The sequence below is a fragment of the Amaranthus tricolor genome, chromosome 1 (genome assembly GCF_026212465.1).
Source record: "Amaranthus tricolor cultivar Red isolate AtriRed21 chromosome 1, ASM2621246v1, whole genome shotgun sequence".
NCBI lineage: Eukaryota > Viridiplantae > Streptophyta > Magnoliopsida > Caryophyllales > Amaranthaceae > Amaranthus > Amaranthus tricolor.
Genome location: NC_080047.1, coordinates 39,618,262 through 39,730,644, shown reverse-complemented (window position 1 = coordinate 39,730,644; position 112,383 = coordinate 39,618,262). Strand labels below are relative to the sequence as shown.

Below are 112,383 nucleotides of genomic sequence, written 5' to 3'. Positions count from 1 at the left end.
TCGGCAAAAATGCTCAATTCAACGAAACTCTATCAAATCATCATTTGGAATTTGTCAGTTATTTTATTAACAAGTATGTATGTGCTCATGCAATGTACAAATATGTTGGTCTATCGATTTAATTTAAATTCAATTGGAAAGTTGAATTGTATGTATTAATCTTTAGTGAATCACAATGTAAATAACCTAAAAAATAAAAAAATGTACAATATAGAAGTTATATAACTAAATCAACGTATTTAAGAAATGTAGTAATGCATAAATCTTTTCTTGTGGAATGCTTATATTATGAGTTTTTAACGATATGAGTTTATATGTCTAATCCGCACATAATTGAAAAACTTAAGTTAGTTATTTTAGTACTTGGTAATATACGTATGTATTGGTTTGATTAATTCAAAAAACTAATGGTAAATTAATTACAAATAGTTTTTAATTAAACCCATAAAGAATGTATTTCAAGCTTCCACAAAAATATATTTTGATCATCATTAATTCTTTGTAATGCTCATTTATCTTTAAAATATGTTTTAAAATAAGTTTTATTGTAGTTGTCTAATCATGCATAATAATAAAATGTTATCTTTTAAGAGTCTTGCCGAATGAAATTGTTTTAGTGGATGATAGTTGTTTACATGACAATGTTTACCTAATTTAAAATCTTTTTTTTATTTAAAAATGGAGCAATAATAGGTAATATATTTATAAAATTTATTATAGCAATATTATATATCTAACTAACCTAGAATTTAATATGTTTAATTGAATGAAAAAAAGTCATATATTCGATAAATAATTTTAAAAAATATCATTAATTTTTCCTTTAAAAAAATTATGTATTTGATAAATTAAATCACGATAATGTATAATTGAATTATTCCTTAAAGTTATATTTTTATATATTGCATACAAATAAATTTGTTGTACGAGTTTCTATAGTAAGTGTATAATTTGTTTTTAGGTTAAATTATTAATAATTAATTGTTATTAATTTAATTTGTTCGGGGTCGTGGCATCGACTTGGAGTCTAAGAAGCGTCAACTCGTCTCCCAGGAAGTATCGACTTGTCGCTTGTACACTGCCCCATATTGTTGAGTGCAAGAACAAAGCGGTTAACTCATCACTTTTTGTCGCAATCCGCTTATGCTCTGATGTTTTAATTTGCTTGTCTTTTCTTCATATATTAGGGTTTTTAGGCTATTTTTCAAATCCTTCACTTTTTTACCACTCCATTATCCTAACAAATGTTTCAATTTCACCTCAAAACATAACAAGTTTAGAAAAATCATCATCGACCGTAAAATTACTCAAATACATCATAAAAATATACAAGAAAGCTCAAATATAACACCAAAATGGAATATAAATGACATGAATAAGTGTAAATAATTGCAGTTATCAAAAATCAAAATGAGTATTTACACGTTACATTTGAAAAAATTGATTTAAAAAATACGTTTATAAGAAATCGCCAGCATATTTTTAGGATTCTATTGTTGATGTGTAACATTTATATCATATTGATGCTTAAAGTATACATTTTATGACTTTTATTTCTTTAATAGAACGTTTTGGGTGTTCTGGTGTTTGAGTTGATTTTGAAGGTGTTAGAGCAAGTGCCAATAATCTTAATGATGACGTTAACTTTAAACATATAATCGAACATGCTTTATCTTGTACTTTAGAGAGGGTCAATAAAGATGTGTCGAATATGGGTGGTTTAAGGTTTGGGACGGTTGATGAGAGTTGTTTGATCAAAACAACAAATAAAGAGACAGACTGTGAGCAGCTCGATCGAGCAAAGTGTGGCTCGGTCGAGCGATGTGTCGAGCAAGATGTGCAGATTAAGTCAGTAGCTTCTCTGGAAGCTCGCTCGACCGAGCGAGGTAGTGGCTCGGGTCGAGCGGAAGATCAGAAGACTGCATTGGATTCTGTTTTGGTCAGAATGTTTGTGTAGTCATTGAATAGGTGCATTACTTGCTGGTTTAAAGTAATGTTTATTGTGATGTCTATTACTATGGTTAATTACATAGTTAATTAGGATGTTAATTGTGAGTTTATGGTGATTTATGAGGGAATACTAAGGGTGATGAATGCCTTGCCTATAAATAGAATTCATCACCCATAGTAACATACACCACAAACACACATATTGTTGAGAGGGCTATTGCATTGTTAGAAACTTGAGAGTGTTCTTACTTTGCTTTAGTATTTGTGATCTTGAGAGATTGTTCTCAAGGTAAGGGAGGTTTATTATACTTGTAATTGTTGAATTCATTATAATAAACTATATTTGAGGGGGAGGTATTCAAGATACCTCATAAACACTTGTGTTCTCTTTTTGCATTATATTTTTCATTTGTTTTTCTTTTTTAAACAATAAAGTACCTTAAAGCTCACTCATGCAAATGATAAGGAAGCAATAAAGTACCTTAAAGCTCACTCATGCAAATGCCCAAGCGATTTTCCAAGCAAAGAAGCAAGAGCTAAGGAATTAAAGGAAAAAGTCGACTTAAAACTCATTAAATGAGCAATGGTCTATGTAAATTGGTCATAATGTTCAGCACACTAGTCACATGCCAAATTTTGATTTATAATAAGAAAGTTATGATATTTTTTAGACATATTGTCGGGCACAGGAGATGAGCTCAAACGAGCACTAGATAACATACTTTTTATCATTTAAATCGAGAAAATGGAGGTATACTTCCGCTAAACCGGTCATTAGCCTCAATTGTAGGTTTACCCAAGGAATTTCTATTTTGTAGTTGTGTTTCAAAGTCCTAGACTTTATTTATTTTTTTTAGTTTTTAGTAAACTGTCTTGACCCATACAATTATCCAATTAAAAATCAGCCAATAATATATGCTACCTCTTAACCACTTAACTAATTACAAAGAAAGATCGTCCATGTGGATATGATACCTTCCTTACGACTAATGCTAGTCATTAAAAAATATTTAAGGTGTTTATAGATTTGTTTGCTTCAAAAGGTCTTAGAAAACCTAAAAACGACCTAGGACCGGATTATCAATTGCATTGATGTAAGGCTAATTGAGATAAACATGATATCGAAGTTGGATAATAAACAAGTGATAAGTTTTTGACATCTTTTAGGTCATTTTGACATTGTTGGAATGATGTGATGAATTATTGAAAATTCAATTGGACTGAAAAGAATATGTTAGAATTTCTAAACTAAATAAATTATCATATTCTGGATGTTTATGGGGTAATTGATGAATTTGACCATTATTCAATAAGATTGTCATTAAATCTCCCAACTTTTTGTAAAGAATTTAAGAAGATATTTATGGGTCAATTAATCCCATTTTGGACCATTCATATATTCATGGTGTTGATCATGTTCATATTTTTTGATATTTTTGCAATAAATACATTCATAAAAAGGATATGAGAAGAACGCAATTACAAACTCTCCAACTATAAGAAATACATTCATAAGAAGGATACATATACATAGAATAAGAGGTTTTATGCTCTCTAGTTGTATTTATACTACTTTTAATGTTCTCTTGTTTAACATAATAAATCTATCTTAAATCTTGATATGTACCTTAATTTTATAATCCCTAATCAAAGACTAATTAGAACTCTATTCGTAGATGTCATACAACTTTGAGATTAAAAAATAGTCTACGACACCGACCGAATCTTATATTTCGATATATGAATCCGAGTCGGTTACATTTTATCCGAATTGTTACAACTTTGCCTCTATATACGGAAATATACATATTAACCGGTGTATTAACGAGTAAAACTTTATTTTTGTTACTCATTCTATTTTTCCATAAATCTTTAAAAAACTAAAATATAAGAAAAAAATTGCATTTTTTTAGACATAAATTTTTGTAAATGACAAAACTACATTTATTTGATTACATAACCTTTCTCATAGCCAAAAGTATAATATTAGTAAGTTTTGGCACTATAGAAAAAGGTGTGCGTAATCACATTACAAAGATTAATAGAAATGGAATGTAAAGCTCCATTATTGAGGGGGACACCTTAGAAAGTTGGCTAAAATACATTCAAAGTGTACACTTGCATGCTGTTGAAAACATATTCGAGGATATGATATTTATCCAATTTTAAAGACCAAATTCGATTTGATCCGACTTTAAAATATATTTAAACATATTAGAAATTATTATGGACATAAGACTCTAATTTAAACCGACCCAAAACACTTAACCCAAAATTGAACCAATAATCGAAATGAACACCTCTACTTGTTATATAAGCAGTATGCATGTTATGTAAGCATTGCTAATGCTTTTGGTGTAGCCATGAAAAAAACTTTTAATCTGTCCCAAAAAATTTGTTATAATTTTATTTTTAGTTAGAATATAAATTTTTTTTCTTTAATTTTATTCATACATTGAACATAATTATCATTTTATCATAATATACACACTTCTTAAAAAAACACTAATAATATTTTACTTGTGGCAATTTTTGTAGGACAGAGGGAATAAAGCTTTTTACTACTTTCATAAAACAAGCCAAGACATTTGCAAGTGCTTTTTGCTTTCTCATGAAAATACTACTAGTTTTTTTTTATTAAAGCTTTTTACTACTTGAAGAAACAAGACATTTGCTAATTAATGCTTTTTGTGTCGTCATTGAAATATTAGTTTTACTAGTACTACTTTTTACTACCAACTCTTTTTAGATGAAACCTTCTCATTATATAAATAGTTAATTTTTTTAATTAATCAGTTTTAAGGTTATAAATAATAATTTTAAGTTTATAAGTTATACTTTAAAATTATAAAAATAATCATTTTAAAGTTACACTCAGCCCAATAAAATAATCAACTGTGACCTTTTATTGGAAATTCATGTTTTACTACTCATAGGAAAAAGATATTTTCCAAATGCCAAGTGACTCTTAGTTTCTATTTTTTAAAATAGCTACACTTTTTTTTTTATGCGAAATCTTTTTCAAGAAATTATAGCTATTAAAAAACAGAGGACAATATATCAATATAAAAAATTAAAAAGAAATATAAAATATCAATATATATATATATATATATATATATATATATATATATATATATATATATAATATATATATATATATATATATATATATATATATATATATATATATATATATATATATAGATGAAATAGTGAAATTGAGTTCCAACAAGATCAAAGAAAGAGGCTGAAGAAAATGAGAAGTGTCAACTTAAGCTTCTATACATTACTTATAATTCATTTTATTTTTATTATTACATGCATTTTGTTAAATTCAGAATTTCATGCTGCTGAATCTCACTCTCATAAGGTTAAATACCTCCCTGGCTTTGATGGTCCTCTTCCTTTCTCACTTGAAACTGGGTAAGTAATTTTTTAAACTTTATTGCATAAACATGTATATTAATAATTAGAAAAATTGTCGAAAATATATCCGCTTCGAATAATCCTACCTTTGGATTATTATCTAGTAATTCAACATACACTTGCTAATGTATTTGCTCCATGCATACCTAGTGATATGATCCACACAGTTCCAACCCCGAACCATCACAAGTCCACAGCCCCACCCCTCCCCTCCCCTCCTATATCGGATATGCTGAGAGCAAATATCTATTAAAGATGTGATTATTAAAAAATAGTCAATCTGATGAGTTTAATATATAATTTATAATTTTGGAAAATTTTTCATAAATAATATATGTATAGTCCTTTTATTTTTTATTTTTCTATACTTTTGCAAATTTGACGATGATTCGCATGTAAGGGGATGTCATGGGATAGTTTTCCCACATCTCATGGATTAAAAACAATGTGTAACTTTAATATCATATGATTTTGAGATGATATCTTATTGCTCCGTTCCATCATACTTGCTATATTTAACTTTTTACGCAATCCAATGTGATATTTTAATTATTTATACATTAAATTATACACATCTAAAAATTATAAGAAGTTAATATTATAAAAGTATGTGATTAGACGATTCAAACTAGATCTCACATGACTACATTTTTTCTTACACATTAATCGTAATACATAAAATAAGTTTAAATGATGAATAGTGTAAATAACAGAAATGTAACGACTATTTCAGAACAAAGGATAAGTATTATATGTCTGTAATTGTATCTAGCATTTATTATGTGGCCTTAATTTTTTGCAAATAGATACATCGGGGTAGAGAGAGGTGATATACAATTGTTCTACTATTTCTTTGAGTCGGAAAATAATCCAAAGGAAGATCCGCTCCTAGTTTGGCTGCCCGGAGGTCCTTTATGCTCTGGCATGTCCGCCATCCTTTACGAAATTGGTACTCTCTTTCTTCTTTAACATTTGTCCCACCTAAAATGCATAGCTCGTTACCAATATCTCTCAATACATTCTCTAAAAAATCGACTACATGAAGGTAGAGAATGATATAATGTAAAACATAAATGGTCCAAGTATAAGTACGAGGTGTTTGATAATTAGCTGTTTATATGCTTTTTATATGGCCCTTGATTAGTAAGGACAAAGCAGACTGTGGTCTAGGGTTCTAAATTTTTTAGGGGCCCAAAATATATATTTTTCTATATAAGTTTTATATTAACTTGTGTTATGAATGGTAGTATACTAATGTGATTATAAATGATAGTATACTAATGTGTGACTTGAGTGCACATTAAAGGGTTGAATTCATGTGTGTGACTCTTGAGTTGTGGAATCCAAAAGGGTGTAATAAGGTGAAGAGTATTCATGGGAATTATTGGTGTTAATGAAGATTAAGGTGAAGAGTCTCATGTGTGTGACTCTTGAGATAATGCCTTTTCAAGTTCTTAGAGTTATTTCATAGTATTCATTACCCTAAATTAACTATGTATTTATGTGAGCCATTCATCTTCAAGTACCTAGCACTATAAATAGGGCTCTCATACCCACACTTCAAGTATGCAAAACACATCAAACACAACCCTTAAGCCAAACACATAGCCTATTGTTGTTATCTCTATCTCAATTGTAATTCTTCATATTGAAGTGTTGTTTGTATTCATTTGATATAATATAAACATAAACTACACACCACGGAGGACGTAGCCATCATTGGGTGAACCTCCTTAAATCTTTGTGTCCTTGTTTGTTACTTTGTCAAACTTAATTTTGCTCATTGTTGTTTGTTCTTAACATCGTAAGTATTTGGCGATCGTTTTCAACTTGAATATAATTAAGATATAGTTAATATTTTTTGCTATGTAATATGTATTATTAGAGACTTTTTTTTATAAAATAGTTAAATTATCAAGAATACAAAATAAAAAGGGTACTTTTTTGGGGCTTTTTTTTTATTTTTTTCAATGGCGTCCAAAAATAAATTAGAAGGTCTTGGCTTTTTGATTGTATTTTACTTTTGACTTTTTATGTCAGTTAAACAGTAAAAAAATTAGGGTTTGCGTCCACTTTAGTATTTATATAATTTGAAATTCATTTTGAAATTGGGTCAAGTCGGGTTCGGCTACAAGGTCAGGTAAACATTGGATTGTTGGATCTGTTTTAAACATCTGTAGTTTTCTCTAATAAACACCAAAAGCCAACAAATAACTTTTGTCAAACATTTTTTAGCAGCTGGGTTAATCAACTGACTTATCAACTAATATTTTCAGTTGGACAAATTCACAAATCAATAACTCCAACTAACAATCATTTACCAAACAAACCCTATATCTAAATAAAGACACTCAAAAGTGAAAGATTGAATAAAATAAACTTTTTTATAAAAAAGCTCTTACGGGAAATTTTAATTCCTAAAATAAACGTCTTTCTGTCCGAGCCTAAGGTTAGGGTTGTTGTTCGTTGTTAGTAACAACGAACAAGAGAATAAAAATTATCACGACTTTGTTCGTTGCTATTAATTAAAAGTGAACAAAAGAGACATAATGTCATAACGTTTGAAGGGACTAAAAAATAACAGATAGTTTGTTCGTTGTTCATAACAGCGAACAAGCATTATTTTTAGTTTTTTTTGTCCCTTCAAATGTTATGGCATTGTCTCTCTTAATCCCTTTTATTCGGTGTTAGTAACAACGAACAAAATCGTGATAAATTTTTTCATTTGTTCATAACTAGTAACAACAAATAAACCTTACCTTAGGCTCAGAAATAAAAACACTTATTTTAAAAATGAAAATATTTCAAAACTTATTTGAAAATTATTTAAAAAAAAAGGTTTATTTTATTCAATCTTTACTCCAAAGTCATGTTTGACGCTCCACATGCGGATCCACAAACAGTGACAAACCTACTTAGGGCCCATAAAGAAATTTTAAGATAAAAAGTGACAATAAATAAGAATTTAGTTATTTAATTACTTAAGTATAAGATTTATAATGTGTAGGACCTATACAATTAGAAGATACAGATAATTTTGAAATTCTACCAAAGGTGATTTTGAGGCAATATTCATGGACTAAGGTATGTAAATAGTTCTATTGACTTATAGAGTATATAAGTATACAATACAAGTAAAAGAATTCTAATGCATACAAATTTTTAGTATATTTTAAGAAATATCTACTCTATTTTCATATGTTATTACTCTCAAATAAAATTTATAAAGTTTAGTTTCGAACTTTAATTATAATTTCTCATCGATCTATATGAAAATCATATTCATGTGGGATCTCATCATAATATATATTTTCTAAATATCAACTTTTTGGATTTTTTAAAAACTCACAATTAAAATTATTTGACTTTTAAGTTGTATTAAGATCTGTGCAAGCGATACAGTTGAGATGGTCACTCGATAAGTCGATATGATATTAGAAGTTAGAATGATAAATTGACCAACTCAGCCAAACGCTAAAATCAATGATATTAGCCTCACAATTCATTTACACTCTTGTATGCATTTTACTACTTGTGAAAACCATCCTTCTAATTTTCATATACTCCTACATAACAAGAGTGCAAGCATACTATTTATGGACTCTCCAGTGGGTACCGGCTATTCTTATGGTACTACTACTCATGCAAAATATACCGGTGATTTTAAGGCATCTCGTAATCTCAATGAATTTCTTCGAAAGGTAAGTACTTTACATATATTTATTTTTGAAAATTCTAAATGATACCATTAAGGTTTATTGGCACTAGTTGTAGCATTTTTTTATATTTTTCCACAACATTACAACAAATTATCAAAGTTTTCTACATCATAGCAAATTTCATTAAAATTTATTCCATAAAGATTCTATTAACATTTTAAATATTATTTAAATTTTCTTCGGTTTTCTATTTTATTTTATAACTTAAAAAACGAAAAACTTTCATCCTTCCTTAACCCATCATCGGCCTCCACCCTACAACCATGCCTCCTCCCTAGACACTAGACATTTACAGCCCGTTTGGTAGGTGGTAATAAATGGTGATAATGGAAATAAAAAGCTAGTGTAATTTTCGTTGAAAAATCTTTTGATTACTTTGATGGTCATGCTTGTCCAACTTCAATCATCTCATTTTATACATAAAATTCATTGCAGTGCATTACCATTGGGAAATGTGATATTAGGTGGTAATGGACATTTGTAAACAAAAAAAACTTTTTTATGATCAAAGTTTCATTATTATATGGGAAGGATATGGAACTTTTGATGAAATTTTACACTATAGATTATTCTCATTACCATAATTTAATATCACAAATCAAACAGATAGAAGCGGCAGACTGGGTGAAAGATTATGTTTAAGTTTTCCTTTTTTAAAAAAGATTTTAAATACTTAAGATAAGAGTAAATAAGGGCATATTTGTCTTTTCCTTTATTTTTGACAAAAATTTAACTGATTTTGTTATAAAGTGTATAAACTTTGAATTTTAATGCTACCAAATGGAAATATATAAAAAATATTACCACGAGCGTATAACCAAACTTATAAGTTTTTTTTTTTTTTTTTTTATTATATGTCATCATATAGAAATTTCCTTTATTTTTTCTATTTATTTATAAACTTTTTAAATTTCATTTTAATATGCAATATATAACAATGTTATTTAAATGTAGTGGTTATTGAATCATCCACAATTTCTTTCAAATGCGTTGTACCTTGGTGGGGATTCATATTCGGGGTTTCCTCTTCCACTCTATTTTGTCGATATGATTTCAGGTAAGACAAATATGATCCTTTGTATTTGAGATCATTGTTTATCCTTTTTTTTTTCTGATAATAATCGATTCTTAATATTGTAGTTTCATAATACTCCACATATATCTAACAAACAGTTTTAGAGCGCTTCATAATATAATATATATTAATTTAAAATAACAATCTAAAAAATACTTTTTACTCGGGAATTATACAAGTATTACTTATACTATCGAAAATGTTGGTGAATAAAATATAAGCCCACTATTATTAGGCTAAAAGTAACATTCACTAGAAGCCCATTAAGAGTCTCTATGTATAATTTTTAGGAGGTAAGTTAAAGGGAATGATATTTTCACTAAGCTATGTAAAATACTTTATCACTCTAAAAATACTACTATACATCATAGTAGCTTCAAGGATCTCACGTCAAGATACAGTTTTAAGTAGTAATCCACCTAAGAGTTATATATATAGGGCTCTTAGTGGGCTTCTAGGGCTTATATGCAAGGTGAATTACTACTTAAAATTTTATCTTAATGTGAGGTCCTTGAAGCTACTATGATGTATAATAGTATTTTTGGAGTGATAAAGTGTTTTGCTTAGCTTAGTGAAAATATCATTATTTTAACTTACCTTGTAAGAGTTATATATATAGAGGCTTTTAGTGGGCTTCTAATGAGTGTGACTTTTAGTCTAATAATAGTGGACTTATATTTTATTCACCAACAGAAAATAATATTGAATTATTCAAACATTACTTATAGTCAAAAAGATTTAATGAATTTATTTGCAATTCACTTAATTTTTTATTTTTATGAACCAGATATATTAAATAATACGAAATGATAATGGTTTGCATTCGACTCTTAAAAGACAGACAACTCTTACTCACAAAACCCTTTCACCGATTTTTCAACTCCCAAATCCCTTCCCTCTCTTCACGGTTGCCATAACCGGTCATCCACCGACCACCGATGCTACCATTGTCGATTCTTTATCACTTTAATCTCCAATCACCATTGATGACATTACGCTTTTTCTTTGAACCTTGAAGGTATTTATTTTGAACGTTTTTCTTAATTAGTACTTCTATATGATTAATTTACTTATGTATTCATCTTATTCTTAGTTTGTATGCGGCTATTTTGAATATTTACTCTTTATTTTGATTGAATTGACAATTGTGTAAGTTAGGTTTGTAAAAAAAATTTGGGATTTTATTTACAATTCTAGCAAAATTATTCGAAATAGATGATGGATGAAATCTTTATAGGTGAATTTTTAGCCCTATTTGTGTGTGTTTAACTTTTCAAATTTGTTAATTTTCATTGTGGATTTAACCTTCTAATATCAGGGATTAAATGACAGAGTTAGAAATTGGAAATGAAACTGTTCATGTAAATTTCATTCCATTACATTATCCTAATCTCATTAAGTGAGATGAAACTAATAACAAACTTTTTATGCAACTTCACAATTCACATAAATAAAAAGGACATAAAATTAAAATTTTTAAATACTTAATTTGAGTCAAATTTAGAAGATTTTTAAATGAAATCATAACATTAACATAAACATTAACTTAAAATTATATTTTTTTATTTAAAATATTCACTTCTTTTGCTAATTGCAATTTGCAACACACATTTTTAGCCATTTGGCATCTTTTTATTTTATTTTACAATAAATTACAGAAGTATCATATTTATTAGTGGATGTAACCAGGACATTTTTTAACATTTTGTTTAATATATTTTTAAAAAATATGGCCAAACTTATGTGTGAATAATGTGAAAATTAATAAAATCAATTTTAGAACGTAAATGAGCTAACAGTCCAAATCATAATTAGGATTTTTTAACAAGAACAAGTTATTTTTTAATTTTAGATTGATGTAAAGTAATCTATTCAAATCGTTAATTTTATTAGATTATTTGTTTTCTCATTTCATTCATTGGATAGGGAATATAAAGACATGTACAAAGTTTATCTTATGCAACAAGAGAAATACAAAATAATAATATTCCCTAACTAAGCAAACTAAATATTAACATAATATATTAAAAATAAATAATATCGTGTGAAAATAATTATATTCCATTAAATTATACTCCATAAAATATGTATTTCATCCAAAGAAAACTTTACATGTATTTGCGATTTAAATGTTGATATTTGTAATTAAATGTGCTGCTTGTTCTTATATAGGTAATGAAAATGGACTACAACCATACCTGAATCTCAAGGCTAGGACTTCTATCTCTCTTTAAACTTCTATTTATATTTTTTTAATGATAGATTATAGCTTTTGAAATTTGAATGTATCAAATAAAAATTATATTAAACGTATTTAGATCAAGATTTAGAAGGTAAAGAAAAAAGATAGAAAGATCCTAGAAATAATATAAATAATAAGTGCATTTATTTAGATTAATATAAGTTACAAAATATTTTCAACATCACGCCTAATCATTGAAAAATACCTGAAGGTGTCTCCCATACATACTTCTTCCTCAATTTCTACATGAAGAAAAACATTTTTAACATCAAGTTTATTAAGAGACCAATCTAACGTAGCTACAACATACTATAATACACGAATAGAATCAATAATCTTTACAACTAGAGAAAAAGTTTCTAAAGAGTCTACCCCTATAAGTTTGAGTATATCTTTTATCATTGTTCACTTTTGAGAGCTAATTCAGCAGTTCTGGGAATATAAACTGAATATAAGGCATTATGAAAAGCATTAGCTCTTTTGGAAAATTTTCCTTTAATAAAACATTTATCAAGATATTTGGAGGAATTGCACTAGTACTCTTGGGAGGTAATTGGTACCTGTTAGAAGGTTCATTCTCGAGGAATTGTTCATGTAATTGTGTCATACAATCATTAGTTTGTTCAACACTCTGCTTAACATCCTATTGTAACCAATTACCTCTCCTTACATTTCCTCCATATCAAGATTCACATCAGACAAATGCTCATCAGATGCAAAAGTAGGGACATGTGAATATGTTAAAGATGGTGAAGAAGGATATACTATATCTTTAAAAGCAATAACAAAGGTGTCACTTTCTTGCTCTATTCTATAGAATATGTCAGCCAACTTAGATCATCACAAGGACTCTCCCCTTCATGTCGAAGGTGGTGATAATAGTATGAATTTTCAATGAAATTACAATCCATTGTAGATCAAAACATCAATATCCTTTTTGGAATGAATCGTACCCAACAAATTTCCCTAGGTAGAAATTTATTATTTCAGAAGATAAACATATACTATGCACCCAAAGAGACGTGTTGGTTGATTATGAGTGGGTGAAATTGACATAAAAAAACCAAGGGATTCAAGAAGAGTTTGAAATTTAAGTTTCTTGGTAGGAAGACGATTTGTTACATGATTGTGGCAATAGCTTCAGGCCAAAAAGACTCGTGGTACTTGAGATTTAAACATAAGTGCTCTAGTGATTTATAGAAGAGTACAAATTTTACGTTCAACTACTCCATTTTGTTGAGGAGTTCTTGAATAAGAGTTTTGATGAATAAGACCATTTGTTGATAAAAATTCACAAACACACTTAACACTTTAGATTTTTGTTTAAGAAATAAACCCAACTCATACGAATACAATTATCAATTTATAAATTAAGAAAACAAGAGAAACCATGATTAATAAAACACCTGAGTGAATTAAGACAATTGGTTTGTCAATATGAGTGTAGCAATTAGAATAAAAATGTTTATGACTTTTACCTAATACACATGTTTTCTAATCTGAAGAAAACTTACTAACTTTAAAGATGGAAAAGGTTATTCTAGATATCTTAGGGAAGGGTGACCTAAGTGACGATGTTACATCCATAACTGTTGTTCAGTAGACCCATGAACAAGCATTGCACAACCATTAATCACCTCATCAACATGGTAAAATCCCTTTTGTTCAGTACCATATCCAATAATCTTTCCGATTTGAGCATCTTGCACAAAACAACCATTAAAACTCATAATAGTATAATACATCAAGTTCTCTAGTTAGTTACCTAATACTTCTGGAAAGTAATTTATGGGATAAACTGGAAATCAAAAGACAATTTTTAAAATTGAGTTTCGGTATCATTTCTATAGTTCCCGCACACTCAACTTCAACAGTTCCACAAATCAATACAACCACTATTGAGTTTTGAATATATTTTAAATGTGTAATGTTTGTCCATTCAGGGTTATATCTTGGGAAATCCTGCCACTGATAAACTTATCGATGGAAATTATCAAGTTGCTTTTGCCCATGGCATGGGCTTCATTTCTGATGAATTTTATGAGGTAATGTTCTTTACCAATATACCTTAAAAATTCAGGGTTATATCTTTATTTTTAGGGTTCCAACTTGCCTTACCTTGTGTTTATTTTCAATAGTCAATACAAAGAACTTGTGGAGGTAAGTATCAAATGGTGGACGAAAGCAACAAAGAGTGTAAAAAGCAGATCAAAACTTTTGAATGGGTGAGCATAACTTTGCATTTTTAATTTTGTTCTATCACACCCATGACCCATGCATTAATTGGGGAACGGAAACGGAAACAAGGAATGCGACCTAGATTGACTTGGAAACGATTGGGTACGAGATACATTATGTACAAGATACATTATGTCATCTCTAGATTTGATCTCGTTTTTTCCACCGTTCTTTTTCTTTCATTTGTAAATGAAGGCCAAAATATTTTTAAAAAAGGTCGTCTTCTACATCGGGACATTACCTTGAGCGTTTTGGATTGTGTTTCTTGGTGATTGGAAGTGGACTTCCCAGATCGCGAAACATGATTGGTTCTAGCTCCATGTAACTATGATCATACCCCTTTGTATAAAATTTAATTACTTATTTATATATATTTAAAATCTTTCTAAAAAAGTTTAACTTTTGTGGGTGGAATTATAGGGCCTTATCGGAATAACTACCGTAATGGTAATCGAAAATTATTGCAATATTAAATCCCTAAGACTGCCTGAAATCTCTCATACAAATAGAAGACTTGTAGTTGACAATGACAAGAACATGCTTCATCCCAAACAACTTGGTGCCTTCAATTGTCGTGTAAGTTTTAAGCATTATATTATTACGTATAATTATAATTATAATTCAAAACTTATTAATAATTAGCTATATATACCTTTGGTTGTATGACAAATTTTGTTCTTTTCTTTGTTCTTTTGATTCCTTTAACAAATATCGAAAATTTGAAACAACTAAGCAAAAGTATGTATAAAAAATCACATTATAGCCAACTTTTGAAACTATTTTCCAAAATAAGCAGTTTTTTCTCAGACCTGTGGTTTGGGTACACTCGCTGTTACTAACAGCGAACTGAGGGAGAAAGTCAAAAAAAATCAAGGGGTATGTTCGCTGTTACTAACAGCGAACAGAGGCTTGACCTGTTTTGACCTGTTAGTAACACCCTGATTCAAGGCATGTTATTATTACTATTATTATTATGAACTATATACATTTACATGATTCAAGGCATGATTCAAGGCGGAATGATTCATCGTCAAAATATCCGAGCAATAGCATTCTATTCGTGATAATCATATGCTAAACACGACAAATAAACATATATACATTTACATATATGTACAAACTATATACAAATGTCAAAATATTACAAATGTTTAATACACTCAAATGTTCGATATACTACACACTATACACTAATGCTCATCCTCCTCTTGCGCCCTCTCTAGCTGCGCTCGGGGAGGGGAGGTGATTGATACTGGGACGACCCCGCACCTTGGGATGTTCCTGCACCCTGTGAGGACCCCACAACATCCTGGGGGTACGTCAGGTCGACCTCCTCCAAATGTACGTCTTCGTGAGGAGGAGATTCCCTCTGCACGTCCCCTGAGGTCTCCGGCGCAACCACTTCTGGAATGAAGTGCTGGAATTGGGTCCCTAGGAGAATGCCTTGGGCAATCTTCCGTACTGGCTTCTCTTGACTGGAGCTGATCACACATGCGACGCCTTGTGCTTACAAATCATTTGATCGTGAAATAAAGTTATATTATGTAAGTTGTATGTTTAATAATTCAACATGGAAGAATACTTACAAACTGTGTCATCATCGGCGCGGCGGGGGCGTACTGAGCTGCTGCGATGATATCTCGTGGTGTCATCCATCGGCGAGTAATGGAGAGGAACCACACCATGTAAATTCGGAGAAGTAGGTGTGCCTGCAGCATCAATTGGTGCACCTTGCGCCAGCAGCTCCAACCGTCTATCCCAGCGAGCGATGTGTCGCCCATTGATCTCAAGCCAGTTCTTCGGGTCCCGACTAGAGCTCAACCTCCGTGTCACATGGCGGGGTGATGCCTTGTACCATCCCATACTGGCGAAATCCGCACTCGGGAAGATGTGCTTCTACTATGTCAAAGCATAGTCGAAGCAAATTAATGGTACAGAGGTTCTTCACGCACCCGACATTATGCCTGAGTGATAAGGTAACGCGACATATGCCTCAGTGGAGTACGAGTCCCAACAAAACTACAAGTTAAGAAGCAATTAATAAATTATGCTACATGATAGTAATGATGTTAAATAGTGAAGCATTTACCTAGTCTGCTCGTAATAGATCCAAATGATCACGAAAGAATCCCACACCAGATCTGGTGTGAGTCCTTGTGCGTCGCGCATATGTACATCGAGATCCATATAGAACCTTTGGAGGGGGATTGATTGTTAACACCAGGTCCAACAGTTCTCATTGGTTGCCCAATGAGAACGTGCTCTCAAGCCCAAAGCTATAACAATTATACATAAATAAGTCAATGTAGGAATCGAAACGTATTGAGAAATAAAACAATCATAATTTGTAAGTTTAATTACCTGGAGTATAACTAGTGGTCTAGTTTTCTCTTTTACGTTCCTCCGTGAAGCACCGCATAGTTGTCTGTACAGATAGCCTAGGATTGCGAAACCCCAACTGTATCCAGCAATACGTTCCCAGGGCGCATCAAGCAACGTCAAGTACAGAATCTGTACTTGACTATCAGTCTTGTTGGCAAACAAGACCGCACCAAGCAAGTAAAATATATACGCCTTAGCATACCTCTCTATAGTGACCTCATCAACACCTTTAGGGAGGTGCGAGGAGTTCTGCGCTAACTATGTAACGCGCAACCCTCTCCCTCGGACTATGTCTACCGGAGGTCGCACTCTAAGTACCCTCTCGACCAAATCTCGCCAGCTATTTAGCTGGCGTCCAACAGTACACGGGGCATGTGCCTCGATGGGAAGTCGTGTCAATACAACTTACAATAAGGAGAGTAATGGTAGCCTCACCTAAAAGAAGGTGGAAAGTGTTCGTCTCTTGACGCCATCTCTCCACCAGAGCGGTAACCAACGCACGATCCACCCTACCGTACGCGACGAGATGGAAGAAGTATAACTGCGTTCGCTGTACGTAAGGAATAACTGTGCGTCTATCTCCCATGGTACGGAGATGCCTGCAATATATAGTATCTGTGTCAGAAACCTGTAGCAGCAAACACAACATAATGAGATATTGACCATTTTTAATAAAATATTCATCAAATGAACTAACCTGGGCATCCCATAACGCACTACCGATGAGTGTCTTGCATATGCAGGATACTAGGATTGTGGGGTCTTGGAACTGTTGAATCCATCTTTACTACCGTTGCAATAAGTATTAGTTTATGTTTATGATATTAAAGTATATGTTTATAATACAAAATTCATGTTTATGTTTATGTTTATTAGACATAGTAATATTGTTTATGTTTATAATATTAAAGTATATGTTTATAATACAAAGTATGTGGAGTATAATGTTTATAATGTTAATGTAAAGTGTATAATATAGTATTACCTAGATGTGCAAGTTCTAGTGTTATGACCTTCACTCCTACAACGACGACAAGTATTGCGTTTTCTTCTCAGTGTTTCTAGTGACAATCTTTGTGGCATGTGAGGTGTACATGTGTTCTCCGATTGGAAGTAACATTCACAACTTCATTGCCTAAGGGTATCTTTTCTACGTATGACTTCAAAGAGGGAATAGGTACTCTTAGGCAATCACTTGATTGGAAGTAATGTAACATTCACAACATTGCTAACTCTTGTTCGAATTGAACCATTCCAAAAACATGCAATAGTCACATGAAATGATGACATTTGTACATAAATGCATACGCAAACAACATCATCACCAAGTCCATTCACGAAAATAAAGTGAACAACCTTATAGCATTATCAAAAAGTACAACATCTTACATAATACATAAGTACATAAAAGTATCCACAAACTTAATCCCCAAAATAACACTATCAAACAACAATGTCAAGATTATCAACATACTTATAATACTTTTAAACAAGTATAACAACTATAACATTACAACACATTATTAATTGTTAAGTAAGTTAATTGTTAAGTATAACATAACAGCTATGCAAAATTGTTAACTATAACATAACAGTTATACAAAATTGTTAATTGTTAACTATAACATAACAGTTGTTACAACACATTATTAATCAAGTTAACTATAACATAACAGCTATGCAAAATTGTTAAATAAGTTAATTCATAAGGAAGATCAAAACTCAAAAAAATGCACAAATAAATACAAATCTAATTATACATACCTTAATCAAGTTAATATGACCTAAAGGAGTAGTAAATGCACAATCAACAACCTTCATTTGAACACAATATTCAAACTTGCATAAACCCTAATTTTCGGATAAAAATACAAAAAACCAAAGAATTATATACCTTAGACAACTCTACATATATACTAGACCACTTTACTAGTGTTGGATTGGAAGAGGAAGGGATTGATTGAAGGTTTGAGCTTTTTTAATGGAGGAAAATGAGGGAGTATGTGTCGACAACTGTTTAGGGTTTAATGAATATGGGGAAAATGAAGAAGGATGAAGCTGCTGCTGAATTTACCACATATACGTTTGTTGTTATTAACATTGAAGTGAACAATGGCTGAAGGTCAAAATTAGTCAAAGTCATTGTTCGTTGTTAGTAACAGTGAACCAACTCTTTGAATTTTATTGACCTTCAGTCATTGTTCGCTGTTAATAAACGCACATTACCAAATTACAGTTTCGGGAAAAAACTGCTTATCTTGGAAAATAGTTTCAAAAGTTGGCTATAATGTGATTTTTTTTATATATTTTTGCTTATTCATTTCAAATTTTCACATATATCTTGGGGTTTTATCCATTCGCTTGAGCTTTTGGTTGAATTGACTCCTTAATATAGTATTAGAAGTCAATGTGACAAAAGATTATGAGTTTAAATTTCATTCGCCCCTCGTTTTAAGTGAAATATTTAAAATTGTGTATGAAATTGGGATTTAAAGATATATCCACACTTCTAACTTAAAAAGCTATAGTATGAGGGGCGTAATTTAAGTAGATAACATATCTTAAAGCTTTAACTATTAATTTAAACTTTAAATTAATTTGTTTCTTTGACAGATTTAGATCATTCAGTAGATAATAAACAAGAAGCCCTATTGTTTTTGCATTGCTTGTATACTGAATGCCGAAATTCTCAATTTAAAAGATTTGTACATATTCAATAAATTAAAAAATGTACATTGATATAATTACGTAATTATTAAATTTGTAGTATCAAAATTTATAATTTTTTCTCTGAATAAATAAATCATTTTTATAAATTAATACTCTCATCACTTTTTTAATTAGTACGAAAGATATCTACTTTCTCCACGATGGATGAATGATGTGAGTGTTCGAGAAGCTCTTCATGTTCGCAAGGTATGTATTTTATTAATTATAAAACACTAATAATGTTTTTGTTGCTCTATAATTAGTATTAAAATAATGCTTTCATATATATATATATATATGAGAGAGATCTAATGAGAAGGGTGTTGAAAATAAGAAGGGTAAGGACTTTATACCCTTGATTTCACTAAAATAAAAAAATTTATAGTCACGATTGAACCAAAAACACATAATTTTAAAAGTAACTATGTTACACAGAATAGTAACTGTGACATAAATTTTTAAAATGTTCTTACTTTATAACTTAGTATCTTTTTTGTATATATAGTAACAAAATAAAATCAAACAAAAATCCTTCTCATCCTTCTTATTTTAAAATCCTATATATATATATATATATATATATATATATATATATAAAAACAACTAAAGTGGTGAAAACTGAAAATCAGATTGAAATATACATATTTTAGAAAAGGGTGTACATACTATCTTATAAGGTGTACATATTTTTGTGAAGAAAAAAATACATATTATTTACAGAAATATCACCCGAATATGTACGCCTTTTACGCATGTATGTACACCTTTTAGAAAATGTCTCATTATTTACAAAATTGTCACCAAAATATGTACACCATTTAATCTTTTATGTACACATGTTTTTAGTTTTCATTACTTTAATTTATTTTCACTTGATCCAAAACATATATATATATATATATATATATATATATATATATATATATATATATATATATATATATATATATATATATATATATATATAACCAAGTACACAAACACATAGACAAGGGACATAAGAAATGAAACAAATCATTAAAGATAAAGCCACATTGAACTAAACTTTGCCTCTTTTTCCTTTTTGATTTTTATTCCTATAATGAGAACTCATAGAGTATATATTATTATGAGATTTCAACCGTGAACTTAAGTTTTTATCGGTTGAGTTGATTATCAATTATGGTATCAAAGCTTAATGTGAAATTAGGGTTACATATTCGAATCTCATTAGCATTGCTTCATGTCAAGTGTGATACTTAACAGTTGACACTATGATGAGGATGAGATGTGTTGTATCCACACTTCTAGCTTCAAAGGGCTCTCGTATGAGGAGACGTGATAAAGTATATAATATATCATGAAATTATGACCATTAGCTTAAACTTTAGTTGAGTTGGTTTCTTAATAAAAAGGTTTTCAATCCCACACCACTGAAGATGAAATATATGGTAACCATAATTCTAATTAAATCATGCATGCAATAATGTAAATAAATCTAAGTAGTTTTATTTTTTGACAAAACCCAAGTACAGGAACCATTTGTTGAATGGAAAAGATGCAATTATAATCTGTCCAAGTATTCATACGAGATATTGAGTAGTGTTCCATATCATGTCAAACTAAGTGCTAAAGGGTTTCGATCTTTAATATATAGGTATGGTCTCATTATTATACTTTAATCTATTAAATTTTACAATTTTTGTACAATTTAAATTTCTTCACTTGATTTAATTTACTATTAATTATTTTTAAAATAGTGGAGATCATGACATCATAGTTCCATTCCTGGGTACCCAAGCATGGATAAGATCCTTGAATTATTCGATTGTAGATGATTGGCGAAGATGGGTTGTTGATAACCAAGTGGCAGGGTAATTAGTACATCTTCACTTTTAATTTTTTATTTTTTTTTATATTTGACGATCGTACTTTAAATAGAGAAGTGGAAGGAGAAAAAGGGGAGGAATTTGAAAAGATTAAAATTTTTTTGTTTGAATTATAAAAAAGGAGTTAAAGGAATATGGAGGGGATGAGTTTAGAAGAAAAATGTAAAATTATTTAGTTAAGAATATAATTTCCCCTAAAAAATGTAGTATTTTTTTTATTTTTTCGTTGATAATTTACCATTAGTGAAGACAAAATATCATGAGTACATGATATTCTTGCAAAAAAAAATCAAATAACCTAAGTTAGGAAACTATATGATAATAATATACTAATTGTGAATACAAAATAACGTTTTATCTATTTGCTTATTCACAATTTGCTTATCCTCAATTCTAATATAGATGTCATATGAATCTTTTATCTATAAATTAATCTTAGTTTCGAATATCAAATATTTCCTGCAGCTCGTCTTCTATGGTAAGTGATCGTTTTAAGGTTATATTTAATCACTCTAAGACTAAAAAAAGGTGAATATTTTAAGATTGTAAATAATCATTTTAACGTTAGAAGTGATTACTTTAAGATAAAAAATATATATTGAGTCAACCCGATAAAATGGTCTCACCGTAAAATCGTCTTATTTAAGAATTAGTGAATTTCCTAATATTAACATAAAAAGATTCGTGTTTATAAGATTTGTTTTCTAAAAGTTCTCGTTTGATGTAGATTCACGAGAACATATGCCAATAGGATGACATTTGCAACTGTTAAGGTTAGTTCATAAAACATTAGCTACTATATTATTTTGTCTTTTTAAATTTACATTATTTAATTAATTTTTACTAGAGTTTTTAAATGAGGTAAATTTTAAAGAATGAAAGTAAAAATTAATTAAGAAATTGTTGATATCTATTTTCACGTGTTAACGTAGGGAGGTGGACACACGGCTCCAGAGTACAAACCTAAAGAGTGTGCTTCCATGTTTCGGAGATGGATTCAAGGCGAACCTCTTTAATATTTTTCTTGCTTTATCCTAATAAAGTCGTATTTATATAATGAACTCAAAATGATATTCATAAAATTACAAATATTTAATTACATAATACGTTTTTTTATGAGCTCGTGTCTCGAATTTGTCTTTGTGTCACAACCCTCAAATTTTAATTATCACTCATGTTGCTCTAACATTTACTCCATAATGCTTCTAAGTGGGTGCTAGTTGTGCTACAAACCTAGCTTAATCTAGGTTCTTTTCTTAATGATTCTAAATATTTCTTTACATTTCTTTATAAAGTATTTAGTAAAAAGTATCTAGATCATTTTATATTTATCATATTAAATTTAATGTTTGTTCGGATTATTATGTCGATTTTAGATCAAGTGTTCTACAAAATGTTGTAATGAACAAAAATAGACCGAGAAAATTATGTGCATCTTGTTTCTTATACAAAATCAGTAGTTCATAATAATTATAAGTTCTAATGCCACAAAATTAAAGGAACACCAAAACCATAATTAAGGATATATATAGTTTGAGCTTGGCCAAATTTTCTTCAATTTCAAAGGTAAGACAAAAAGGAAAAAATGAGGATAGGAGATGCCTGGTAAAAAAATTCCATCTTGTCTTGTATGAAATCGTCTCATGGTGAGACGACCTCAAAATATGAAGTTCATGAGCTAAAAATTTCTATTGTTGGGCTATTTAATCCAAATATGAGGCATGTCTCAAGGTGAGACCGACTCATATAAGAATTTATGAAAAAAATTAGTTAATCAGTCTTTTATAGAGAATTGTTCCTAACTATACAGTATATTGTTATTATATTTAATACTCTTAAAAAATAAGTAAAGTACAACGTGAATAGAAAAATACACTTTATATATTCTATACAATGATATACTCCTTGTAATACTGAAAATAACGTATTAAGTATGTAAAAATATATATATATATAAGAAAAATATACGGAAAAATTATAAAATGAATAATCCGGATCCATCTAAGCCGTAAAAGCAAAAAGTATTATTAGCCCATTTAGGCGGTTCAAAAAAATTTAATTACAAAGGGAATGAAATTATTTTGGCCACCCATGTCTAAGAAATTTTTTTCACATTGATTTGTATTGTAACATTTATTACCTGTTTTTTTCATGATCGTTTTTAGTTCTTTTATTATTTGTCGGGATTTATCTTTGGTTGTTGCTGTTATCTTATTAGAGCATTATTACTTAATTGTGTCGATGAATTATTTGTAAGTTGTACTGGTGAAATATAGTTAATGGTTCTAGTGGATTATTTGTTGATCGTGTAAGTGAATTAGGAGTTGGTAGTACTAGGAGATTATTAGTATTATTGGGATTATAATCGGCCATTACTGGGTTTGTAATGAAGGATATGAAATTATTGTCAATAATATATATATATATATATATATATATATATATATATATATATATATATATATATATATATATATATATATATATATATCTGTGTGTGTGTGTGTTGAGAACACTTGGATGATAATATTGATACCGTTTGATTAATAATCCATTTTGTGGGTATTACTTAAATAAAATGATTACTTAGGTTTGAAAAAAATATTTATATTCTTGGATATTGAAAATAAAGCTTGCATTGATAATATGTTAAGATCTATATAAAATAGAGAGAAAATAAATGAGTAAATAAGTAAAAAATATATAATTTTACTATTATGTATTCGTTATTAAGCAAATTTGCATATTTATTTGTATCGGTAATATGGTACTAATTGGTGAACTTTCACCATATACCTTTTATTCTTAAATATATAAAAAAGTTATTCTCTTTTTTGTTTAAAGAAGTTCTCTTTTATCATTTTTAGGTGTAATATTTATTATTCTTATAATAAATATACTTATATAACAAATTTTGGTCAAAATAAAACTTATTCATCCTCATTTTAATATTTTTCGTAATGATTATAGTCTTCGTATTTCATTAACTTTAATTTTACATTTTTATATTGCTTAACTTTATAAAAAAAATTTATTAGTTGTAGTCTTTATTTTTTTCTATTAACTTTTTTTTAGTTTTTAATGTTCATAGTCTTATTTTTTCTACATTAAATTTATTATTCAATAGAAATAGTATACTACCATTTAATATCTAAAAAAATTCTATTAGTTTTCATTCCCTAAATTTTTATTGTGAGAATTTTATTAACAACAATTCTTACTTGAGACCGTGTTTTCTAAAGACGGTTCTCTAAAGCCCGGTCCATTATATTGATTTAAAAAAAACTGACGCGCGCGTGTAAGTGTAATGTAAAAAGTTACATAATATATTTGAGGTTATAACAACATTTATTTGGGTTATAACATAATATATTTGGTGTTATACCAGAATATATTTGAGGTTTATAATATAATTTATTTTGGATTATAACATAATATATTTAAAGGTATAACAATATATATATATTTGAGGTTATAACATAATATATATGGGGTTATAACAACGTACATTTGTGGTTATAACATAATATATTTGGGGTTATAACATAATGTATTTAGAGTTGTAACAATGTATATTTGAAGTAATAATATAATATATATGAAGTTATAATAACATACATTTGGGGTTATAACATAATATATTTGGTGTTATAAAAATACTATACCCTCAAACACAAACCATTATATACCGAACTTTATATTATGTTATAACCCCAAATATAATATGTTATAACTACAAATATATGTTGTTATAATCTCATATATATTATGTTATAACCTCAAATATATATATATATTGTTATAACCTTGAACATATTATGTATATAACCCCAAATAAATTATTTTATAACCCTCAAATATATATTAGTATAACCCTAAATAAATATTGTTATAACTCTAAATATGTTATGTTACTTTTCATACTACAATTACACGTACATGTCAATTTTTTTTTAAATTAACAAAATGATGTGGGTTTATCGTCTTTAAAACAAGAAGAGAGGCCGTTTTATTAAAGAATGAAAAGAGAGTAAATTTTAGGAGTTGTGCACTTGTGCTTGCGGTTTTACTTTAGTTTTATCCGCTCTCTATTCTAATTCCTAAAACCCTAATCCCACTCTGCCGTCTTTTCTTCTTTCTCAGAGAAAAAAGCGTCACCAAATACTGAGGAATTGGAGATGGAGAAAGATGAGAATACTGAGGAGACGAAAAAGAAGAAACTTGGTAGTGATATTGGAATAATGAGTGATCAGTCATTCTTTTCTCTTCCTATTTCTGAGCCTACTAAAAATGCTATTAAGGATATTGGGTTTTCCAATATGACTCAGGTATGTTGAGTTTTTCCCCAATTAAAATTTAACATATTTGGTTTATGTGTGATTGCTAAAATTTTTTCTGTTATGTGCACTGGGAATTGAAGTTATTAGTATAGAATGAGCCGAACATACACTTTGTATGTGTGTTGAACCAATTTGCTATCATTTTTGTGTGTTATGTACAACACAGTATTATTGAATTGATTCGCTAGTTAGATAGGGGACTTTTTTTGTGCTTATGCTTGCTAGGAAAGTGGGTTCCAATTATATTTGCCGTATTCATTCTCTATAGAAATCGTTAAACTGCTCTTGACTTAGATGGGAATCAAATGGAATTCTGGGTAATCAAAAACATAGAGAAGATGGCATTATGCTCCAATGATGATAGTTTACCTTGCTTCTTGATTGTAGAGGGTATGGAATGTGTCTTATGCTTGGTAATGGTGGAGTTTAGCAATCAGCAAGATTGTAGAATGGTGTTTTTTTTTCTGGTTACCTCGATTTCCTATCCTCGTTGTTTCAAAGGTTCATTCTTTAATTAACTCAGGGGTTCGAATTTTAAAAAGAGATACTTTTTTTTGTTTCCAATTTAAAGTTGTATTGGAGCAGGTAAGCTATGAATCTAGAACTCTGAGAATGAGCTTGAAGGATTGTTATAGACATAGAAGGCCGCTTTGTTGTGTTTGTTCATTTGATTGTTTCGAGCTTGTTTGTGTTTGTGTAGAAGATTGTTTGTATGTTGTTTAGTTGCCTGATGGACAAATAATGTATGATGGTTGTTTCCGATGATCTTTCACGCGTAGTGCAAATCTCCGATTAGGTTGTAGTATTGGTCGTGAAACCACTTTTCCAGTAAATGTGGATGGTTTTGTAGTTTTTTATGATTATATTACGGTAGCCTCAAAACCTTTATAACGTGGCTGCGACGTGATAGATACGTAGTGTTTTCAACTTATTGAAAAGTACTAAATTGCAAAAGATGCCTCTTATCCCGAATTCTATTTATTTCCTCTGTATGTTGCTACTTTGACCCTATCTTCATACTAATGTATGTATGTAAATCCTTTTTTCTATATATTGTTGGAGTTGTCAATGTATTTTGCGTAATATCTAAGTGTACAGTTACTGAACAATAACAAAATATATTATTGGTCAAAATTATCTATTGGTAAGTGTGTTTTCCCTAACAATGCACCTTTAAACATGCAAAAAGCATAAAACACTTGCTTTAACCCATTTTGTTTTATCGGAAGTTGAATTCGTTGGATTATGATGTTTATAAGAACATTGTGTCAGATAATCTATCTACTGAAACCTAAAATAAGAGTTCATTTGACAGTTTCCTGAAGTAATCTTTGGTTTGTCTGCTAATTTTTGCATTTCTTTGTTTATAGATTCAAGCCAGAACTATATCTCCTCTCCTGGAAGGTAAAGATGTGCTTGGAGCTGCGCGGACTGGTTCTGGTAAGACCCTCGCGTTTCTAGTTCCAGCTGTCGAGTTGCTGTATCAGGTTCGCTTCACTCCTCGTAATGGAGTGGGTGTTATCATTATTTGCCCAACGAGGGAGCTTGCTATACAGGTGAGGCCTATTCCTTATTTCTGCTAATACTGTAGAAACATTGCATCCTGTTGTGTGGTCAGTGGTTATTTATAGGTGTTGGACAGGGGCCTTGATTTGGTTGGTTGTTGTCTATTCATTCACTTGGTCAATTTTTATTGACATAGTTGTCTTACTTATGCAGACCCATACAGTTGCCGAACACCTTCTCAAGCATCATTCCCAAACCCTTGGCTTGGTAATGGGTGGTGCAAACCGCAGGGGAGAAGCAGAACGTCTCGCCAAAGGTGTCAATCTTTTAGTAGCCACTCCTGGACGGCTTCTTGACCATCTTCAAAATACTAAGAGATTTGTGTACAAGAACTTAAAGGTGATATATTATATATATGCTTTATAGACATATACATAACCGATGTAGTACATTGAACTTCTCTTGGGACTTTGTTCATGTGATGTGATTTCTTAAGGAAAGTTGATGCCTATATTTTCTTGCATTTTAAATTGTTACAAATGTTGTAGTGTGTGTGGAAACTAAGTTCTAACTTTTAAATTCTAACATCAAACTCCAATAAAAGAATGAATTCCTAGTTTTAGCAGCCTGCTTATTTGAATGGTAAACAATGGAATATTAAAATTGAAGGGAATATGTGGCTATCTTATTGATGTGTGATACTTTCTGTTGTTTATATTTTTCCTTACAAAACCAATGGAAATCTAAGGAAATTTTGAATGCTTGCGTAAATAATATGTAGTTTTTACTGTTTACCATGTTTAATAAATGAAAAACTATGTAAGTTTTTAACTGATTTAAGATTATTTACTTTCAGTCATGGGAAACTGTGTCAACTTTTACTCTACTGAATTTTCCTTTTTTAAACGGCTAGATAATGATAAATCAGTAGTTTCTACAATTTCTTTCCTGAAATTTATACAGTTGTACTTCTATGTGCATAAAATTTATGGCTAATGCATATACACTCTTCTAATAAAAAAATTCCCCATCAACATAAATTGATTTCTATGTTTCTATCATTTAGAATCCAAGCATGAAAACCATTCTTAACAGGGGTTGGGATCATAGTGCAAAAACAAGGCCAAATCAATATATCGCAACCATATTGTGAAGGATTTTGAGTTTACCGCGAACATAATATACCCTAAATTTGTTTCGTGACCGTCACCGAAACCGTATATTTGCATTATACTTGCAATATTCTAAAATTGTAACCCCTTTGTTTTGCTTTCCTTGCTTATGAGCCTGGACCCGATGATAAATTTATTTGTGAATTCTTTCAGCTGCATTTATTTCAAGATTATTTGACTGTTCTGTATTGTCTGCGCTTGCAGTGCCTGATAATTGATGAAGCTGATAGGATTTTGGAGGCAAATTTTGAAGAAGAAATGCGGCAGATTATAAAGATTCTCCCAAAGGTCAAACATTTTATTTACTTTTTTATGGTTGTAACATTTCTATATATATTCAAACAGTTTTCAGTTGCTTATTTGGTAGTACATTAGTTTGACGATTTAATAACATTTTGGAATGTCGATATCGAAAGCCTTTTTTTCTTGGAATGTTAATTGTTATGAGTAGTTTGTGCTACTCTCTTTATATTATGTTCTAAGTATCTAGAAATATTATTTTTGACTTTTTCTTGTTTTCAGGAGAGACAAACAGCTCTTTTTTCAGCCACACAGACAAAGAAGGTAAGCTGTCATTTCTGTAATTTGTTCTCATTTTAAGGGAAATGATGTTTAAATTTCTTGTGTGTGTTATTGTGTGGGGGCAAGGTTGGAATATAATGTACAAAGAGTTTGCTCAATTTCTTTGTAGGTGCTAATGTGAATCTGTTTCATAGGTGGAAGATCTTGCACGCTTGTCATTTCAATCTACACCTATCTACGTTGATGTGGATGAGGGTAGGAGAAAGGTGAGTGGGAATTGGAAGTCAATGGTGCATCTGCAACAATCTTTGTATTCATTATTATCTATTGTATGTTTTCATAATAAGATATTACCAATTTTTTTGTATATTGTAGGTTACCAATGAAGGACTGCAGCAGGGCTATTGTGTTATTCCTAGTGCAAAGAGGTTTTTGCTTCTTTATTCTTTCCTGAAAAGGAATCTGTCGAAAAAGGTTATGGTTTTCTTTTCTTCCTGTAACTCAGTAAAGTTCCATTCAGAACTTCTGAGATACATTCAGATAGACTGCTTTGATATCTATGGGAAGCAAAAGCAGGCTAAGAGGACTACTACATTTTTTGAATTTATTGAAGCCAAAAAAGGAATACTTTTATGCACTGATGTTGCTGCTCGTGGTCTTGATATTCCTGCTGTGGTTAGTATCTACTCATCCGTTCTCATATGATTATTGAATGAGCTTTTTAACTAGCACCCACCTTTCAAAAGGGGCCAATGGAAAATCGGAAACAACCTCTTTCTTATCAATAATATGTATAAGTTTTTGTACTGGTGAAAGTTCTTAATTGCATTGAGGTGATGGAGGGGTATGGAACTATCAGTCAATAAGGGCCACATTCTCACTATTTTTAAGGAAAAATAATAGTTCTCAAGTTAACCGTTTTTCATAGAGTTCTACTTCAATGATAATATCAATCTTAGAAAAATGGTTCACATTAGTGGGATAGAAAATTTTTTTGCAAAAATTACTTGCCAAAAGATCCTGTCACTTCCTCCATGTCCTACCCTGACTTCTCAGTCTTTATTCTCTTACATTACCCTAGCCTTTTGTTTTCTATATTCTGGTGGTATGGTGGATACTCTAAAGTAGATGCAATTTTTGGGTAGTGGCAGCTGCTGAATTTTACTTGTAGAGTGGTGACTGGGCAGGCAGAAGCTCGAGAGAATGGTGGTGGAAAGGGTAGGGCAAGGAAGGGAGGTTTAAGAATGGTTGAACAGTTGAACTTGGTGCTGTGGCAGCGAGGATGATGATAACCTCTGGTGCGGCAGTTTTATGTAGTGATTATCCATGTTAATTGATTGTTCTGGACTCTGGATGATAAGGTGAGGGTGCTGTGTGTGGTGTGAGGTTGGTGACAGGTATGGACATGGGGGTAATCGGAGAAAAAGGGTGGGTAAAAATAGCAAGGATGATGGCTTGGGACAAGGGGAGCTTGGGTATTGGGTCAATGAGGGTGCATATGCATTGGTTTTGAGAGGCTTAGAGGGAGGTTGGTGTGGTGAGTAGATGAGCTTGGTTTTAGGGTGCGGTGGCTGCAGTTTGAGGGGAGAGGATGGGCAAAGCTTGTTCCTGATTAATACTCCTATAAATTAGAGTTAGATTAAACTACAAAATCAATTGTTAATTTGTGATTATTAATTACTTAACAGTTAATATGATGGAAAATGTTGTGTGCTTCATTTGTTTAAAGGTGGTTTCAAGTTTAAGTCAACAGTTAACAACAGCTTTTTACAGTTGATTGATCTGTTCTTTTCTTGAATTTGTAGGATTGGATTGTCCAGTATGATCCTCCTGATGATCCAAAGGTTTCCAACTTGCTTCTTTACCTTTTTGATAAAGCTCTTTATATGGGCCAGTTAGCTGAAATGTTTACCCTTTCAGGAATATATCCATAGGGTTGGGCGAACAGCTCGTGGTGAAGGTGCCAAAGGAAATGCTCTGCTCTTTCTAATTCCTGAAGAGTTGCGGTTCCTTGCTTATTTAAAGGTATGAAATATCCCATCAAAATTGTAAAATGTATGCAAAGATCAAGTTTTTAAGTTTTTTGATTGCAAAAATGACTCTTAATTAGATACTTTGGGGAAAAATTGAAGAGACCTTTTTTTGTATGAATAATTTTAGGGTGTTTTTTTATTTAGAAGTACAAGGCCGAATTTTTGATGTTAAAGCACGGGAATCATTAATTTTATTCTGTTATCGGGTGTGCTGGAGTCTGGACTGATTCAGTATATTTTTTGTCTTCTATTTTTGCGGACTTAAATTGTCTCTGCAGAGTGAGAAGGTTCCTGTGAAAGAATATGAGTTTGATGAAAGGAAACTAGCAAATGTGCAGTCTCATCTGGTACTACTTCATTCTATTTCTGTTTCTCGTTTCCAAGTAGTTCTATAAAAGTACTCGGCTTACCTGCTGTTGATTTTGGCAGGAGAAATTGGTAGCAAATAATTACTACTTGAACAAGTCAGCTAAAGAAGCTTATAGGGCTTATATATTGGCATATAACTCGCATTCCATGAAGGATGTGTTCAATGCTCATCAACTTGATCTGCAGGTAATAATTTTCTTCTGAAATTTTCAATTATTATCCGTGGCGAATCGACCCGACGTATAATTTTGATAAGGCTCATTTTAGTTGGCGTTACGCCAAGCACCCAGGAATCAAATAGACTTGAAAGGTTCTAACAATGAAGGGCTCTAAGGAATCAAATAGCATAATCCCACTATTTTTACTTGCTACTTCTCTAAGTAGATCACTAACTACTAAAACAAAATAATCTACTTAACTTCAGAACACACTATCCAACACCTTTTTCCATTCATTTTGGTTTTCAATTCATCCGGACCTCTAAATCTAAATTACGCTAAAGCATGAAATAAAATCAATGTGTTTTATGTGTACAGGCAGTGGCTGCTTCGTTTTGCTTTTCTTGCCCTCCGAGTGTAGACCTGAAACTCGATAGCAGTGCCTCGAAGTTCAGGAAGAAGATGCGTAAAGTAGAAGGCAGGTTCAATGAGAGCAACCCATATGGGAGGCAAAGTAAAGATGATACTAGGCAATTTGTTAGGTATTAAAAAGTTTTGTTCGTCTTAGTAACTTTTTTGAGGTTTTCTCAGCTAATTGCTTTGAAGATGTGTCATACCAGCATTTTTGTGTCTTCTAAGTAAGATCTTGAACAACAATTTTTTTCAAAAGGAAAGATAAAGTTTATTGATTGACTGAATTGCTGTGCAAGAACCACTGCTTAATAAAAAGGTTTTCAATCCCACACCACTGAAGATGAAATATATGGTAACCATAATTCTAATTAAATCATGCATGCGATGCAATAATGTAAATAAATCTAAGTAGTTTTATTTTTTGACAAAACCCAAGTACAGGAACCATTTGTTGAATGGAAAAGATGCAATTATAATCTGTCCAAGTATTCATACGAGATATTGAGTAGTGTTCCATATCATGTCAAACTAAGTGCTAAAGGGTTTCGTTCTTTAATATATAGGTATGGTCTCATTATTATACTTTAATCTATTAAATTTTACAATTTTTGTACAATTTAAATTTCTTCACTTGATTTAATTTACTATTAATTATTTTTAAAATAGTGGAGATCATGACATCATAGTTCCATTCCTGGGTACCCAAGCATGGATAAGATATTCGATTGTAGATGATTGGCGAAGATGGGTTGTTGATAACCAAGTGGCAGGGTAATTAGTACATCTTCTCTTCTAATTTTTTTTATTTTTTTCTATATTTGACGATCGTACTTTAAATAGAGAAGTGGAAGGAGAAAAAGGGGAGGAATTTGAAAAGATTAAAATTTTTTTGTTTGAATTATAAAAAAGGAGTTAAAGGAATATGGAGGGGATGAGTTTAGATGAAAAATGTAAAATTATTTAGTTAAGAATATAATTTCCCCTAAAAAATGTAGTATTTTTTTTATTTTTTCGTTGATAATTTACCATTAGTGATAAAATTCACAAGAGAAAAGTTTTGATTGTATTGAACAAAGAAGAGTTTACAATGAATATAGAGAATTTGAGTTTTCAAGTTGCAGAAATCTATCTTTTCTTTCTCTTGAAGAAGAGAGTGGTTGATGCAACCTTTATATACTGAAAAACTAAATAAAAGAAAAGCTAAGGTAATATTGGGGAAAAGACTAAAAAACCCTTATATACACTAATATCCCCCCTCAAGCTAGGGAGTATGAGTATCATGAATCCCTAGCATGCTCAATAAATGATTATGTTGAGGAGAAGGAAGAGCTTTAGTGAAGAGATCAGCTAGCTGTTCTTGAGAAGGGGTGTACAGGAGTTCAATGAGGCCTTCCATAACCTTGTCTCTAGTGAAATGACAGTCAAGTTCTACATGTTTGGTTCTTTCATGTAATAATTGATTCTTTCCAATTTGTATAGCTGACTGATTGTCACATTTGAGGGCTATTGGCAATAGATCTTTGATGCCTAGTTCTTGGAGTAACCTTACTAGCCAAGTTATTTCTGATGAAGCAGCTGCCATGGCTCTGTATTCAGCTTGTGAGCTAGATCTAGATACAGTACTTTGCTTCTTAGACTTCCAAGAAATAGGTGATTGACCAAGAAGCATGACATAACCAGCGATGGATCTTCTGGTATTAGGGCAGGAAGCCCAGTCAGAGTCTGAATAGGCATGAAGAGTGAGTTGAGGTGCTGCTTGCAGTAGAATTCCTTGACCTGAAGTATGATTGAGATACCTAAGGACATGTGTAAGAGCTTGGACATGAGGTAATCTGGGTTGTTGAAGAAATTGACTGAGGGTTTGCACAGAGAATGAGAGATCTGGTCTTGTGTGAGTGAGAAAATTTAATTTCTCAATAAGACATCTGTAGTGGCTAGGATCAGAATATACCTCTCCCTCATCATTGAGCAGTTTTACATTAGCTGGTAAGGGAGTTTTGGTTCTTTTACTAATATCAAAACCACATTCTGCAAGAATCTCTTTGGTAAATTTCTGCTGAGTGAGAATTATACCTTCTGTGACATAGGACACTTCTATTCCAAGGAAGCAATTGAGATGTCCTAAATCTTTGATGCTGAATATGTGATGTAAATGTAGTTTGAGATCCTTTATAGCATCCTCATTATTACCAGTGATGACGATATCATCAACGTATACAACAATAACTATGAAGTCCTTTCCACAGTCTCTGATGAAAAGAGAATAATCATTTTTAGATTGATTAAATCCTTTTTGTAGAAGTTCCATGGTGAGTCTAGCAAACCATTGTCGTGAAGCTTGTTTAAGACCATATAAAGATTTATGTTATTTGCAGACTAAATTATCAGGATTAGGAACTCCTTCTAGGACCTTCATGTAGACTTCTTCATGTAATTCTCCATGAAGAAAGGCATTGTTAATATCCAGCTGATGTAGAATCCAATTTCTGCTGGCTGCAAGGGCTATGATGCATCTAACTGTAGTCATCTTTATAACTGGTGAGAAAGTTTCCATGTAGTCTATACCATACCTTTGAGAGAATCCTTTTGCTACCAGTCTGGCCTTTAATCTTTCAACACCTCCATCAGCTTTCAACTTAACCTTGTAAACCCACTTACTTCCTATAGGTTTCTTGCCTTTGGGAAGAGGAACCAGGCTCCATGTTTTGTTGCCTTCTAATGCTTCAATCTCCTTGTTCATTGCAGCTATCCATCCTGGATCCTTTGTTGCTTCTTCAAAATTTACTGGTTCAGTGACCTTATTAATTATTTGAATATGCTCCTGTGCCTTTGAGGGTAGAAAAGAGAAATCCACTAGATTACACCAATGAGACATCTGAGAAGAAAGAGAGCAAACATAATCATTTAAGTAAGAGGGTGACTTATGCTGTCTTGTAGATTGTCTGATATTAGAGGTTATGGTTCCTAGTTGGGGTTGAGAAATAGGTGGGTCAGGATTTTGTGTAATATCAAGATTGATGTTTGAATGTGTAGGTTGTCTTTGGCTGTTATTGTTTGAAGTGGAGTCAGGATCTGGGTGTTCATGAGGCAGAGTGAATGGGTCAGGAGCAGAGGCAAATATTGTGGGTTGAATTTCAGTGTGAGCAAGAAGGAAAATAGGCAGTGGCTTATGTGGTGTGGAAGAATAATGGAAGGGTAAGTGTTTCTCATGAAAAATAACATCTCTTGATATTATGATTTGGTGAGTCTGCAAGTTCAGAACTTTGTAAGCCTTTTGGTTAGAAGGATATCCTAAGAATACACAGCTTGTAGCTCTTTGATCAAATTTGCTTCTATGAGATCTTAGGGTAGAGACAAAACAAAGGCAACCAAACACTCTTAAATGTTCTAATGAAGGTTTCTTTCCAAATAATTTTTCATAGGGTGATGTGAAAGCAATGCTGCTGAGTTCTATCCTATTGATCAGATGGCATGCACATAACAAACATTCTCCCCAAAATTTTTCTGGAATATTGGATTGGAAATATAAGCTCCTGGCAGTCTCCAACAAGTGTCTATGCTTTCTCTCAGCTACTCCATTTTGTTGGGGAGTTTCAACACAGGTTCTTTGGTGTAAAATACCATTTTTTAAGTAGAATTTTAACATATCACCTTCACATAATTCCTTGGCATTGTCTGATCTAATGGTGCCAATATGCACATTGAAATGATTCTGTACAAAAACAGCAAAGTTATTAATAATAACAACCACATCCTTTTTGTGTTTGAGTAGAAAAATCCAAGTGTGCCTTGAGTAATCATCCACAATTGTTAGGAACATACTGCATTTATCATGTGTTAAAACCTTAAATGGTCCCCATACATCAATGTGTAGCAACTCAAAACATCTAGTGGACTTTATTGCACTGATAGGAAAAGGTTTTCTAGTTTGTCTTGCCTTAGGGCATATATGACATATGACTTCCTTTTTCAAAGAGACATTATTAAAGCTACTATTTACAAACTGCATCTTTGAGAAAGGTATGTGACCCAATCTTAAATGCCAAAGCTTGAAGTCTTCAATTGATTCTGCTGTGCAAGAAATCAGTCTTGTTTCCTTTGTTTCATTTGTATTGACAGCATATAAGCCATTGTGTATTTCACCAAGAACAAGGAAATTCTTCTGAAAATGATCCTGTAGTAAACACTTGTCATGAGTGAATACTACTTTGCATTTCATGTCTTTGCATAACTTGTGTGTGGATATTAAGTTGTATTTAAAATCAGGTACATGTTTAACATCTTTGAGCAGAATTCCATTATCCAATTTAACTTCTCCTATATGCTCAATTTTGGCTTTCTTACCATTTGCAATATAAATTGTATTAGGTATGCTCTTGTTTTTGTAAAAATTTGTAAATTGATCCAGATTAGCACACACATGATCTGTTGCTCCAGAATCCACAATCCACTTTGTGTTAGAAGATGAAAATAAGCAAGTACCTGTATGTTTGTCAGTGAGTGCAGTAGTTGCTGTATTAGCATGAACAGGGATATGTGCGTGGATACTTGAGTGAACCCCAGATGATGATGACTCTGTCTTGCTATCCTTTTGCTGTTTATTTAGCCATTGTATGTATTGTTGATATTGATTATTTGAGATAGTGACTTCATCATTTTCTGTATCATCAATAAGTGCTACATGTGCTGCTTTCTTGCCTTTGTACTTTGGATGTCCAGGTGGAAATTCTTTCAACTCCCAGCAGTTTTCTTTATTATGACCTCTTTTATGACAGTATGTGCATTGCATAGCACCGTTCATGAATCCATTAGGCTTTCTTTGAGTGATACCTCCTTGATAAGATCTTGGAACATTCTCAAGATTGTTATGAGATTGAGAAGTATTCTGTTGAATATATGTTTTCTTGAATTCTGGTCTTCTATTGAAATTTCCTGCAAATGCCATTGGTTGATCATTTTGTGAAGAGATTTCTGTTATACTTTGTTGCTTTTCTTCATGAATGATCAATCTGTAGGCCAGAGCAATGTTAGGTAATGGTTGCATCATTAAAATATTGGTTCTGACATTGGCAAATTTTGGATTTAATTTCATTAAGAAGTACACAATTCTTTCATCTTCTTGGGCCTTTAAAAATTTCTGAGTTAGATCGCAAGAGCATTTGTTGCGGCTGCATACTGGAATAGGATTATTTCCATTAATTTGATCCCACAAAGCCTTCATTTTTGTGAAAAATTCTGCAACAGACATTGAAGAGGTCTGATATAATTCAGCCAAACTCTGTTGAAGGGTGAAAAGTTGTGGTCCTGAACTTTGATCATATCTTTCTTCTAGGTCTTTCCAAATCTCTCTTGCAGTAGAAAAGTATAACACTTCTTGAGATGGATGCATCTAGTGAGTTAAGTAAGAAATGATGAGATTATTACATCTTTCCCATGCTTTGTAATCAGGATCTGTAGTTTGAGGTATTTCAAGATTTCCATCAACAAAACACAATTTATTCTTGGCTGCTAAAGCAATGGTCATACTTCTTTTCCATTCACTATAGTTTTCACCAGCAAATTTTTCGTACACAAGAGACACTCCAGGATTCTCATTAGGATGAATGAAGAACACACTACTAGGATCTTGTGTTTTAGGTAGTTTTTCTAAAGACATTTTTTGGATATAAAGGCTGAATGAGCTAAAAGAAACACCAATCAAGAAAAAATTACCCTTTATAGAGACTTATCAATTGTCAATTCCTTGGATCTTCAAAATAACAGTAAACGAAGATTAAAGATCCTATTTCAAATTTATTTATTTATTTATTTATTTATTTATTTATTTTTTATATCCAACAAGAATCAACGATATCAACAAACAAAGATTAAAGACAGAAATTCCATAAGGATCAATTTCCCTCACCAAATTGCTGATCACGAATATTACTCTTTATATTTAGGGTTTGCTGTACCCTAAAAATGGATCAATTAAAGATTCAATTTCTTGAATAATCAAGTTATATTTCTTCAGAAATTAGAACTTATCTGAGTGCTTTCCAACTTAAAACCAGAAGAAAACTGCTGCGCTAGCTATGGCGGATACGAGTTTGATTATGCGAATTTGCCGAGTGAATCGTTCGCAATTGAAGAGAAGATGTTTGTTGTATAATCAAAATTGACATGCTTTTGGATAGATCATTGCCCGCTCTGATACCATGATAAAATTCACAAGAGAAAAGTTTTGATTGTATTGAACAAAGAAGAAGAGTTTACAATGAATATAGAGAACTTGAGTTTTCAAGTTGCAGAAATCTATCTTTTCTTTTTCTTGAAGAAGAGAGTGGTTGATGCAACCTTTATATACTGAAAAACTAAATAAAAGAAAAGCTAAGGTAATATTGGAGAAAAGACTAAAAAACCCTTATATACACTAATAATTAGTGAAGACAAAATATCATGAGTACATGATATTCTTGCAAAAAAAGAATCAAATAACCTAAGTTAGGAAACTATATGATAATAATATACTAATTGTGAATACAAAATAACGTTTTATCTATTTGCTTATTCACAATTTGCTTATCCTCAATTCTAATGTAGATGTCATATGAATCTTTTATCTATAAATTAATCTTAGTTTCGAATATCAAATATTTCCTGCAGCTCGTCTTCTATGAGACCGTCACACCATAAGACGGGTCCATATAATTAGCCCATTACTTTAAGATCATAAGTGATCGTTTTAAGGTTATAAGTAATCACTCTAAGACTAAAAAAAGGTGAATATTTTAAGATTGTAAATAATCATTTTAACATGATTACTTTAAGATAAAAAATATATATTGAGTCAACCCAATAAAATGGTCTCACCGTAAAATCGTCTTATTTAAGAATTAGTGAATTTCATAATATTAACATAAAAAGATTCGTGTTTATAAGATTTGTTTTCTAAAAGTTCTCGTTTGATGTAGATTGACGAGAACATATGCCAATAGGATGACATTTGCAACTGTTAAGGTTAGTTCATAAAACATTAGCTACTATATTATTTTGTCTTTTTAAATTTACATTATTTAATTAATTTTTACTAGAGTTTTTAAATGAGGTAAATTTTAAAAAACGAAAGTAGAAATTAATTAAGAGATTGTTGACATCTATATTCACGTGTTAACGTAGGGCGGTGGACACACGGCTCCAGAGTACAAACTTAAAGAGCGTGCTTCCATGTTTAGGAGATGGATTCAAGGCGAACCTCTTTAATATTTTTCTTGCTTTATCCTAATAAAGTCGTATTATATAATGAACTCAAAATGATATTCATAAAATTACAAATATTTAATTACATAATACGTTTTTTTATGAGCTCGTGTCTCGGATTTGTCTTTGTCTTACAACCCTCAAATTTTAATTATCACTAATGTTGCTCTAACATTTACTCCATAATGCTTCCAAGTGGGTGCTAGTGGTGCTACAAACCTAGCTTAATCTAGGTTCTTTTCTTAATGATTCTAAATATTTCTTTACATTTCTTTATAAAGTATTTAGTAAAAAGTATCTAGATCATTTTATATTTATCATATTAAATTTAATGTTTGTTCGGATTATTATGTCGATTTTAGATCAAGTGTTCTACAAAATGTTGTAATGAACAAAAATAGACTGAGAAAATTATGTGCATCTTGTTTCTTATACAAAATCAGTTGTTCATAATAATTATAAGTTCTAATGCCACAAAATTAAAGGAACACCAAAACCATAATTAAGGATATATATAGTTTGAGCTTGGCCAAATTTTCTTCAATTTCAAAGGTAAGACAAAAAGGGGAAAATGAGGATAGGAGATGCGTGGTAAAAAAATTCATCTTGTCTTGTATGAAATCGTCTCATGGTGAGACGACCTCAAAATATGAAGTTTTTAAGCTAAAAGTTTTTATTGTTGGGCTATTTAATCCAAGTATGAGGCATGTCTCAAGGTGAGACCGACTCATATAAGAATTTATGAAAAAAATTAGTTAATCAGTCTTTTATAGAGAATTATTCCTATCTATACAGTATATTGTTATTATATTTAATACTCTTAAAAAATAAGTAAAGTACAACGTGAATAGAAAAATACACTTTATATATTCTATATAATGATATACTCCTTGTAATACTGAAAATAACGTATTAAGTATGTAAAAAAAAATATATATATAAGAAAAATATACGGAAAAATTATAAAATGAATAATCCCGATCCATCTAAGCCGTAAAAGCAAAAAGTAATATGTAACACCCCGAGATTTTTATTAATAATGAAATTACTAATGTGTGAGCCCACGAAGTCTCTTAGTTGGGTCTCGCATGAAAAATAAACCGAGATAAAAAAATAATAATAATAATAATAAACAAACAAATAAACCTAATAATAATAATAATAATTTTTTTTAAAAAAAAAAAAAAGGAACGGTATATAAAAACCCACGAAACCCTAAACGCTCACAAGACCTAGCCGTCACTTCTCCTCCTTCTTTCTCTTTCTCTTCCTCCCTCACTCCCGCACCCTTCCCTTCCTGCACAGCAGCTAAGCCGCCCACGAAAACACCACCAAGCAGCACCGGAGCCTCGCCTCACTCCCACGGCAGCCTAGCAGCAGGCGGCTGCAAGCACGCCCAGCAGCAGGCGGCTGAAACACGCCCCAGCAGGCGGCTGCTCCTCTCTGGATCCGTGCAGAACTTCCCCCTCCACCACCGTGTCTTGAGCCACGCCACCACCACAAGAACCACCAACCTCTTGACCCATTTCCTAGTCTCACCCATTGTAAGCCTCTCAAGCTCACTCTAAGTAATTTTCCTAGTATATAATTAGAGTTTTACTAAGTTTATGAGTTGGGTGTTAATTTGTATGATTGTCATTGAATCTTGTTGTGGGTAAGAATTTGATTGATGATTTGAATGTACTTATGAATTGGGTTTTTGAAATGTGGATGAAAAGTGTTGAATTTTGTGTTATTTTTCATTGAATTCTTTTGTGGTTAAGAGTTTAATTGATAGAATTGAACATATTCATAATTTAAGGTTTGAAGTGTGATTAGAAATTATGGGATTTGTGTTGATTGAATATTAGTTTGGTTTAATCCTATCATAGGTAATAGAAATAGTGTTATCTTTAAACATGAAATAATTAGAGTTTGATTTAGAAATGAGATTTCTAGTAGTGTGTGTGGTGTATGCTACTTTGGTGGTGTGGTGATTAATCGAATAGCCTTATAAATTATTTTAAATTATTTTAAGACTTGGTTGATTATCGTTGTGGTAATTAGTAATGATTTTGATTATAGTTGGCTATAAAAATGGTCTTGGTTGTTAATTGAGAGTAGTAGTTGCTAATTGTTAGTGACTTAATTGTTAGAGTTACTAATACCTCATTGGGTTGTTCTTGAAATCATAAACACATAATTGTAATGAGCCATGAACATAGCGTCAACTGTTAAGAATTATGGAAGTTACTTGTATGATGTCTTGATTTTAGCTCAACCTTGGAGAATATAATAAATGATATTGCTATGCGATAACCTTAAAAAGATTCGTTCTTGTCGTCATATTAGCACTACACTAACGTTGTGAGACTTAATTCTGAATCGTCGTTTTATTTCAAGATAATGTGAATAGTTATAACTCAAAGTTAGCTGGTGTAATGAAACACTTGACATAATCCTTTTATTCTTTATCGATGGAAAAACTTGTGTTATTGTTGAATTGACGATTATGCTTGGTGTTGAATGAGATGCGTACGTGTTAGAATTAATTGAAATCTTGTCGTGAATGAATGATTGTGGTTACTTTGGCTTTTAGCTGGTATGACAAAGTAGTTAAGGGAACTTATTAGTTCTACTCATAACTTATATAGGTGCTCATTTCGTAAGAGGAAAGTAGAGCCTTAGTTCGGTGATTTTGTGACTTTTGATCGTGCTGTAACGCTACAGGTACATATACGCAGTAACTAACCCTTATACGTAATTTGCTTTAAGATATTATTGTTTATTGTGATAATATACATTGCATTGAAACTATGAGATAATAGTGAGTACACTTTATATGAAGAGCTATCGATTGTGAAATCCTTACGCTTAGAGTAGCTATAGAGAATGAGAGTGTTAATAGAAGGCGGAAACCATCCCCTTATTTATTTAAGAATTAGATTATGCCTAATTGGAGTTAGAATGATTCCTTTATAGGTGAATTTCATATTCTTTTGAGTGGCTCAGTGGGTTTTGGCGCGCTGCTATCCCAGGGCGCTCATTAATAGTTGAGAGTGGAAGTTATTCCCATCTGATAAGGTACTATATTATGATTAGCTGGCGTGACTTAACTGGATTATGTCCGGTTGTTTTATTAGTCCCCTAGGTGAGGTTCGACGGGACCACCGTAAGGGGGGTATGAGCATGCTTGGGTCATTGGGCGCCGGGAGGCCGATAACGCCCCTTGACCGAGGTGTTACCATGCGGGCCTTGCAAACCCCAATATGGTGGCTCTTCACTGGTTTAGTACCCCAGTGTGTTAGGTTTTTCCCGAAGGTAGGACCCGAGAGGGTCAGCTGGAGGGGGCATGAGCTCATACTTTGCCAATGGGCGCCGGGAGGCCGATAACGCCCTTGGCCGTGTCACTATGCCAGGAAGTAGAGAAAAGATCCACTGATAGAAAACTATTTAGTGATAGAAAGTTTATTCATTGATCGAAAGTTATGTAATGATAGAAGGTTCATTCTTTGGTAGAAAACTTACGCGTTGATAGAACGTTTACTCTTTGGTAGAATGTTTACTCTTGATAGAACATCTACTTATTGATAGAATAGTTTATGTTACTGAGAAGTGTGCCTAAGTTAAGTTACCTCAAGGGTATTACAGATTATGGTCACACTTACCCTAAGATAGATAAGCTCTATAAGGTCGTGCGTTAGGTATTCTGTTAATGCCTTGGTCGAGTTGAACTATGCGTATTTTGCAAGAGTTTATGTTTGAAAGGAGGAGCGCGAATACCTGCATTCTACCTAAGAGCACATGGTTCGGGTTGGAAAGCACGTAATGAAATTAAGAAGTATAAGTGACCGATAAACGGGTACTATTTGTGCTTGCGTTTTATGAAATCATCTTATGTTGATTTATGATATAATGCTATCTAGTAGTTGGTCTTATAATTATAAGTCGACATTTAAATCCGTATATGAAATAAATTTATTAAAACTAATTCAGAAATAATTTAATATAACTGAAAAATCTTTAAAAGCTATTAAAATAATTATAATTTCATTATTAATAAAAATCTCGGGGTGTTACATAATATTAGCCCATTTAGGCGGTTCAAAAAAAATTAATTACAAAGGGAATGAAATTCTTTTGGCTACCCATAAAGGTGACATGTCTAAGAAATTTTTTTCACATTGATTTGTATTGTAACATTTATTACCTGTTTTTTCATGATCGTTTTTAGTTCTTTTATTACTTGTCGGGATTTATCTTTGGTTGTTGCTGTTATCTTATTAGAGCATTATTACTTAGTTGTGTCGATGAATTATTTGTAAGTTGTACTGGTGAAATATAGTTAATGGTTCTAGTAGATTATTTGTTGATCATGTAAGTGAATTAGGAGTTGGTGGTACTAGGAGATTATTAGTATTATTGGGATTATAATCGGCCATTACTGGGTTTGTAATGAAGGATATGAAATTATTGTCAATAATATATATATATATATATATATATATATGTGTGTGTGTGTGTGTGTGTGTGTGTTGAGAACACTTGGATGATAATATTGATACCGTTTGATTAATAATCCATTTTGTGGGTATTACTTAAATAAAATGATTACTTAGGTTTGAAAAAAATATTTATATTCTTGGATATTGAAAATAAAGCTTGCATTGATAATATGTTAAGATCTATAGAAAATAGAGAGAAAATAAATGAGTAAATAAGTAAAAAATATAAAATTTTACTATTATGTATTCGTTATTAAGCAAATTTGCATATTTATTTGTATCGGTAATATGGTACTAATTGGTGAACTTTCACCATATACCTTTTATTCTTAAATATATAAAAAAGTTATTCTCTTTTTTCTTTAAAGAAGTTCTCTTTTATCATTTTTAGGTGTTTTATTTATTATTCTTATAATAAATATACTTATATAACAAATTTTGGTCAAAATAAAACTTATTCATCCTCATTTTAATATTTTTCGTAATGATTATAGTCTTCGTATTTCATTAACTTTAATTTTACATTTTTATATTGCTTAACTTTATAAAAAAAATTTATTAGTTGTAGTCTTTATTTTTTTCTATTAACTTTTTTTTAGTTTTTAATGTTCATAGTCTTATTTTTTCTACATTAAATTTATTATTCAATAGAAATAGTATACTACCATTTAATATCTAAGATAATTCTATTAGTTTTCATTCCCTAAATTTTTATTGTGAGAATTTTATTAACAACAATTCTTACTTGAGACCGTGTTTTCTAAAGACGGTTCTCTAAAGCCCGGTCCATTATATTGATTTAAAAAAAACTGACGCGCGCGTGTAAGTGTAATGTAAAAAGTTACATAATATATTTGAGGTTATAACAACATTTATTTGGGTTATAACATAATATATTTGGTGTTATACCAGAATATATTTGAGGTTTATAATATAATTTATTTTGGATTATAACATAATATGTTTAAAGGTATAACAATATATATATTTGAGGTTATAACATAATATATATGGGGTTATAACAACGTACATTTGTGGTTATAACATAATATATTTGGGGTTATAACATAATGTATTTAAAGTTGTAACAATGTATATTTGAAGTAATAATATAATATATATGAAGTTATAATAACATACATTTGGGGTTCTAACATAATATATTTGGTGTTAAAAAAATACTATACCCTCAAACACAAACCATTATATACCGAACTTTATATTATGTTATAACCCCAAATATAATATGTTATAACTACAAATATATGTTGTTATAATCTCATATATATTATGTTATAACCTCAAATATATATATATTGTTATAACCTTGAACATATTATGTATATAACCCCAAATAAATTATTTTATAACCCTCAAATATATATTAGTATAACCCTAAATAAATATTGTTATAACTCTAAATATGTTATGTTACTTTTCATACTACAATTACACGTACAGGTCAATTTTTTTTTAAATTAACAAAATGACGTGGGTTTATCGTCTTTAAAAAAAGAAGAGAGGCCGTTTTATTAAAGAATGAAAAGATAGTAAATTTTAGGAGTTGTGCACTTGTGCTTGCGGTTTTACTTTAGTTTTATCCGCTCTCTATTTTAATTCCTAAAACCCTAATCCCACTCTGCCGTCTTTTCTCCTTTCTCAGAGAAAAAAGCGTCACCAAATACTGAGGAATTGGAGATGGAGAAAGATGGGAATACTGAGGAGACGAAAAAGAAGAAACTTGGTAGTGATATTGGAATAATGAGTGATCAGTCATTCTTTTCTCTTCCTATTTCTGAGCCTACTAATAATGCTATTAAGGATATTGGGTTTTCCAATATGACTCAGGTATGTTGAGTTTTTACCCAATTAAAATTTAACATATTTGGTTTATGTGTGATTGCTAAAATTTTTTCATTTATGTGCACTGGGAATTGAAGTTATTAGTATAGAATGAGCCGAACATACACTTTGTATGTGTGTTGAACCAATTTGCTATCATTTTTGTGTGTTATATACATCACAGTATTATTGAATTGATTCGCTAGTTAGATAGGGGACTTTTTTGTGCTTATGCTTGCTAGGAAAGTGGGTTCCAATTATATTTGCCGTATTCATTCTCTATAGAAATCGTTAAACTGCTCTTGACTTAGATGGGAATCAAATGGAATTCTGGGTAATCAAAAACATAGAGAAGATGGCATTATGCTCCAATGATGATAGTTTACCTTGCTTCTTGATTGTAGAGGGTATGGAATGTGTCTTATGCTTGGTAATGGTGGAGTTTAGCAATCAGCAAGATTGTAGAATGGTGTTTTTTTTTCTGGTTACCTCGATTTCCTATCCTCGTTGTTTCAAAGGTTCATTCTTTAATTAACTCAGGGGTTCGAATTTTAAAAAGAGATACTTTTTTTTGTTTCCAATTTAAAGTTGTATTGGAGCAGGTAAGCTATGAATCTAGAACTCTGAGAATGAGCTTGAAGGATTGTTATAGACATAGAAGGTCGCTTTGTTGTGTTTGTTCATTTGATTGTTTCGAGCTTGTTTGTGTTTGTGTAGAAGATTGTTTGTATGTTGTTTAGTTGCCTGATGGACAAATAATGTATGATGGTTGTTTCCGATGATCTTTCACGTGTAGTGCAAATCTCCGATTAGGTTGTAGTATTGGTCGTGAAACCACTTTTCCAGTAAATGTGGATGGTTTTGTAGTTTTTTATGATTATATTACGGTAGCCTCAAAACCTTTATAACGTGGCTGCGACGTGATAGATACGTAGTGTTTTCAACTTATTGAAAAGTACTAAATTGCAAAAGATGCCTCTTATCCCGAATTCTATTTATTTCCTCTGTATGTTGCTACTTTGACCCTATCTTCATACTAATGTATGTATGTATATCCTTTTTTCTATATATTGTTGGAGTTGTCAATGTATTTTGCGTAATATCTAAGTGTACAGTTACTGAACAATAACAAAATATATTATTGGTCAAAATTATCTATTGGTAAGTGTGTTTTCCCTAACAATGCACCTTTAAACATGCAAAAAGCATAAAACACTTGCTTTAACCCATTTTGTTTTATCGGAAGTTGAATTCGTTGGATTATGATGTGTATAAGAACATTGTGTCAGATAATCTATCTACTGAAACCTAAAATAAGAGTTCATTTGACAGTTTCCTGAAGTAATCTTTGGTTTGTCTGCTAATTTTTGCATTTCTTTGTTTATAGATTCAAGCCAGAACTATATCTCCTCTCCTGGAAGGTAAAGATGTGCTTGGAGCTGCGCGGACTGGTTCTGGTAAGACCCTCGCGTTTCTAGTTCCAGCTGTCGAGTTGCTGTATCAGGTTCGCTTCACTCCTCGTAATGGAGTGGGTGTTATCATTATTTGCCCAACGAGGGAGCTTGCTATACAGGTGAGGCCTATTCCTTATTTCTGCTAATACTGTAGAAACATTGCATCCTGTTGTGTGGTCAGTGGTTATTTATAGGTGTTGGACAGGGGCCTTGATTTGGTTGGTTGTTGTCTATTCATTCACTTGGTCAATTTTTATTGACATAGTTGTCTTACTTATGCAGACCCATACAGTTGCCGAACACCTTCTCAAGCATCATTCCCAAACCCTTGGCTTGGTAATGGGTGGTGCAAACCGCAGGGGAGAAGCAGAACGTCTCGCCAAAGGTGTCAATCTTTTAGTAGCCACTCCTGGACGGCTTCTTGACCATCTTCAAAATACTAAGAGATTTGTGTACAAGAACTTAAAGGTGATATATTATATATATGCTTTATAGACATATACATAACCGATGTAGTACATTGAACTTCTCTTGGGACTTTGTTCATGTGATGTGATTTCTTAAGGAAAGTTGATGCCTATATTTTCTTGCATTTTAAATTGTTACAAATGTTGTAGTGTGTGTGGAAACTAAGTTCTAACTTTTAAATTCTAACATCAAACTCCAATAAAAGAATGAATTCCTAGTTTTAGCAGCCTGCTTATTTGAATGGTAAACAATGGAATATTAAAATTGAAGGGAATATGTGGCTATCTTATTGATGTGTGATACTTTCTGTTGTTTATATTTTTCCTTACAAAACCAATGGAAATCTGAGGAAATTTTGAATGCTTGCGTAAATAATATGTAGTTTTTACTGTTTACCATGTTTAATAAATGAAAAACTATGTAAGTTTTTAACTGATTTAAGATTATTTACTTTCAGTCATGGGAAACTGTGTCAACTTTTACTCTACTGAATTTTCCTTTTTTAAACGGCTAGATAATGATAAATCAGTAGTTTCTACAATTTCTTTCCTGAAATTTATACAGTTGTACTTCTATGTGCATAAAATTTATGGCTAATGCATATACACTCTTCTAATAAAAAAATTCCCCATTAACATAAATTGATTTCTATGTTTCTATCATTTAGAATCCAAGCATGAAAACCATTCTTAACAGGGGTTGGGATCATAGTGCAAAAACAAGGCCAAATCATTATATCGCAACCATATTGTGAAGGATTTTGAGTTTACCGCGAACATAATATACCTTAAATTTATTTCGTGACCGTCACCGAAACCGTATATTTGCATTATACTTGCAATATTCTAAAATTGAAACCCCTTTGTTTTGCTTTCATTGCTTATGAGCCTGGACCCGATGATAAATTTATTTGTGAATTCTTTCAGCTGCATTTATTTCAAGATTATTTGACTGTTCTGTATTGTCTGCGCTTGCAGTGCCTGATAATTGATGAAGCTGATAGGATTTTGGAGGCAAATTTTGAAGAAGAAATGCGGCAGATTATAAAGATTCTCCCAAAGGTCAAACATTTTATTTACTTTTGTATGGTTGTAACATTTCTATATATATTCAAACAGTTTTCAGTTGCTTATTTGGTAGTACATTAGTTTGACGATTTAATAACATTTTGGAATGTCGATATCGAAAGCCTTTTTTTCTTGGAATGTTAATTGTTATGAGTAGTTTGTGCTACTCTCTTTATATTATGTTCTAATTATCTAGAAATATTATTTTTGACTTTTTCTTGTTTTCAGGAGAGACAAACAGCTCTTTTTTCAGCCACACAGACAAAGAAGGTAAGCTGTCATTTCTGTAATTTGTTCTCCTCATTTTAAGGGAAATGATGTTTAAATTTCTTGTGTGTGTTATTGTGTGGGGGCAAGGTTGGAATATAATGTACAAAGAGTTTGCTCAATTTCTTTGTAGGTGCTAATGTGAATCTGTTTCATAGGTGGAAGATCTTGCACGCTTGTCATTTCAATCTACACCTATCTACGTTGATGTGGATGAGGGTAGGAGAAAGGTGAGTGGGAATTGGAAGTCAATGGTGCATCTGCAACAATCTTTGTATTCATTATTATCTATTGTATGTTTTCATAATAAGATATTACCAATTTTTTTGTATATTGTAGGTTACCAATGAAGGACTGCAGCAGGGCTATTGTGTTATTCCTAGTGCAAAGAGGTTTTTGCTTCTTTATTCTTTCCTGAAAAGAAATCTGTCGAAAAAGGTTATGGTTTTCTTTTCTTCCTGTAACTCAGTAAAGTTCCATTCAGAACTTCTGAGATACATTCAGATAGACTGCTTTGATATCTATGGGAAGCAAAAGCAGGCTAAGAGGACTACTACATTTTTTGAATTTATTGAAGCCAAAAAAGGAATACTTTTATGCACTGATGTTGCTGCTCGTGGTCTTGATATTCCTGCTGTGGTTAGTATCTACTCATCCGTTCTCATATGATTATTGAATGAGCTTTTTAACTAGCACCCACCTTTCAAAAGGGGCCAATGGAAAATCAGAAACAACCTCTTTCTTATCAATAATAAGTATAAGTTTCTATACTGGTGAAAGTCCTTAATTGCATTGAGGTGATGGAGGGGTATGGAACTATCAATCAATAAGGGCCACATTCTCACTATTTTTAAGGAAAAATAATAGTTCTCAAATTAACCGTTTTTCATAAAGTTCTACTTCAATGATAATATCAATCTTAGAAAAATGGTTCACATTAGTGGGATAGAAGATTTTTTTGCAAAAATTACTTGCCAAAAGATCCTGTCACTTCTTCCATGTCCTACCCTGACTTCTCAGTCTTTATTCTCTTACATTACCCTAGCCTTTTGTTTTCTATATTCTGGTGGTATGGTGGATACTCTAAAGTAGATGCAATTTTTGGATAGTGGCAGCTGCTGAATTTTACTTGTAGAGTGGTGACTGGGCAGGCAGAAGCTCGAGAGAATGGTGGTGGAAAGGGTAGGGCAAGGAAGGGAGGTTTAAGAATGGTTGAACAGTTGAACTTGGTGCTGTGGCAGCGAGGATGATGATAACCTCTGGTGCGGCAGTTTTATGTAGTGATTATCCATGTTAGTTGATTGTTCTGGACTCTGGATGATAAGGTGAGGGTGCTGTGTGTGGTGTGAGGTTGGTGACAGGTATGGACATGGGGGTAATCGGAGAAAAAGGGTGGGTAAAAATAGCAAGGATGATGGCTTGGGACAAGGGGAGCTTGGGTGTTGGGTCAATGAGGGTGCATATGCATTGGTTTTGAGAGGCTTAGAGGGAGGTTGGTGTGGTGAGTAGATGAGCTTGGTTTTAGGGTGCGGTGGCTGCAGTTTGAGGGGAGAGGATGGGCAAAGCTTGTTTCCTGATTAATACTCCTATAAATTAGAGTTAGATAAAAATACAAAATCAATTGTTAATTTGTGATTATTAATTACTTAACAGTTAATATGATGGAAAATGTTGTGTGCTTCATTTGTTTAAAGGTGGTTTCAAGTTTAAATCAACAGTTTAACAACAGCTTTTACACTTGATTGATCTGTTCTTTTCTTGAATTTGTAGGATTGGATTGTCCAGTATGATCCTCCTGATGATCCAAAGGTTTCCAACTTGCTTCTTTACCTTTTTGATAAAGCTCTTTATATGGGCCAGTTAGCTGAAATGTTTTCCCTTTCAGGAATATATCCATAGGGTTGGGCGAACAGCTCGTGGTGAAGGTGCCAAGGGAAATGCTCTGCTCTTTCTAATTCCTGAAGAGTTGCGGTTTCTTGCTTATTTAAAGGTATGAAGCCATCAAAATTGTAAAATGTATGCGAAGATCAAGTTTTTTAGTTTTTTGATTGCAAAAATGACTCTTAATTAGATACTTTGGGGAAAAATTGAAGAGAGACCTTTTTTTGTATGAATAATTTTAGGGTGTTTTTTTATTTAGAAGTACAAGGCCGAATTTTTGATGTTAAAGCACGGAAATCATTAATTTTATTCTGTTATCGGGTGTGCTAGAGTCTGGACTGATTCAGTATATTTTTTGTCTTCTATTTTTGTGGACTTAAATTGTCTATGCAGAGTGAGAAGGTTCCTGTGAAAGAATATGAGTTTGATGAAAGGAAACTAGCAAATGTGCAGTCTCATCTGGTACCACTTCATTCTATTTCTGTTTCGTGTTTCCAATTAGTTCTATAAAAGTATTCGGCTTACCTGCTGTTGATTTTGGCAGGAGAAATTGGTAGCAAATAATTACTACTTGAACAAGTCAGCTAAAGAAGCTTATAGGGCTTATATATTGGCATATAACTCGCATTCCATGAAGGATGTGTTCAATGCTCATCAACTTGATCTGCAGGTAATAATTTTCTTCTGAAATTTTCAATTATTATCCATGGCGAATCGACTCGACGTATGATTTTGATAAGGCTCATTTTAGTTAGCATTACGCCAAGCACCCAGGAATCAAATAGACTTGAAAGGTTCTAACAATGAAGGGCTCTAATTGACCTAAAGTATGATCACAACTTGCAAATTGGAACTAATTTTGTGTTCATGTCAATTTACTGTTTGTCTGATGAAGTATTTAGAATTCACCAAATCTTTTGTTTTGGATTCTTTGGACTAAATTTGGTGTTAGGCCAATAACAACGAATACCAATTGGGGTCGGTTATATGAACCAATATATCTCATGGATTCTCTTTTGTTGAAATTATGATGGGACAGAGATGAGAGAAATTTAGAGATCAAACTAAATGCTAGAGGTGTTCATTCGGGTCATCGGATTGATTTCGGATTAGGTGTTTCAGTCAGATTGAAATCGGGTTTTGTGTCCATGTTTTTAACATCATAGTAAATCATTTTTGAAATCGGATCAAATTGGGTTCGGTTATAAGCTCGGGTAAATTTCAGATTATTAGTTCTTGTTTTGAACACCTCTACTAAATGCCTACATCCTAATATTGTGAGAATTAGATCAATTCATGATAACTAAAACTATCGGAGCATAATCCCACTATTTTTACTTGCTACTTCTCTAAGTAGATCACTAACTACTTAAACAAAATAATCTACTTAACTTCAGAACACACTATCCAACATCTTTTTCCATTCATTTTGGTTTTCAAACCATCCCGACCTCTAAATCTAAATTACGCTAAAGCATGAAATAAAATCAATGTGTTTTATGTGTACAGGCAGTGGCTGCTTCGTTTTGCTTTTCTTGCCCTCCAAACGTAGACCTGAAACTCGATAGCAGTGCCTCGAAGTTCAGGAAGAAGATGCGTAAAGTAGAAGGCAGGTTCAATGAGAGCAACCCATATGGGAGGCAAAGTAAAGATGATACTAGGCAATTTGTTAGGTATTAAAAATTTTTGTTCGTCTTAGTAACTTTTTTGAGGTTTTCTCAGCTAATTGCTTTGAAGATGTGTCATACCAGCATTTTTGTGTCTTCTAAGTAAGATCTTGAACAACAATTTTTTTCAAAAGGAAAGATAAAGTTTATTGATTGACTGAATTGCTGTGCAAGAACCACTGCTCTCTTTGTCCTTGTGAATTTGCTACTGATAATGATATGTAAGGTTAAGTCGCAAAGATGAAGAGAGTACATTGTGATTTCCTTATTAGATGTATTTATACAAGTCCTTGAATCATAAAATCCAATTTAGGCTAGAATGAAAGACCATAGAAGAGGATTCAAAGAGCAAAAAAAAAAAAAAAAAAAGAGCAGCTTTTTATAATAAAAAATTCTAAAAGTATAGACGACTATTAAATTGAGTCATAGTCAGCTCAACAATCACCTGCTGTTACTAATAGGGGCGATTGTTGAGCTGACTTTTGACATAGTTCAGTAATCGTCCGCAGTCAGTAACAGCGGGCAATAGTTTACCTCAGATTCGAGTAAAAGACACTTGTATTGGGAATTATTTTGTTCCAACGCTTAATTTTAGATTGATCAAATGTAATTTTTTTTTCAAATTAGTCAATGTATATAATAAATTACTCGCTCTGATACCATAGTAAATTTCTTGTTTGACTCAAATGTTACAAACAAATTATAAATATGTTATCATTGGCAATGGAAAAGTTAACATGTAATAGAAGTTAAAAATATCAAAACGTTACAACAGGCATTATTATGTCAAAACATTTTTTTTTCTTTATTTGTGATTCAATAGAAAAACGTTTCACTCAATTGATAATTATTTTGTTTAGTTTAAGATAAATTGCTAATGATCTCATCAGTTCTATTCATTTTGTTTTCTTCGGACAATAATAATCTTAAGTGAACAGTATTGTAGGAATTAAAATTAGCTGCTATATATTAGGAATTCAGGTTTAACATTGTACTTCGGCTTTTCTAAATTTCTTTAAAGCCTGCTATTTGTAACAGAACTCATTTTTTCAATTTATTTTTACCCATTGTTTGTTTTGCCATATTCAACTCAACTTTACTAGTGATGGACAAGAATTCAAGATCCTGTTCTGATCTTTCAAATTTAAGGGTCCATATTAAAATCTAAAATTTAGACACTTCAAATTCAATTTTAATTTTTTTTTTAGGATTTAGATTCGGGTTCAAATTTTTAAACCCCTGAAGATTAGGGTTTGAGATTGAACTAATAAACTAGTGTATTATCAGGCCATGGAAACTTATACTAAACATATGAAGTTGTAGTGACCAAAGAGGAACATAAATATGTAATTTCTACACTTCATAGAAAATTGGACTTCTGAACTATTTGTTAAACACACAAAACTCTAATTATTCAGACTTCTAAATATCTCTACTAGGGCCGAAGGATTATTTGGCCATATCCTCCATTATGGATATGCCACCCTTTTTCCTTCTCCAAACCCTGATTATAATTTTTGATGAGCGGAATACACTGAATAACTCTAATTAACAATTTTTTTAGATAGAACTTTTGTGCAAACAAACGAACTCTTAATCTTAAAAATGAATGAGTCATATAAAAGAAGCTTCTCTGAACTGTAAGATTACAACAAATGTAGTATAGAAAATCCCTCTTTAAAAAGTACAGTAACAAGCCTCTTTAGTGTACTTAAACTTCCATTCATTTGCCTCAATATTATACTAGTGGCTAGCCAAGTAAACCTCAATTGCAGTCATTAACAACAGTCACTTTTAGTATGTTTACGAGTATTATAACCACAATTAGCTTTCACAAAAACCCCAGCAGCCATTGCATTTGGAAAACCAAATCGATTTGAAATGTCCTCTTTCATAACATTCAACTGTTTGCTCATGTCTTAAACACCCTTTTTTTCCCCTTCAACTTTCATTACCTTCATTCTTCGCAATAGCTTCAGCCGGAGCAGATACAGAATCATTATCCAAACTGCCGGTACCAACAGCATTTTCACGTGGAGAATCAACACTGTTTGTAGTTTTTCCCTGTTCTACTGAAACTGCAGGGCCCATGTTGGGATTATCGATACCAGAAGCACGATCTTGCTGGATTCTAGGCCCATTGACGGCATGGCAATGTGGACATATATAGGTTACATAGGGGAAATCTTCTTTGCTTGCAAGTCCTACACAAAATTTAGAGAAGAGAAACCATTTGAATGTGTTTCCATCTTTCGAACAAAACTTAAGAGGTGTAATACATCAGCAAATACACTCACCATTGTGCATATGGCAATTACCGCATATAAGAGCATAACATTGGGTTGGATCCTCACCGACAAGTAATGCGGCAAGCCGAGACAACCATCCACTGTTATATGCATTGGCCCCTTGACCTTGAAAGTGATCAACAAAAAGCTGCTGATTTTGCTGGGTAAATTCATTGCTTGCATGTTGAGATGCTTCGGTTGAATGCTGAATGACTGTGCCTCCTGGGCTAGTGGCTCTTCCTTGAGGCTGTTTCCTGTTTCTAAGGCCGCTGGATGGGACCAATTCAACATCATTGCTTTTTCCAGCGTCGGCTTTAAGCTCCTCTTCAAGAAAGAGTCTCAAACCTGATCCTTCAGTGTATTTGGAGGCCAGGAAGGCAGCTGCTGCTGCTTTAGCTGCAGGATCTGTGTCATATTGCTGCCAATAAAAATATTTTGTCCTTACATAAAGAGAGCACCAAAACAATCGGCAGAAAATTTTAGAAAAAATTCCATCTTGGAATAGCTGTAGAATTTCAATCATTCATCCTTGTCAGAACTTCAAGGGCTTAACTTCATTTATAATCTCTCGTCCATTATTTGTTACCATAGATGACAAAGAATTACTATAAAGTACTTCTATGAGCTACTAACCATAAAAACCCTGGCAAATTTTTGCCTCCCAGAATTGAACCCCCAAAAATACTAATGCCCTCCCAAAAAATATCTAGCTTTACCTAATTTTAAATTAAAAATCACCAAAAATCCCACAAAACTGAGCAGCAAGTTCTAGAACACACCAAATCAGCAGCTATATGATGTCGCCTTAAAGAATCGAGTAATAAACGTCCTCCCCTCCCACCCTCTTCTCGAAGGTTGTAGTTTCATCTTCCTTCATTTTTAAATTAGGCGCCAGCAAAGGTCCATCACAAGCCGTTCTAAACATCCTCTCGCTATTTAGTATTGATAATATCATAATACTATATGCCCCACCCAGAAGCCACTGAAGACTTGATACATATTTATACTCTTCCAGAACCTTCAGAGCTTACTATAATATCCATCCAACAATACAATAAAAAGACAGATTTACCTCAGTTCCCTCATGAATATTTTTTAGCAGCTTTAATGACATAACAAAGACCATTAATGCATCAATCTAGACGTTATGAGCATGTTCACACCTGCTTTTGGTGTTTGGTGTATCTGGATGAAACAAATGGAGAGAAAGAGACGAGGATAGGAATTGGTTTGATTTCATCAAATCATAGTGCAAAAATGTGGTAACAAACACGATTGCGGTAATGCAGCGGTGATGCAATAATGGAAGTGATGCGGTCTCGGCCGGAAGCATGAGATACATAATCGTGGGTTTTTAACACCTTCATAATGCGGGAAACATCAATTCAATAACACGGCTGACGAATGTGACTTTGTTTATGCACAAAGGTAATTCTTTTCAAATTGACACACCATAAACTTGAAATTAGAAATTACAAATAATTGGTTGATGAATATGATCACATGATGTGACAACATATATGAACTCGAAAAATCAAATCATCTGCTTTTTCCTCTGTAACAGACCACATCTACTTACCATCATGAATACAAAATTGAAGCAAACTTTGTCCCTCTCCAACCCTTCCTTCCACTGAGGCTCTTTTACTCAATAAAAGGTAAAACCTTAGCAAACACCACGGAACCTTCATGAATCTAAGGCCCAATCAAACACATTACTATTATCTTATGCAACATGGGTTTGATTTAAGATTACGAAATAGATTTCTGTGATGTGATTCTGAAAGTCGACAGTATCAAACTAAGTATAAGCAAGCATCAGTCTTGGGTAATATAATAAACTTTGAATATCAACCTTCTTTTAGTTCTATCTCTCATATTCAGAAGGTAGAATTGGCAGCTCGTAGTAGAGCAAAATTAAGCACTAGCATTGATGAGATAAAGAGTGTGGACATAAAGTCGCAGTAAAGGGTGTTAAAAATCTTGTGAAACATTGTTCAGACAAATGAATATGATAGATCTTTCCCGTCAAAATCAAGGGGGGAGAGGCAGTTTTAGAGAATCGAAGAGCATTTAAAAAAATTATGTCTAAACTAATTAAGCAAACCCCCCAAACTAAACCCTTTTTATTAACACATTGATTTATCTAGTTGTTAACCCAGCAATCCCCCCTCTTCAAACATTATGTGAGGGCTAAGAAGCATACTCAGCAAATTAGGAAATTAACATCCTTTCAAAGATGTGGCTGGCAAATTAGGGCCCTTCACGACTACCCACTTCAACAATGAATTGGTCAAAAATCAAAATCAAATTAGAAATCAAATGAGAACTCAGACTGACAATAACCTGAATAAGCTGCTGTGTCAAATAGAAATTGTTCCTCTCTTTAAGCTCATCAATTTTTGATTGCCTTTCAGCCTGAAGCTTCTCCAAGGCTTTTTTATCCTTACGTTCACCTGCACGAGAAAAAGAGAAAACCTTAAACAAATACTCTGAAGTTTTCCAATAAAAGGTCAAATTGGAACAAGCCTATGATGCCATCTCAATAAAAGTTTAGACCACCAAATTTTGTTTGAGGATAACGTCAAAGGAGTCCCAACAGGAAGAAAAATCATAAGTATTGATGGAATGATAAATACTGTGGGTGACTATCCTAAGAGATATAGTCTTTCAAAATTACATACAATGATGGAATTGGAATGGAAGAAACAACACCATAATTCTTGCAAAGCTGCACAAGTCTGAAGCATACACTCTTGAGTACATGTCACTATGTAGACTAGAAATGCATAAGATATGCAAGCTGCCAATTCATTTATCATTTCATCTCAACTAACATACAAATTACTAAGTCACAACTGCCAAGGGAATAATTAGCAATCCATTTAATAAATTAGAATTAGCAGCTATCTAGCAGGTTTCTAAAAGAATACAGTGACCTAGATGTTAAACATTCAACAAATGTGATGTAATATTTTACAACGGAGGGGATAAAATGATATTTTTGCCAAATTCTGAGCTATGATATGCTAAAGAGTAAAAAGGCTCAAAAATGTTAAAATGCCAGCAAACATGTCTTGCCAAACACAGCCAACATAAATTAGGTCAACAAAAGTGAAAGTTAAGGGATGCAAAACAAAATCTAAGGGAAAGAATTAACACAGGTGGGCTTATTTTGCATTAGCATGTGTTTTTCACGTATTGTTCTAGAACAAGGATCTCTATGTTCGTGTTCAACCTCTTTTATCACAAACTGAACCAAGAGCTCAGCACGAAACAGTGAACATTCTTCATTCCTCAATTCTTTTCAAATAAATATTACCATATTATCCTTCATAAAGCATAACAAGATTATTATGTTTGAAGACTCACATCATGCATACTACTATTAGCCCGTACATACCACATAGGTTGTAAGGGGTGCCAAATATACAAATCCAAGCATGTATAATTGTTATAAGGGTGACGGGAATAATCTAGGGAAAAAAAGGCAGCCTAGTCCACACAACAGATTGATATGTTTAATAAGATGTTGTAAAACTAAGCTCATGGAACACATGGAAAACGTTTCCATGATGTCAATAGTGAAAATCAAAGCAGCCTAGTCCACACAACTTGTCTTTAGCTATGGTAAAAAATATGTTAATTCAATGGAAAAGACAACACAATAAAAATAAAAAGAGGAAGAAAAAGTGATGGTGCAAATACTAACTAAACATCAAAGTTGAACTGAGATATAAACTTACAAAAACCCTAAAAAGAGATTCAAAGCAATATAAAGCATAACCAAAAGCACCAAAGGGTACATAGAAATCTACTGAGGAAGTGCTTAATAAAGTTAAAGTCTCAATTTATGAGAAAGCAGCATAGGGTTTGGTTGTATGGGGGATCAAACAACAGCAGCCAAGAAGAGATTCAAAGTTGATGAAAAAGCATAGCAGTGAGCTAAATTGTATCCATATTAGGTATCAGGAAAACTAGCAAACTTTGAAAGGGATATTTAACAAGACAGCATTCTCCTCTGACTATCAATGCATCATGTTTCACACAAGAAATTTATACTTACGCATATTTATGAAGCTTGACAATGCTGAATACGTAATAGAAGACAAAGCAGGCAACAGAAACATTGGCAGAACACGAAAAGCACGAATTTTCCAATTTTCCGCTGCCCTTGCTGTCATGATAGCATATGCCACAGCAACAAGCTGAAAAACAAAACATCACCATAAAAATCAACAAGATACTAAATCTAATATGATCTAGGATATTGAAAATGATTATTGCATTGCAGGAAAAAAAACACATTGACTAAATTGGGCATAGTTAGCCTATCATAGCTCTCAAATCTCAGCCCTACAATGCAGTCCAATCTTCAGTTCTACAACGTAAGTCCCCTAAGGTTGGACGCTTAAATCAATCAATTATGCAAGCAACACAGCATATTATATTCAAGAATCTAAGTATAAACAAATATGTGTGGGGAGCCTTGGTGGCTGGCGCACCAATTCAGGTGTTTCTGAAAGGTCAAGCCGTGCGTCCAAACTGTTGCAAATATGCAACGTTTGCCCTCCATTACGCATCTAGCGTGGATGAGCTCCGCAGGGACCCCATGTGCACGAGGCTGCTCCCAAGCATAAACCTATGTAGATAATTCTCTAATCCATTTTATAAGGACGATCAATAACACAAGTCAAATAGCAATAAGCAGGATCAAAAACAAAAATCACATAGCAAAAAGGCAAAAAATCTCACCTCCATGAGAATAGAAAAAATAATAATATGCCGTTTCATACTTCCCCACCTTTGAGCTCTCTTCCTCATTTTATTAATAATAGCCTTTTCTTCCTTAGAAATTCTCTCCAATCTCCGCTCATAATCATCATTTCGAGACCCAAACAATCCATTCCAGATTCTAGAGAAAAAACCCTTCTTTTTCTTCGATCCTTTCTTTGATTTCTTATCATCTTTGGTATTCTCTTCAACAACGGCATCCATTGATGAAGTCTCAGCAACAGTACCTACATTCTCATCAGAATCCCCAGCCATTGCTCACAACCTAGCTCATGATTAACAACATAGTTCTACAATAAATCATCGATGATGAAAATGAGTAAAGTAATAAAAATTTAAAAAAAATGCGAAAATCACCTTGAAAGTAGTATTCGACAGATTTGTAAAAATTCAGAGTAGATCACCGATTTCGAAACTTCAAAAAACGGAAATGAAATCGAGCAAATAAATAAACGATCTGGTGTAAAAAGCAGCGCCAAATTACAAAGAATAATATACAGAAAATCGGGGCAAATGATGGGAAGCAGTTGTGAGAATTGCGTTGAAAATAGGGTTGAAAAGGAATGGAAAAATTGGAGAAATGGGGAGAAAAACCAGAAATTAGGGTTTAATTTGGAGTTGAATCACCCATTAAGAAAAGTGAAAGAATAATAAGTATCAGAAGATGGGTAGGAAGTTGGAAGGAAAGATGGAGGAGGAATGACGTCCCATTTGGACTACCTCATCACAAGCTTTTCTTTTCAAACACCTCATACGTTCCTCTGTTTTGGACTACTCGCTAACATAACTAAGATAGAAATGTATATAATACACGGATTTTTAAATACATTAATATTTTAATAAAATTTTAGATTGTAAATCATACTTTATATTTTTTCTAAAATTCAAAATTGTTATTATAGTAGTCTAACAATGTAAATGACTGATTTTAATGATCAATTAATTGAATTTTATATCATTATAGTTTTAAATAACAATTGATGAAATAGAGGCTATTATGTACTTCAAGTAATTTCCTAAATTGTTGTATAATTTTATACACAGTGTAATTTTGCAGTATAATTTTCTAAATAGTGTAACTTCAATTACACTGAAATAAATGTAATTTATTCTGTAGTATAATTTTCTACGCGGTGTAATTCCAGAATTTTATCAGACAATATATAATGTTTTACACAGTATATTAATATTTTTCATTATTATTTTTTAAATATTGCATTTATATACAACTGTTTAATTTGAATAATTGTGATTTATTGCATCCATTAATAAATGAGTTTTTTCGAAAATATACATTTGTAAATATGGTAAGTGTAAAAAATGCAAATCAGTCAAATTCTATTAATACTATCAAATGAAAAAAAGACAAACGGCATGCTCACTATCAAACTTTCTTTTTGCTATTATACAATAAAATTAATAGAATGTATAATGTATGGAAAAATATCGCTATTAGTATCAAGTATAATAAAACGAAAGAAATATTTCTTTGTTTTAAAAATTCACATAAATTGCAATTTTAATTGGTAGTTTGGTACTACAAGTTTTTGAAAACTTAATGTTTAAAAAGTTAATTTTTGTGTTTGGAATTGGATAATCCATTTGCTTGAATGGTAGAAATGATTAAAAAAAAAAAAAAAAAAAAAAAAAAAAAAAAAAAAAAAGTTTTAGGAAATACATTAACAATGATTACGTTTGTTTATTTTTTTTCTTCGCAAAATTAATTAATTTCTATTGCATTGTTATTTGAAAATGTGGTGTTAGATAATAGTGAAAATTTGTTTACAAAAAATATTTTTTATAATCAATGTTTTATCAAATAAGAGTGAAATTAGAAATCCCCAGTAAACACACTTAAATATGAGTTCTTAGCAATATTTTTTATGATCCATGATGAATTTTGGTTAAGTTTCAATGTTTAATAGTTTAATAGTGGTTGATTAATGATTGATCATTGTTTTTTACATTTTAAAATGAATATATATTTCAAAGAATGGCTTCGGAATCACATTTTAAATCTAGAGTTTATATTACTAATAATCTCACCGACATAATTAACATTAATAATTCAACATTTTTATCCATAAGCCAAGACCCTCTATTAGGGAGACCAACATGAGCTACTGCTTAGGGCCCCGATTTATAAAAGGCCTCATATTTTTGCTATATGGTTAAACTTAAATGAAGGTTTTTTTGTGTATTGTGTAGCAAAATTTAATGGATAGTGAGAGTATTAAAATTTAATTTATTCACATTCAATCTATTTTTTAAATGATAATTATATAAATTGGTTAATAAATTTGTATTCTCAGCTTGTATTGAATGATTAGGATGTATTAGTATAAATTATTATAGGTGAGCAATATAATCTCTCTTGATAATTTTTAATTTACTACTTTTGTTATTAGTTCAATAAAGATAAGTGATAATAATGATTTAAACTTAAAATTTAAAAGGGATGGTTATTTGTATTTATGATTAATAGTTATTAGTTCCATGTATTAATATATTGATAAAAAATAATTGTACTAATCAAAGTATTGATAATAAATATACAAATATCCAAAATGTAATAGAACGTAATTTTAGATTATTATATTTTGCTCAGAGCCTTTGAAATGTCGGAGACGGCCATGCCATAAGCTATGAACAATCTCTCATTTGAATTGTTCTCTAATAATTTAACTGTTGTCGTACATTTGTCCACGACATATCATATTACTAATAATAAAAATAGATAATAATAGGATATACTGACAACAAACTAAAACAAAGATTTGATTATTCACAGCGAACTAAAGGTAAATATTGGATAAATGTGAGATTATTCACGATGGGACCAATAAAATATTGGATAATTACTGTCAATTTATGCAAAATAAAATATGAATTTTGATGGATCCATAAAAGTCAAATATTAATACATGTGGTTCTTATTAAATTCTTTTCGGTATATAGAGTTTAATATATGAAAATTATATGAATAATTTGCGAATTACATCCCTAAATTAAAGTATTAAAGTATAAATATTCAGGCTTAATCTCAAAATTCAAATCACTTAACCTAAAATTCCAACAATAAAAATAGTGAAAATTTTGTGATTTGCTCTGAACGATATGGACTTTTATATTTTGGTGATTGTTATTTGAAAAAAAAAACATTAAAATTGTATTTCGTAATAACCCTAAATTTTAAAATTGTACTCTGTAATTAAAAAATTATTCTAATTATATTAGTAATTTTTTTATAAAACATATCAATATGACTCGACATATACTTGAAAATTATTGAAAAATCAAATATCTATAATCTATCTATAACTATCACTAAAACAAAACACGCTGATATCATCACTACGTAAAATTATTTACGTGTCACAACCTCAACGAAAAAATTTCCTCCAACACTCGATGATGATGTCATTGATTTGATGATTATTTTTTTTATCTTTGACTTTATTGCTCACATCATTTAATGTATTAGAAAACCATATATATTATTTTTTCAATTATTTCTAATTTTTTTAATTTTATTTATTAAATGAGTATTATTTAGTGTATTGGATATTTTGAGATGATTAAAATATAATATATTTTTATCAGGATTTTTACTAAAATGCAATGCTTAATTCTAATATGATTAAGGTTGTGACTATTTTTATGTAAGTCAATTATATTTTTTATGACAAAAACTTTTTTTTTCGTTTAAATTTTATAAAATAATTTTACATATTTTTTGTTAAATTTGATTTTGAAATATATTATTAATAGTTGTAATACTTTGTATAAATTAATGTAATTTATGTCAGAAAATTTAATAAAATCGTGCATCGTACGGACGTTATCTAGTATATCCAACAGAATAAAATGAAGAGTATACCAAAATGTTTCCCGCCAAAGTGGAAGGCAAAGTAAGAAAGTATAAGTATCAGAATTCAGAACTCTATAAGTTATAACATAGCTCCTTACATTCCCTATCTTCTTCCATTCTAACCCTAATATTTCAGTCGACGAACGAAAGCATTTCTTGCCTTCTACAAGTTCACAACCAGGTTTTCTCTAACAATCCCTCTCTAAGTTAGCCTTCCCATTTGTGATTCTTTGTATAATTTATTCTGATTTCGTGATTGTTTGTACGATTTATTCTGATTTCGTGACTGATTGTTATGATCGGACACAACAAATGACTTTTTATTTAAATTAAAGTGATGGTTTGAACCCACAGTTTGAAAAGATCGATTGTTTTATAGTACTTCGTTTGTCCTTTTCATATTTGCACCCAACATTTAGGCGAAATTTAGCAAAATATGAATTGAGTCGGAAAATTCGACAAAAAACAGTTGGATGATAGAATTGAACGGTTAAGGTTTAAGATGTGAAAAAAATAATAAGTTTATGAATGAGATTAAAATAAAGAAAGAATGTTTGGCCATTGTAAAAAGAAAAAATTCAAATTAAATAGAATAAATTAAAATGTAAAATGGCATAAATTGAGAGGGATAATAAGTATATTTTCTCTTTTAATTTATAGCATTAAGTATATTGCGGAGAATATTATCTTTTGTACTCATATTTTTAATGTTAATTGATGTTTTTGTTTCAAGAAACAAATTCTTTAAGGTATTGTTTCAAGAAACTATTTTTTTTACTGATCTTAATATTAGAAAATGATACTTACTTCAAATAAAAAATAATTACTTTTGGATGTTTTGAGAAAATTATGGCATTTGTTACTAACTTTACCTAGTTATAAATACATGAATTTAGATAAGATTTTTAATCGAATAAAATAAATAAGTCAATTTAATTAAATCTGTTTATTAAATGAGTTATATTAAAAAATTTAAATTTGAAATACAATGGTGCATCTCATTTAATTAAATGATTCTTTGACAATGGCATCATTGATTTATACTAGGGCCCTTTAAAATCAAGGAAGCTTTGAACGGATGCTCATTTTGCTTGACGTACATGGTCATCAACATGCATGTTTTGTATTTTCTCTTTTGAGTGTTCAAATATGCTCATTTTTTTTGTAATTGAACACATGATGTGATTCAACGCTAAATTTTGCCATACTTGATTTGAATCGAAAAAAAACTTTGTTTTCAATATCAGATAAAGCATGGCCGGCTTTGAGATTTTAAGGGTTCAAGACGAAAAATTTATTATAGGCCCTAATTATAAAATACTTTATATATATTTATAATTACAAAATTTTTAATATCAAAAAATATTTTACACACCAATAATAGAACTCGATGCATATGAAAGCAAAATTTTCATATGAATATGGTAAATAAGGTAAATAAGATAACAATTATCATTAGTGGTTAAAATGCACCTTTTAATCATTAATAATAAAAGTAGTAAATAAGGTAACAATAATCATAAATAATACTTTGACTTAGTGGTTAAATGCACCATTTAATCACATAAGTTCTCAAGTTCGATGCATATAAAAACAAAAATTTTCTATTTTTGTAGGCCCTGGGTAGAGCCAAAGTTGTGTATATTCGACCTTTCTAACCCAACCCTATGTAGAAGTTAATGGCATGTCGTTGGGGCAATGAAATGTTGTTACTGTTAATCTGTTATGTTGCTTTTCTTTTCACGTAATCTGATTCTATGTTATAAGTTTCCACAAAATGTTGTGAGAGACAGTCTCTCCGAAAGACGCATTAATATGGGCTAAATAGCCCAATTAATACAAATTAAAGAGAAAATAAAAATGTGAAGTTCTTGTTTTGAGGTTGTCTCTTTAAGAGACGGTCTCTCACAAGAATTTTGTTACATGTGCTTATATTGTTACACCATGTCTTCATTAGCAACCCTGACTTCATTATAGGCCTTTTACTCGGTATAGTGTGAACGAATGCTAAGTGATGGGTATTTCTTTGTTTCATTTTCTTAGGAAGACATGTCAACGTCGAGTGTTGATTCTAATGACAGCCATCTAGAAAAAGTTCAACAAGCCCTCGCGAGAATGGTATGCAACGAGGGAGTGCGACCTCAATCGTTTTGCCATGATCATCAACCTTTCGGGCGATTTATTGATACCCTGAATCCGAAATTGCGTTCTTGCCTCACCTTTAAGTCCCTTGAACAAAACTGCATGAAAATATACAAGGTAGAGCAAGAAAAGGTGAAGGAAACTTTCTCTAAACTTGGTCGGAAAATTAGTCTCTCAGTAGATTTACTTTTACATGAGAAGTTTGATTCAGTCGATGAATATGTTTGCATAAGTGCCCATTTTATTGATGATGATTGGAAGTTAAAAAAGTGGGTTGTTGAGTACTGTCGTGATTTTGATACCGATATCAATTTCCCTAATAATGCCATTTTAAAGTCTTTGAAAGAGTATGACATTGAGGACAAATTACTGAATTTGACTGGTGCAGAAACTGGTCCCTTGGCTGAATGTGTGAAGGTACATTTACAAGACATTACAAGTTTCCCACTAGACGGGCGATTGTTTCATGTGCAATGCAGCTGTGATATGATCAGTCGTATGGTTAAGAAAGGATTTAAGCTAATTAGCGTAATAATCGATAAGGCTGAGACGGTAAGCATGTCCAAGCCCTTGCCCTTGTGGCATCTTACTAGTTCTAAGCTCTCAGAAGTTTTGAAGTCTAAAGTTTTAAGGAAGAAAGTACTGTCATCAGAGGAACGGGAAAAGGCCAGGACCGTCTGTGCGATTGCTGATAGAATTTATGAAATTGTGAAAGGATTGTTTGAAGTTAAGAGTCCAACAGCTAATATCTTCCTACCTCATATGCAAGAGATTCGGGCTTACCTTGCTGAACAGTCTGCTAGTTCAGATGCATTTGTGAAGCTTGTGACAAAGAAAATGTGCAAGGTTTTTGATAAGTATTGGGATGATACATTTTTAGTTCTTTCAATTGCCGCATTTTTGGATCCTCGTTATAAAATGAAATACGTGGAGTTTGTTCTGTGTGACGAGTCAAAGGCTGCTGTTGTTTTAAACACCATTCGAGAGCTGTACGATGGGTATGTGGTTCAACCAAAGGAGTATGAATTAAGCGAGTCTAGTTCTGAGTCTAGTGACGAGGATGAGGGTGAGGAAGGAGAAGAGGACGAGATCAAGGAAGTGGATGTAAGGTCTAATGAATTGGTTAAGAAAAGTCGTGTCAACATTCTCGAGACTCTGAATGGGCTGAAAGATTACTGCGAGTCGATGCAACCTATGGACGATAGTATGGATGTGAAGTCGGATTTGGATTGGTATCTGGAAGAGCCGGTTTTTCCGTGGAAGGGGAATTTCAGTGTGTTGCAGTGGTGGAAAGACAATCGCTACAAGTATCCCCGGCTTGCTAGCATGGCTCGCGACTTCTTGGCTATTCCTTTGACTGTCGCGACTTGTTCTAAAGCATACTACACCGAGCCTAGGGATGCAGATAAGACAGTGGTGTCTCTGAAACCTGACCTGATGAATGCCTTGATGTGCACCAGGAGCTGGAAACCGGGTTATGGAAATGATTTAAGATGGTATGCAATAAGGGAGCTTTTTTTAGGTATCATTCCATTTATGCCATCTAAGTGAATATCCTCTTGAACTTTGATATCTGGTGTTTTGGTGCAGCTTCTGTTTTCCAGCCATAAGTTTTTGTTGAAAGTGAATGTAGGGGTAGCAAGTAACAACTAACATACATGAAGGAAGGCTTCTATTTTTGGAAAATATGTAGGAAATTGGATTAGTACTGATTTTGTTACTGATATGGAGTACTATGTTTAGTATATCTCAAATTTTATGTCTTTGCTATCTAGAATGAAGTTCATGTCAATTTTCATGGATAAGAGATTGTAGAGTTTTTTCTAATGTAAGTAAATTTTTGCTGCTGGATTTACTAAACTTTTTCTTTTGTCTGTAGTTACTTTCAGTTGTACTTAATGTAGTAGAGGTAAATAAAATCAATGTAATGATCGAGAGGATCTATCAAATTTTAAACGGATTTAAAATTATTTAAAATTCACTTAAATTTTGTTTGAAAATCATTGATTATATATAACTTAATAATTTAACTGCTAACTTGAAAATGATTCAATTTGAAAACTTCGAAAATATTGGGTTATACCTTATTGTAATCAAAACTGTAACCGTTTTGACTTGTTTTTCCAATAAATTTAATTTTTTCGATTTTAGTTCACATAAGACTGAATGTCAATTGCATCATAGTAGGACCATCATTAAAAAAGATACACATCAGCAATTACAAAAAAATATCATAAGAGTGTCAATAATCCAATTCAACATGTGACCATCCTCCTAACTTTTATCATCATTCATTACTTCTCATGATTTCAACCTTTATTATCTACTCTTATTTCATAATACCTTTCTAAAACACACATAGTACTTCAATCAATGGCATTATCGGACAACTCTGCGCCATTGACTAAGCGAACTCATGGAGCTTATCCATCTTAATAATGAGCAAAAATACTCACTAGGATGAGTAAGTTGGTGAAAACTCATCCCATAGGCAAGGGCGGAGCAAAATTTTTAAAAAGTTTTAAGGGTCGTGTGTAATTTTAAAAATTATGATATTTTTCAAATAACTTTGTATTTTTAGACAATAAATATATACTATGTGATTTAATATTGAGGCCCTATATTTTTCGAGGCCCTGTATAATCGAACATTTCGAACATGCTTAGAACCTCCCCTGCCCATAGGTGAACTTTTCAATCTGATCCACATGAACAAAGTTTTTAGAAAATTAATATTGTATAGACACAAGAGTCGTATCTGGGGTAGAGTGATAGGCGTGTTCACCTTAAGCCCCAAGTATAAAATAAAATTCTATTTTTATATTTGAAGAAGAATAAATTTTGATAGATTGATGTACAAACTATTGTTATGAATTTTACCTATAAAAATGCTAATATATTATTTTATGTGAAAATATCTTAATAGAATTTAAAGTACTAATTCTATGAAATTAGATATATCCAGAACTCATATGTTTCAATGTAGCAAATAACAATTTATAATCATTAAAATTTTTTAATCTTGAAGATTCCACTATTTTAAGGCAAATGATATATATAGCCTTTAAAACTACATGATATATAAGCATCAATGATAAACAATATTCTCTTATATTTATGAGAAGGAAAATAATCTAATAATCACTATACTTTCTATAACTCATTTTATTGTTATTTACGACTAAAATTAATTGCCATTAACAGTAAATGTTACTTTTCGGTCTTTAAGTTTAGAAAATGACATATCCTTTTCATATTCTCTTGAATGAGACAAGTCATTTAGGGGGTATTTGCCTATTTGACATGTGAAATTTGAGAAAGGGAATAAGACTTTATATAAAAAAAGTTTAAATTCTTATTTATCTAAAGGAAATGAGACTAAAAAGGATAAAATCCTCAAGAAAAACATTTTAAAAGAGAGTGGATATATTAAAATTTCAATTTTTATCTTTTTCTTTCAAATTCTTGACATGTCAAACGAAAAATGAAATATTTTTTATCTTAAAAATTTCATCTAAAAAGTGTCACATGTTCCATTCCCTTATGCCAAACACATTAGTTTATGTCCCTGATGCTCTGAGCAGAAAAAGTTTCCCGCCATAAATTGCTTCATCGCCCTTCCTTTTTCCCTTTTGTAACCCTAATTTTTTAATCGATCAATCAAAGCTTTCCCTGGTTTGTACTCTCCTATAACTCTACATTTAGGTCAGCTCTAACTTTGCATTTTATTCTTCCTTATTATGACTAGTTTTAGTTATGATGTTGTATTAACTAAGTTATTTTTATGAATATTAATAATTCTATTTCGATCGGCGTTCAAAATGTATAGTTTTCACTGATCTTGTGACTTTTACTTGATTAGCAATCGGTCCAGCGAATCACTTTGTTTTAAATTGGAAGTGACGCTTTGAACCACAATTTCGCGTTAGTGATCTCTCGCTGCTACCTCCTTTGAAAGGGTATGTTCTGCGGATGAGTGTAATATATTGGGTGTGATGATGCTTTGAACCATAATTGAAAGAATTGATCCTTTTATAGTACTAGTAAGTAAAAAGGCCTCGTCTATGGTTTTTGCAAGTATTTGCCATTTTTTACAGGAGTACATTGTGGGAAACTTGTTTGATACCGTCTTGTGGGTTTGGCTTGGTTGAGTTTGTAGAAGTGCCATAGGTCATTCATCTAAGGTTGAGAAAATGACTCAACTGATTTTGAGTGGATGTTAATGTTATAATTTTGCAAATCTTTAATATCTACGATAATGTTTTTTACTTAACTTTAGAAGAAATGGAGAAAAATGGTGTACTTCCTTTTTCCCACAAATGAATTAAAACAATTTTAAGAACTTGAAAATTATTTTTAGAAAATTCAATTGTGTTTGTGGTCATAGTGTAAACACAAGGCCGCATGGCATCACATTACATGGGCCGCATCATAAAGGTTTTCAAAATAAAAAAACCGATATTTTTCGCGTTGTAAAGGTATAAAAAACCGCATTTTGGGCTGTATAAGGGATATCTTATGATTTCAACTGTGTCGACGTTACGATTAGTGCATCACTTTCGTTACTGCGATCGCGACCGTTACCACATTTTTACACTATGGTTATGATTATAGGCCTATGGCTATGAACCTAACAACCCTTTGGTTATCGGTATAAATGGTGGGAATGATCATAGAAAGTTGGTGTATGTAATTTTAGTAGGAAAGCTATTGACAAATTTAGGGTTCATGCTTGTTCTATTTCAATTGATTCATTCTAATGTATTAGCAATGAAGATGTGGTATTAGGTGATGATGGAAAATTATAAAAAACTTTTTTTTAATCAAAGTTTCATGACTATGTTGTGGCGAAGCCAACACTTAAATGAGGGTGGACCAAAAGACCTGATTTTAGTTGTTTAAGAGGCTGAAATTCATTGAAATTCGATATGTCACTATGTGAATGAAAAATTCACATTATAATGGGATTATTTTGTTTATCTTTTGAGATGTTGCTATCATCTCATTAATGCTCAAAGATGAATGTTTTCTTCCAAAGTGTTTTGAATATTTGTGGGTCTAGAGCCTTAAATATGAGCTAATAAAGGTATATAATGAATTCACAATTTCATATTTGTCATAACTCATAACTAGTTTAAATTATAATTTAATCGATTCAATATACTATATAATAATGTTTATACTTTTTTACAAAGACACCATTGATAACTTGAGGCCCCTTAAAATTGGGAGTTTTGAAGAATGCTTATTTTGCATATGCTTTGAGCTCCAATTTGGTTATTCACAATCAACTGCAAAATACGGTTTCGATCAAGGTTGTGAAATGGATTTCGCGGTCAATGTGAATGATGTTGTGGTCAATGTAGCTTATATTTCGATTATGTTAAACTCAAAATCCTTTACAGTACGGTCGTGATACATTGATGGTCCTTGTTTTGGCATTGATGGTGTGATTTTATGCTTTAGATTTTCTGTTTGAGCGTTCAAACTTTTTCAGACCTGATTTTAGCCAACTGAACACATGATGTGATTCAACGCTAACCTTTTGCTATAATTGTATTTGTTTTCTCATAATTGGATTCTGCTACATATGCTTTTAATTGCTACGCCATGTCTTCATAAGCAAACTTGATTTCATTATAGGTTTTTTACTTGGTATAGTGTAAATGAATGCTAAGTGATGGGTATATCTTTGTTTCCTTTTCTTAGGAAGACATGTCAATGTCGAGTGTTAATTCTAACGACAGCCAAATAGAAGAAGCTCAAAAAGCCATCGCCAGAATGGCATGTTATGCGAAAGTGCAGCCTCGATCGTTATGTCATGACTATGAACCTTTCGGGCGATTAGTTGATACCCTAAATCCAAAATTGCGTTCATGCCTCACCTTTGAGTCCCTTGAACACAATTGCATGAAATTATACAAGGTAGAGCAAGAAAAGGTGAAGGAAGTTTTCTCTAGACTTGGTCAGCAAATTAGTCTCTCAGTGGATTTACGTGTTCATGAGAAGTTTTGGTCAGAATATCTTAGCTTAACTGCTCATTTTATTGATGATGATTGGAAACTGCGAACGTGGGTTGTTAAGTATCGTGGTGCTTTTAGGGATTTTCCAATTGATATGATTTTGAAGACTTCGAAAGAGTATGATATTCAGGGGAAAATACCCAATATGACTACTGCTGCAGACGCTGGTGACTTGGCTGATTGTGTGAAGGAAAATATTCAGAAGGTTAACAGTCTCCCACTGGATGGGGAGTTGTTTCATGTGTGGTGCAGCTGCGATATGATCAGTCGTATGGTTCAGAAAGGATTTAAGCTGATTAGTGAAGTTATTGACAAGGTTCGGTTGTTAAGCTGGTCCAAATCCTTGCCCCTATGGTACATTACTAGCTGGAAGCTCTCGCACGCTTTAGAGTTGAATGCTTTAGGAGAGTTTTCTTCAGAAGAATTCAACGAAGTACCATCAGTTGAGGAATGGGAAAACGTTAGGAGTATGTGCAGGATTGCTGATAGAATATATGAAATCACGAAAGGATTATATGAAGTTAAGAGGCCAACAGCTAGTCGCTTCCTACCTCATATGCAAGAGATTCGGACATACCTTGTTGAACAGTCGGCCAGTTCAGATGCATTTGTGAGGTTTCTGACAAAGAAAATGTACAAGACCTTTAATAAGTATTGGAATGATACATTTTTAGTGCTTTCCATTGCTGCATTTTTTGATCCTCGTTATAAAATGAAATACGTTGAGTTTGTTCTGTCTGACGATTCAAAGGCTGCTGATGTTTTAAACACCATTCGAAAGCTTTATGATGGTTATGTGATTCAAGGAAACGAGTATGAATTAAGTGAGTCTAGTTCTGAGTCTGGTGACGAGGATGAGGGTGAAGAATGGGAAGAGGATGAGATCAAGGAAGAGGATGAGAGGTCTAATGAAGTAGTTAAGAAAAGCCGTGTCAACATTCTTGAAACTCTAGATGGGCTTGAAGAGTACTGTAAGTCTATACAATCTGCGGACGATAAGGTTCTGAAATCGGATTTGGATTTGTATCTGGAAGAGCCAGTCTTTCCATGGAAGGAGAATTTCAGTGTGTTGCATTGGTGGAAAGACAACTGTTGCAAGTATCCCCGGCTTTCTTGTATGGCTCGTTACTTCTTGGCTATCCCTTTGTCTGTCGCGACTTCTTATGAAGCATACTACACCGAGCCTAGAGAAGTTGATTGGACAGTGGTGTCTCTGAAACCTAAGCTGATGAATGCTGTGATGTGCACTCGGAGCTGGAAACTCGGTTGTGAATATGATTAAGAATTCAGACGGCATGTGAAAACAGTCTTTTGCAGTCCTAATTTTATTGCCAAAGTCACAAGGTTATGTTGCAGCCTTGCAGGTGATTGTATGGGTAACATCCATGGAGGAAGACTTCTATTTTTGGAAATATGAACTAAATTGGATTAGTACTGCTTTTGTTTACTGATAAGTACTACTATATTTAGTATCTTAAACTTTATTTCTTTGCTATCTACAATGAAGGTCATGGAAGAGATGGTGTAGAAGTTTTTCCTGATGTAGATTGCTACTAAATTTACTAACCCATTCTTATCTGGAAAAAGTCTTGTATGGACTTGGTCCACACTATTTTAGTGTGGATTAACTTTAAAATATATTAAAATAGTAAGTATTTTACTTAACAAATACAATCAAGTACAATGATTGGGAAATACTTGCTCTTGTTAGGTTGATACCCATTATTTTGGTATTAATCAAGTCTATGCTAAGACTTTTACTCTGTGTAGTAACTTTTACCTCATTAAGACTCACTGTTGTTTTTTTGATTTTGGTCCCTCATTTCATGGGTGAATTTAACTTGGTCCAAATTAAACGATACAAAAATGATCTGGATCGACGCGAAACAAACTCGAGCATAATCCACATCATCCTTGAAAAATAGCCCGACTTGAAACACTGAACCTAAAACTAGACACCCCTAATTGGAGTGAAGAAGAGGAGTGATTCTGATTACTATCCTTGTTCGGGGTACATATCTATTCAATAGTATCAATGGGAATTACATTCACACTTGATTACGACCTAACCAAGTACACTGTCCTGCAGCTTTTGCACCTTATTAGAGGCTTCGTGAATATATTTAAGGGATTATGAGCAAATTGAGGAGGACAAGGAGTATAAGTACAAGCATGAGAACGAGCACGAGCACAAGCCTGAGCATGGCCTTATTCATACAATTTCGAGTTCTAGTATAGGTTACTTATAAAGAAGAGATGCCATCTGTCTTTATAAGAGGCTATACAGTATGAGCATGGTCTTAGGAATTACTTGTCCTCTCGGATGCACAGCTCTGGCTGTCGCACTATATATATTTGGTCTCCTCGTACACTATTCCTGAAGACATCCTGATTCCTGTGCCATGTCCATAATGCATGCGTAGAATTTATAACCTGCATCAAATGATGAAATTGTTGGTAAATCGGTACACAACCAGCACTTGGAACCCATTAAAAAGAGTTCATTGATTCAAGTTACAAACAAATTCCATTAGAGTGATAAAAAGGTTAGAGCTACCTCAAGAATTCCATGTCCGAAGCTGCTCTCCCTAAATGCACTCCACTCAGGCTGTCTGTCCCAACAAAATTTACCCTTAGCAGGACCTGAAGAAAATTTCAAGTGGCACACTGGTCCGATTTCAGGAACATTGTCTCCAGGTTTCGGGCATTTCCCTGGATCATCAGCGTGATCAACATCAACTTGCTCGATATTCCCACCATCTCCAACTGTTATGTAAACAGGACCACATGGATTCAATGTGTAATTATAAACACGATTCATTCTCTCATATGCATGAACCTGGATGTTGCAACATTTGTCAGAATGTTGAATGTCAAATGTCGAAAGCTTCAAACTTTTTCTCCTAAAATCTGTTTCCTAAATAAAAAATATGTTGTGGATGCATGTTTCGCCGAATTCAAACCATTAATTTTGCTACTTGTCAGCATTTTACTATAACAAAACACAAAATTTTGGTTCATAGTAAATATCTGCAACTTTAAACTAACAGCCGTTTGGTTATTAGTACTAAAAAGTGGTAATGAAAATGAATTGTACCGTAAATTTTCATATGTATCATGTCATTCTCGTGGTAACGAAATTTTAATAATAAAAAAGCTTTTTTGTTCATAATTTTTCATTACCACCTAATACCACTTTCAAATGGTAATGCATTAAAATGAATTTTGTGAAGAAAATGAGATTGTTGATGAAGGACAAGCATGACCATTAAACTTGTCAAAATATATTTCAACCAAAATTACACTAACAATAGTACCAATTACCAAACAGGCCTTAAAAGGACAAATATGAAATAGTACATGCAATTTCTAGTACTTAGAAAAGCAATATTGTCAACTTACATGACCAGAAAACACAATGTCAACGCCATACTGGAAGAGGAGTGTTTCCAATTCCTGTCTCATGCACTCGAACTCCTGATAATGCGATGAATAGCTATTATAACAAGGAGGATGCCATGCAGCAACCAACCAAGGAGTTATTTTTCGGTCGACATTTTTCAGGTCTTTTACAAGCCAAGCATACTGAGCACCTACCATGAAAGTTTCAAATATGACCCATCATATATATAGTTTATGCTACTGATAAACAGTCTAGGAAATAGCCAAAACTCACTTGATTTATCGTAATCCACATAAGCTCCCAACATGACAATATGTATGCCTCCGGCGTCAAAAGAATAGTACATATTAGTTTTTGAGCCGCTCTCATCTGAAGGAACTGCAAACCTTGTGAGATATGACTTAAATGTTACACCAGAAGCTTGAGGTTCTATCTCATGATTGCCTCCAATGACCATAAAAGGGACTCTAGAGATCAAAGGCTCCATAAACCTAAAGTCGAAATCCAGTCACAATAACTACATATTCTTTTAGAGATCATTCATAAGCCATAATCGTTAGGAAAAAATTACCGTGTATAATACAACCTTTCATTAATTTCCCTACAATAATACCAACTTTTGATTAACCATGAATAACACCAACTTAGGGCTAGAATAATACCAACTTTAGTTTATTGGCTAATTTACCATTTTTTTTTGTCATATAATTGTAATGGTGATGCTGGTGGTGCGGTACAGAGGGGTCGGTGGCTGCTGGTGGTGGGTGGTGCAGGGGCTGTTTGGTGGATGGAGTATGGGCTGTTTGGTGATGGAGCAGGGGCTGTTGGGGGTGAAACATAGTACAAAACAGTAACAAAACAGTGAGCAAGTAAAAGTGAGATTGACGGAAATATTATGAATTGATTGATTAAGCTCTTCGAGTGGCTTTCACTCCAAAATAGCACTAGGCATTACACATTTCAAAAGATGATCTTACACATTACTATCCCCTAGTATATATAATACTACTACTCATCCATGTTTCTCTAAAAACAGCAAACATACTCCTAAAGTACCAACAACAAGTACTACTATATAAGGTAATACAAGTTTCCACTACTCATACATGTTATCCTTGCTTGTCCTTCTTGTCCCCCCTCCTAGAGTAAGTAAATCTCAGCTGTGGTCCCCCCTTTTGATTCATTACAATAATCTCCTATAGTTTGATTTTTAACATGTTAGGGATATTCAAGGGAAACGCCCCTAAGATGGTATTATTCATGGTTAATCAAAATTTGGTATTACCTGTAGAGAAATAAGCAAAATGTTGTATTATTCCTAGTAATTTTTTCTAATCATTATCCATTTATAACAGGATTTGATGCAACATGCATATTCGTTTCAACACAGAGCAAGGAAGTACTTCAATAAGTTCAGTAGACAAAGTTAGAAAATAAAAAAGTTACCTTCCCCAACCATCCCACCGAGGTTGATATGACTCTCTGATTGGTGCATCAGGAAATGCACAAGAAAAGCATGAAGCTCCCTTTCCTCCAGTTGTACGATACTGATTTGCATAAGTCATGTCACCAACCATTAGTATTAGAGATGGATCATTCTGAGTCACATGATCAATAGTTGTGGTTGAATTGTGAGTAAGACCCAAGTCTCCTATGACAGCTATACGTTGAGGATAATTGTTAGGTTCAGGAAACGGTAGAGTCTCAAAGGTATGTTCCTCGCTAATTGCGGGGATAGAACTGTCTCCACACTTGTAGTAATATCTTGTACCAGGTTCAAGACCTACAATAAAGAGATGATAGGTACATTACATAAGTCATACAATGAACAGGAAAAGAAATCCATCATCATACAAACTTAATACATGGACTTGGAGAACTAACAAAGAATCAATTAGTAGAAGTCGCAAGAGTTAGAACAATGTTTAAGTAAATGAGATTGAAGAGGGGGTGAGTGCTAAGTTAGAACAATGGAGACATGTGTTGAAGTCGCAAGAGTTTACATTAAGTAGGAGTATGGCATAGTACAGGGTGTTTCATTTTAGCTCAAATGACATAAGTATAGGCACTATAAATTTGAAAAATAAAAAAATCACTTTAATTGAACGCTTTAAATGCCTTGTGTTACAATGCCGTGGGGTAACCTTCCATTTTATTGTCAGAGTGTGACCTACAGGATTAATTGTGGGCGGCAAAAAAGGAGCGTGATAACTGAAATATTTATGTAATTGAGGTGCACCTTTAGAGTTTAAGGATAAGCTTTATCAGAAGATCATACTTTGAAGATAAAATTCAAAACGAGAAAGAAGAATAGTTTGGGTGTTGCAAATATTGATGATATGATGAAAGAGAATCGTTAAGGGGCTTTGAGTTAGTGAAGTGGTTAGAGAGATAGAGACTTGTATATCAAGTAATTTAAAAAGAGGGAGAGAAAGACCAAACATGACCTGGAAGGAAGGAGTAGAACATGATGTGAAGGAGGTTAGAAGGAAGGAGTGGAACATGATGTGAAGGAGGATGAGATGGTAGATACTAGAAATGAATGAAGAAGAAATATTCATAGGGACGACAACTAAGATTGTTTATTTGTTGAAGTAGCTAACCCTAATCTTTTGAATTAAGGTTTGACATGGTTGTTGTTTGTCATAAGAGCCTTGATAGACTATTAGGTCCTTTTACAAACATCATTATGCTTCCTTTTGCAATGATCCAGCTCAAGACACTAACAATGCAAGTGCTAGTACTTTCTAAAATTCAGTAATGTTAGAATAATATACCACCCTAAATACAAGATATATTCTTTTAATTTTACTCCAAAAATAATATACAAAACTTCAAACTACTTTCTTCTTGCTTACATATTGCATAGTTGAAATAGCACAACATGTAAAAAAATCACTTCATACACATCCAAAATAAATATTAAGTAATATTATCAGCTAAAATGGTGAAAACAAGATACAAGAGTAGGCCATAATTTAAAGGCTGAAAGACGTGTCAATTTGTGAAGATATCCAATTAAAGTAGTGAAAAATTGGAGTGCTTTATTATTTTTCCAATACTTCGAGCTTAACATGTAGAAGATCAAGTTATGTATTACTTAAATCTTCAGAATTTCAAGACACAGCAAATGTTATTGACTAGATGTGGGAACCTCAGCCCTAAAGGTGTCCGAACAGACTGATGACTCGATATTACCCGACCTTGTAACCGAACCCGACTTGACCCGACATCAAAATGAATTTAAAATTATGTACGAATCAATGTGGACTCAAAACCCGATTTTAAACTGATCCAAAACACGTGACTCGAAATAGACATGATGACCTGAATGAACACCTCTACTCAGCCCTACTAATAACTTAAGTAAGTTGGAGAGCATATCACAAGTTGCAATCAATAAAAACTTCTTAAAGTTGTTAAAATACAAATGTTCTAATTTTTGATAAAACTTACACATTTACTTGTGAGTGCATGACTCATATAATTATGATTTAGAGTTTAGTCCTATCTTTGAGCTTGGTGACTATTTTAGTCAACATGACAACATCTCATCTCGAGCTCACTCAAGAGGATGCCTCGACTGAGCCCATTTGAACTACCTCATGAACTTGGTAAGTACACTATCATCGCCAACCTGCCATGAACAAGTTTTTCTAATTGGCAAATTAAAGTGGAGCTAGACGAGTAAAGACTTAGAAGTTGGTATCTAAAATACTCCACAACAAGTAATTTTCTTTGTCATTCTTACTTTCAGAGCATTCATACTTGAGCCTACATTTCCATTAGTTTACTAAAAGCCAGCTATTGGTTATGGTATCACAACTACATTAGATTAGGGTACCCAACAAGTTCTTATGGAGCCTTAAAACATAAATGGATCCTCAATTCCTCACTAAGACATACTTCTAAAAGGACTACCACATTTGGCAATAGCAAAGCCAGTCTTGAGGGGTGCCCACAAATGCCATATACAAGTGCCCATGGAGACAAAAAGCCCCAAAACATGAGGAAAAGATCTCTTTTTTTTAACCAAACCTTCTTTTATTTATGGCTAATGCAACTCGCAATGATCAAATACGTGAGACCGTCTAATTGTGAGACAACCTCAAAACAAGAAGCCCATAAGCAAGTTTCTATTATTGGACTATTTAACCCAAACATGAGTCATGTCCCACAGCAAGTTTCTATTATTGGACTATTTAACCCAAACATGAGTCATGTCCCACGGTGAGACCGCCTCACACAAGAATTTGAATTTTACTAATTTGCATATGAGAGGCACAACAAAGGAAATCAATCTACACAGACTCTACCAAATGTTTATTTGACTAATGTAACATTTTCTCAGAAAAGCTCACTCCATATGTAAGCATTCAAACTCAAAGATCCTCATTCATAAGGGAAACCTACTAAAGCAAACTAAATCATATAAAAATCACAATCAATCTCCTTAAAACAAAGAAATGAATAAAAAAAAATCATACCTTCAATCTTAACATGATGAATGATGCCAGAAGTATAGTTCAAGAGGCCATCAAAAGGGTAGAGCTGACTATAAACCATAGAAACTCCATTTTTCTTGAAGGTATAAATCCCACTTATTTTTCCATACCAAACCTCACTACCAACACTTGATGGGTCTAATTCTGTCACATTGGTACCGATTTGAGCATTCCCTAATCATCAAACCAACACAAATTTATGAACATTATCATTCAAAAAATCAATACTTACCCAATAATCAAATAAAATGAAAAAAATGGGATGAAATGAGGGAAAAATTACCAGTTACCCAAGAAACCCACATTGAAGACGGAGAAGAAAGTGCAAGTGAAATCTGTTCTGGGAAATTCCCAGTTACCTTTCTCCTTAATCTTGGATGATCCATTGGTAAATCAGCACTACCTCGGCGCAACGAGGGGTCAAAACGACGAGTTTTAGGCTGAAAAGGGCCTTCCAGAGTAGTGGGTATAGCTTCCATTCCTGCTAAATTGATGAAGATAGTGAGAGCCCATAATAAGAGCTGGAAATGCATTTTGGATGAAGCAAATGTGGTTTAATGGTGGTAGTGTTGGTAGAGCTAAAAGGGAAGACATGAATGGGAAGAGCTGGAACTCTGAGTACTCCATAGCTGATAGTGATATCTCCTCTATGTAACAACCTTGGTAGTGGTAGACATGTAGTCTAGGACCTGTTGAGAATTTAGGTAGTGTTTAACGGGTCGGGCCTCGTTTAGAACTCTTATTCGACTCATTTTAAGAAGGGTTTTATATGGTCGACGGAAAATAAATCGGGTAAAAAATATGCTTTACTATAACTAAAATGAAACAGGTTATAAAAGGATTTAATAAGAGTCAAAAATGAGTCTTTGTAAATAACATTGGATAATTTAATTATTATAAATGACAATGCCGATGAAAATTTTTAACGTTTTCACAATTTAATTATTATAAATTGATATAAGAATTTTAAGTAATAAAAACGGGTTAGATTGGGGCTCATAGTTGAGATATATGTTGTTGGGCAGTGACAATTCGTCATATAAAATTTTACTCTTTTTTAAAACCATAAAATATTAAGAGGATTACCCACCACATTATATGCAAATTCATAATCTACTGTTACGATAATTTATGATCTTTTTTAGTTCTCATATATGAAATATTTCCTAATATATGTTACAAACTTAATAGAACTGAGGAGATATATCGTGGCAGTCATGTATGGCCGTATGGGACCATCATTGCAAAATTGCTCGAACTAGCTAGTAGAGGTTGACTTGAGGTGCAAGGACTCCTAAATATCCAAATTTGATTAACACAAATTCTTGTTAGAAACGATCTCTTAAAGAGACTATCTGTAGTTGAACTGGCCTATTCATCATATCATCATATTCATTATTTCGCTCGAAAACAGGATTTGGGTAAGGAAAGGTGACGGACAATCTATACCCGTACTCCCTTCACAGGGAGAACTAGAGGAAAGCGGTCAATTTTACCCCCAAACAGTAAGAGCTCCGCAAAAGGAGGATATGAGTAGCAACGTTGTCTCAAGAATGCAACTATTAGCAGAAAAAGACAACACAAGCAGAAACTAGATCTAACCAAAAAAGAAAATAAAATGAGAATAAAAGAGAATAAAAATAAAGTAAAACCACGATAATTATTTAAAAAGACAAAATAAAGCGTGTAAGAAACAACTAGACCTTAGGGCAGGTAACAAAAGAAACTACTAGTCTAAAACATGGATTTGAGGTCTCCAACTACTCTTATCCCTAGTCAGGTCCGCGGAGAGGCGCAACTCATTTAAGTCGTTCTTGATCTGCCCTACTCACATTTTCTTAGGTCTTCCTTGACTTCTCTTACCCTCCACTATGATGCTTTCTTCTCTTCTAACGGGGGACTGACCCTTTATATATTTTTTAAAATATTGAAAATAGACATTAAGAATGATGTAAGTAGACATTTAAAATATTGAAAGAAGGCACTAAGGATACAGTAATTAAACATTAAGAATAATGTAAGTAAGCATTAAGAATACGGTAAGTAGACATTAATCTTTAATGGGCTGCGATTGAGATATGTTTTTCAAAGAGACGGTCTCTCAAGAGACTAGCTATTTGATTTAATGGTTTTTTAATATTAATTTGATCCATTAAATAATTGTTGCTATAGTTGGAGTGAACGAGATATAATTTGACTAGTATTATTACGGGATTCACTAATAATTGAATCTAATTATAATATATACTTGTCTTTTGATTGACCTATTTTCATATCATTTAGAAGCTATATTGTTCTTAATTTTATCTACATTGAGATATAATAAAATATATTAAATAAAAGTAATTTGAATAAGGTGAATTCAAAACTTCTAATGTTCTCGGCCTCAAATTTACCCCAAGCCTTTAAATGATAAAGTTAATTATTTGACCTAGATTTAACCAAAATTAGCTCAAATCCCAAAATGACCCGCCAAAGTTCAACCAAACTTAACTTGTTTAAAATATAATTTTAAATTAATATATGTAAGAATAAATAATATTTGACTAGTTATTGAATAATATATTAATATGACAGATTGTCATTCAAAACAAAATATTATGACTGATAATTTTAAAAATGTCATAAAAGTAACAATAATTAGTATTTTTCAAATTTAGACCAATCAACATTGATATAATTAACTTTATAATTCTTTATAAAAAAGATTTTTTTTTCTGTGCATATATAATAATTAGCTCATGCGAGATGGACTAAAGTAGTTGTCATGTAATGATGATACAACCAGTAGTTCGGTTCTACTATGTGGCAAAGCATGTTTAAGACGACACTTGGAATTAGTAAATATATCTTTAGTAAAATGTCTGGACAACACAAAGTGAAAATATTAAGTTTGATGTACGATAGTCTCTTTTTGTTGCCCTAGAAGATCGTATAGAAGTCATACTAATCTCATTAGTGATCATAACCTTGATGAGCTTATGTGGATGACCTTGATATAATTTAGGGGTCTGAAACCTTAAGGCTCTCTATCTTAGTTGACCATTAAGTGATTCCGTGATTCCTAAACTTACAACGAGAAGTTTCCATCTTGTCTTGAATTACCTCATGAGAAATCAACCATGGAAAAGATAGGTGTGGATAAAACACTTCTTCTAGAAGAATTAATAAAGGTTTCTTAGAATATATATTTTTGTTTAGTTGGTTGCATGAAACAAAATTTAGAACCGACAAATAAATGACTAATTTCATTTCCATATAGGCTAAGGGATAGCTTAGTGAAATGTTAGATCAAACACACCTTCTAGAGTTAACCTTTCTCATCCAAGCTAAGCTTTTAGGCTTAAAAAAAGTTTTAAGAGCTATTTTAATGGTGGAGATTTTTTATTTGAGTGAAAATTTTTTTGGTAAAAATGTATCTCAATGGTGAAAATTCACAAAAAATCTCTCAAATGTTTGTAAAAAAAAAATATATATATTTGCATGGGAAATTTTTAGAAAACATCTTTGTTCACCCAATATATAAGAACTTGACACATGTGCAAACAACTTTTTTTATTTTTTAAATAGATTTTTTTATTTATGCATATATTAAAAAAAATATATAAATCTACTATTGGTCATAAAATTTTATGCTTTATAATTAGACACTCATTTTGCTATATTTTAACATGCTTAAATTTTTTTTCTAATTCTATGTAAATTAGTATTTAAAAAGTAGTGAGAAAAGTTTTTTGTTTTCTCAATAATCGCTATTACTAACATTGAGTATAAAAAAATGGCCAAAATTTTAGACAAAGTTGTATGTCGCTGTTACTAACAGCAAAATAAGGCTTTGAATGGTCAATGGTCAAGTCGCTATTTGTAACAGGGACTTTAGGCCGCAACTCTTTTATTTGATTTCATGGAAAATGACAGGTATTAGTGCCATATTTCTGTATATTGACCATGCTTGATTTAATGTAGGCATGGCCACGAGGCGGGTTACCCGGAACCGAACCGGTCCCGAACCGCTTGGAACCGGAACCGTTTGCGACAGGTTCCGAACCGCCCCGAACCGCGAAACCGTGAAACCGCCGGAAAAAATCGTCGTGAACCGGGAAAAAAAAACCGCGAATTGGAACCGGAACCGGTCCGGGAGAACCGGTCCAGCGGTTCCAGAGAACCGGAACCGGAACCGGTCCGGTTGAACCGGCTCAACGGTTCCATGGAACCAGAACCGGGACCGGTTCGGGTGAACCGGCTCAACGGTTCCATGGAACCGGAACCGGTCAAACTAGCCGTTTTATTACCGTTTTCTAGCCGTTGGAATTTCCCCTATAAATACTCATCACTTTCAATCATTTTCATTCACAACTCATCTCTTCTCCCACTCTCTCTACTTACTCTCTCTACTTAATTCTTTAATTACGCAATTATTCTCTTAATTACATAATTAGTGTTTTAATTATTTCTTAATTTAGTTAATTACATAATTAATTATTTATTTATTTCTTAATTCTATATTTCTATTATTACTTCAATATTATCAATCATGTCTTCATTTTTGAAAAAAGCCACAAAAAAAGTTACTAAAGTGGCAAAATCATTGGGAGGTTCCAGTTCGTCCAAAAGAAAGACCACTTCTACTCCGTCGGTATCAACAACACCTTCCATTAGTAATTATAATTATGAACATAATTATCCGGAAGGGTACGACCCGGAGTTACATAATTATGCAGAAGAAATGGAAAGAGAAATACAAATTGATGAAGAAGAAGAACAAGAAGAGGAACCAACGACCCCAATTGGGATACATATATCTCGACAGTCATCAACAAGATCACATGAAGAACAAGGAGAACAACAACAACAAAGACAAGATCGTGGTAAACGAGTCAATTTCCAAACTATCGGTTAGTTTTATAATTTTATTCTTCAAATTAATTAAACTTTAAATTATTTATTTATTTAATTATAGTTTTATAATTTTAAATTATTTATTTAGATGAAGATGAACCAGTAAGACAACCTTTTCCGGCAATGCCACCTCCTAGTGGTAGAGCTGTTTCACGTGTGTGGTCGTATTTCACAAAAGAACCAACCGAGAATCCAGATGTTTTCTTATGCACTTGTCAAATTTGTGAAAGTCAAGGAGTAAAGCCCTTAGTTTCATACAGTTTCGCCAGAGGTAAATACTTTTTAAGTTTTTTATACATACTGACATACATAATACATTGATACATCATATATTCATATTTTATAAACATTTATTTATTGTGTTTTGTGAATACGTGTTAGGTGGTGGTACGGGATCTTTTAACAAACATTTGGCAAAGAAGCATGGAATCACAAAAGAAACTCATGCAGCAAGCGGGAGCGGGACCACAAGTGGAAGCCGACAGACACAATGGGACATTCCCATCACAGCCTCACAGGTATGACTTTTAGATACAATCGTAATGACATGATTGATGAATTTTCTAGGTATGTAATTTGTGATGAATTGCCTTTTAACCACGGTGAAAGTAGGGCATACGAGCGTCTCAATAGAAAAACTTTGCAACCACAATATAGAGCAATCCCTAGGAGCACTCTTAAAAGACGCACAATTAAATTATACGAATCAATGCGCTATGAATTAGTTGAAATGTTTAAATCGTTTAATGGTAGGGTTAGCATAACAACTGACATTTGGTCTGCTCCCCCACATTTAGAACCTTATATGTGTGTAACAGCACACTGGATAGATCGAAATTGGATTATGCAAAAAAGAATAATTGGTTTTGAGACAATGCTAGAAAGACATACCGGTGAAAACATAAAATATAGATTAGTAGAGATATGTAGAGAATGGAACTTATTAGATAAAATATTTTGTTGTTCAACTGATAATGCGACCGCGAACATTAAATGTATAGAACTTTTGTTTAACGAACCTGCTTTTAGTTTAATCCTTGGGGGTAGCTTATTACACATACGTTGTTGTGCGCATATAATTAACTTATCTTGCCAAGCAGGCATAAAACAATTAAGTGATTTATTAGAACCAATTAGGGATATAGTGAAATGGCTTAGGATCGGAAAGATAAAAAGACGATATAAACAATTATGTGACCAATACCAACTTAAAAAAGTGTATTGGTCATTAGATACTCCTACACGTTGGGGCTCAACCAACGATTTATTAAGAAAGGCGATTGCTTATCGCCCAGTAATAACACAACTATATAGTGAGTGTACAGATAGTTTCATAGCTGATGACACTTGGGAATTAGCTATAGGTGTACATAACATATTAGAAGCGTATGACCACGCGACTAAGATTTTTTCTTATGTTTATGAACCGAACGTTCACTTAGTAATAAGTGAATGTATTACTATTTTTTATCATCTCCTTAAATATACACATGAAGATACTAACCCAAAATTAAGGCCGATTCTTGCAGATATGATGGAAAAATGGCAAGCATATTTTACCGATTTTCCTTATATTTATGGAATCGCAACCATTTTGGACCCACGTTTTAAAACTGAGGTCCTTACTAAAGTAATAGGATTTTATTACCAATCGTTAGATCGCCCGTCTACTGATGTACATAATTATGTAGGAACATGTAAAAAATATTTAGCAGAACTCTATGATTTTTACGCTAGTGTATATAACCCGAAACGCGATATGTCTAGGCGTGCTAGCGTTTCGACACGTCCCTCTTACTATAATTCGGTAATAGCTAACATAATGACTCAAGATGATAGTTTTGTAGGATCATCTTCTTCTTCCTCGACCTCATATTTAGAACTAGATATTTTGGAATAGACCAAAGTATCTATGATATTTTGGAGTGGTGGAAAGAAAAATCTGTTAAATTTCCCATTTTATCGAGAATTGCAAAGGATATCCTTGCAATTCCCGCGTCAACAATTGCGTCGGAGTCTGCTTTTAGTGCAGGTAGAAGAGTTTTTGACGAAAAGCGATCTCGTCTTGCTCCACATAGTATTCAAATATGTGTTTGCAAGAAAGATTGGGATCAAGCGGAGATTCGAACACAAGGACTAAGGAATGATGATGATCAAGACGACGATGATGATCCATGGATGATGATGGATACATCTGCATCATCGTCAGGAGGAGAGTCAGCGGAAGCATCTAATCAACCACATGATGATGACGAAGACGAATAGGATCAATCCGACAAACGACAACGATAAATCAACATTCAACAACTATAAATAAAAGGTATGACAAAGAACTACGTGGGCTTTGATTCCTTCGGGATACGTAGGCAGCTTAGTATTCATTTGGGTACTAGGTTCAAGTCCATTTTCTCCCTCTTTTTTTATTAATCATCTTTATCGACATTATCATTGATTCGTTTCTTATTAATTTATTTTTTTCATTCTTTTTAGTAAATATTTCAATAACGATGACAACTTGACATGCAATGAATTTCGCTAATTATCAAGTAATCATCAAAGGTACGTCCGCGATATTATAGTATTTTTTTATTATATAAATATTTAAAGAAAAAATAAAAATGGAACCGATGGTCCGACCCGCCCGTCCCGTGAGTTGAAACCGCCGGAACCGCCTCATGAACCGCCAAGGAACCGTTTGGAACCGCCCGGAACCGGAACCGGAACCGGAACCGTTCGCGACAGGTTCCAAATGGAACCGGAACCGGGTGGAACCGGAACCGGATGGAACCGGAACAGAACCGGACCAACCCGGACCGTGGCCATGCCTAATTTAATGTTATTTCACTGTGAATAAGGTATTATGAAGATCTTCCTTGGGAAGTACCTCTATGCTTTTTGCATAACTTAGAGCTTTTATTGAGAAACATCCAAATTGACTCTCCTGCACCCACTGATACTTGTCATTTTCCATGAAATCAAATAAAAAAGTTACAGCCTAAATTCGCTGTTACTAACAGCGACTTGACCCTTATTTTGCTGTTAGTAATAGCGACATAAAGCTTGACTAAAATTTTGACCATTTCTTTATACTCGCTGTTAGTAACAGCGATTACATATCGCGCCTAGCTTTGGGGTCAAAGACACTTATTTTTGGAATAAAGTTTAGCCGAAGCTTATTTTTTGATTAAAGTTATTAAAAAATCTTATTTTTTTCAAATTTTCCCTAAAGACTAACTAATCATAAACAACGCCTTTTCTGAGAGACCGTCTTTATAAGAGACGACTTTCCAGGCCCAGGCCCAGCAATTAAAAATCAGAGAAAAACTAAAAAATTGACATGCGCGTTTGATCCTATTTGAAGTTGGTGTTATAACCTATTTTAGTTGGTGTTATAACCTATTGATGTAGTTATTATAACCTATTAAAGTTGGTATTTGGAGTTGGTGTTATAACCTATTAAAGTTGGTATTATAACTTATTTGGAGATACCAACTTTAATATGTTATAATACCAACTCTAATAGGTTATAATACCAACTTTAATAGATTATAACACCAACTCTAAATAGGATTACACAGCACGCATTTTTTGGTAGTTCGTTTTTTGAGTAATAATGGGCCGACCCATTTAAGACGCGTCTTTTATAAAAACGGTCTCAAATAGGAATTTGTGAATCATAAAACATTGAGTAAATCAATATAAAAACATGAAAGTAGCATGAAAACATTAAGCATGATTAATTAAGGACTTTATATACGATTAAAATGAATTAGCAAAATTAATCACTAAACACTTAATTAACAAACCAAGCATGGGCTTACTTTAATCATTAACAATAGGTTTTGTACGAGTCCATCTCATTGTGAGAAGAGCCATACAAACAATTCATTAGTAAAAAAAATAAGAAAAACAATAAAATCTGAATTTATACTTATATAAGAAAAGTTTTTAAGAGTTTGGACTAACTCAATTGAGATCGTTTTACGGTGAGATGGCCTCAATAAAGATGACATAATGAATCACATTATTTGAGTCAATCAGTACAATAATAGAGGAAATTAAGGCACCACTACATAAATATGCTTTTTAAGTTAATCAAACACTAACATTATAGTGAGATGTAATATTAATGCTAATCATTAAATATCCAACATTTTGTCAATCTTATTCTCATCGATCCAAAAATTTAACCTTCTCTTAATCTCAATGAACAAAATTTTTAATTTTTTGTCTGCTTATTTAGTGTTCCAACCTTTACCTTAAGTTATCGATAAAAACCTAAGTTGTATGGTAGCAAACTCATTATCTAAAAACCCTACTATTAGAGCATTAAAATCCCAATTGATGGAAGATACAATGATACAACACTTGTATAATTATGCCTTAAGTGGCCAACATTTGACTGTTTATCATCTAACTTAAAAGTCTTTCCACATTGGCATAGGCATAATCACATGCACAAGTGCTTATAAAGGACCTACCTCACATGCACACGAAGTATTATTAGATCATAAATTCTCAGATGAGACTATTATTTTTATGGTAAGACTATTTTTATTGAACTGGTCTAGTGTATGTTTGTTGTCTTTAGATAATAAATACTTTTATAGTCTTAAAGTATCACTTATAAGTTATAATCTTAAAGTGATCACTTGAAAAAACAGACTAATTATATGAACCCGTCTTATGATGAGACGGTCTCATACAAGACGAGTTGTTATTGTATCTCTTATAAGAGTATATCCTTTAACAAACATTGATGAATTATGAAATTTTGTGTTCCCATCACTTTTAGTTTGGCCTTGGCCCTTGCCCACCTCACCTGCATACAATGGTACATTTAACATGCAAAGGCAGCTCAGCCCATTAATGTCCTTTCAGTTCTAACACTTCCATACTCACATCCATCATCTTCTAGTCCTCTCTCTGTTTAATGTAGTGGACCCTACACTTACACTCATTCAAAAATCAGACTTTGTAATATAGGACTATTTCTAAATCACTGTTTTTTTTCCCAATTTTTGACAATTTTAAATAGGGCATTACTATTTGTCGCCACCCTTTTTATTTTATCGCCACTCCTTCTAATGAAATTACGAATTTGCCCTTGGATTTTTTATAAAATTACAAATTCGCCATTATTATTATTATTATTATTATTATTATTATTGTTGTTGTTGTTGTTGTTGTTGTTGTTATTATTATTATTATTATTGTGATTGTTATTATTATTATATTTAAATAACAATAACTTAAGAAATAAATTAATTAAACAAAAGAAATTGTATAATTCGAAATTAAAAAAAAAAAATAATACCAGTCGCACAAAAAGTGCGACTCGACTTAGGTACACTTGCACTTTTTGTGCCACTGGAATTTTTTTTTTAAATATTTTTATTAATTTTATTTATATTATTATTGTTATTATTATTATTAGTATTATTATTATTATTATTATTATTATTATTATTATTATTATTATTATTATTTTTGTTATTATTATTATTATTATTATTATTATTATTAAATTTTTATTGTTGTTTTAATTATTATATTTAATTTATTTTTTAAAATATTATTATTATTATTATTATTATTTAAATAACAATAACTTAAAAAATAAATTAATTAAACAAAAGAAATTGTATAATACGATATTCAAAAAAAAAAAAAAATAATAATAATAAAAAAATTAATACCAGTCCCACAAAAGTGCGACTGTACCTAGGTCAAGTTGCACAAAAAGTTCGACTCGACCTAGGTACAGTCGCACTTTTTGTGCGACTGGTAATTTTTTTTAAAAAAAATATTTTTATTAATTTTATTTATATTAATATTGTTATTATTATTATTATTATTATTATTATTATTATTATTATTATTATTTTTGTTATTATTATTATTATTATTATTATTATTATTATTATTATTATTATTTTCATTGTTATTATTATTATTAAATTTTTAATTTTGTTTCAATTATTATATTTAATTTATTTTTTTAAATATTTTTATTTATTTATTATTATTATTATTATTATTATTATTATTATTATTATTATTATTATAAATAAGAAATTTTAAGTCCAGTGGCATTTTCATAATTTTTTAAAGTCTAGGGGCAAATTCGTAATTTTATTAGGGGGTGGCGATAAAATGAAAAAGGTGGCGACAAATAAGAATTGGGTTTTAAATATCCTAGATTGAAGAAAATAACAGCACAATTTAGAAATATCGTTAATCTTTCAGTTGAATTGGTCCAATGACATGATATCAGAAGCCAACGTAATGAGAAATCACTGGATCTAATCTCATTAACCCTGTGTATTTCAAACGTAATATTTACCGCTATAATGAGAGCACACTTCTAACAAAAGGACTTTAATTTGGTATGATATTTACCGCTATAATGAGAGCACACTTCTAACAAAAGGACTTTAATTTGGTATGAAGGGGTATGATAAAGTATATAACAAATTTATAGGCTACAAACATATGCTTAAGCTTTAGGTAGAGATGTTCATTCGGGTCATCGAGCTGATATCGGATTAGAAGTTTTTGGTCGGTTTGAAATCGGTTTTGTGTCAATATTGTTTTTTACATAATTATAAATCATTTTTTAAGTTGGATCATATTGAGTTCGTTTATTAGGGTAAATTTCGAATCATCGGGTCTGTTTTGAACACCTCTAGCTTTAGGTTAAGTTGGTTCTTTAGCATCTTCACGAAAAGCTCAAAAACCCCATGAACAGAAAATACAATTGTACAGTAGAGCACAAGATAAAGAAGCAAGTACTGTACTAGTAATAAAGTGATTGTTTCTGCTTTACTAATGTTGAATACAAATTTCATTGAAGTTTCTTGGCATTTGTAACCTTTTACACTTGTGTGGAGTAACTTGGATTGACAAAAAAAAAAGCAAAAAACAAAGGAAAAACTTACAAACCATTCCAAATTCCTATAAATCAACTACGGAAACCAGACACCTGAGGAAAAAGGTAAAGGTGGTTAAAATTTCGGAAGATTTGGGGGGAAAACGAAAAAAAGAAAGAAAGGAACAACGCATCTGACCTTGCTGTCATTTACGAAAACTTTCTTCTTAGAATGAAGCTGGGTCGAGGTTGAGAAAATAAGATCCACACAAAACTGATTCAATTGAATCATACAATGGACAATGTGTATAAATATGTACACTTGCCAAGATTAGAAGATGTGGAAATTTGCAAGTGATTTCGATAAGAAAAATGCGCGAAATTCATGGATGAAATGATATAATCTGTAGGAGAAAATGCAAAAATGGATTGTTTACTCTGAACATTGGCTAGCATTGGCGGCCCCTACGACAGGACAGAGGACCTGCATTAGCTGTGATGGCTCCAACCATCGATGATGATTTAGCACCTAGGCTCGAGGCTCTTGCATAGCTTGCTGAGGCTCCAGTTCCGGATGGGGTGAAATATGCACCATTCAACAGAAGATCTCCCTCGGACCTCCAATTCCAACCCTTCCACTTGTTTTCCGCTGTCTCCACCCTCTTTGTGACCTGTGGTTTCACCCCATTTTACGCATATACTCGGTTTAAGTCTCAATTATTCATAAAACTTGTGTGAATCGAAAGGAACTTTTACAGAATAAAGGATTTTACCTCCTTTGCAAAAGGGTTGGCTGGTGCTGCATATCGGTTGCCCTGACTGTTAATTGTGGGAGCTGCACTTCCACCGATTGCATACATTTCCCAGTGGGTGTAGTCATTGTTCACCACATGGAAATAACCATGGCGACACCTGCATAAACCCAAGCAGCATTTTATTGATACTAACATCTATGAATGACTCGTGCACAATCGAAACCATTCTCCATGTTTTCTAACACATTTGATGATAGTAAGCTAAAGTCTAGCTTGCTAGGACCAAATTTCGTTGATAGAAAGCAAAATCAGACATCATAGATCATAAAGATAAGAACTAAAAAGCCAAGGTTTTTCCTCTTCTTATTATTAGGGGATAAGGCTAAGGAATCCCTACAGATAAGGGAGGGGGGATTAATCCTTCGTAGATGGTGTGAAATCGAACACCTACCACAAGGGTGGAAGGGAAAGACTTCAACTAGTAGGCCAACCTATGATTCTGAAGGTTTTGCAAAAATTGTTCGGAAAGTTAAATGTACTCATAGCATGATCTGAGAGCATCCATGAATAGCAGTGCAGTACCTTGGCATTCTTTGGATGAGGCCTGTACCAAAGTGGTTGAATGCAATCGTAACTTGCATTGTCTTGTCTCTCACATAAGAATCACTATGCCCGAGTAGCATCACCTGTTTTACATTGCATGAAAACAAAAAAGTTAGCGTTTCCAAGATCGAGGAAGCAAGGTCAAAGAAAATGAGTGCAACGAGACCTACACAAAAGACATACCTCATTATGGTGAGCAAAGTGATTGTTGGAAATTGTGATAGCAGTTGAACCCATCACAGCATCAACCAAGCCATCAGCACAGTGTGAGAGGGAATTGTGATCGATCCATATATGACTCGCACCAAAGATCGAGATTCCATCCCCATCGGCCATTGTTCTCCATCCAAAATGAGTAGTTGAACTCCTCACCATAGCATTACCAGTGGGTTTGCAATCATGGACATGAATGCCATGGATGATGATGTTAGTCACGTACTGAATTGTGATGCAAGCTCTGTTAGCAATGTGAACGTTGGCTCCACGTCCATCAATTGTCTTGAAGCTGTTCATTATAAGCTCTTCCTTCAATTCAATCACCATGTCGCGTTGGAAAATAATCCAGAGAGGTTCTTCTTGGATGACTGCATGACGAAGGGTCCCTGGCCTGGGGTTAACTGGGTCATCATCACGAGAGTCTGTAACGACATAGAAGCGACCATTTTTGCCACCAATAGCATTCCTTCCAAATCCAATACCACAGTCAGCCAGGCGTTTACGGTTTTTGTGCCAGTTGGGGTCACACCGCCAGCAGTCATCAATAGGATTGCCTGTTCCACATGAGAAGTAACCCAAATTCCTCCTCTGAGTGCTGTTCTGGATACTCCTGCAGAGTCCAAAGTCATGCTATCAATATTAACCGCTGTCGAATGTGTCAATTACTATAATTATTTTCATAGGTGTAATATGACCCTTAAGTACTTATAAAAATAGGCAACATGCTCTATATTTTACATTTAAACTTAAAATGAAGCTCATTATTCAACCCTTTTAGCATATGATTTTGTATTATTATTTATGTTTTAGCACACTATATGTCAGAAAAATAGGCACAAGCTATATATCAACTGTTGTTTTATTTAGGTCAGTATGAACCGACCTAAAAATAGCAAGTATTTCACAATGATTGTACTTGTCAAGTAGAAATACTTAATATATTTGCAAGTTGGTCCGCACTAACATAGTGTGGATCAAGTCCACACAAGACTTTCTCAATAACGTGTTGGTTAGATCTATTAGAAATATTGAAGGTCAAGATTGCAAAAGATATATCACAACAGCAGCTGTCAATCTAGTCATTATGGTTCTACCATACGACATATCACATGTAATATGCAGATTGACAACAACCCCATCTTTACAGCTACTGATTCGTACCCCAATATAATCTATGCACAATCAGAATAAATTCCTAAATCCCACAAACCGAATTTGTTAGAGTATATAACATATCTTGAGGTCTTAACCATCAGTTTAAGCTTTCGGTTAAGTTGGTTCCTTAACATGGTACCAGAAGTCAATGTGACAAGAAGTCACGGGTTCGAATCTTAACCACCCCTCAAATCTAAGGCACTCGTGTGAGGAGGCGTGTTAGAGTATATAACATATTCTGAGTTACATAATAATGTAGAGGCACACTCTACCACCACCCTCACAGTGCATGTACACTCACGTGTAGAGTGGATTCGAATGATTTACAACAATCAATTCAATGGGAAAGGAATGCCACCCAATTTCACGGGTCCAAAAATAAAGAGATAGAATAATACCCTGTCTATAAATCTGAATCCATTCAGTATCTGAATTAAAGAGATGAGACATGAAATACGAGAATACGTTGATTAAATGTGAGTGATAAAGGGATGGCATTAAAAGCAATACAGTCTGTTGCAGTATAAATCAGACATTACCGTAGGCCAAGTACAAGGAACACATAAAGGATGATCATATTCATATCTTCTTATCCAATGATGGAAAAACAAATTACTACTATAATAAATTTACTACAATTGTCTATTTTCTAAAAATCGTGTTTGATAAATGGGGTCTGCCGTCTGCCACTTGGTTGAGTAAACTCATGAGACAGAGCAAGTAAAGTGAGAAAACTATTAACAAAATTAACCAAGTGTGAGCAGCACTTATGCCACCGACTATTTGGTAGGTGCCAATATGATGATATCAAACATTAATTATTTTAAGCCCTAACAAAAGTAAAATGGTACATTTACCCTATACTTCACAGTATTCCAATCAACAAGAATGGATCAAATTATGCAGGTATGGCGGATGCAGCGTAATGTTACTTAATCCAAAATGAAATCATGTAATATTAAAAAAATTCACCTAAATCACTTGGTAAGGGCCTTGTCTTCCACATAAGTGATCAAGGTTTAAACCCTATTAGGCACACATTTCTCTTATTAGCTTTTGGAGGTGTTTGATAAAATAGCTTATTAGATAATTTTAACTTATTTTGATACATTTTGAGGGTTGAGTAGTCAAACGAGCCAATGCTAATCTTTGGTAAATTATATGGTTGAAACAACTTATTATTATGAATAAGATGTGTTTGAACAAACTGCTCATAGCAGCGGATTCAAAATAAGCTGGTCAAATCAGTCACTGTAATCAGCTATCAGTTACTAATTATAAGCCGTTTGCCAAACACCCTCTTCGTCTTTGATTCACGCTATAATTTTTCAAAATTCAATACTTAAACATTACTTGTTTTTTATTTTTGGATCTACCACTATATTTAGCAATCTTGAAATTTATTGCCAAGAGAAAAGAATAGTATCTCAGTTAGAGTAAGTACTACTTTTCTCTGTGTAAATTTTTAAATTCACTTCTCATACATTCCTTCTCCTCTCAGGCCTTCGACCTATATTGTAATAAAAAAAAACATTGCAAAGAGGAAGACAAAAACTCACATGTGAACCATTGCAACAACCTCTTCTGGATTTGCTACTGCATGTTCATTAAAAATCTCAACCTCCTCCATCCTGAAAAATATCAATTTAATAAAATTAATTAAAATTCAACAAACACAATTGCACAAAATAAAAAAATGCCTTATTACCAAAATTAGCTAGACAAATGACACCGTTTTATTCACTCAATTAAGTTAAAACCATACAACTGATAGGCTCCTCATTTCTCACCATTAATGCAACAGCCTAAGTTAAAAGCTACCACTCACCATTGAATGAAGAGATAGTGACATACTGACAACCCTTTGATGTAAAACCAGAAATTGTAAATAACCCGTATTTAGAAAATCATTTTTACACATTCCATTAAAATTATACTCTGTCTAATTTGCTACATTCCCTATTTTCGTCAGTGAGCTTGGCAATATTAACATTTCTCAGTCACTTTCATCAATTATCATCTATATTTTTTTCTTTTAATACCATTGTAATAAGTTGTAGCAAATTGATCAAGAGATGGATTTACAAAAATTTATACCCATATTTACACTGACATTAAAAAAATGCAGATAATAGTTTATCGGGTCAAAATTTATTGTACTCATTTAGACGAACTTTAACTTAATTTGCCTCCAAAATTCATGTTTGTGACGTGATTGTACACGGCACACCGTTTTCTGACGTGCATGTTACACTTGGCAACACATATAGCAGCCGCACCAGCAAGTGATCTGATGTCACCAAGAGGTAAAAACACTTGAAGATGGACTTTGTAAACTATTTCTAGCAATCTTGGGCATGTTTTACATTTTCCTTATAAAAGGAAATTTAATTTGCCATTTGAAGTGGACAAAGATATATTCATTGCAAGTTGGAATGAAAACAAAAGCAAGGAAGTACACAGCAGATCGCCACAGTGCTCGATGTTAATGGGAAGTGAAAGTTTCATATTAGCTTCAGAGTTTAGATTATAATAACAAAAATACCCATGATTATTATTATTATTATACACCTTAATTAGAAATTAAAATAAGATTAGACGATTTATTAAAGGGTATTTAAGGAAAGTAGGAGAGAGAATAAAAGGTAAAGTTTTTTAATGGTGAGATAGCCAATGGTATCCTAAGAAAGGACGTAACCGTAAACGGAATATCTTAACGGTTGGTGTTATTTTATGTAATTACCAGAGAATCCAACGGTTGAGAGTGATTTAGCGTCAGAATAACAAACCGACAGCAGTCTAACTGTAAAAGAATTATCTGAAAAAACAAAATAATTAAAAAGTTCATGGAAAGCAACATTCAAAAACAAAATATAGGAGAACTCACTTTTCCGCCATTGTTATGTTCTTGAAGCTCTGTAATTCCTCTGTTTTCTCCGACCTGTGAATTTTCAAAAACAAAACATCCATTTTCTTAGTTTTTTTCAAAGCTAAAAAACGTAAATCGCCATTTTTAAAATGCAATTGGAGGAGAAAATTAGTTTTCAGAAGTTGTGAAGTAGAATGTAGCAAAAGTTAGAGAACGAAACCTGGGAACAGTACGAACAGCAACGACGAGAGTAAGGAAAAGAAGGAGAAGAAGAGAAGCAAGACATGTTTTAGGAGAAATCGCCATTGTAGAATTCGATCAAAAGCTTGAAGTCAGAGAGAGAAGAAGATGGATCAGAACTCAGGAGGAAGGAAGAGTAAAGACAGAGAAGGGGTTGTGAGGAAAGGGGTGTTTATAAAGAGCAGTGATTGAGAGAAGGTGGGAGGGAGAATTGGAGTAGACCCCACTTTTTAATTTACTGTGAGTACATTTAATTGCAATTTTTTTAATATTATATTAATTAAAAGTAGGTTTAAGAAAAATAAAATTACTTACTCCCTCTTCAAAATAGTTGTAAAGTTTGTTTTTTAACGCACTAAAATGTACTAATTTTATCTTTAATATCTATAATTATTAATTATAATAAAAAATTATAAAAATTTGATATTAATATTTTTTACATGACAAAACAAAAATGATCCCACTAAATTATGTTTTAACTTATAGATTAAAAATTAATCACAAATTAAAAAACATAAATGAATAGTAAAAAGTATATGACGAAGTTATTTCTATTGAGTCAAAATTCGAACTTAATTTAGGGAAATTAAGACTATATTTTAGGACATATAATTTCACCCATTTATCAAATTAGACCTTCTTAATTTGAATTTGTTTATAATTCTATTTGACTTTAAAAGTAGATTTTATTAATGTCATATGTATATGTCGTTATCTTTCTATTCCTTTTAATGGGTAGTTTAATCGATGTTTATATAAAGAATCTTTTAATTTTAATCACTTTTTTTTTAATATAATTAACTTTTTTTTTTTTTGAAATGTAACATAACTAACTTTGGGTATCTTAAATTTGAGATTTTTAAATGTTTATAATCTCTACATATTTTTCACCACTATTATTTTAACGTGTTTTGAACTAGTAATCTTCATATTCTTTACTAATGTTTTGTAATAAATTTTAAAATATGGTCTCATATTTTCTCTATTAAATTTATTATTTAATAAAATAATATTGTCATTATCTACCTCATTAATATTACTCTCATCTCAAAGATTTCACTTAATTTTATTTCTATATACATTTATTATGAGAAAATCATTAGGGTACAGTGAAAAGTAGTGGCGGATCCATAATTCAAATTTAGTAAGAGCATAATCATGAAAAGAATGATTCAATAAAAAATATTAAAAAATCATAAATATATATATGTTAAAAATTAATTAAAGTTTTCAATTCAACCTTAAAATATAATATTTTGTAATCTATTTTGAAGAATTTTCATATTGTGAGATTAATTTTCCAAATTACAAATTGAAATGTATATACACCTATGCTTTATGGAAAATTAAGTAATAAGAATATCAAGACACAACAGTTACACCGAAAGTGTGTAGCGCATTAGCTAGTCATAAGTATCCTCGTAAAGACTTTAATATAAAAAGTTCAGGTTAAATTCTACAAATTACAATTATTTTTACAAAATTTCAATATCCTCAAGTGCAGACGTAAAATACAACTGGATTCTATAGAAAACTATTTGTTTATAGAAATGTGGAATTTAGAGATTTTAAATATTAATCCTATATCAAATTGAGATAAATGTAAAAAAAATAGTGGGAGGAACTAGAACTAAGTTTAGAGACTATGGACTGAGGACTAGGGCTAGGGACTATTAGGAGATAGAGATTAGAAACTAGGGACTAGGGACTAGGGTCTAGGGACTAAGGCTTACCGGTAGAAGTAACTGCCAACAAATGCAAGAGTGTTTTTTGAACTATTTCTTTTAATTTTATTTATACATTATAACTTTTTAATTTATTGGTATAGTTTACTTTATTTCTTTATTTATTATCAAATATTTACTTTTTTCTTAAAACAATAATTATTTTCCCTTTGCTACTATACCTCACTTGTATTATAATGTTTGATTTGGTTTTTGAATACTATTTATTAAGCACTCTTGATATGTTTTTTTGTTCTTATTTCTTAATCTATAAGTTAAAACATAGTTTAGTGGATCTTATTTGATTCGTCTTAATATAAATTTTATTAATATCAAATTTTTATAATTTTACTCAAACACAATTAGAGATATTTAAAATTAAAATACTAAAATAGTCCGTTGACAAATATACCAAAAGCAAATGAGACAATAATAGTGAATAAGAGGAAATATTACAAATTATACCTTTTTATTTACTTGTTTTAAATTGCTTGCTATATTATTATTTTTGACAAAAAATAATTATGTTTTTACCTTTTAGTTCATTGATTTTCAAATGTCTTTAAGGGGGTATAGTTATCTTTTTAACAAAAAATACTTATTTTTAAATTTTTGTACAAAAGTCTTATTTAGGGAATAAAATAAATGGAATGTAATGGGTCCCTTCCCTTATGAGCACAGGTGTGACTGTCCTGCATCACCGACGGAAACAACGAGCATTCTCCCGAATGTAATGGTCCCTTTATTTATTTTTTTTGTAATAACATTTTTCTAAAAATTTTACTAGTAATTCTGACAAAAATCTCAACTAATTTTATCTGCTTTTTAACGTCGAAAACTACTCCTAGTAATTAGGAGGGGAATGCCATGTCAGCGAGCCGTTACGCTTTTGGGACGTTAAGACGTGTTTGTCTCTTATCAAAATTTGTGGAAAAATATATCTTTTCCGATTCAGATATTCAATCTTAAATACTTTAAATTGTGTATGATTAAAAATTTTAAAAAATTATTATTGATAAAATTTATATTAAGACTAATTAAATAAAATTGATTATGTTTTTAGTTTTAGCAAAGTTCAATGGTCAAAAGTCAAACACAATATCAACAGACAATAATATATAGAGAATGCAAGTGACAAATATTGCATTTTCTACAATGGAGTTGGCTTTTTTAAATTAAAATTATGATGAACCATTAGTTTGAATTCGATTTAGCAAATATTGAATGTCTCTTTGTGAACCAATTATTGTTCTTTCATTTTACTTATTTTATAAAATAAAAGGTAGAACTTTAAGGAACAAGACGTATACCTTAGTGTTAGGAGGCCTAATGAGTAATAACGCAAAAGCGGGATCTAAAGTTGCCCAAAAAAGATTGTAATTATGACTTGTAGGTGTACTAATAAACTTTAACTATTTGCAAGTATTAAGATGTTTAAGCATGAAAAACGAATGCAAATAACAATACAACGGTTCAAAGTGGTTCACTAAATTGTAAGCTACATCTATCATCCTAAGCTAATAAATTGAATCTTTTCCCATAATATTGCTAAAAAAAAAATAATTCCCACTTTGCATTATGTGGGAAAGTATTTCCCACAATACCGTCCACGTGGAAATTTGTTTTTTTTTTAATTTTTTAGACAAAACTGCCACTTGAGATGGCGGTTTGCCTAAAGCACTAAACCACCACATGAAGTAGCGGTTTGGTCAAGGCAAACCGCCATCTCATGTGGCGGTTTGGTCCCTGGTAAACCGCCACTTCATGTGGCGGTTTGCTTGTGGCCTGCAACTTTTTTTTTTTTCTTTCATTTCCCCTAAATAGTGAACGCAACCTGCATTAAACTAATTCAATACCATCTATTCCATAATAATCAATTACGAACCAGCTTGATTTGAAAAAATTAATTATGAAAATAATGCGAAGATATATTACAATCATGGAAAGTCATACAAGAAGTTCAAATCATATAAGAATATACAAAGTTTGTTAAACTATAACCCCCGGCCCCTTTTGTTTTGCGCACCGGTGGATGATGATGGTGTGAACTCGTCAACCTCCGCAATGACATTAAGAGCAGAAGCTCGTCGTTGACTAGCACGCTGATAGGTGATGATCCTTTGCGGAGGCAATGGATGTGGAGGAGGAGTGGTGATGGAAGCTGGAGGAACGAATGACGACATAGTACCGGATGTCGATGGCGATCTGGAAGACCGACCTCGAGTAGATGAACGCTGGTGACCTCTTGTGGACCGAGAACTGGATCCTCCGGAAGAGCTACCTCGGTGAGCTGAACTCCGTGGAGAAGGAGTGTGGAATGTGTCATCTACCTCGCCAATGACGGGTGGAGTCGGTATGAGGTACTCATAACTCGCCTGACTCAATGCATCGGTCAACGACGCGTTAATGGAGCCTAGGGTCTTGAATCGTGTCATTGCATTGTATGAGCACCGATCGGATGCGCTCAGCCTGTTTGTTATCATTATATTGTTAAAAGAGTCACATAAAACTATTACTATATGTTATGAGTGTTGAAAGAAGACGTACCAGTAACGTAGATGTCGGATGGTAATGTGAGCCTGGCTGCGCAAATGTGGTGTTCGTTAGGCGTAATATGGAGATACGCCTGTACCAACTCATGTACATAGCAGAGCTATGACCTGTGAAGTTATCTCCTCGAACCAATCTAGATGCTCGGTCATTCCACGCATCTACATGCGATCTATGTCGTACGAGGTAGTTCTTGTCCCAAGTCCTCCGATCGATCGCATGTAGTTGAGGTTGGGTGTCACAGGCTTGCGGAATAACCTGCTCCAAACCAAATTGACGCATGACACGATCCGAGAGATGTAGCTCGACGATGTCAAAGCAAATAAGTGGACAACGCGATCCCCAAATCTCGTGGCCCGATGTACATATGTGTGGCAGAGCGTCCATCTTAGCCGCTGTGTAAGGCTGCCATGTCATCTGTAATAGAAATCAATATGCTCAGTAATATATACAATTTATTCATAACTAATACAAATAGAAAATGTTAATAACCTGCTCGTCCCGTTGTCGATCAAGTGTGTCTCTGTAGTAGACGAGAGTATGTGGGGAGTGGGATCTAGAAAGATATACGCGAAGCCAGCTGCAAACAAATGAACATTGTTTAAAATTTTCATGTATCATAAAATAGTGAAATTATGAATTTGAATAGTGAATTGAGTGTTGCTACCTTACTGCTAAAGGATCCATCCCGCGACGATGTTGTGAACCTAACACCGGTTCAAAATAATTCGCGTCATCTTCCTGATCATGTTGCCCATCGGGTCGAATCGTTCGAATTATGGGCCTCCCTATATGAATATGCTCCCATGACCATATCTGTAACAACATCAAGCAGCCACCAATGTCCTTGGCACCCTTACGAGATGCTCGACATAAGTTACGATACAGATACGTTAGGGTAGCACTTCCCCAACTGTACTCATCTACGCGCTCCAAGTCTTCCAGTAGAGGGAGATTGATCAACTGCACCGAGTCACCTCTCTTGTCTGGAAACAAGATGCATCCAAACAGGTACAAGATGTACACTCGCGCATGTCTATCAACCGTAACATCATCCGCGTCATCTTCTAGCGCGCTAAAATGCTCTCGGAGCCAAGTCAGCTTCAATGATGATCCAACGATGATCTTCGGCTGTGTGGGGTCTTGAGGGTTTTCAGGCCAAACCCCCAGTAGCTCATGAACTAATGCTGGCCAATTTCCCTCTCCATGACCTATCACTGCTTGTCCTTCAATGGGCAGTCCCATTATAACTGCCACATCTTGCAACGTGATCGTTGCCTCGCCAACTGTGAGGTGGAAGGTATGAGTCTCCGGCCTCCACCTCTCCACCAATGCAGTGATAAGAGCTCGATCGAGCTCTAAGCCCCCGCCCAACAACCTGTGAATGTATCTGAAACCAGCTAATTCGACTACCTCTAATACCCTCTCATCCACCTCCCAATGTAACGTACTCGCCTGGTAATGCTGACGAGTAACCAATTGGGCAGTGGAGCCCTCCCACGCAGCTACGCTCCTGTGTGTCGCCTGAAGCGTAAGCACTGATGGATCAATTGGGCCCGGCATCGCCATGATCGCTGTTACATACATAAGTGTTATAAAAATCACATAAATATTATCAGACTCAACATGATATTACAAAATATTAAAAAAAACATACTTTGTTGACCTTCGAGGGCATGTTTTCTTATTATGACCACTACATCCACAAAAGCTACACGTGTTACGAGGATGCGTCAACAGTGCATCCATTTTGTTCCTTATACGAGTTGATCGCGGACGACCCTTTCCACGCTTCGTTGAGGGATCTGGAACAACTGTAGGATCGTTCCAAGGATCGCAGGTGAACATATCTGGAATAGGCATGAAAGTCTTCTTATATGTCGATACGTATTTTGTAGTGCGAAACGAAGGGTCCACAAAAGCATCATACGATATGTTATGAGCTCGACATACTGCAAGAACATGTGAGCACGGTAACTTGAAGATGGTTGGTTTCTGACAGGAGCATGATGTTGCTGTGAGGTCAACCATGTAGGATTTTCCACCTTTTCCTGCTATCCTGTTGCCACAACCAGTGGTGACCTCAAATATCCCACGCACTGTGTCATATATCCTAACATCATGAAAGCGTGCTTTTTCAGCATTCTTATCAATCGTATCAGTTGGTTTCTTGGCATACACATGTCCATAGTCTAATCTATTTCACCCTAAATCCCTCCTTGTGGCAAAGTATTCGTTAACCCGGAAGAATGTCATCCTAACCAATGAAGTGATTGGGAGTGACCTGGCCCCCTTCATTACGCCATTGAACGCTTCAGACATGTTTGTAGTTCTCACTCCATATCGATGCCCACCGTCATGAATCAAAGTCCATTGGCACTCAGGAATAGAACCATCCACTAAGTACTTATACGCGTCCTCATTAAACTCTTTAAGGCGATTCATGTAGAAATTATATTTCCGAATCTTTGTCTGTTCAAAAGCTTTTTCAAATAAGTTTTTGACTGCTGTGTTTTTGAACTTCTTATGCACGTTCAAAGCTAGATGACGTTTACAAAACTGATGGAATGCAAATGGCTCTTCCCAACCTTTTCCAACTCTATTCATTGCATGCAAAATTCCCTTGTGACGATCAGATATAACACATATGTCGTCCCTCTTAGTGACATAATGCCTTATACAATCCAAGAACCAACTCCATGTGTCGTTGTTCTCTCCCTCCACAGCGGCAAAGGCAAGTGGGAACAATTGAGAATTTGCATCTATCGCCATAGCAATCATAAGTGTGCCTCTGTACTTTCCGTACAAATGTGTACCATCTATAGAAATAAGGAGACAACAGTGGGGAAAACCCTTAATGGATGGTCCGAAAGCCCAAAAAATTCGCTTAAACATCACTCTGGTAGGATCCATTGTCGGTTGGACTTCCCATTGCACCACTGTTCCTGGATTAGATTGCATTAACGCCTGCAGGTACCTTGGAAGCTCCTCAAAGGACTTATCCCAATCCCCAAATACTTTTGTTATAGCCTTATTTTTGGCCAACCAAGCTCTCTTATATATTATAATAAATCCGTATTTATTTTTTACAAAATTAACGATTGACTTCACCTTAAACGCTGGATCAACTCTGATCATATCCACGCTAAGATCAGCAACAAATTCAGAAGTAAGGAGGGGATGGTCGTCACTGTAATATACTGAGCAATCTTGATTATGACGCTTATATCGCACAATCTTAAATGATCTCGTTGCAGTCATAACAGCTCGCATCCTCCATTCACAACCTACATCCTCTGCATTATTGCATTGGATAACGTACTTTGAAGGCTCCGACTCAATTACACGGAAATTTCTATTGTTAGAAATTGCCTATGCTTTAACATTTTTCTTAAGGTGGTCTAAGGAGCTAAACTCTTCCCCTATCCTAAAGCCTCCATTTTCATTCATGGAGTTGTGATCGTTCCAGGTCATCCATGCATCAATCAATCTTTGATCAACATCATCAATTCTAAGTCAGTCTTGAGATGGAGCACCATCTCTAATCGCTGCATCTAGAGCTTCTCTTCTTTCATCATCCTCCTCTGAATCAGAATCAATATGCTCATCCTCCTGATCTAAAGAATCAACCTCGTTCGCATTACGCCTACCCAAGTGACTCGTGGAGAAGGTGTTCATTACACCACCACCAATGCCACGTGTATGAGTTGGGGAAGTAAGCTCAACCAAGTGCTCATTAACGTAATTTGGGTTACTTAACATTTCTGTGAATGTATCATGGCGTACACTAGGACCTGATTCTGGAAGCTCCATGCTAGTCATGACTTTCCTCGCATTATCCAAATTTGCAACCAATTCAACATAAACCTCCATTGCTGTTCCGGGGGCTTGTGATGCTGCATAAGCAAGAGCACTTATGCTTTCATCATTCTTAATCGGGACTAACACATTTTTCCCAGTCACCGGATATTTCATCTCCATTTTTAACATAAAAGAGTTGCGATCACAACCAATTACATCACAGATTTTGCTATGAAACACCTCAAAATTAGTATTCTGTCGATGGATAAACATCACTGTATTTAATCCTCCATTATATACAACATCGGATCCAGTATAACTTACTTCCCCACCCCAATACACTATAACGGGATAATGATCCATATTCTGCAAACACAAACATGTTTTTCATGTGATTTCACATACACTTTATTGTTGATTATGAGTAAAGGAAGTGTAAATGTGAATACAAGAATTTGTCATATTAAGGTATTTGAACACTTATTAGAACTTTCAATTCAATATAAAGCTAAAAATACCATGAATATATACCAAAACCATTAAACTAACCCAACAAAGTAATAAACTTTCATTGAAGCATTTCATCAAACACTTTATATGCATACAAACCAAATCATAAAATTCATCTACAAATGTGTAAAATGTTAGCTTAAATCATGAAATCAAGAGAATGTAACAAACAATCAATGTATTTATAACTTCAAATGACAACAATAATGAACAAAATATTCAATTTGCAAATTGAAATAAATTAGGGTTTATGTTAATACATTAAATGATGATGAAAATGAACAAGTAAAGAAGGAGAAGATGAGAATGTAGTTGATTAATTTAGTTGAATGAGAGGAATTGTGAATATGAAGTAAATGAGGATTGAAGAAATTTTTTTTTAAGGAGAACCGGCAAGCACTTGAAAACGAAGCAAATGAAATGAAGTGAAGAAAAATGAATAGAAACTGGCGTTTTGTACAGGTATAAAACCGCCACTTCAAGTGGCGGTTTGCTTCAAATTAATTTTTTTTAAAAAAAAAAACTTAAATTCATCTAAACCGCCATTTCATCTAGCGGTTTAGTAGCGGTTTAGTTCAGATTCCTAAACAAAACCGCCATTTTATGTGGCGGTTATATTAAAAAAAAAAAAAAATTTAAACCTATTCTACGTGGACGGTATTGTGGGAAATACTTTCTCATAATACCTAAAGTGGGAATTATTTTTTTTTGGGCAATATTATGGAAAAACATTCTAATAAATTTAATTATGTGATAAAGGATAAAGAATTTGAAATTTCAATAAAAAATTACATCCATGCAGCATATGAGTGTGAGGTACTAAGTGAATGAGGGAGTAAAGAATTACAAAAAAGGTAAGAGTGGATATGGAGGCTCAGGCTCTCTTGGCTTGGCTCATGATTAAACAAATACAACAAAGGGTTATATAAATAGGTATAGAAGGGTTTAAAGTCGGACGCAATATAAATCAAATGATTAAAACTGACAGAAAAGACATTAATAGATCTATTTATTCGAGTTGAATACATACTTGTTTGAGCGATCATTTCTTGCCTGCTTCAACGCGTTCCCTCCTTTTGTTCCCAAAACATCTTCCAACTTCCAACTATCTAGAAGGTATTATACTTACCTTGATAGCACATACCAATTATTCACATACTCATGTCATATACTATACCAAATTATGGAATGTAATTTACACATCAAAATAATTTCAAAGTGTAGCACAAAATTGTTACGCTAATTTTAGACGGTTCAACATTCTTATAAAATAACACGCATATAACACCATAACCAAAAGATAACATAGTCAAGTCACCCTTTCACTTTATCAGCTAGGTATCAAATGAATATTTTCTTTTCATTATACTTACTACATTTAATTTATTACGCAATCTAATATGTTAATTTAATAATTTATATATTAAATTTTGCACATTTAAAAATTATAAAAAGTTAACACTACAACATAATTTTCTTTTAATGGGATATATTTAGCGATATTTAATTTAAATGTTACTACTTCAAATAGTGGATTTAGTGACATTTATTAGACTTTTTAGCAACATTATAAAAAATCATAACTTTTCGCGACATAGGGTCTAGTAACATTTCTCATAAAATGTCACTATAGATAATAGTAACAATTACATATGCCACTAAAGGTCAAATAAAGTGTCACTAAATCACTTTATCGTGAAACTTAAAATAAAAACCAACAATTATTACACTAAAAATTTGTGGCACTTTTTTTAATGCTACTAAATCCAATGTCATAAAAATTTAAATTTATTGTAGTGTAATATTATGAAAGTATACGATTAAACAATTCAAACAAAATTCTATTTAATTATATTTTTTTTACCTATTAGCTACAATATATAAAATAAACTTAAACAATAAAAATGTGATAGGAAGTATTTGATCACATAATATATATATATATATCTTAAGCGAATAAAGGTACTTGATGGTCCAATCTGCATTGCATAGCAAAATTATCGGCATATGAATGCATGCAAATTGACAAGAAATTATGTCATGATTTCAAATTTTTTTTAAAGATTGGTTAATCTTGACTTTCTTAAATTATTATAGTGAGTAGCTTTCAACGATTTTCATATACATTCACACTTGAGATTGTTTGAGTATAATTGAGACTATACATTGATATTTATGACTCGAATTATCAAATAGGCTTTCCGCTATTTATCTAACAATATTATTGTGTGGTGCTTCTACTTATTAAAGTATTTCTATCTTCCTTTTTGTTTATACAATTCTACATCTATCCATCATAAAAGGTAAGTGACTTTTTAGTGTATACTACTATTTTGAGTTTTAAAATTGTGTTTTTCTAACGCGGCCCGTTTGGTTGCTCTTTGGTTACTAAACAATGGTGAATGATAATGAGCTAATGATAATAATTATTTGTTCTGTAAATTTTTATGAAATGTATTATTTTATTTTTATGATAATGTAATTTTGATCATAAAAAGTTTAGTGTTCATAATTTTCTATTTCCATTTAATACCATATTTTCATGTGAAGAAAATGAGATGATCGGAGAAGAACAATCGTAACCATTTAAGTTGTCAAGAGATTTTCCTAACAAAATTATACTAATTTTTCATTACCATTTTCACTATAATTAATTTCTATTACCAAACGGGCCGTAAGAACTAGAGGTGTTCAACGGCGCGGGTTGACCAACGGGTCAAGGGTTGGATCACATTTTAACGAGTCATAAACAGGTCGGGTCATTAACGGGCTTTTGTGTAAAGGGTCGGGCCAGACTGAATAATTATAGAAATTGGTTGTAAAAAATATTTTATCACTTTTTTTATACTTTGATATGATATTATTATATACTATAACATCTGTTTTTTTTTTAAAAAAAATAATAATAATAAATAAATAAATAAATTTCAGAAATTTTAAAAATAATAAAAAAAATAAAATAAAATAACTCCCCATTAACAAATAACTTCTCACTTCTCCTTCTAAATCTTATAACTAACCTCACTTACCTATTATAAATTAAACCAATTACCCTTAATTCATTCACATTATTACTCACACTTCCTTTTTCTCCTACAAACTACTTCCTCCATCCTCCAATTGCTTAAAAGTTAATCAAGAAAAGGCAAGATTTTGATATTAAAGACAGCGGATTCGTAGACAGACATTATTAGGAGCGTACGTTGTCTAGGATCGCGTGACAAGGTAATTCTCAATGTCCATCTAATTAGGACTATCTCGTTAGCATTATGTGCTAAGTGATAATTAATGTGTTTAAATGGGTGCGTGATTTGATATGACATTATTTTGTATGATATTATGTTTTATATATTCTCAAATTATATTTACTATTATTTTTATCAAACTTGAATTTATAATTACTATTTTGATAAAATTTATATTATTATTTTGATAACGAAATTTGATACGATTTAGTCTGAAAGAGAAATATTTATATTATTATTTTGATGAGAGTTATATTATTATTATAATAATGATTTTAAATGCGATTGAATTTGGGAGAAAAATATTATGATATTAATATTGCAATTGAATATTTTTGAGATATATTTTTCTTGGGAAAACCTATGATCATAAAATAAAATGTATAATGTATGTTTGATTATATGTTTGTGTGCTCGCGACTAATTATTAAAAGATATTAAATCACGTAAAGTGTAACACGAGGGAAATGAAGCTCTTATATTTGTTGTGATCCAAGTATAAGGGTGATGAACAAGTTGTCTGTTTGGTTAGTATAGCTACCGACAGGTATTATTATTTCTGATACTTGATACGATGTTTGGTCTTCCTTCTATTTGTTGTGATCCAAGTAGAAGGGGTGTGCACACTAGGGTTCCCTGAGACTACTCTCCTGGCCTTGATCTTATTTGGGGTGACGACCTCTTGATGAAGTAGGTATAGGGGTAAAGCTTCGGCCTACTGGCGTTCTCGTTCCCTCAAATTAAAAACTGATTATGTGTTTGTCATTATTAAATATCAAATTAATAAATTGGTTTATGTGATATTATATATATTGTTTTTTCAAATTGTTTTTCTTTTAAACTCAGTTGTATATTATTTTCTAAAATTATTTTCAATTTGATTATATTTTATTTTCTTAAATCATTTTCAAACTTAATCGTTTTACGGGATGGAGTTGGAATTACTCAATTTCCTGATTTTGGGAGTTTTTCCCTTGTTTTTCTTGCGTTCTTATGTTGCAGGTTATTGATTGCGTGGGAATCGTGGAGTGAGGATCACCTAGAAACATAGCTTTTATTAGAGTCGTAATTCAGTTAAAATTTTACCTTAAGTTGTTTAAATTTTATATGGACATAGATTGCGTTTAGTTTTTTCTTATGTTGTAAACCATCTGTTGGATTTAAAGTTATTAAGTTATTTCTTAGTCGTTAAGCCTTACATTTATTTTATTAGAAATAGATGTAGCGGTAACACTTCCATGAGTAGGTTTTGGCTCATGTTTTCCAATAACGGTGTTTTCAAAAGTTCGACCTATTCTGAGGGTGTTACATATACATAGTTGAATTGACCAAACGGGCCATAAAGTATAATAAAAAAAATAATTTTATAGACTTTTAAAAAACAGTTCAAAGTCGGTCATATTTAAACGGGCTTTGACCCGCCTTGTTTTAACATTTAATATGACCCGACCCATTTAAATTTTGACCCGACCCGCCCCGACCCGCGGCATTGAATAGCTCTAGTAAGAATTAAGATATGAGTTTATTAGGCTTGCAAGTTACATTATTCGAACTTGACTCGTTTAAAACTCAACTCAATGAGTTACTCGATTTTGAGCTTATATTTAAACATTGATAAGCCAAGGTATGCTAGTCTCGCGGTAGCAAATTTTGAACAATTTTCATTGAGCGCCAACTTGATGCATGAAAATCTAAATAATCTTTGAATAAATTGAGACTAAATAAAAATTTTATGCATTAAAATATTTTTTGAGCAAAGGAGGTGTCCCAACCGATCATTTTAATGAACAATCTGCCAACAGCTGATAATTGGGTCGAATTGAGTTAAAAATTTAACGAGTCAGATCAAGGTGAGGTGGGATAAAATTATAAATGGGTAAGGATGGGTCAAAGCATGTTTAGACTCGACCTTCCCGGCCCGTTAAAAAAGTTTCTTTAATAATTGTTTAGTCTGATTTTGTATTATGATGGGTCGATCCCTAACATATTAAAAAAACCATGAGAACTTTTTAGAAAATCAACTCCAAAAATAACTCGGTCTGAATCGACCCTTTACATCAAAGCCCAATAATAAAAAAACTCGTTATTGACCAACTTGTTAATGACCCATTTAAAAGTGACCCGATCCTTTACTCGTTGGGTCGACCCGTCCCAATGAACAACTATAAATCTGCCATTGGTAAATCGTGACGAATTTTAGATAATGATGCTGAATGTACAGAGCAAAAGTCTCAAGTATCATAAAACTTTCACAAAATTCTTAAATGATTGGGGTGACGGCTGACCCATATACATTTAGTTTGTCAAAGTGACCACTTACATATTAAAGTGATTTATTAGAAAAATACTAGTGTAAAAACCGCACAATATACGATTTTTTTAGCATCGACATGTATAAAAATATGATATTAAAAATATAAAGCCAGAGATATTATGCAGTAGAAATACTTAATTTTAACAGTTATATGTATAAAATTACCCCATAATTTAAAAATTATTAGCAATATATTATGCAGTATATTATATCCTCTAAGTTACTCAATTTACCTATAACTAAATTTTAAAAATTACAATGTTAGAAATGAATATTTATAATTTTTAAAAATTAAAAAAAAATGCAATGAGAGTGGATCAAACATGCAACCTTTATATCTTCATTCTGACGCTCTTCCAACTGAGCTATCCCCGCTAATTAATTATTATTTATACATGATTTTATTTAGAATCAACATATAAAAACATATAATATTAAAAAAAAATAAAACCAGAGATATTATGCACTAGAAATACTCAATTTTGACAATTATATTTATAAAATTACCCCCTAATTTTGAAAATTATCAGAAATACATTATGTAGTATATTATATTTTTTGATTTACTTAATTTAGCTATAAATAAATGTTAATTAAAGATACTTTAATGGTAAAGATATTGTTCAAGATTAAATGTAATGAATTTTTCGTTAGCCAATAATCGAGTTCCATTTGGCAAAACTTTCTTTGATTTTGACACTTGAAAATTTTGAAGTTTTTTAGTATAACGTGTGATTCTAACTTTATTATGAGTCAATCTTATAATAACACAATTACATACAAGACCAACTATATAACTTTATGTATAAGCAAACCCCATCTGTATGTGTAGAGCTGATCTTTAACCTTTGACTATAGCGTGAGAGTTGAATAAGCTTTCTTGTTTGTAGTCATACTTTTCATTTACATTTTTTGTTGGTAGTTCATAGTTGTTGGTTATGTGATAAAGTACATAGGACGTATGTTTTTGGTTGGATACCTTTCTTCTTATTATAATTCAATTTATTCTAATTATTAGTAGGATTAATCAATCTCTAATTGGTGAATTATAAGTAGTCTTTTGTTCTACTCATTTTACGTTGTAATTTTAAATTTATTATACAAATTGAGT

General features: G+C 32.4%; 9 protein-coding genes across 20 annotated transcripts; 5 read left to right on the top strand and 4 right to left on the bottom strand.

The window, feature by feature from the left end:
* The first annotated feature begins 5,209 nt into the window (after window positions 1-5,209).
* On the top strand, window positions 5,210-22,798 carry LOC130810673 (serine carboxypeptidase-like 2). Its single transcript, XM_057676815.1, has 14 exons — window positions 5,210-5,376; window positions 6,186-6,328; window positions 8,387-8,463; window positions 8,958-9,080; window positions 10,053-10,155; window positions 12,346-12,383; window positions 14,359-14,460; window positions 14,554-14,640; window positions 15,074-15,229; window positions 19,880-19,951; window positions 21,259-21,380; window positions 21,484-21,597; window positions 22,340-22,385; window positions 22,545-22,798. The coding sequence occupies exons 1-14, from the start codon at window positions 5,210-5,212 to the stop codon at window positions 22,626-22,628; spliced, it is 1,434 nt and encodes a 477-aa protein (XP_057532798.1). The 3' UTR covers window positions 22,629-22,798.
* A 2,839-nt stretch (window positions 22,799-25,637) lies between these two features.
* On the top strand, window positions 25,638-36,672 carry LOC130821420 (DEAD-box ATP-dependent RNA helicase 51-like). 6 transcript variants are annotated; one of them, XR_009045366.1, is made up of 15 exons: window positions 25,638-25,940; window positions 27,323-27,508; window positions 27,672-27,857; window positions 28,835-28,918; window positions 29,153-29,194; window positions 29,347-29,418; window positions 29,528-29,827; window positions 30,958-30,996; window positions 31,073-31,177; window positions 31,464-31,532; window positions 31,615-31,740; window positions 32,091-32,254; window positions 32,568-32,689; window positions 32,793-32,897; window positions 36,535-36,670. XR_009045366.1 is itself a non-coding variant. In XM_057687198.1 (13 exons), exons 1-13 carry the CDS (start codon window positions 25,791-25,793, stop codon window positions 36,548-36,550), a joined length of 1,539 nt encoding a protein of 512 aa, XP_057543181.1. In that variant the 5' UTR covers window positions 25,638-25,790; the 3' UTR covers window positions 36,551-36,672. The 6 variants fall into 6 exon arrangements, 3 of the variants coding, with proteins under 3 accessions (XP_057543181.1, XP_057543198.1, XP_057543190.1); XR_009045365.1 differs by lacking the exon at window positions 36,535-36,670 and adding an exon at window positions 35,549-36,472; XR_009045367.1 differs by lacking the exon at window positions 36,535-36,670 and having other exon boundaries at window positions 32,563-32,689.
* LOC130810669 (uncharacterized) lies at window positions 36,584-37,515 on the bottom strand. Its single transcript, XM_057676812.1, has 2 exons — window positions 36,701-37,515; window positions 36,584-36,608 (listed from the first exon to the last, which is right to left on the bottom strand). The coding sequence occupies exons 1-2, from the start codon at window positions 37,513-37,515 to the stop codon at window positions 36,584-36,586; spliced, it is 840 nt and encodes a 279-aa protein (XP_057532795.1).
* A 3,083-nt stretch (window positions 37,516-40,598) lies between these two features.
* Window positions 40,599-52,657, top strand: LOC130821444 (DEAD-box ATP-dependent RNA helicase 27-like). 3 transcript variants are annotated; one of them, XM_057687224.1, is made up of 14 exons: window positions 40,771-40,909; window positions 41,999-42,074; window positions 45,513-45,697; window positions 47,079-47,264; window positions 47,428-47,613; window positions 48,591-48,674; window positions 48,909-48,950; window positions 49,106-49,177; window positions 49,287-49,586; window positions 50,718-50,756; window positions 50,833-50,937; window positions 51,222-51,290; window positions 51,373-51,498; window positions 52,338-52,657. In XM_057687224.1, the coding sequence occupies exons 3-14, from the start codon at window positions 45,548-45,550 to the stop codon at window positions 52,506-52,508; spliced, it is 1,530 nt and encodes a 509-aa protein (XP_057543207.1). In that variant the 5' UTR covers window positions 40,771-40,909; window positions 41,999-42,074; window positions 45,513-45,547; the 3' UTR covers window positions 52,509-52,657. The 3 variants fall into 3 exon arrangements, with proteins under 3 accessions (XP_057543224.1, XP_057543216.1, XP_057543207.1); XM_057687233.1 differs by lacking the exon at window positions 41,999-42,074 and having other exon boundaries at window positions 40,770-40,909; XM_057687241.1 differs by lacking the exons at window positions 41,999-42,074; window positions 45,513-45,697 and having other exon boundaries at window positions 40,599-40,909.
* A 1,409-nt stretch (window positions 52,658-54,066) lies between these two features.
* LOC130821456 (uncharacterized protein At2g24330-like) lies at window positions 54,067-60,346 on the bottom strand. The gene is made up of 6 exons (XM_057687246.1): window positions 59,935-60,346; window positions 59,539-59,842; window positions 58,850-58,991; window positions 57,130-57,239; window positions 54,793-55,201; window positions 54,067-54,699 (listed from the first exon to the last, which is right to left on the bottom strand). Exons 2-6 carry the CDS (start codon window positions 59,830-59,832, stop codon window positions 54,437-54,439), a joined length of 1,218 nt encoding a protein of 405 aa, XP_057543229.1. The 5' UTR covers window positions 59,833-59,842; window positions 59,935-60,346; the 3' UTR covers window positions 54,067-54,436.
* Window positions 60,347-63,559: 3,213 nt separating this feature from the next.
* LOC130823563 (zinc finger BED domain-containing protein RICESLEEPER 2-like) lies at window positions 63,560-67,346 on the top strand. Its single transcript, XM_057688216.1, has 2 exons — window positions 63,560-63,629; window positions 65,492-67,346. The coding sequence occupies exon 2, from the start codon at window positions 65,498-65,500 to the stop codon at window positions 67,139-67,141; it is 1,644 nt and encodes a 547-aa protein (XP_057544199.1). The 5' UTR covers window positions 63,560-63,629; window positions 65,492-65,497; the 3' UTR covers window positions 67,142-67,346.
* Window positions 67,347-69,148: 1,802 nt separating this feature from the next.
* On the top strand, window positions 69,149-73,189 carry LOC130823368 (zinc finger BED domain-containing protein RICESLEEPER 2-like). Of its 2 annotated transcripts, none has more exons than XM_057687989.1 (2): window positions 69,149-69,294; window positions 71,299-73,189. In XM_057687989.1, the coding sequence occupies exon 2, from the start codon at window positions 71,305-71,307 to the stop codon at window positions 72,892-72,894; it is 1,590 nt and encodes a 529-aa protein (XP_057543972.1). In that variant the 5' UTR covers window positions 69,149-69,294; window positions 71,299-71,304; the 3' UTR covers window positions 72,895-73,189. The 2 variants fall into 2 exon arrangements, with proteins under 2 accessions (XP_057543972.1, XP_057543975.1); XM_057687992.1 differs by lacking the exon at window positions 69,149-69,294 and adding an exon at window positions 69,315-69,548.
* A 390-nt stretch (window positions 73,190-73,579) lies between these two features.
* LOC130823375 (purple acid phosphatase 23) lies at window positions 73,580-80,233 on the bottom strand. 2 transcript variants are annotated; one of them, XM_057687998.1, is made up of 7 exons: window positions 79,804-80,233; window positions 79,503-79,694; window positions 76,462-76,798; window positions 75,289-75,506; window positions 75,015-75,205; window positions 74,170-74,451; window positions 73,580-74,045 (listed from the first exon to the last, which is right to left on the bottom strand). In XM_057687998.1, exons 1-7 carry the CDS (start codon window positions 80,051-80,053, stop codon window positions 73,920-73,922), a joined length of 1,596 nt encoding a protein of 531 aa, XP_057543981.1. In that variant the 5' UTR covers window positions 80,054-80,233; the 3' UTR covers window positions 73,580-73,919. The 2 variants fall into 2 exon arrangements, 1 of the variants encoding a protein (XP_057543981.1); XR_009046582.1 differs by having other exon boundaries at window positions 73,907-74,045; window positions 74,170-74,378; window positions 79,804-80,229.
* Window positions 80,234-91,199: 10,966 nt separating this feature from the next.
* Window positions 91,200-97,272, bottom strand: LOC130818226 (probable pectate lyase 1). Of its 3 annotated transcripts, XR_009043942.1 has the most exons (8): window positions 97,109-97,272; window positions 96,907-96,960; window positions 95,579-95,650; window positions 92,832-93,474; window positions 92,628-92,731; window positions 92,064-92,202; window positions 91,490-91,961; window positions 91,200-91,404 (listed from the first exon to the last, which is right to left on the bottom strand). XR_009043942.1 is itself a non-coding variant. In XM_057684320.1 (7 exons), the coding sequence occupies exons 1-7, from the start codon at window positions 97,192-97,194 to the stop codon at window positions 91,740-91,742; spliced, it is 1,320 nt and encodes a 439-aa protein (XP_057540303.1). In that variant the 5' UTR covers window positions 97,195-97,272; the 3' UTR covers window positions 91,200-91,739. The 3 variants fall into 3 exon arrangements, 2 of the variants coding, with proteins under 2 accessions (XP_057540303.1, XP_057540315.1); XM_057684320.1 differs by having other exon boundaries at window positions 91,200-91,961; XM_057684332.1 differs by lacking the exon at window positions 97,109-97,272 and adding an exon at window positions 96,763-96,837 and having other exon boundaries at window positions 91,200-91,961.
* Window positions 97,273-112,383: the final 15,111 nt, after the last annotated feature.

Bases quoted from the DNA above. Each gene is read 5' to 3' on its own strand.
- LOC130810669 (XM_057676812.1), bottom strand. From the start codon at position 37,515: ATGCATCCATCTCAAGAAGTGTTATACTTTTCTACTGCAAGAGAGATT. The intron at 36,609-36,700 runs GTCATCATCATC...ACAAACATACAG, and splicing joins CAAAAGGATAGCAAGACAGA to GTACTTGCTTATTTTCATCT.
- LOC130821456 (XM_057687246.1), bottom strand. From the start codon at position 59,832: ATGGCTGGGGATTCTGATGAGAATGTAGGTACTGTTGCTGAGACTTCA. The intron at 58,992-59,538 runs GTGAGATTTTTT...TTTGTTTTTCAG, and splicing joins TTTTTTCTATTCTCATGGAG to CTTGTTGCTGTGGCATATGC. The intron at 54,700-54,792 runs GTGAGTGTATTT...AATTTTGTGTAG, and splicing joins TAATTGCCATATGCACAATG to GACTTGCAAGCAAAGAAGAT.
- LOC130810673 (XM_057676815.1), top strand. From the start codon at position 5,210: ATGAGAAGTGTCAACTTAAGCTTCTATACATTACTTATAATTCATTTT. The intron at 8,464-8,957 runs GTATGTAAATAG...CTACATAACAAG, and splicing joins GGCAATATTCATGGACTAAG to AGTGCAAGCATACTATTTAT. The intron at 14,461-14,553 runs GTAATGTTCTTT...TATTTTCAATAG, and splicing joins TTTCTGATGAATTTTATGAG to TCAATACAAAGAACTTGTGG.
- LOC130823368 (XM_057687989.1), top strand. From the start codon at position 71,305: ATGTCAATGTCGAGTGTTAATTCTAACGACAGCCAAATAGAAGAAGCT.
- LOC130823375 (XM_057687998.1), bottom strand. From the start codon at position 80,053: ATGCATTTCCAGCTCTTATTATGGGCTCTCACTATCTTCATCAATTTA. The intron at 76,799-79,502 runs GTATGATTTTTT...TCTTTATTGTAG, and splicing joins TCATCATGTTAAGATTGAAG to GTCTTGAACCTGGTACAAGA. The intron at 74,046-74,169 runs GTAGCTCTAACC...CATTTGATGCAG, and splicing joins TCGGACATGGAATTCTTGAG to GTTATAAATTCTACGCATGC.
- LOC130818226 (XM_057684320.1), bottom strand. From the start codon at position 97,194: ATGGCGATTTCTCCTAAAACATGTCTTGCTTCTCTTCTTCTCCTTCTT. The intron at 93,475-95,578 runs GTGAGTTTTTGT...TGGACTCTGCAG, and splicing joins GTTGTTGCAATGGTTCACAT to GAGTATCCAGAACAGCACTC. The intron at 92,203-92,627 runs GTACTGCACTGC...GGGTTTATGCAG, and splicing joins CTCATCCAAAGAATGCCAAG to GTGTCGCCATGGTTATTTCC.
- LOC130821444 (XM_057687233.1), top strand. From the start codon at position 45,548: ATGGAGAAAGATGGGAATACTGAGGAGACGAAAAAGAAGAAACTTGGT. The intron at 47,265-47,427 runs GTGAGGCCTATT...TTACTTATGCAG, and splicing joins CGAGGGAGCTTGCTATACAG to ACCCATACAGTTGCCGAACA. The intron at 50,757-50,832 runs GTTTCCAACTTG...TTTCCCTTTCAG, and splicing joins ATCCTCCTGATGATCCAAAG to GAATATATCCATAGGGTTGG.
- LOC130821420 (XM_057687198.1), top strand. From the start codon at position 25,791: ATGGAGAAAGATGAGAATACTGAGGAGACGAAAAAGAAGAAACTTGGT. The intron at 29,195-29,346 runs GTAAGCTGTCAT...TCTGTTTCATAG, and splicing joins CAGCCACACAGACAAAGAAG to GTGGAAGATCTTGCACGCTT. The intron at 29,828-30,957 runs GTTAGTATCTAC...TTGAATTTGTAG, and splicing joins GTCTTGATATTCCTGCTGTG to GATTGGATTGTCCAGTATGA.
- LOC130823563 (XM_057688216.1), top strand. From the start codon at position 65,498: ATGTCAACGTCGAGTGTTGATTCTAATGACAGCCATCTAGAAAAAGTT.